The 141560-nt window shown below is 40.6% G+C and overlaps 12 protein-coding genes and 1 long non-coding RNA gene across 17 annotated transcripts in view; 1 reads left to right on the top strand and 12 right to left on the bottom strand.

Moving 5' to 3' along the window:
- Window positions 1-2134: 2134 nt before the first annotated feature.
- Window positions 2135-27449, bottom strand: mroh1 (maestro heat-like repeat family member 1). 2 transcript variants are annotated; one of them, XM_062398790.1, is made up of 45 exons: window positions 27369-27449; window positions 26416-26527; window positions 26146-26291; window positions 24304-24435; window positions 24047-24209; window positions 23513-23611; window positions 23142-23293; window positions 22526-22666; window positions 22263-22355; window positions 20250-20328; window positions 19828-19941; window positions 19534-19607; window positions 19298-19420; window positions 18152-18259; window positions 17567-17711; window positions 17367-17407; window positions 16755-16896; window positions 16491-16543; window positions 16156-16263; window positions 15398-15517; window positions 15177-15299; window positions 14894-15040; window positions 14457-14483; window positions 12197-12319; window positions 11990-12069; window positions 11556-11697; window positions 11217-11312; window positions 10791-10895; window positions 9942-10077; window positions 9562-9674; window positions 9176-9328; window positions 8901-8957; window positions 8595-8692; window positions 8266-8431; window positions 7741-7910; window positions 7478-7615; window positions 6908-7022; window positions 6547-6693; window positions 6363-6429; window positions 5978-6099; window positions 5620-5769; window positions 4916-5050; window positions 4494-4596; window positions 4239-4304; window positions 2135-4147 (listed from the first exon to the last, which is right to left on the bottom strand). In XM_062398790.1, exons 2-45 carry the CDS (start codon window positions 26435-26437, stop codon window positions 4071-4073), a joined length of 4911 nt encoding a protein of 1636 aa, XP_062254774.1. In that variant the 5' UTR covers window positions 26438-26527; window positions 27369-27449; the 3' UTR covers window positions 2135-4070. The 2 variants fall into 2 exon arrangements, with proteins under 2 accessions (XP_062254774.1, XP_062254775.1); XM_062398791.1 differs by lacking the exon at window positions 14457-14483.
- Window positions 27450-28518: 1069 nt separating this feature from the next.
- On the bottom strand, window positions 28519-36356 carry ncam3 (neural cell adhesion molecule 3). 3 transcript variants are annotated; one of them, XM_062398377.1, is made up of 16 exons: window positions 36068-36355; window positions 35525-35596; window positions 35175-35369; window positions 34776-34913; window positions 34122-34265; window positions 33645-33762; window positions 33076-33230; window positions 32839-32972; window positions 32462-32597; window positions 32111-32278; window positions 31888-32007; window positions 31319-31446; window positions 31063-31231; window positions 30642-30837; window positions 30500-30548; window positions 28519-29646 (listed from the first exon to the last, which is right to left on the bottom strand). In XM_062398377.1, the coding sequence occupies exons 1-16, from the start codon at window positions 36129-36131 to the stop codon at window positions 29629-29631; spliced, it is 2004 nt and encodes a 667-aa protein (XP_062254361.1). In that variant the 5' UTR covers window positions 36132-36355; the 3' UTR covers window positions 28519-29628. The 3 variants fall into 3 exon arrangements, 2 of the variants coding, with proteins under 2 accessions (XP_062254361.1, XP_062254360.1); XM_062398376.1 differs by having other exon boundaries at window positions 30420-30548; window positions 36068-36352; XR_009923766.1 differs by lacking the exons at window positions 28519-29646; window positions 30500-30548 and having other exon boundaries at window positions 30711-30837; window positions 30932-31231; window positions 36068-36356.
- Window positions 36357-58078: 21722 nt separating this feature from the next.
- LOC133965304 (sulfotransferase 2B1-like) lies at window positions 58079-61929 on the bottom strand. Its single transcript, XM_062399785.1, has 6 exons — window positions 61791-61929; window positions 60376-60584; window positions 60123-60249; window positions 59852-59946; window positions 58624-58804; window positions 58079-58211 (listed from the first exon to the last, which is right to left on the bottom strand). Exons 1-6 carry the CDS (start codon window positions 61927-61929, stop codon window positions 58096-58098), a joined length of 867 nt encoding a protein of 288 aa, XP_062255769.1. The 3' UTR covers window positions 58079-58095.
- A 2949-nt stretch (window positions 61930-64878) lies between these two features.
- Window positions 64879-69249, bottom strand: LOC133965172 (sulfotransferase 2B1-like). The gene is made up of 6 exons (XM_062399594.1): window positions 69111-69249; window positions 67696-67904; window positions 67443-67569; window positions 67183-67277; window positions 65956-66136; window positions 64879-65543 (listed from the first exon to the last, which is right to left on the bottom strand). The coding sequence occupies exons 1-6, from the start codon at window positions 69247-69249 to the stop codon at window positions 65428-65430; spliced, it is 867 nt and encodes a 288-aa protein (XP_062255578.1). The 3' UTR covers window positions 64879-65427.
- Window positions 69250-70791: 1542 nt separating this feature from the next.
- On the bottom strand, window positions 70792-78859 carry LOC133964389 (sulfotransferase 2B1-like). The gene is made up of 6 exons (XM_062398431.1): window positions 78706-78859; window positions 77967-78175; window positions 77710-77836; window positions 77451-77545; window positions 71778-71958; window positions 70792-71401 (listed from the first exon to the last, which is right to left on the bottom strand). The coding sequence occupies exons 1-6, from the start codon at window positions 78842-78844 to the stop codon at window positions 71286-71288; spliced, it is 867 nt and encodes a 288-aa protein (XP_062254415.1). The 5' UTR covers window positions 78845-78859; the 3' UTR covers window positions 70792-71285.
- Window positions 78860-80321: 1462 nt separating this feature from the next.
- On the bottom strand, window positions 80322-88039 carry LOC133964975 (sulfotransferase 2B1-like). Its single transcript, XM_062399329.1, has 6 exons — window positions 87901-88039; window positions 86487-86695; window positions 86234-86360; window positions 85963-86057; window positions 81399-81579; window positions 80322-80986 (listed from the first exon to the last, which is right to left on the bottom strand). The coding sequence occupies exons 1-6, from the start codon at window positions 88037-88039 to the stop codon at window positions 80871-80873; spliced, it is 867 nt and encodes a 288-aa protein (XP_062255313.1). The 3' UTR covers window positions 80322-80870.
- Window positions 88040-89522: 1483 nt separating this feature from the next.
- LOC133964708 (sulfotransferase 2B1-like) lies at window positions 89523-95614 on the bottom strand. The gene is made up of 6 exons (XM_062398937.1): window positions 95476-95614; window positions 94741-94949; window positions 94484-94610; window positions 94222-94316; window positions 90624-90708; window positions 89523-90183 (listed from the first exon to the last, which is right to left on the bottom strand). Exons 1-6 carry the CDS (start codon window positions 95612-95614, stop codon window positions 90068-90070), a joined length of 771 nt encoding a protein of 256 aa, XP_062254921.1. The 3' UTR covers window positions 89523-90067.
- Window positions 95615-97232: 1618 nt separating this feature from the next.
- On the bottom strand, window positions 97233-103123 carry LOC133965187 (sulfotransferase 2B1-like). The gene is made up of 6 exons (XM_062399616.1): window positions 102985-103123; window positions 99936-100144; window positions 99683-99809; window positions 99417-99511; window positions 98188-98368; window positions 97233-97777 (listed from the first exon to the last, which is right to left on the bottom strand). Exons 1-6 carry the CDS (start codon window positions 103121-103123, stop codon window positions 97662-97664), a joined length of 867 nt encoding a protein of 288 aa, XP_062255600.1. The 3' UTR covers window positions 97233-97661.
- A 1141-nt stretch (window positions 103124-104264) lies between these two features.
- LOC133964395 (sulfotransferase 2B1-like) lies at window positions 104265-110612 on the bottom strand. Its single transcript, XM_062398438.1, has 6 exons — window positions 110474-110612; window positions 107425-107633; window positions 107172-107298; window positions 106906-107000; window positions 105678-105858; window positions 104265-105282 (listed from the first exon to the last, which is right to left on the bottom strand). Exons 1-6 carry the CDS (start codon window positions 110610-110612, stop codon window positions 105167-105169), a joined length of 867 nt encoding a protein of 288 aa, XP_062254422.1. The 3' UTR covers window positions 104265-105166.
- Window positions 110613-111943: 1331 nt separating this feature from the next.
- LOC133964335 (sulfotransferase 2B1-like) lies at window positions 111944-120320 on the bottom strand. Of its 2 annotated transcripts, none has more exons than XM_062398356.1 (6): window positions 120107-120320; window positions 117207-117415; window positions 116950-117076; window positions 116690-116784; window positions 113167-113347; window positions 111944-112771 (listed from the first exon to the last, which is right to left on the bottom strand). In XM_062398356.1, the coding sequence occupies exons 1-6, from the start codon at window positions 120243-120245 to the stop codon at window positions 112656-112658; spliced, it is 867 nt and encodes a 288-aa protein (XP_062254340.1). In that variant the 5' UTR covers window positions 120246-120320; the 3' UTR covers window positions 111944-112655. The 2 variants fall into 2 exon arrangements, with proteins under 2 accessions (XP_062254340.1, XP_062254339.1); XM_062398355.1 differs by lacking the exon at window positions 120107-120320 and adding an exon at window positions 117940-118409 and having other exon boundaries at window positions 111952-112771.
- Window positions 120321-123144: 2824 nt separating this feature from the next.
- On the bottom strand, window positions 123145-128030 carry tmem147 (transmembrane protein 147). Its single transcript, XM_062399753.1, has 8 exons — window positions 127930-128030; window positions 126740-126840; window positions 126246-126315; window positions 126047-126112; window positions 125814-125950; window positions 125627-125711; window positions 125210-125331; window positions 123145-124131 (listed from the first exon to the last, which is right to left on the bottom strand). The coding sequence occupies exons 2-8, from the start codon at window positions 126814-126816 to the stop codon at window positions 124011-124013; spliced, it is 678 nt and encodes a 225-aa protein (XP_062255737.1). The 5' UTR covers window positions 126817-126840; window positions 127930-128030; the 3' UTR covers window positions 123145-124010.
- A 6508-nt stretch (window positions 128031-134538) lies between these two features.
- LOC133965353 (uncharacterized) lies at window positions 134539-136816 on the top strand. The gene is made up of 4 exons (XR_009923867.1): window positions 134539-135148; window positions 135285-135459; window positions 135792-135911; window positions 136529-136816. It is a non-coding gene; the product is annotated as an uncharacterized LOC133965353 (long non-coding RNA).
- A 4591-nt stretch (window positions 136817-141407) lies between these two features.
- gapdhs (glyceraldehyde-3-phosphate dehydrogenase, spermatogenic) overlaps window positions 141408-141560 on the bottom strand; it is a 13099-nt gene continuing 12946 nt past the window's right edge. Inside the window, exon 11 of the mRNA XM_062399327.1 lies at window positions 141408-141560. This exon is cut by the window's right edge and continues 336 nt beyond it. The gene's annotated coding sequence lies outside the window, so the exon portion shown is untranslated.

Genomic DNA, 141560 nt, shown 5'->3' with positions numbered 1-141560 from the left:
CTTCTTCATAATACCCCACAAATTCTCTATGGGGTTCAGGTCAGGGGAATTGTAATATTGATTGTAAATGTAAAAAACATGGTCTAAAAAACCAGAGCAATCAAACCCACTGAGACACTGATGCCTGTGTATCATCTATAAGTTGATCAATTCATTAAATTGTTTAAATCAGAACAGTGTCATCACCATTGAACACACTGATGAGTCATCAGCCAAAGCAAAACTTGTTTGGCTGGTGACTCACATATAGTAAGAGAAAAAGGTTATTTTAAATAAGTGAAAAGGAGGTTTACTTATGAGAATCTCTCTGTAGCTGGTGCAGCAGCCTCTACCAGCACTGATCAGCTTTACTTGTCATTTCAACTCTCTCTTTTCCAAACTTTTCCTATATAAGTTGTATTACAGCTGGTACCACCAGCTGTAATACAACGCTTTCTCAAAGGCTCTTTAATACCTAGCTCAGTAAACTCTGTTCCATCTAATGCTCTTTTCTGCTGCATTTAAACTTTTACTGCAAGACCTATGCAAAAAAATAGATTTTAATGGATAGATGAAAAGCGATTTATAAGTAAATTTGAAGGGAAATTTGAAAAATAACAGAGCAGTTTAACACAATCACTCAAACTTTATTTGCAGCTTCTGATTGTCTCATGAAAAAGGAATTAAATAGCTCTCTGTGGGTCCCATTCCGAGAGGTCAGAAATAAAGCGTTGAGTTTAAGCTCATTTTGTGGAGATAATGAGATGAATAAACTCATTATGGAAAAAACGAACTTTGTTATCTCTGGTTAATGAACTTGCAATCTAGAGATATTGGCTTTTGAAAATATCTGCAGGAAGGATCTTTCTCAGCTTCTGTATTGTCAGCGAAGTAGATGCCACAGCACATAAAAGGTCATTTCTTTTTTTACAAAAAAGACTAAACATTCATTTCAGAGAATGATGCTGTGTTAATATGTTGTTTTCCTCTGTCTGACACACAGCCGTCTGGCTTAAAGTCTGCCTATTAACTGAGGCTCTCACACAACAGCTCCAGTGGCTCATATTCACTCTGCTGCGGTTCTAGCAAACAAACAGGAGCTGCAGATTCCCACAATGCCACTTTGCTCCAGCTTCACATGAGTCAGTCCACGCAGAGGCCGAGCGTCAGGACCGAGGGACAGTGAGCTCCAATGTGACTTCACATGAACAAAATATGATGGTGATTCGTTGGTAGTGGAACGTTTCACAGTGGGTAGAGAACACAGTGTAAGAGCAGAGAGACAATTCAAGAAATATGATGCAGAGCAGAGAGGAAAATAGACAACAGGACACTGTGATGTGAAACGACAAATGTATTCTTTCAGTTGACTACATGGATAAATAAACACACTGCATTGTTTTCTGTAGGTGTCATTGAAAGTTTCTATCCCTTGCCCACACAGAGATGTTTGACAGATTTCATTATTGTCTTACAGCTTCTTTGTTACACAATCAGTATACATTACCTGGCTCTTTACTGCACCCAAGTGGACACAGAGAAAGATACACTGTCATTGAACAGCTCACTTTTAAAGAAAAAATGAACGTGTGAGAGTAGAGGTAATCAAGTTAAACAAAGGGGGGAGAGGTGTGGTTTAGACGGGGTCGACTAGTGTCTTCAACATCAATTAGACACTAGGTTTACTATGAGAGATAAAAAAAACAGCAACTTTAGGTCACAATACACAAGTATAAATAATTAATAGCAAAAACCTGAGTGCCCAACATCAAATTTTCATTGGGTAGAATTTAGTGACATCTAGTGGTAGAGTTGCCTTTTGCAGCTGAAAAGCCCTCAATCGCCTTTCCCTTCCAAACATGGAGAACCTGTGGTCGCCTTCAGTTCTCATAATAACTTGTCTAGGCTACTGTAAAAAAAAACACACACAAAAAAAAAACATGGCTGCCACCATGAGGGGACCTGCTCCCAATGTAAATATAAAATAATAAAAAGAGAAAGATAACTATTTTACAATTTAGGTGATCGCACACTTATATATATAAAAATTAATAATAATTGTATTTTCTATATCTGCCAAAAGATCCCTTTCACGTGAATCACTGGACCTATAATACAGCCACAAAAAGACACAAAAGAATCAAACATCATGATCTACGTTTGAATGAATCTGTTTATTCCTTAATTTTTAATATATTGATTTTCATCATCCTCATCATCCTCTCTTCTGGTTGTGTAACATATGAAAGTCGACGTGCACACACTTTCACTCAGACACACACAGATATGAATCGTTTTAAGTTGCCGTACCTCTTTGTATCACACATCCTGACGAATGACAATAACAAGATTCAACATGTAGAAAAAAACAAGGTGACATGTAAAATCATATCAGTGGTATAAAGTTTATAACAGCTGAGCGAACACTGCTCATTCCTGTTCGCCATTCACCAGAGACCAAGACATAGTGTTAGAAGGTGCTAGAAGCCACAAGCCCCTGTCTCTAAGCCGTGAAATACAGATGGAGGAGCAGACTATTTACTGGTTAAATAAGAGTTGACCAGCTTCTGATTTCCCACAAAGACCTTATAATGCGATAAGCAGTACAGATAATGGATGGCTAGACGATGGACGAGACTTATCACATTAGGTGAAACATCTGTATTCCTCCCTCACAACAGACAACCAAAAAATGTATTCCTGGACATAGCTTTTCTCAGTTATTCACGAGCAAAGAAAAAATGATGTGAATGTGACTTGTGAAGGAATTCAGCTGAGGTTTGTTTTTGTGTCAGTTCTAAAAAAAGGGACCACGTGGCAAAAGCTTAAAAGTGCAACGGAAACATTCAAGCTGTACCAACACATAATCAAACAAAAAGGTTACAAATACCAAAAGTGTATTGCTTTCACCTGATTCTCTGCTTGGTACTTTGTATCCCACTCTTGTAATATGGAATCAAACATGTGGATCATCCTTATATAATACAACATATCTACATGTCATCATAGAGGCCTGCTAATTGGACAAACTCACTCATTTGATGGGAGAAATTAAGCTTAGACAACCATAAGTGCATTCAAACAGTGAGAGAGAAAATCATCAACAACATCTTTAGAGTGCTCTATTACAATATACAACATCAACAGACATTTGGCACAGACTGTTGTCATGGCTACACAGGCTTGTTTCACCGTGTAACACTGGTAACTCTGACTGGCTGGTTCAAGAGATCATGTCAACGTAATGTGGGAAGACAAATGTTTAATGTTGAATCCAAATGACTAACTCTGTACCGTTATTTAGCTGACACAAATATAGAAAGCAGTTCTTGTGCATTTTGATTCAGCTGTTTTTTTTTTTTATTATAAATATTTTTACTAATCTTGACTGATCAATAGGGATCTTTATTGGAGATAAAGCTAAGAGCAAACTTAAGGATACCAGGTTGATCAGACAGAGGGTAACTCAAACTAAAACTAACATTCATGACCACAAATATGACTACACGCACACACACACACACGCACAGAGTACCAGCCAGAGTCATGTGAGATATTTCTTAAAATATTCCTCATCTCATTTGCACTTAATATCTGAGGAAACTACAGACTTATTCTAAAATAATGTTTAACTCTAGTCGAAGCTTGTTTTTAAACTTTGCATTAGAAACTTCATGTAAAGTCTATTTCATGAATGCAACACAGTATGTGTCTGGTATTGTCACACTGACTGAACACCAGATGCTATGGACAACGTCCACCTGTCATGAGCAACAGTCTTTGGTCACTAAAGTATAGTTCAGTATAGTATAGCATAGTTCATTTCAAGCTAAATAACCAGTATGTGCATGTGTGTGCGTAATATAATGCTTGTGTTTATAACTTGTATGATTTTGTAACATTGGTAAATGTGACAGTTTTACCGCCTTGTTTTGAAAGAACATAACAGGAATTTGGTAAATTTTACATCTTTATAAAATGACAGCACAGTGTAGGATCTGCATGTTTAAGTAAAAACAGCAGAGAATCATGTATTTTATGTAGAGCGAAGATATACGCCCTGACTAAAGGAAACATTTATTTTGTGTGTCTCACAGGAAGTGTCCCATGGCCTCAGCAGCCTTCGCTCTCACCACTGGATCTGGATCTTGGAGCAACATGACTAAACCTGTTAGTGAAAGATTTAAAGATTAAAATCATTAAAACCAGTCGACAGTAACAGATTCAGAAGTAGAAAATGAAGGCGGACACTGCTTCACCTTTAGTGATGGTTCCCATGTTGAGGTGGGAGAAATGCTCCTCTGGAAGATTCCCCAGAAGGAAACCTGAGCACACACACACACAGATTCACACCTTATTATCAGGTCACATCAAACATGTCAAGAGTTTTTCTCTGTGTTCTGTATTTTAGCGTGGCCTGTTTGTTGTATGATGCAGCAGTCGTAAAATAATATTTAACATGAAATGTCTTAATGTATTTGATTATTTATGAAACAGTAGTGTTGGAGTCATACCTATAAACATGGCAGCTCCCGCTCTGACCTCAGACCAGTTGCTCTTGAAGAACTGGATGACTGAGATGTGGTAGAAGTTCAACATGCCTGCAAAGTCCTCGATCTACAAACCACAACACATGAAGCATTAGACCACTACAAGAAAAGTATCAGAATCTGATTTTACTGAAAATAGTTGCAGATTAATCAAAAGTCCTGTTTGTATTATGTCATGCTTACACAGTTTGACTGATGTATGTATGACAGCTGTCTACATACTGTATATAATATAATAACTTAAAGCTCAAATACTGTCTCACAATAAACACTTCTATATAGACCACATAGACTACAGCTGTTACCCTGCTGCTTCCACTCACTATCTGTGAATGTCAAACTCTTAGCAATACATTTACAAATTAGTTTCTGACTCTGTGTCTCACCAGGTACTTGGTGAGGTCATTAATGAATTCTCCATAGTGCAGGCTCTTGTCATCGTGGAGGTGGTTCTGAAACATGGTAGTGATCTTCTCTGATCCCACCACAGGAGCGCACACACGCATCGCATACTTGCACGCCTGAACCAAAAAAAAAACATAATTGTAAGATATCATGGACTGTAGTAGTACATCTTCACACAATGTGTTTATGTGTGTGACTTTGTCAGGGGTGTGGGTTGCTTATACAAAGTCAACATAATGCCATAATACTAAATGTCAGGATGTCATGATTGTTGTATTAAATTTAATGGCAACCAACATTTTAAACTAGTTTTAGAACCTTTTACACAACAGACATCAAATGTGGATAAGGGTCATTAAATAAATCACAGATTATTTTTTTAGACATATTGACCAACTATAACCACTAGGAATATAGTTGATCCTTTAAGTTAACATCTTAAATTATCCATGTCATGTGCTACATTTAATTCAGATAAAATACACATTTTATTTTAATTAATTGATTTAAAAAAATAATAAAATTAAATCAAAAATACATAATTTAATACCTTTAAAAGTTTACTCTAGACAATGAAGAAATATCTTTAATTGATTTGTAAATAATGATATTTCGGCCTGACAGTTACAGCCCCTTGCCAGTAGGAGGTGCTGCTGCATCCTTGGTGTGAATGCATACTTCCTACCTTGACCACCTGTGAGTTGGGGTCAACCAGGTGCAACAGCAGGCTGACAAGAACATTGTGGATCTGGTCTTTGAACACTTGCTCTCCTGAGCCAAACTTGGACAGGTTCCCCATGAGGAGGATGGAAGCACAGCGGATCTCATCGTTCTCCTGGATGAGAACAAAATGCTGTCAGTGTGTCTGAGTGCAGCATTCAGAGGTCAAATCAACTCAGACAATAAATACTGACTTTTTGTACTATAAGTCTAAAAATCAGCACTGTATATAACAGATGCACCTAAAATCGAATGGTCAAAAGGATTCTGAGAATGTCTGTATTACATTGTATCTGCATCGAAAAGAAACGAGAATAACTTACACTTTCTAAAAATGGTTTAATCTTCATGAAGATGTAAACCACCAGTAATTGGACGTTCTTCTTGTCCAGGTGGAACAGAACCTTGGACAGACCCGACATGGCCTCAAGAGTAATCAGTTTACCTGCAGCAAGACCAGAGGCCAGATATTAAACAAGAGATACATTTCAATCAATAACAACCAATCCAATATGAGAGGCTCAACATGTGGTATAATTAACACGATGGATGTGGTGACGAAAAGTGAAACTACAAACCAGCAGAGTGCACATTTTATGAAACTTCTTCAACCACTTCAGGAGTTAGTGCAATAAATCAGGTGAACCACACAACTCATGACTGTAACTTGACTTCTTACAGAGGAGGGTATGGCTGTTGCTGACTCACCTGGATCATCTTTCTCTTCCATGCCTGAACTCATGGCTGCCAGCAGCTCCTTAGCATATTTATTCACCTGGTGGAGGAGGGAGGCAAAGGAAGAACATTGTGAGTGACCTAACAGCAGTAAACATGTGTGTAATTTGTAGCACAGAAAAAAAAAGGTGCTCTAGTGTGTATGGGTGTGTTGTACTTTTTCAGGGGATCCCACTGCGATATTGCCCAGCCCTCGTACAGCCAACATGCGGACGGTGCAGCAGGAATCCGATATCCTCTCCATCATGTTGTTCATTAAAACGTCGATTAACATCAGCTCCGTCACCACGTGATGGTTTAACAGCTGGACTCGGGGAAACAACGGAGAAACAGAAATCACATCACGTCATTCATATTTCGGACCATGTTTTGGCTTTTTTCGTACTCAACATAACCTAGTACAAATAAACAAATCATTGTTAGAGGTTGAGAGATTTAATCATCATTTGACTCAGATTAAAGAGACATCGGGCCACCTCCTCACACAGAACAATAACAGATAAATCATGATTCGTCACCTCAGAGAAGAAAGCAGTGACGGTGATTCTTTGGCATTCATAGATGTTGTTTAGGGAGGGACACAGACACTCCACAATGGAGGGCAACCTGGGACCAGCATGTTTAGCCATCGCCCTACAGACGAGACAAGACATACTCAGAATTACACTCGACAGTATATATTGATTGGAGATATTATTCAGGATACATGTATTAATTGATATGCGCCTGAAAATAAAGGATAATAATTCTATCATCATAAATCTCAAAATATGGACGATGTTTAGGTTCCATTGCCCTGTGTGACGCCATAGCCAGAAGCACTCACACAGAGGCAAGTAAAGAACAGGAATATGTGCAGCATAGAGGTGTCTAGCAATGTTATGCTGCCTGCCAGCCGAAGTTATAAAAACTTTACAGATGTTTTAAAATGCGAGCAGCATGGGCAGGATCTCTCCTGGTGCTGCCGATGGTCGGACCAGAAAAAAGTGAAGTGACGGTTCAAACCAATAGGTTAGTACGAAGCACCCCTGGTATCAGACAAAATGTGACTAAATGCATTCCGCTAATTGATGTGAGTAGGTTTCTACCTTGCTAGTAGTGTAATTCCAGTAACATGTGTATTTTGCTCCCTCATTGCGTCCCAGGCGTTATCATCATCCAGTCTTTTCATGACATCATCTAACTGGGCTCGTGCTAATAAGATTCTCAGGGCATCAGCTGCGACGCTGAAACAAAAACAAATCAAAACACAAAAGATTAAACCAAACAATCAGACCCCCACATCCAGGATCAGACCTTTTCAAAACTCTGTTTTTGAGTTACGTATAACAAGGTTAACAAAGATGCCCACCCTGCTACATGGAAAGAGGCTACGTTCTTAACATTGTTGTCCTTTGGTGCCGAGACTCCGACACTTGCTCCAAGTCTAACAACGAGACAGGCGAAGAGCTGAGGAAACTGACTGACGGCCGGCTCCTGACTCTGGCCATTCAGTAGGAGCTCTTTGAGACCACACGTCATCTAGAAACAGAACAAACATGCACATGTAAACACAAGCATCATTCCATTCAGTCATCTGTGTTTGGTAATGAAACATCAAGTGCACGAAACCAGATGGAATGTTTATTGCATTCTTTAAACAATTTCATGTTTTTGTGAAACTTAAGAATTCAGTTAAAAACCCTAACCCACAACATCATCTAATCAAAGCACAGGAAACCTAACACAGACCAGACTTCAACTTGTATGGGCTCATCTTGCGATACTCTTTGTTAACTGTTTGAAATACTTCTTTCTATCAAAGGGGATGTACTTATCTGCATAAAAACAATCATATTTGAGTATAAATATAGTCAGTGACATATTTGATACTTACAGCTAGCGGCTGGTTTGTGGCCACTTTTGTCATCCCTCCTCTTATCATGGACCCCTTCTTGTCTACATATGGTGCCATGATGAGAAACTTCTCCATCACCATCTCTATTATCTGATTGGCTACAATGGGATCTGCACCCAGTGCCATCCACATCTCGCTGGTCCAGCTGGTAAGAAAAAAGAAAATACACAATTATTAAATACAATCTTCCAAAAAACTTTTGGTTCTAAGAGACGTTAGAAATGATTTGACCTCTAAAAACATGAGCTGACAGTTGAAGGACTTGGAGGTTTGGAGGTTCACTTGATGTATAAATGCAAATTATATACCTGTCAAATGGAAGTGGCTGGTTAACTAGTGTATTAATAACTGTCTGTAGATGTTGAGAAGCCAGGATTAGCACGGTCTGTCCAACAGCCACTCGCACCTAAACACACAGACAACAATTAAACAATACTTGAGTTGTAGGTTAACCGTTGAAAAAAATAAAAGCTCACGAAAGTGGAAAGAGTCTGTGTGATTATAAAAAAACGAAACTATAATAATAATACATGTTTAGAGGTCATCAGAACAGTTGTAACACGGCAAAGGAATAATAAATACTGATAATAAATAATGCTCATGTTTTTTTCAACCTGCTCGTCTGTGACGCTCTGCAGACGAACATGAAGAACCTCCAGCATCTCCGGTACCTATAACACACACAAAAACAAAAGCACACACACACCAAACAAAAAAGACAAAGACAAATAAACAGTTAGTGAGCTAATCAAGTACAGATGTGTTTACTTTATTTGCCTTTGGAGTATGCAGAAAGCTGCATGAGAAGTATGACTTTGTGTGTGTGTGTTGTGTGTGTGTGTGTGTGTGTGTGTGTGTGTGTGTGTGTGTCCGGGTGTATATGAGTTACCAGGTCTTGCAGTCCACCCCCTCTGTTCTTCAGCAGTGTGTTGAGGATGACAGACGAAGCTCTGCAACAGTTTGTCTGACTGTCGACCAGCCCCTCAAACAACATGAACACCAATGTTGTCAGCTGCTGCTGAGGCAGACGCTTACTCATCACCTGAACCACACACACAGGAAAAGATGCAGTTACACATTGCTGTGCAGTACATGTTGTGAGCTTGCCTGATATATGGACACAAACATTGTTGATTCCGGGTTAAGTAGAGTAAAACATAACAACAGAAAACTGTAGAAACGGTTCAAGTGAATGGATCACTTAACAATAAACTAAAGCAACAGGGATTTTACAAACATAAATCTAAGAGTGCAATGGAGGGGTTCACATTGTACCTTAGTGAGGTCAGAGCAGGTCTTGTAGAGAACTGAGTGGTCAGGGTTTTCTAGTTTGTCTCTTAAGGGCAACAAACTGTCCACGGCTTCATCCTTATAATCCAGAGAGAAACCTAGACAAAAGAATTATCTCAAAACAACAAAGTGCATAAAACTAATCCTGAAATATCTAAGTTTAGGTTAGGACTATAATGGCCTGGTGACATGTAAAACATTTGTAATAGTAAAAATTAATATAATGTTGATGTAAATTATGCTTTGTTAGTCAAAGTTTAAGTTAGGACATGTCATATAACATATCATATAATACCCAAACAAACCTTAGTTTAACATCTAAAATCTCAACCCAAAATCATTAAGTCACTCAAACGTTGACATACCTTCATATCGTAGCTGTATATAGAGCAGTGTGTATATGCATTCAATAGCAGCAGTGCGTACAGCAGGGTGAGGGTCCGAACAACGTGGAGACAGTCGGCCCAGCAAAGCGCCGAGGTTGTGGAAGGATACCATGTTCTGAACAAAGAAACAGAAGATAGAAAACCCACCAAATGTCAGTGTTTTCATAAAGTGAATGTCTGTTCTGGTTTGTAAAAATCAACATTGACACACACACCCACACACACTCAATTTTATCATTATCCAAAGGTAAATCTTCTGATCTGTGTGCTGTGCAGACAAGAGAAGCCATGACTTGACTAAGTGTGAAGCAATGTAGATGTCTCACTGGCCACGGTAGGTTGTTGTTTGCATCAGTGCATTTAAAATATGTTTAAAACCACATAATGTTGCACATGTTTGTGATGTGATCATTATATTTTGTTACATTTGGTGCAAACCGTGTTGATAACTTGCAGCAGCTCCAGAGTGGTGGGAGAGGAGCAGGGAAAATGGGCAAATCTCAAAAAGTTTGAAATTGTAAAATCTAAATTCAGAAATCAACAATTCAATGTTGTGTTTATTAGGCTAATTTTGGTGACGGTACAGGTCAAAAAACATATGATATGTAAATATATAACATTTATGGCACAATTTCAGTTATTTTATTATTTATCAATGTTAATTGACGTACTACTTTTATTTTAGTTTGAACTGATTTGAGATATATGTATAGTTAAAAGGGTTGCTAGAAGTTGTGATTGATGAACGAGTGAATAGAGAGGACACGTGAAGGTCTGGTCGTATGTGTAACTTCAAATATTTTCAATTCAAGTGAGTAGTGTGTGTACCTTGACAGTCAGGTTCTCCAGGTAGTACGACATGATGTGAGCAGTAGCTGTGACAGCTCTCTCTCTCTCGTGGTCCTGTCCGGAGCTCAACCATGATTCAATGTGCTGCACAGGACAATAACACATCATATCTCAGACAACACAGAGGGACTCTTTAACACACAGCCAGGAAACTTCATGAAGCCAACTTAGTTTGTTTTTTAGAAACAAGTCAAGGAGACTGGAGAGAGGAGACAAAGGGGGAGAAGTGGAAGATTCAGTTGATGCAGATTGGGCAACTTTATTTCCGTTTTCCTTGCCTGGAAACTTAATACCATAACCACCTTTAACTGTTTGCTTATTTGATAAATAAAATGATCTCAGTGTGAGAAATTAGCATGAAGCTGAAGAAGGGAAAATAAATTTGTCTGTAACACGATGTCTCACCTTGAAGACATTCTGCAGGCCATCAGGTGTGGGGTCTTTGGCCAAAACACTCTTCAGCAGCTCCTGCAGTGCAGCCAATGTGTCTCTGTGTAATGCCTGTGCAGATTTACCAGGACATGTTAGACTGATAACACAATAATGTCTGGAAATAGTCACCCACAGTGTTTGAAGGTGGAATGTGAGTAGTGACTGCTAGACTCCAGAACTACCAGATATTGATTTTTATTATTTGTGTAGAAATCCTGCTGATCTGCAAATGATAGTTAGCACATTTTTGTGGCAGCATCAGTGTTGTAGTATTGCATGTGTGTGCACAAACATCTCTTTTGCTTTCTTCACCTTTCTTTTCTTGGGTTCCAGAACCTCCTCTTCTTTAATCTTCTCTGGAGTTTGTGTCTCAGGTGGCAGAGAAAACACACTGTTCACACAAATCTTCAATAGGTCGAAGCTTTCATTCTCACTCAGTGCAGGATCCAGAGGTCTGAATAATTGAAGGTCAAAGATAAAACTGTAGATTGAGTGATGTGAATGATGTGTGAAAAACAAATGTGGTCTGCTGTATGTCTTAAAGTTGCATTTCTGTGGTTGAGATTAAGTTCAATCAGTGGAAATTATGATGCAATTATGAAGTACCCCTGATATCAGAGGGATGTTAACTTCAATAGCAAACTCACAGAATTGTCTGGTTGATCAAAACCACCTTAGCTCATAAGTCTTTATAGTTTTCAGACTAGAGAGAGAGAGTCCAGTTGTTTTACTGAAGTGAAGGATACATTAGATTGGAACATGTGGTCATCACAAGGTGGCGCACTGGAGTCCGCAATGAGTCAGCCGGCTCTGCTTTAATAAAATCCTGACCAGAGTTTACATGGACATCAGAGGGAAAGATCAGAAACTAATTAAAATCTATATTAATAAAAATAATTTCTGCTGCAACTTCCCAGTTATCAACTGTTAGAGTGACCGATTTTCATACTGACCATCATAACGCCAATGAGCTCCTGTTTACGAGAGAAGACGTAGCCTTGTTTCTTCACACACACGCTGATGGCTTTGGCTATGAGGCCAACACTCTGAATCAGACTTAGTTTCATCGTCAGGTCCTAGATTAGAGCAGCACACACACACACACACACACACACACACACACAGAAGACACAGAGAAAAAAAGAAACAAGAAGAAATAAAACAGGAAAAATTGTATTACATACACAGATAAAAAGATATGGGTTGAGAGGAAAAGTAGGCTAAACGTGAATAAAATTGGATAATTGCATTTTCCAATTTATCAGGAATGCAAACAGCTAGGCGCACGGCAGCTCCTTTCACCAGATGCAACTGTATAAATAGCTTAGCAACAGCAAAAGAAATCCAGAATCAATGTAGAAATGATTCAGTCCACTCAGTCAATCAAATCAATCCAATTGTGATATTGCAGATTGATCCACCATGCCTACGGATAGCAAAAGTTAGAAATCAGAGTTGTGTGATTACAGATTGGTTCAACAGCAAGCCATCAGCAGGCTCTGACAGAAGAGCATTAGGCCTGCAGGCCCAAAGTTAGGAGTTTGCATTTAAAGAACAATCCACCAGAAAGACAGAATGACTAGAACTGAGATTGCAAATCATATGGAGAGACAGATGATCAGGAAATAAAGCTGCATGTGAGATGGGTATTTAAAAAGACATTAAAAAAAGTGTATATATTCAATTTGGTTTGCGCTGGTTTGATGACAGCTAGAGGAAATTAAAAAGCAAGCTTCTGTGGAATCGGAGCTTAAAAACCCATAGTCCTTTAAATGCAAGATTGTAAATGCAATCTAGTAGGCATGTCACTGGTTTTACATTAGTAGGTTATAGTGATAAACCACCTCAAATCCAGGTCAGAGTATCAATCTGATTAAAGACATTTCGACTTTTTAGTGGAAATTTACCACAAGTGAAATAAATTGGAACAGACTCAAGTGAAGCTGATCTGCCAATGTTCTCCGATACTATGGAAATTAAAAACAAAAGAAAAACAGCCACCAATCTTACTCTGGATGAAGCTTTGATACTCAAAAGATTGTTGGAGGTGTATCACCTAAAGCCAGGGTTGGTAATCCTGGAAACCCTCACCGATCGACCCTCCTGTCAAAGCTACGCACCCAAAGCACATATATGTGCACTGTCTGACACCTGGTCAATGCCGACTTTGCCATGAATCCATCAGTAACTTCTGGCTGTCATGTCTACTTCAATGGTCTATGCCTCCCCGGCTGAAGTCTCTGATCATGATCTGTGACGGCCATCGATCGTGCCGATTTCAGTCCTGCAAGGGCTGCTGACTAATTTGTCATGACAGCGAGTTGAGAGAGCATCAAACATTTGATGATGACATCAAACATAGTGCACCAGGGGGAAAAAACTGAAAACTATACCCAAAAATGTTGGTGTTAAAGGGGTATAAATAAAAGTGTAAATGACTGACCCTACCTTTAAAAGCTAGTTCCCAACTAAAGAATATCTTCACAGAAGCTTTTTTACTTAACATACTTTTTCCAGATTTATATAAAGGTCATTGTAACCTTCACCTTTGACAACTTGAACATAATCACTTCATCTTCGAGACCAAGTGAAAACGGATCAAAAGTTGTAGAAATTCCCTCAAGCAGTTTTGAGATATCACATTCAAGAGGCCGGAAAAACAGAAACCTACTTTGTGAGGCCACAGGTAACGTGACCGTGACCTTTGGCTACCAAAATCAATTTTGTTAGTCTTTGATTCCACATGAATGTCTGTGCCAAATGTCTAAGGATTCCTTGATGGCGTTCCAGAGATATAACCACAACAAGGCATACGATGTATTTGGTGAGGTCACAGCGACCTTGAACACCATAATCGAATCAGCTCATCCTTGAATCCACGTTCATATTTGTACCAAATTTGAGAAAAGTCCCTCAAGGCATTCCTAAAAAATAGCATTCACGGGAATGTGACGTACTTAATGCCATAATTAACTGCATAATGCCACTGGCTGTCGCTGGCACTGGCGCGGAGGCATAACAAGTAGTTATAGTTATATTGTATCAAGCTCCTCTTTCTGGAGTAGAAGACTTTCAGTAAAGATTTTAGTGATAGTAGCACCACAAGCGTGCGGAACGGATTTTAAATAAGCGTAAAGAAAAGCAAGTTGAAGTTAGAAAAGAGCAAAGGTCTGAGACCGGAGATAGACAGCCCGTGTTTTCCTGTGATGATACCTTGGTCTCTACTTTTATCCCCAGAACCTGTACGAAACAGAGGTGATAGAGTCATGAGCTCACATAGAAACACAGCCGTTACCTGGTATTTAGGGTCTTACATCTAATTTGCTGCTGACTCAACCAGAAACGTTTTGTGTGATCGTTACACTCTTACTTCTTCCAAGTATCTGTTAAAGTATCAAGTGCGATTTATTGTGATGGGGGATTAAAAAGGTCGAGACAAATCACAATGTTTGCAATGCTATATGTTAATTAATTCAGTACATATAAATCAATACAGAAAGTAACCCTAAAATATAAAAACTCAAACTACATTACTATTGAAGCCGAATTATTATCATCATTGTATGCAAATTCTCTCCTTAAAAACAACATGCCCTCCAAGAACAGTCTCCTTTACGATCCCTGCCTTGTTGCTTTAGAGCAAACATTACCTTTGTATTGAAGTGTTTGCTGATGCAACGCAGGATGTCTTGATCTATGCGGTTAAGTATTTTTTCTGGAGGTGCATTCAGAGCCACATGACCATAACACAGGATTAATGTGCTTTTCACCTTCTCCACCTCAACATCATTACGGTCCTGAGGAAAAGGAAGGGAAGGAGAGATGAAAAAAGGCAATTTAAACTATTTCAACAATGTTAGGACAAACAGATGTGAAAAACAAAGTGATGCAACAAAACTGTCATTTAGGATAAACTGTGAAACTTCAACATACTTTGAGTAGGTTGAAAATGCTTGGTGACTTCTTGAAGGCATCTGATTTGCCAAACTCCTCCAGCTTAGCCAGAGTTCCCTCTAGGTGGCTGTTAGCACACAGACCGACGCCCATCGCAACTCCCTGATAGAAAAAATAAGTTGGACATTGTCTACATATTAAAACCCCAAACATTCATCGATTAAACTATGGCTCTGGTTAATTCAACGTCACAAATGTACCTCTCTTTCCACAGCGTCATTGTGCCGTGCTGTGAGGAGGACTTCCTGCAGTTGTTTTTTCACCAGCTCCTTGTTGAAACACTGTTGGAGAGTCACTCCTATGCACTGATACAGGAAACTCTACAGTAGACAGTAAAAAGACAGAGACAACAAAGTGTTGTTTGATAAGTATAAAAAATGTTGCTTATGAATGTTTGAGTTATCGGGTTACATTATTCTGTTAAATCTAAAGCAAAAAACAATATAAAAAAAAAAAAGCATTCTATATTCTATTCTCCATATTCCATATTCTGCATTCAAACACTCATTATTCTATATTACAAATTCTAAAGTGCATATTCTACATTCTTTTCTTCATATTCTACATTCTTATATTCTATTTTCTATATTCTATATTCTATTCTTCATATTCAACACTCCATATTTTATATTCTGTGTTCTATATTCTAGATTCTACATTCTCTATTCTGTATTCCATATTTAATAATTCTATATTCTATACTGTGTATTCTGAGAAATGTAGAGAAACCTGAGGCAGTTGAGTCAGAAGAAGGTCATTTTTAAAAAGGTCATGAGCTCCATGGGATGAAGAGCCAATGTTCAACTTCTTGAGTTTTTCTAGAATTAAGAGCTCAGCAACTTCACAAAGCAGTAATCTAATATCACGGGACAGACGTTTGTGACTGAACTGAAGCAGTAGCTTGTAACCAGCTCGCTCTTGATTTGTGAGTGAAATGAGGCGGTTGTAAAGCACTTACCTTCTCCTCCAGGGCGTTGTTATACGTGGAGATATAGCGCGTAGTCTCTGCTGCCAACTGACACACCCACTTGTCATCGTCAATAGTAACCAGGGTTTTAGAGAGGAACTGGACATAATGTCAGATAAAGACAGATTTAAATATTTACATATCACAAAAGACAAACACATGAAAAGAGGTCACTGCTTACAGCAATTAATCTGTTCAGTTGAATTCGGATAAAAAACTAAAATATCAATTTTCTCCAAGGTTTTGGAATCCTGCAATGATGATGATGCAAAACAGTGACACATTATCATGTAAATTAGATAATGTTCCAATAGACAAAATCTCACCTTCAGCAGCTGCTCATTCCACTGCCTCTTATCCAGGCTCTGTGCTGTTGTTTCTGAAAATGACAGTACACAGATTCAGATTTTTCTACTATAGAGGAAAAGGGAAATGCTGCACATAAAAAAGGCATAAGGACAAAATAAAGCTTTTTCTTCTCTGCTGCCAATGCAGAAAAGACACTACACGTTGTGACAGGGGCATCACTTTGTACATTGATGTTAAGACACACTGAATTTATAGACAGCATTATTTCCATATCTCCATACCCTCGAGTGCACTCAGCAGAGGAGGGATCTCTTTATCCCAGAGAATCTCTGTATTGGGGTGAATGTTGACACTGAGGATTTGAAGGAGGGCGAGTGATGGAGCTCCGTGACCTCTGCTACTAAGCGGGAATGCTGCATTCACCTAAAGCCACCATCAGAAACCAGGACACCACAAGCATGAAGATAACCAGACTATCATTAGGCATGATGAAGAGGACTATGTGCTCTTTATTTTCATATCTCACTTTAAATAAGCTAGTTCTATTGGCAACTGGCACAATATAACTTCAAATTATTTCATAAGAATATGAAGCTCAAAATATGAATATATGTTCACAAGAAATTATCTGAGATTTGCTCTGACAGTAAAGTTGACTTGATAACTAATATGGATTACTGGGGACTGTACATAATTCTTCTACAGCATGGATTGTAATAAATCAACTACAATTAAGAACAATCTATTATCCTAGCCTCTGACTGCATTGGGTGTTTAACGAGCCATTATTTTAAATTCTAGGAACATCAGTATACAAACATTAGCTTCTGTGTTGGGCTCAATATAAGTCATCAGACCCCACTGAAGTGTATAATACAGTTTGCTTTACTTACCAGCAGTCTGATCATTAGTGTTTGAGGAGAGGGCAGATTGACTGGAGGAGAGAAATAAAACACAAATATTTTAAAAAGATCATTCAACAGAACAGTTTTGTTTGTTCAAATTAATTTGTAATACTGCATTTTCTATGATGGACAATAAAACACACAACATTTAATGATTATTTACTAACATCAGTAAATATGCTTCCTACCTTCCTGTGTAAAATCAATGTTAAAGCTTGGCTCCTGGTTAGTTTTCTTCTTGTTGCCCAGCACTATCAGACTCTTACACAGAGGGGTGGTGGCATTGCTGTATTGTGAAGGGGTTAGATAGAACAGCAGCTTGGGCCACAGCACCTACAAACCAAATTCATGTGTTAAGCATCGAAGCAATATTCATCTATTTTACCTGTAAAGTGGACAGCTTTTGGTCAATTAAAGAAAGGAATGAAAGAAAGAAATGTTACCCCAATAAATTCAACGTGAAGATAAAGATTCATGAACAAGCAAGTGCACAAATTAAAAATTTGCAACTAACATTACCGCCCTGTTGTTGTACGCCTCTGCCAACCAGAGCATTTTGAGTTTAAGGTTTATTTACAAATGAGGTCTCTCTGAAATTTGACCACTAGAGTCTGAATAGTTATTCTTTGCGTAGAGGCCAAAACAAGTTTTGCTATGTCACTGTGACCTTGACATTCGATCACCAAAATGATTTTGGCAACATAGATGATTTAGTCACAAACAAGATAGACGGATGGAGAGGTGAGGATATCTCGACGATATAGTGTACATACATCAGCTAGTCGACCAACCGTGGTGGTCAGGAGATGAAGGGTGTTGTCACACATCATCCTCAAGGACTCATTCGTCACTTCCTCTGGATCTGTTGGCTTCTCGCCTCGCTGGATAAACAAAGACGTGTGCACAGATCAGAATACATATTTGACTTTCCATATCTTCAGCAGTCCCTCTGTAGGGAAAAATATTGGATCTGAACAAAGAAGTTTGAACCAATTTTATCTTGAAATGTTTTTGTACTGTATGCAGAAACATTTGTTGTTACTGTTTACAGACAGTGATTCTTTCATTTACTTATGTGCTTTATTGGAAATATTTAAAGGGCCCATATTTGACACTTTTCTGGGATTAAATTTGTGGTATTAGTACCCCTAAAATGATATGTCAGTGGTTTAAAGTAAAAAAAAATGCTGCAATGTATATTTCCATGTCCTTTCTTTTGCCTTTCGCTGGAGCTGCAGACAGAACAGGCTTTTTTCCCCTTCCTTGACTGACTGCACTTTGAGTTACACGCGACCAGGCTTATCACCGGTCTCATTCTGGCGCATTCACTCTGGTAAAAACATCTTAACAGTCGGTTACAACAGGATGTTTCTGAATGGTAGGTTACACTGTCCTCATGTTTGTTTAAGCTCTAGCAGGACAGTCGGCCAATGGGAGTACCGTCCAGAGTTACAGTACAGAATGGAGTTTCATTGCTCAGCAACAAGTCTGCTTGTTGTCGCGGTCGGCGTGGAGGGGTGGTGGTGGAGGTGATGGGGAGCGGGGATGGTGGGTTCGGAGGCTGGACTGGTAACGGCTGAGTGGGGCTGAGAGACGATCGCGATCCCGAATGACATCATACGGTGGACGAAGTACGAAAAGAGACGTTTCAATAACATTTTTCTTAGAATGGACTGATTGAAAAAGTCTGTGGAGTGACTGTTTTCATACTTGCAGGGTCCCTGCTGACCCCTTCAAGTCAGTACGGATATTAACACAATATTGGGCCCTTTAAACAGACTATGAAACAACATTTACTTTTACTGTTGCCTTCCTAAGCAATCACATAAGCCACTCGCATACATAGGTAAATGAAAACTTATTAACAACTTCAACCCAAATCAAGGAGAAATCTTAAGAATGAATCAGACAGAAGTCACCTGGTACGTGTCAGGTAAGGCGCAGTGTTGAACTATGAACCGAACCAATAACTCTCCTCCCTCTAACTCTAGATAACCATGATGGGCCATCGCACTGATCACCTGGACCACACGCTTCTTCACCTGAGAATCACAGAAACAGAATCAGAGTGTGAGCAGCAACAATTTCACAATGATCTGAACCATAAAAAATACAAATTACATAAATATTCTGTGTGTGTGTACATGTGTGTCACCTTGTTGCTGTGGTCGGCCATTGGATGTCTGATACTGGCCAGAATAAGCAACTTCTTACTCTCCATTGTAGAAGCTGCAAAACAAAAATAACACTTAAGTCCAGACATGTGACCGGATAATGGAAGATAAGTCAAGAAGAATAATCTAGTCTGCTTGAGTGTTCTCAAATTTAAAAGATTTCCCAGGAATGAATGGCTATTTCACTGTAACTTTTTTTCTGATGCCAAATAAACCACTGGAGTGTGTAAAGCAAAAAATAATAAGGGCTGAGGAGTGTGTGCAGCTTTTCTCACTGGTGGAGTTAATGAGGTGGCGGAGGACAGCCAGGGAGCCCATCCTGCTCCGCTCATTACTGTTCTCCAACTTCTGAAGAACAAACATCACCATTCGGTCTGGGAAGGAGTTAGCTGGAGGAAGAGGAGAAGAACAAAAAAAGAGATTGTGAGAGAAAAGAGAGAAGGAGCGAGAAGTGGACCAAATGTCACAGTTAACATGATTATGTTGTGGCGTCTGACACACTAATGGATGATCTCATTACTGTTCTTGTGACCCCACAGAACTAAAACAGATAGAAAGGGCTGCTGCTTGTGAACAACATTCCGCTGCTACCATACATTTACGCCGGTCACCACAAACTGTCACATATTAGTGTCTAATCAATTATCACAGTTAAAAATAGCAGACGGATACAAACACAACTGAGGAGCTTCATTACCCAGCAAACTGAAGGAGCGCAGGACCTCGTTGTGGTTCTTGACAGTCGGAGGGTTATTGTAATCAGTGGGGGCAGATACCTGAGGAACAGACGGAAACTGTTAAACACTGTTAAACACTGTCAGACATGCACTGAACTCCAGATAATCTCCTGAAATCCTCCAGAGGAGCTGGATGTGAAAACACAAATTCCCTGAACATGTTCCTCCTAACCCCAGAGTTAAAACTCTAGACAGCCCGCGTAAAAACTTGCGATGTTAACGTGAGCGAGATGATGTGTTAACTACTTTTCTAAATGACAACAGAAGAACAAAAATATCTCAGGATGAAAAGTGGCAGAAAGTTGGACTGTGGGCAGAAAATCCGACAGTGGTCTCTGGTTCGAATCCACGGAGTGACAACAAAAACAACATACCTGGTCGGACAACACCTGGACAACACCTGGATCTGTTTCACACTGTCAAAGTGCCTACCCCACCCCACTGTCTAAGTGCCCCTGAGCAAGGCACCTTACTGCCATAACACCTGCTCCCCGGGGCGCTGTGCATGGCTGCCCACTGCTCTGTGTGTCCTCCTGTGTACACCAGATGGGTCATAGCAGAAAACAAATTTCCCCCCTTGCATTTCGTATGTGTGTGCATGTGTGTGGGACAATAAATGTATCTTATCTTATCTTATACATGTAAAGGACACCGATGAAGATATCAAGAAAGCTTTTGGTGAAAAGGGGCCAACACTGGAGTCGACATTATCTCCACACTAGAATTCATATGTCACTCCCTGCTTCATGCATGCAGCATGCCATCCCCTCGCCTGAATGAATTTCTGTGTTGTTGTGAATGTGTCAAATCCGAGAATCTCGTGCTACGCTGTTCATACTGTATGTGAAATGCACATTTTGGAGAAAGTCCAGACCCAATCATGCAGACATTCTCAGGAGTTCATGTCTGAAAACGGCTTATGAGTTCCGGTGGGCGCTTAGCATCAGGTCACACATGAGAAGTTTAAGTAAAACCACAGTCATTGGGTGTTTGAAATGAAACTAAAAATAAGAACTGAGATTATCTGAAGGAGAACCTTTTTATAAACCACCATTTTAAATCCAACAAGCAACTTAGAATTCTAAGCACTGTATTTGGACCTAATGAACTTCAGCTACAAACATTTACAAGTGAAATGGTATGTAGCCACCATCCTGACACACAAAGATCTCTGGAAGTGTCATTGGGGTAAAATGTTGCAACAGTAAAAGATAGAGTGTCAGCTGACTCACAGGGTTATGAAAACATTTGGTTACAGTGGCCCTGTGACTCAACGTCGACTTCAATATGGTGAGCTGTTCTGTCACTAAACAGGAAGACTGTGACTCAAGGACTGAATTGCAGGTTGCATAAGGGGAAGCCAGTCATGCGATAGAAAGTGCTGCAAAGACTGTTGGGAACCAGCAACTGACAGTCAACAGAGTGCTTCTGGTTTGGTTAAGGTCTGTTGCTTGGCACGCCCAGTGCTTTTTTTCTTTATCAAGTTCTGACTTGTTAACATTCCCAAAAGTAAGAACAAAAACATCTCTTCCTCTTTAAACAATATCTGTCACATTGATTTACTGCATTGACAAAAACACTATGTATTCCTATATATGCATGAATGTAGTAGCTCTGTGGGATGAAAGCATGTTTTGACTATGGGTGACCGGACCCATTGCAATTTATCTATTGACATTGGACAGAAATCATCCTTAGTGTATTTAAAATATATATATATTTTATTTAAATATGTTTTTAGTCGGTTTGACATATTCAACATATTATTTTATGTGTAACTTTATTTTAATTCAGTTATATTTTATGAACTGATTATCATTCTTTGTTTGGAATGATATTCTTTAAGTCTGATCTTTTTCTTTCTGTAAAGCACATTGGAATTTTTCATACATTTTTATATTTTATGTATTATTTAAGTTTTCTGCCTAGTTCCATCAGCTGGTTTACGTAAGATAAACTTTAGTAATGCCTACCTGTTGATGCAGAGCAAAGAGTAGACTGTCGAGTTGTGTCTCCAGCACTCTGCTGCCCATGTTGACAGAGGCATCAAGCACTTGGCTTAGACTCTGAGGGAGAAGAAGAAAAAAATACCCATCCTCTGAACATGAATGGAGTGATTTTGCAGACATTTGACTGGAAATGTAGCTCAACTAAGGCACGTTATATCATAGCTCAAACTACACAAGATTTATATCACAGAATCCAAACTAAATAATCCAGCTAACTGAATACAAACCTTGCTGATGATGTAGTGCTCATTGTTTTTCTTGTACAAGGACAGGATGGCAGGAATGAGTTTGGGGAGTTGCTCCTCCAGTTTATCGCTGGCCATCAGATGGCACATAGAGCCCACTGCCTCTGCCACAGTCAGCCTCAACTAGCACACAGGCACACAGGCACACACACACACACACACAATTTGACCATTATCCAAAGGTTATATTAACTTTTCAGGCGGCAGAATGGACATAAACAAAGAATAGTGATTACTATGCTTTTAAGTCTCCATAGAATATATACTCACACAGGCACTGGTCGAAACATGGTGCTAGTGCTTGATCATTTAAAACGGCAACAGTAAATGAAGCACAACCCCCTTAAAATATTTTCATTGTAATTCACAAATTTTTAGTGTGACTTTTAAATATAATGTTTTGGTGTGAATCATACAAAAATATGCCCTCTGAACTGCCATCATCATCTTTGTATCCAAAGGTCGAAAGATAAAGCTTAAGCTGGGCTAAATTTGCATCATGATTTCAATAATGCCTGAACACATGAATCAATTGCAAATGTTCATGTTTATACTGTGTTGTTTACTTTATATCAAAAAATGTTCTGTGTGACCTCACCTTAGACTCCCTGCTTTGTAACCAATTATTGAAGAGGATTTCAAAAGCAGCATAGATTTCACTGGAGAATGTGTCTTTCCTGACTGTGGGATCTGGAGCCTTGTCCAGGTTGGCCAGGTATTCCAAGATACTGTCGCTGAAATGACACAAGGCTAGATGAAGAAAAAGAAAGAAAGAGAGATGGGAAATGAGGGAAAGTAGAAACAAACTGGTTGACACAGCTATTGGAAAGGTTAGATAATTGTTTGTTTTGAAACCTTAAGGTTTTTGGAGCCGAGTACCTGGGAGTAATTTGTTTATGCTTTTTGGAGAGGGGTTGATAAACTTCATCAATTAACACAATTTAAATAAGTAGGTCAGGTGGTTCTTACCAGAGGAGAAGACCCACTTCATGTTGTCCTGTTTGGCCATGCTCAGCATGGGCAGCATGGTGCCCAGTATTGCATTCAGGAAGGGTACCATGCCATAAACTAGGGACGATGGAGGAGAGCACACAATTAATACAGCAAATTATTACTAAGCATTCCTTACTATGTTTTATATCAGAGCAAATGTGCTACTTTGACACCCAGAAAAATAATGAATCAAAAAAACAAATGATCACAGTATCGGTAAGTTAGGCTTTATATATGAAAAACTGAGCATTTAAAAGAGTATACATCTGCTCAGAGGCATAGGTCTGCTCAGAGGCTGTGAACTTGTGTAATTGCTACTAGAACAAGTGCTGTTGCTCCATAGTTGAGGTGAATTTTTTTTTTTTAAACGGTAGATACAAACTGCATTTTTTTAGACGGGTTTAACGGGTTCATGTCTTTCGTAGATAACCTGTGTTGTGAGCCCACGTAAGTGTGAGTGTGTGCGTTGGCGAGTGCATGTGTGCGTGTCCTTTGTGAACATTTTCTTACCATTGGAATCAGAGAGGTTAGCTAATGTTTGGACCACAAAGAAGTGAGGTAGGACCCCAGGCTGGAATTTGTTTAATATCTCCTCCATGATGTCATTGATGTGCTTGTTACCCACAGCAACCAAAATATTACTTGCCGCTTGCTGCCAGTCAGGGATTACTTCCTGAGGAGAGTAAGGAATATCAGTGTTCATCTGTTCTCTGGGAGAATGAATAAATAAATAAATAAATAAATAGATAAAACGTCAACATATTTACCTTTGATCGTGTCATCTCATCTGAGGCCAGAGAGATAATGTTTTTTATCCTGAGGGAGCTGATCTCCTCTATCCTGCAGCTGGCTATCAGTTCAATAGTCTGAAGAATCACAACCCTGTGGCCCACGACCAGCTATATGAGAAGAGGAAGGAGACACAAAAAAAAATGAAGAGATAAAAAAACTAACTGACTAAACTGCATATCTTAAATAAAAATCCTAAAATATATTGTAAATTTCCCTTAAACTTTTGGGCTTTTACACAGTCATATAGAGGGCACAATACAACTCTGTAAATTTAACACCATCACAGTAAAAAAGGGGATCTAATGTGCCACATGACTGGTGTGTTCTAAGCTATTTCCTCAATTTAATGATGCCATCATCTGATAATCGCATGTCCAGGGGCTGTGACAGGATGATAAGATGATGCAGTATCATAAATATAAACACCAGAAAAGTTACCCATCAGTGGGAAAAAAGAGGAAGTGTGTTAAATGTAAAACCTCAACTAGAATTACCAGCCTGCAGCTGTATGCCTCTCTTCACCAACCAGTGCAGGTTCAGTCTAAATACATCTTTAACTCATTCATATGAGGCCACAGTGACCTTTGAACATGAATCCCCCAATTCGAATCAGTAAATCTGTGAGTCTAAGTGAACATTTGTGCCAATTTAATTGTTGTGTCAAGTCAAAGAGACCTTGACCTTTTAGCACCAAATTCGAATCAGTTCATCTTTGAGACCCAGTGAATGTTTGTGGCAGATGGTTGTTCTTGATGCATCGCATTCACAAGAACATAAGGTCACTGTGACCTTAACCTTTGACCAACAAAATCTAATCAGTTACATCTGTGAGTCCAACAAAAAGTTTGTACTAAATTTGAACAAATTCCCTCAAGGCGTTCCTGAGATTATTGTGCTCCCAAAAATGGCAACTGACAGATGGATGGATGGAAAACCCCAACAAAGAATGCCTCCAACTACTGGCTTTCACCAACACAGAGGCATAAAACAATCAAAATAAATCTGAATTAAGATGAAATATCCACTTACATTAGTGATTTTGTTATTTATTCTATTCAATGTAGGGACAATTTTGGGATTTTAGATACTGCATATAGAGACGTCCATTTTGGATCGCAAGACTAGAAGGGTACAATGGTTTTACAAAACTGTATAACATATGTATTTAATCACCAGAGCTGAATCATTTACACATACAACTATTTACTGCAAAGTTTTTTATATATGTGAAACCGCTCACAGGGAAGTCTTGACTTACAGGCTGCTACTGTCTGTAAAAGGCTGACACAACTAAGGGCTCTAGAATGCCTTGTAATTGTGAGTAACTTTACCAGATTAGTAGTAGAATATTGTTAGCTGGGGTCATTGCAGTATAACTCTTTCATAAAGCCACGGACATGTCCATCAAGTACAGCTTTTCAAGGTTTGCTCACCAAATCTTTAGGGGACCTAAAAAAAAAACTATGTTTTCCCCTCATCAGGAACGAAATGCAAGGGAGGACTTTCCCTGCAGCTTCCACTCGGACTGTCTTAAGTTTGATCACATGGTGCAGCCACGGTAAATGATCACTGCATGTTACTGTGACTGTGCTTGGTTTGAAACAATATAATTGCGTGTGGAAATACAGTCATGCTTATCTGACTTTCTGACAAGGGCTTGAAAAGCTATTTGCATTACTCTTATTAAGGCGAGGCAATAATACTGATAACAGCAACAACACCAGCTTAACTTGATGTGTTTTAACAGAGAGCTTGGATGTGTGGATGACCCACTGGTATCGTGTTTAACATACTGGAGGTGCATTCTGGGGTTTTACCTTTGGATGTTTCAGGAGGTAGTCCTGACACATGTCTAACACTCGGTCTGGCTGCTGTTTTCCCAGCGTTAACATAGACTTTCTGACCTGCTCCTGGACCTCTGGGTCTTTATCATTGGCTGCATCTAGTAGGGCAAGGGTCACTTCTAGAGGGGAAACAAAACAGAACAAACATATCTGAAGAGCAAGCTAAAAAAGTAGAGAGAAAGTGAGTCAAGACAAAAATAGAGGCAGACATAAAAATAAAGAGAAGAGAAGCAAAGATCTCACGTTCCACATCTGTCCCATCCATGGTGGGCAGCAGGAGGGTTGGCTCCCTGGAGCCTGTGGCTGAGAATGGAGCTTTCCTGCTGCGGATCAGATGGGCAGGGGCTACCTGGGGCTAATGATGATAAAGTATGATACTTAAATAAAGCGATCCACAGACTGCAATGTTCTTATTTTCACTTAACACCGGATGTAGGCATTTGGACAAAGTAGGAGAGTTAGAGAATACTTCTTTGTACTTGAAGAAAAGCAGGACACTATTTCTCATCTCAAACCAGGAGCAGAAAGATGCTACACAGGAGCATACGTATAAGTATAAGTATGCACCTGGAACAACTGATTAGCTGGTACCGTTAAAATACAGGTGATTTCTGAGGATAAACTAGACGAGCACAGTTTAATGTCTCCTCTGATTCACCTGACTGATACACAGACAGGCAGCAGACAGACAGACATGAGAGGGGGGTCTCATTACAGCTGACCTCTGTGACAGCTTCACTAAACAAGACCTTATGACACAGATGGTCTTCAATAGAAAGGTCTGGCAGTGACTTCAGATCAACTGAGATTTCTGTCAGAAAAACAATCTGTCACCAGCTTTTGACACTGAAGCCACTTCTTCATCACAGGGCTGACAAGCAGCTGACTCTTCTGTACTGTTGGATATTAATGAGGCTAAACACGATGACATTGAACATAAACACAACCCCTCCGCCTCCTGTCGGTTTGTGGCTTCACCTTTAACCTGCTGCTCGGGTGCTGGTGATGCTCCTGACGGAGCTAACCTGACACAACAGTTAGATTAGCATGCTAAGCTAGCCTCTGCTGCTAAGGAAGAGCACCGCTAGCGTCCTCACGTCTCACACTGACATGCTAATAGACATGCTATTAAAGCTAGCTTACAGACTCCCCGTTAAGACAACAAGCCCCGGGGACGAGGCTGCTTCTTCTCTCACCTTTTACAGCGGGATCCCTGTCAGCGGCTCAGTCAGAGCTGGAGCCGTGTGTGTGTGTGTGTGTGTGTTGGGCTGCTGCAGGTGTAAACACGCCTGGTCATGTGCTTGTAGTCAGCAGGAACGTATCAGGCAGGGGGCGGGGCTGAGGGAGCTGCACAGCACTGATACTGTGACACACCAACAAATCAACATGTCTGCGTGTGAGTCACAGCTGTATTTAGGTTTCAATCTGCGATGAAACAAGTCCGATCCCTTCATTAACCAGGATTTAAAACACTAACCATAACAGGCAAAGTTTTGCTTTAAACATATTAATATATAGGAGTAACATATAGGCCCGCTTAAAGTATTTAATGAGTAATTATTCAAGCGTTCCCAAAGCAGGAGCCACTAACAACAATCAACCGGGGATTTGAGATCATACAAGTCATCAATGTCATCATTGCCCAGCTTCGCATCTTGAACTAGTCAGAGTCTTGTCTTAAATCCCTGTTTTGGCTCGTTGTTTTCTTTACCTGATGTTGCCAAATATAGCGTTTAAACAGGAAAAGACCAACTGAAGCCAGTGTAGCCTACTCAGACATGGAAACAAAAAGGAGTTAAGCATCAGTTATTTCTTGAGGAAATTCATTGGTCTCAGACCAACTTTGTTCCAGGAATGACCTGCTTAGTATTCCAACATTTCAGCCATGTGGTGTATATTAGAACAGATCCTTACTACACTGTCAGCTAGTCTTACTGAAGAGCACACCTTGCATCTTCTATACACCAGCAGCTGCAGTACCAAGACCATCCTCCCTATGAGAGATAATGGTTCACAGGATATTCTGGTGTCAGGACAGCGTCCGTGACACCAGAATAAAGAGAAAAAGGTACGGCAGGAAAAAAAAGGAGAGTTATGGTCTTGTCTATCTAGAACAAGATGTTCAGTGAAGTGTAATTTGCCATCAATCTATGGTTACAATAAATGTAATTATAAGCGCAAAACAAACAAACAAACATCAGGTTTCTTCGTGGAGATAATTAATATATAGGAAGCATAAATACCCCTAAAAGGACCCAAAAAATGTTTTCTTAATGATTTCCCTGTGTATGGTGGAGATGCTAATATGAAACAGAGATGAGGCTGTTTTACTCACAGTCCATTTTTTATCAAATACAAAGATTTATATACAAACATGTGCAATGTTCAACACAATACAATAAGAATAAGAAACTCTTTGTTGATTAGTTCAGGTCATTTGCAAACAGGCAAAAAAAGCTCAAGCTGAATAAAATATTTTACATGAAACATTTTCATTTATTGTTATGTTTTCTTACTGTAACTAATGGTATAGACTATGATAGTATAAATATAGTTAATAACTTCAGAAATGAATCCACTTTGTTGCATATTATTTCAGGTACTTTAAATTGTGTTTTCATAGGTAAAGGCAGTTTTGATTACAGGTCGTCAGTGTTAGCTGCTGAACATGATAACAAGTATTTTTCAAAAAGAGCTCAACAGTAAAACTTTATCTACAAAAGAAACTTAAAATCACTCGTTGTGATAACTCTCATGCATGGCTTTAAAATAATAAATATCAGTGCATGATAATTACATTAAGGCTAAGCTAGTTTAAGTTCAAGCCGAAGGGTCCATTAAATGTTTTAATAATACCAGTCGGAAATGAGAATACATTTTCTAAAACAATATATAACATAGCCAAAAAAGCAGCAGCCAAATGCAATGTTAATGACAATAAAAACATCAGAAATATGATTCATTAACAAGAACATTTTTGGGATTATGAAAAAGTGGTTTTACACAAATAACTTTGGGTTATGGAAAGAGTAAATATGACAGAAGACCGTGTGCCTGTCTACAACATTCAAAATGCAGAAGATAAACTTTAAGAATGTTTAGCAAAGAAAATTAAATAGCAACAACTAATTTACCCTCTAAATCCCAGATCTCAAGACCTGTTTTCGTCCTCTAAGTTTAGCTTGAACTAATCAGAGCAGACAGAAAAACTCAAATATGATTCAAAATGGAACCGTCTCCTGCCCTTGGCCGTTTTGAAGGGAGACGCTCAGAGTTTTGTAAAAGACCAGTGTTCTTCTGTGTGTGATGAGGACATTTGACCTTTCCCATGGCAGTAGTATCCAATGTAGCGATGACTTAGTGTTCTGAGTCAGAGGTTGTTTAAAGCTGTACAATATTTCACACGTTCATTGTTTCACCACTTTCTCGCCTCATGCGTCAGCAGCGGACTGGTCTCTATCTGGATGGGTTTTCCTGCAGGAAAGAAATATTCTTCAGTGAACTACGAGGACTAAACAACACAACTTTCTCATTTCAAAACAGACTTTAGAAAATGGCTTGCTCCTATGGATGTGACCTCCGTGTGAGTGTCTGAATGAAGCAATGCCACTGTTGGAGCCACTTGAGACTGTCTCTCAGGCACATGTGGCAGGTGCTAGAAGTAATAGTTTGCTCTTAGATTGGATTGCAGTCACAGAGGCTGTGACTGTGACTGTGTCTACACAAGGGATACGGCTATTATTACTTGTGATAAAAAGAGAAGCCCACATCAAATGTACAACTGAAAACTGAAAGCAATGTACTGTGCTATATTTGAGATTTCTATAGTATTAATGTTGAATGATTGAACGTGTGGATGGCTAAAGTTTTGTTGTGTAATTTCAGTAAAGCAGCTATGGTTCAGAAGGTAAAGCGCATCGTCAAATAACCGGAGGGTCGGTTGTTTGATACAGCTCCTCCTGTCTGCAGTTCCTTGCCAAGATACTGATCCCCAAGTTTGCCCCTGACGGTTGTGCTGACAGTGAGTGATAGAAAAAGTGCTGTACATAGATGCACTGTATGCATGTGCGTGAATGGGTGAATGCGATTTGAACTATAAATAACTTTGAGTCATTGATAAGTCTGGAAAAGCTCCATTGTACATTTCCATGATCATTTTATACTTTAGTTTAGTGTTTATCATTCTCGCACTTTACTTTCTGTCCATGGTATTTAATCGTGTGCTGTATGACAGTGAATAAACATACTCGTTTTTGGTGAGGGGGGCTTTGTCGCAGGTGACCTCTGTGAGCTGCCCCCTCTCCTTGGTGATTGTCTGAATCCCCACCTGTTGCATACTGCCTCTCGGAGTGGACATGCCTTTCAGCTTCACGTCTCTGCAGCCAGGACACACAACATGTTACAGTGTTTCTTAAACACACAAACACACCGACCCTGAAAGTCTTTTCCTAAGCCTTTCACCACCTCACCCGTTAGTGCTCCCCGACCCCTCCTGCAGCATTTTGAGGCCTGGAACTTTCTGTCCAAAGAGTTTCACAGCGATGGTCATGAGGAGGCCGCAGCGGTTTCTGTAGCAGCAGGTGACGTCTACCACCAGAAACACCAGCAAGAAGATCACCATGACGATGCCAACCACGCTGCCTTTGGTTATGGTACGACTGCTCGCTTTGAGGAGAGATGACAAAGTCTAGATGAGCTTATGGCAACCATCTTCAGTGGGGTATGCAATGCATTTGTTATTGTAATTGATGGATATTACCTGTCAAATTGTTGATGTATTAACAACTTTATACAGCATGTTAACATTCTCAGATGATTCAGGTAAACTAGAAAGGCTGAGCCACAATCAAATGTGTTAAAGGGTGGTAGAGGACATAGGAGGCCACATACAAGGTTTTTCCGCGATGGTGAAGTTCATTGTGGCAGGAATAGAGGAACCATTAGTATTGACCGCTGTGACCTCCAGTTGGTAGTCTGAGCCAAAAGACAGGTCTTTAAGGGAGATGGTGTCAGTGTTGGACGGCAGCTTCATCTCTGTCCACTCAGCCCCTTCTTTATCCTGGTTAGAAACAGAGGAGGAGATGGAGGAGGACAGTCAGGAATCGAAAAAGGACCAAAGAAGAGAAAGAGACTGAGAGTCTTTTACCTGTTTGTACCGAACGATGAAGTGCAGCAGAGGCACTCCGCCATCGTCTATCTGCTTAAGAGGGGTAGACAAGGTGTTGCCCATCACCTTATTCTCATTGAGCGACAAAACTGGACTGTCGGGTTCACCTACAGGCAGGAGGTAGAGAGAGAGGAAAGAACTCATTTAATTTCATCATTTAGTTACAATGAGAAATCTAAAGTGAGTTTTTATCTCATTACAAAAAATTGACCCCTGAGAGCACTTTACCTCCTGAGGATGAATGACAGTAGATCACATGGTGTCACCAACAGTGTGAGTAAACATCAGGCAGCAGAAGATGATGTCATGGAGAAGGTTATGATGATTGCACGAGAGATAAAGAAGGAAAATTAAGTGATAGCAGATGAGGAGGAAAAACTTTGCCTGTGAGATATTTAGTCCACATGAGCACTGGAATGTATTATAACATTAATGCATCACAAATTCATTCAAATGTATATTTACACACATATGCACCACACATAGTGGAATTGACATGTGTTGTCAGTGTTTGCTGCCGGTGCGTTGGAAGTATATGTCACACTTACGTATTCCCTGGGTGAGAACGCTGTTTGGATCAGAGAACTGTCCTAGTCCTGCTGCATTCAAGGCAGCTAAACGCACTGTGTACAATGTATAAGGCTTGAGGGCGGTGATAGCTAGGGGATCTATGGAAGGAATCAAACATATAATAGATTGAACTGATTTCTTTCTTCAGGGAAACTCACGAGCACACACCTGCCAAGCCTTTACAAAGAGAGGATGTTCTACCTGAAGCTGGTACTGTGACCTCGTTCCACTTTTTTGCTGAGCTCTGCTTCCACTGCAGGGCAAAACTTGTGATTGGCATTCCTCCACTGATGGGTAGGGTCTTGAGGGAGAAGAGGACTGAGGTAGGGCCAGGCGAGACCGACAGGTAGTGAGGGGGACCGGGCTGGGCTGTGGGTCAGGAGGACGGGAGGAGGATTTAGGAAGGAAGAAGTACAAGTTATAAAATCGCATGCAAACATACAGTACATGTATGTCAGTGGCAGAGGTGCGTAAGCATGGTTTATAGCTTCCTTTCTTCCACTAAACTCCCTTTTTATGAATGAAATTCAAAAGCCAAACATGAAGTCTTACTGTATATTGTGACATCTCTGGATGCATTTCCAGAGGCGCTGACAGCCATGCAAGAATACTTCCCACCATCAGAGGGCATCATGTCCTCTATTAGCAACACACCGTCCACCACATGGATACGACCAGAAGTCGAGTCCTGAGAGAGCACCAAGAAAAGAAGAAAGTTACATATTAGAAATAATGTCATCGCATAAAGGTTTAGCTGGAAATGCATACACTCAATGTTGTCGGGATCTCACAGTAAATTTAGCCGTCACAGTGATAAGAGTTGACTTTATTGAGCCATAAATAGCAGTCATAATCATATTAATCACAAAATATGTATTATATTCATGAATTAGTCGTGCCCATGTGTGTACATGTCCATGCACTTTTACCAGTGTCTGTCCATTGTTCTTGTTGAGCCAGTGTAGCTCGGGGTGAGGATGTCCAGAGACGTTACAGGACACAGACACACGCTCGCCCATTGACACGCTCTGCTGGTCTGCTGACAGAAACACCTCTGGGGCCTCTGAAATGAAACATTTCAATTGAGCAATTAACCAGAGATTCTCAGCAGCACGTTTCAGGGGTCACTATTGTTCAACAAGTCAGAGTCGAAGATCTGAACCAACCATAAACATGAAGGATGATGGTTGCACTGTCCTCTCCTATCTTGTTGGCTGCCGTGCAGATGTACTCCCCTAAGTCAGATCTGGCTACAGCCTGTATAGTCAACTGACTACGGTCTGAGTTGAACTGATGACGAAAATGGTCTAATGACACCGGCCTGAGAATGGGAAAAGAAGAGCAAAGATCATAATGAGTTTTTAAAGAGGGATTCTTTAAAAATGTTAGTTAAAAATATGAGACAGGCACAACCTTAAGAAGGTGAATTAGAGAAAGCAGGAAAGAAGCCAAAAATGGAGAGAGAGGAAAAGTTGGAAAAGAAGACGAGTCATGCTACAGAATATTAAAAACAGATTCACACTCAGCAGACCAGAGGTAACTGCTACATTGGCAATACAGAGATTCAAGTGGGCACTGAATTAAACAACTGAAAAAAAGATGATGAAAAACATCTTAGCAAAGCTGGAATCAATGAAAGTGCAAAGAAAAATGTTTAGGCAGAGAGTGAAAAGGTTCAGCCCTGCTACTGTGTCCACATTTTATAACCAGTGTGATAGATGGAACCAGGTCTTACATGGTCCAGGTGATATTGGGTTTCGGGTGACCGTCCACCAGACAAAGCAAAGACACGTTGGTTTCTGATCCGGCCATTACTTTCTTGATCTCCTCTCTCAGATGCACTTTAGGAGGAGCTGCAGGGGGGATTTTATTTTAACCAACATTATGTGCAGTATGTGTAAAACAAATGCATGCAAGCATTTTTATAACATATAACATAACATGTTAAATACAACATTTGTCAAGACAAATGCCCAATCACTGACACCTACCTGACCATAAATACTTCATGGTTGAGTGTCAACAGGTGTTATGTTACACAAACCAAATTTTGGAATAACCAGAAAAGATCTTGGTGTCGTGAATGATAGTATATTATAAATATATATAATATATTTTTATTTATGTAAAAAAAAAAAAGAAAGACAGTACAGTTTCTAACTAGAGAGTCATGTTTTGATAAGTATACTATTTATCCAAAAAAGCTACTTACCGTTGACAACAACAGAGACAGAGACCTGATGATAAATGGGTCGTCCTCTGATCTGCGCCCGACACACGTATGTCCCAGCATCCTCTCTCCTCACTTTTTCGATATGGAGTGTGTTTTCAGGAAGTCGACGCAGACGTCCTCCCTCTGTCATTAGAGACAGCAGCAGAGAATAGACTGTCAATGAAGCCCAAACACTTATCTCTTTGAGCGTCCAAACCATTCAGTGAGCTTATAAAGCATGAAGCATGTATCTAAAGCAGTGATTCTCAACTGGTAGGCCTTTGCCTGGGCAAACAAATTTAAGAAAACAATCCTGTTCTTTTATTTTGAAGGGGTTTTTATTCAGCGGTTTGCAGTCTACTCACACTCCCTAATAGCGTAGCCAAGTGTATTGTTATTTTATACTGTCAGGACTCACTCAAGAACACGAGAGATGGTTATTGAATCAGGACATCACTACCGTTTATTTTCCTTCACACCTCTAAACTTTACTCTTGACAGCACCCCCTTCTGTTAGAACCCCTTCAAAACAAGAGTCCCAACCAACACCCTGCCTATAACAGGAACTACAAATCAACCTTCCATAATAAAGCCACTAAATAAAGGGGAAACACTGTTTAATCCTCATAACCTGCAGGGACGTGCTGGTTTTACCTTTAGAAGGGATTTCTTGTTGTTCCCGAAGCCACTGAATGTCCACTGCTGGCTGGCCAGTCGCCAGGCACGGCACCAGCCCGTTTGTACCCTCCAGAAACTCATGGTAGATTGTGGTGCCTCCAAATGATGGACCCTCTGACAAAGGTAGAGGAGATTAGGCCACCAATACTTTCTATGCAATAAACTAATTGAAGGGGTAAATGGAATTGGCTTCATTAGACAACCGCTCATATACTCAAGTTGAACAATTCTGAAATTTCTACAATATAGCATGTGTGTGTGTGTGTAGGTGTGTGTGTGTGTGTGTGTGTGTGTGTGTGTGTGTGTGTGTGTGTGTGTGTGTGTGAGTGTGGGTGCACATGTGTGTGTGGTTGGGTGTAGCCAGCGGTTACGTACCATAAACATACAGCTGTGCTTGGACCTGGTCATTGTGTCCCGAGTCGAAGTCGCACACACAAGTGTACATGCCTGTGTTCTGTATAGTAGCATTCTTAATGATCAGCTTAGAGGAGGTCTCATCAATCTTTGTCACCTTTTCTTCCTCAATGTCTTCCCCGTCCTTCTGCCACGTTATATCCCCCTCTCCTCCAGCTATAGCACAGGAGGGAAGGAGTGAAGGAGGGAAGGAGGGAAGGAGGGAAGGAGGGAAGGAGGGAAGGAGGGAAGGTGTGACAGTAAATGTGGAGATTGGGTTCAATCTGAAATGTTTCAGTCACATAGACAATCGTATCAAGAGAGTGACTCACCTTTACACAATATTAATGTCTCTTCTCCCACAAGGACGTCTGGCTTGCTGGTTATGATCTGCATCTTTGCATCTAGAGAAAAAGGAATTTAATTTATGTTTTCATTCAGCTGCTTCATCCTATTACAGAAGGATGTGGGGAATCACACCTTTAGGATTAAAAAGTTATTCTCTACAAAAAATCACTGTACACACATTTTCCAGCTGAAACTTAAGTACATATGTTTCTTTGTAAAGACCTATCCCACCTAATTATTTATATATTATGCTGTTGGTACATTTAAAACTGGACCATCCTTTTAACAAGGAAAACGTTCAACTGTTTACAAGATTGTTTTGTATGCTTACTTAAACAAAAATGTCCCTGTTTATACAGATTTTGATATTTACGATATGGGGCAAATTGGTTATTTCCTGAGTTTTTTCCTGCTTACACTTAAATACACTCTCTTTTTCCGAACAGTCTGAATACTGCAGCAATCCAGTGTGTATCAAAACACATTATTACAACATTGTAAATCCCAATAATGAAAACAGATCTTACCTGTGCCACACACCAGCAGCAGCAGCAGTGAGGCCAGTCTCAAGAGAGCTGGTGGGTTCGTCATATTCACCTGACTGCACGTTACCAGATTTCAAATCAAAAACTCTTTTTGCTGTAAAATCTTGATGTTTGGGTTTTCAGTAAGTGCACAACTGGATAGAATGATAAAGTTATTATCTTAAACCAATGAAAAATCTACCACACAGCAAAGCACCTCCAAATATCTTCAGCTCAGGATCACAATGATGTACAGACACCTACTGTCACCAAATCAATAATGACTATGACATAGAGAGGGTCGGTGTCAGAGGTTATATAGGAGCACAACTACTGAGGTGAGAGGAAGTAGGGGGAGAGAGAGAGAGTGAGAGAGGGAGAGAGAGAGAGAGAGCGAGAGAGAGAGAGAGAGAGAGAGAGAAAGAGACCCCAACCCCAACCGAGCAACTGTCAGTAATGTACTGACAAATGGGAGGTGATGACAATAGTGACGTCTGCCCCCTCTCAGTCTTTTTAAGTTCTCTCTGTGCTCACTCCTGTTCCAATCTGTCCTTTGTCTTTCTCCCCCTTCCTCAGCCCCCACCCCTGCTCTCTCGCTTTACTTTCTCCTCACCCTGTTCCCTCTCTCTCTCTCTCGGCTACCGGATGAAAGCAGGTGTAAGCAAGTTGCCCCAAGGGGTAAGAAAAGATGGAGAAAAAGATATTTCTATCATCCCATCGTTTTTTCCTCCCTTGTTTAAGAAGGGGTCACATTCTTGTCAAGCACACACAACACGCTCTGGCAGAGTCACTGCGCTGCCACATTCAAGTTTGCTGAAAACATGCATCCTGTGTAGGATGCTGAAATCAGCGACCTTCAATGAAACGTTCTTCATCACAAAGACAAAGCTCTGGAAAAAACAGCCAAGGCTCCAAGATTTTAAAAATAGAGCAACTAATCATGCAGGCCAAACACAAGTCAAGTCCAATCAAAATGAACTGTTAACACCTGAATCAAAGTCAGTGCTGTTTAGACAGAATGGTTTTAACTGGCACGATAGGGCGACCAAATCTATTGTTTACAGCAGACGATTGTGAAATTCCTCATAATTTGAAAATGGCAGTAACAATGTTAGAGTTCCATTTAATTGTCAAAATAGGTGGTGCTGCTGCTGCTGGTTTTGTACGTGATCAACCACAGTCACACATCATCACTTAGTACATCATTATATTATGTTATTAGTAACTCTGGTTTTTCTACCATGATCATAGATTGTTAAAAAAAATTACGACATCACTGCTCCCCAAAAGTGAAACCAATGCAGCTAGATTGACCCCTGGTGGCTGGCTGCAGTAAAGGTCAATCCTGCCTTCTCCATGTTTGTGGATGAGACATGGAACTAAAAAGTACACATCAAATTTAATTTTCTCGAAGGTGTTATCTGTCACTGTAGGTAGTTTTTCTCACAATGATGTGTGTTGTTTGGGTCTAATTCGTTATTTGTGGTGAAATATCGTGATTGACGGCTGAAACTGACCAATGATTGGTTGAGTGCTGGTATTGATGGGACCTTGCCACCATGGCTCCATCCCCTGCCTGCACAGACTTAGCAAAGATGGCTGTGTTCACATCCAGGAGACTTTGTCATAAATTCTGGATGTGAGGATGTTGAGACATGTTGTTCAGCTTTATTTACAGTTTTTGATCAAAATGTCCCAAATTTACTGTTTTCTGCCTGTAATATATATTCCCAAATGAAGCCTATGGCAGAAACGCCCCAACACGCTGTCTCTGTTCACTTACAGGAACATTACATAGACGTTCAAGCATTCATTCCTTACACCGTCACCTTGACTTAGACTTACCCTGATCATAACTGACTGATTAACACTACCACTGACACAGAAATCTAATTCCCAAGTAGGGACACAACTTTTGGTATCAGCAACCGTGCCAGTCAAGTTTCATTCCTCTGGGTCTTATAACTTCCATTGGCCCACAGCCAGCCTGCCCCTCCCACCTCCCACTTGATAGCCTATCAGTTCATCCAGACCACCGTCCAGCCGGCCAATCAAAGGGTAGAGAGCCCGAAGGGGGCCGCCTATCAGGTTGGTTATCTGGAGGTGCTATTATGGCTCATTAGAATGGAGTGTGCTCCAAATGAGGGCTGTTAACAAGGGCCATCAACAAGGGTGGGCGCACGCTGCCGAACGCTTCTTTCTCATTTGTTGGAGCTGGGCCTTTCTCTTCTAAAGTCTACTAATTATAAAAACATTTGTTTTCACTGATTGCTGCAGACTACACAGGGTCATGATATGTCCAAGACTCAACCACAGTCAAGATAATAAAACATCTTATAACAGAAACCATGGTTTCTAAGTCTCTTGGAGTCAGAGAAGTGTTGGAACAATGGATCCCACAGTTACCACACAGCAGGAACGGGCCAGGGTCAAACCCGAGGGTCAGCGGGAGCCTTTCCCGGCTGACCCTCGAATTATCTCACCCTTGGATAACCCTGTGAACCTCATTAAATAATTTAACAGTAGCTTTATGCTGTATTTGATATTTGTGGCCTGTTCAGGTGCAAATCTATTGGTGGGGCGGGGGATGCACTGGCCTCAGCTGAAATCTGATTGACCCCTGAAGTACCAGACTAATTTACTAAAGTACCAGTGTTAATTTTGGCAGCTATTTTTGATTTAGTCTTAGTCTTAGTCTTTTGACGAAAATGCATATTAGTTTTAGTCACATTTAGTAATTTTTATCCTTCTTAGTTTTAGTCTAGTTTTAGTCTACGAAAACAAATTCCATTTTAGTCTAGTTTTAGTCACATTTAATAGCCACATTAAATTCCTTTTCAATAAAAACATATAGCTGCAGCCTAATAGCTTAAAAATATGTATTTAATTTGAAATGTGAAAACAAAAAGGGAGAGCAGGTCAGACTTGAGCCGGACACAGAAACTGAACATCAGTACAAACCAACTGCAGCCTCTGCTCTGATCAAGAAGCTGCGGCGCTGATCTCTGATCAGCTGAGACCAGAGAAACTCTGTGTTTTCACTGTTTCCATAGTTAAGAAGCAGTCAGTCACTGAGAGGCTGCTCCACGAGAACGCGCTCTGCTTTCACTGTGTCTCTCTGAGCGAGTGCGCGAGGCGGGGGGCGGAGCTACGGACCGGAGCGCTATCTGGAGCGCACACACACACAGACACACTCACTCGCCCGCTCCTGATACTTCATGACGGCTTGATACGATGATGCTTTAAAAATTATTGTGACTTAGTCAACCATCAACATTTTCGTTTCGTCTCGTCAAAGAAAATTAAAATAGATTTCGTCATAGTTTTTATTTTCAAAGATTCGTTTTCGTTACGTCTTCGTCTCGTCTTCGTCATGGAAAAAGGATCGTTAACGAATACATTTCGTCACAGTCTTCGTCAACGAAATTAACACTGTAAAGTACTCCCTTACTAACAATAAATATAATCAATCTAAGCTTTGTTTAAGATAAATATTCAACTTTGTGTGGCTTCACTTAAAGCTATGGAAAACAGTGATGTTGTGGACAATGAGAGGGATTCAGTTGAGCATTGTTGGGGTGAAAGTTTGGAACAATGCCATTATAAACTTAAAAGTGTGTAATTTGCTTTTTGTTTAAGATTATTTTTAAGGCCTACAGGGGAAAATGTGTTTATATTTCTGTATGGTGGCTAACTTAGATAGGAATTTCGGCAGCAGGCAGAAGAAAGCAGTATTTGTATGTTTAGACCTTGTTTTACACTTTATATATTGTGTATATTTGCTGTACAATGTTTAATAGACAATCAATGAAAAATATCTATCAATCAACATTTTCGGTGTAGGTGGCTCCATTGGTTAAAGTGAAAGTTTATATAAGATAATTGGTTGAAACATATTCACTGTGCAGATACCCTCTTTACAGTGCCTCAACTTCAAGATTTGTACAACCTCATGTGAAGGATATGCTAAGATTAATGTTTCATAGTACACAGACTGACTGAACCTGTAGATCGCAATGACTTTGTTACAACTAAAGAGAAAAAACTCCATATATGCAACACCCAGACATTTTCAGTTGATTATCATGTTTCACTTGTCTCACTGTAGAGGAATTGTGGTCTCTTAGGATTCTTAAATTCAATTAATTACAAGTCATCCATGAGAGGATTCTTGGATGAGGTAAAAGCATGAAGCTTATGTAAACACACACACACACACACACACACACACACACACACACTCATAGGCAGACAAATACACACAGTAAACAGTCAATGTTCCTCTCTTTGTCTTTGCAAATAAATAAACAAAATACCAAGAACACACTGTCGATGCCAGAACCTCTGCACTATTCTTATATACTAAAATAGATTCAGACACATTCCTACATATGCACCAATAACTGCATGCAGGCACAATCCATTGTACACTCACTGTAGAGTTAATAAAAACATGGCCAGAGATGCGGCTTGGATTAACACTAAATACCTCCATGATGGGGATAATGTTTTCAACCGTCAGTTGCTTGTAAACAAGATTACGAAAAAAACTACAGGGTGGATTACCATGAAAATGGTATGAATTATATAGTATTGTTTAGAGAAGAATCTATTCAAATTTGGGCTTGATTCGGATCAGAGTTGCTCTATTACTTTCTTTAAAGGGGACATATTATGAAAATTCCACTTTTGTAGTGCTTCTGCACATTCATTTGGGCATCTGGCATGTCTACCGTCCCAAAAACTCTGGAAAAAAAAACAACTCCTGTGATTTGTTGTGGTTCCTCTATGTAAGAAACGAAACACTAGAGTGCATCGAATGGGATTACGACCGAAATAAACGTCATAGTCACACAATGCCAATGTAGGGAGTCTCGCTACATGGCCTTGGACCACCCCCCACCATCATCTCACCAGCTCCGGGGAGAGACGGCCCGGCTCCACTGGCCAGGTTAGCTCGGGAGCTAACGCTAGCCGGGGTGCGGGGCTCACGAGCTAACGCTCAAAACAGGTCAATCTGAGGAGGGCTGTTTTAGACAGGGTAAAAAGGTGCTGTTTTAAATTATCCTTGTGGTATTTTGACCAAAATGTGTTATAGACATTTCATTAAGACCCCAAGGAACCATTTCAAGTTTGGTAAAATGGGCATACGATGAGTCCTTTAACATTATTAAATAGGGCATTTTCCTAATTTTGCCAAGGAATAATGGATGGATATCAATGACAAATCTCATTCACAGGGAACTGATATCTATGGCTGTGTGAAATGTGGTTCATCTTAAGTGAATTTAGGCTTTACAGTGATGTGATCTTTCACTACATCGAACAAGCTCTGTCTCTCTATCAGCTTTTGTTGCAATGTTAACATAACAGCCCACATTTGAAGTCTTGGGTGGGTCTTCTTTCCTCAGGAAGAGCTGTGAGGAGACAGTGATTTGCTAAAAGACATCACAACAGGGTGTTTGGACAATATGTCTACATCATCTGCCTTTGCTCAAACAATTACAGTAACAATATACACTGTCTATTATAACAACTTATTACATTTACATACAGTAATGCATTTCTGAGTGTGCAATACAGACACAAATACATCCACATGTATTACACACGCTGACAACATCACGACGAGACGGGCAGGAAGGAGAGAGAGACAGACTCTCGTGACTGGAGAGGACACACCCTCGCTCTGAACGCGACTGTGCGTGTGTGAGTGCGTGTCTGTGAGAGTGCGTGTGTGTGAGTGTACGTGTTCCCAAGTGTCTATAAGTTGAAGACAAGCTTGGCTCATTGGTATATGTACCTGGAACTACATTGAACTATTTCAGGTGCAAGATTGAGAGACCATCATGCTCAGTGAAAATAATATTTTTTCTAACTGTTTCTCTGCTTTAATTTCACCCTGTTGAGATGCTGTGCTTAAAACTGAGCTCAAGAAAAAGATTGATGGCTGTTGAAAGGCCATGACTCTCCAAATTTAGTCTGGAGCTTATATGCAGCAGATATGCTAAATGTATGGAATATTGTAAGGACCCAACTGAGTTCATTTCAAAACTTGTGAGGTGAGGCAATGGGATTAAGAATTCCCTGAGGTTTGCCGTGTAACTCTCTAACTGCGGTGGTTCTGATTACTGTAAAACTGAAAACAGACAAATTGTCCCTTTACAGGTGACTTAACTATGATCGCTGGTCTCTTCTGAACAGCTGGATTGATATGCACAGACATGGATTCATAATTTTTCTTTGAAATACATCACTGCAGATAAACTTCAAGTCCTGCTGCAGTTTCTGTGTCAGTGTCATTTTAAAACATTTGTTCCCAAGTTTAAATGTGAAATAGCCTACGAATAGACCGTTATCAGCCTTGTCATGGTCCCTAATGCAGAGTTAACATGACGTCACTCTTCAGTATTATTGCAACATCAAGAGACAGGATGTACTTAGTGCTCACACACAAAGATACAAATCTGTGCTTATCCTGCACATGCACGTGTTCCTGCGTATGTATGTAATGACCACTGCATGCCCTCCACCCAGCTGAAAGAATTGTTGATTTAAGCAGAGACGGTGCATGCGTGTGTGTGTGCGTGTGTGTGTGCGCGTTAAATGCACTTATTACAAACCAACTGTAATTAAATAAGAAATATACCCTGTTCCCAGATTTCATATAGTTCTAGCCTCAAACAATTCTGTCATCTTTATATTATTTTTAAAAACACAAGACATATTACATTTACTGTTTCAATTGGACCTTCTTGGCTAAGGCAAGTAGTAACTAGCCTTAAGGTTTTCTGTTATTTAGCAGGATTATGCATAAATAAAATCTTTGACAGATCATGGTGAAACGTGGTGCAATAAGGAATAAAGAAAGAACCCATTGAAGTTTGATGCGAATAAGAGGGCTAATCCAGGAGTAATTTTGCATTGCGAGAGTGTTTTTCAACATTTGGATTGCTCTGAGAATAATTGAAGGAGAGTATAATACTTCAGAGATGAATTCATGAATCTGAGGACTGATATTTATGAATGTTTCTTGGAGATCTAAACAGTTAAACAATCAAATGAAAATGTGAATGTAGGCAACATAAAGTGGTTTCACAAGGAGATTGGGCCTTGGCCCAAGGTGTTTAATCAATATTGAGCTTCTAGTTTTACAAAGACTGACACTGAGTAAACGTTATATACTTATTATTCTTATCATTATTCTTGTATTATTATTGTCATTTTACATAAAGCCACTGAACAATTATATATTAATTTATATGAGTCCACCACTTTGAGGTTTGACTATCTTTGTAAGTACTGTGGTATAACAGTACAGTGTTAGGTATTATCGACTCTGTATTCCAGGCACACAGAGCCGCACCTTGTGATCGTGTCTGTTACATCATCACATAGGTTCTAAAATAGCATCAGACCGGACTCCAAACAAAAGGAATACTTCCCTTCTCCTCTCTTCTGTGTACTGTTAACAACGTGAAAGTGACAGCGAGAAAGCCGCTCGCTATATTTATCCAAGATAACATTTATACACAGAAATGACAGTGAGGGCGACGCCCTGAGGTAATCAAAACCTCTATGTACGCCAACCATTGTTTTCACATAAACAAGAAATAAACAAACACTGCACCCGATGTCGTCCTGTACAGCATATATGCGCGTCGTTTCACTGTGTCATGTCTATTCAGGACTGATCCCGACCCCTGCACCTCCAGCTTATAATGGGAGTGAATCAAGCTATTTTCTGCTCTTCCCGGCCTCTTGTGCCGTACAGGAAACTCATAGTGGATTAGAAGAGGACACAAGCAGGTGATAGACATGGTCCTCTCACGTCTGTCTGTCCGCACGGCTACTGAAGGCATCTGTGACTTCAATGCCCTGAATGATGAATCATAAAGAGGGCATGTCTCTCATCAAGAAACTAAGGAACCTAAACAATCCTCAGCGTCTTTCACCAGATCTTTCATCTGCAAAGTGATGAAGTGATATAAAGTGATGAGGTCCTTTATCCATTCAGTCCATCATCAGCAAGGCTTCACAAGCCAATCTGCATGATTTAGTCAGACTATAAATGGGTTCAGTCAGGGTTAGTGCACGTCACTGAAATCCAAAATACAATCAGGGACAACAATAGTAGGAAGACAGATGGTAGACAAATAAAGGAACAGTTTGCTGCTTCTGCATCTGTGCACTCAAGTGTAAAAAGTTCACTGGACTCTCCCTCTATATATCACAAGGATAAATTTAGACCAGTACATTGGAGATTAATTTAAACATGTCCTGCACTGAGAATCAGTCGATTTACAAACAAATTACATCAGTAACATACGTCTGTTGCAGCGGGAAACTTCACTAAAAGTTTTTGTTGACAGGTTGAAAAGAAAAGGAAGTTGTTGACCCTATTCCGGCTTGGCAAAACAAACAGTGCTTTACCAGAATGGAGCCCTGTTTATTTGAGTTGAAGTTTATTTGCATGCCATCACATGAGTGACTGAACCCGCGTCCAAACACTGCAGGAGGCTGCAAGCGCTTTGCCAACGGGCAATATTTTACTAGAATTTCCGTTAAGGAAGTCTTTTCCCAAACACATGCAGCTTTTTCATTCAACATTAAAAGGACTCACTTACTGACAGATTCTTTTTTCCTATTTTGGTTGTAAAGTTTAATTCCCCAAATATAAAGACAAAACAGAACCATCACATTTGTGTGTTTATGTGTACGAAGTCAGCGAGCGTGGGGCAGCAGCTCTCAGGGCATGTGGTCAGTGACACGGTGTTGGGTAAAATGGCACGTATCCTCGCCATGCAGCATTACTGTAAGTTATTTGTTCTTATCACAGTTATCTAGTGTTGACTGAGGCCTTTTCTTTTGTTAAATTGTTGCCTTGGGGAACTGATGAGGGGAAAGGGGAAAACCTGATTCAGAAGCACTTACAGCAAATCCACTGTTAAACATCACACTTTCTCTCAAAAAACAAACAATCTCACACACACACACACACACACACACACACACACACAAAGTAAAAGTGTTGTTAACGGTTAAAGGTAGATAGCCAAACAAATCAATTAATTAAGACTGAGGTCTGTCTGTGTCTCTGTGGGTTTTCTTTTTACTCCATCTTCCTCCCAGAGTCCAAAGACATGATTTGGGTTCAGTTAGTTGGTAAATCTAAATTGACTGTGGGTATTAACTAGCGTGTGACTGGTTATTCGTCCCTCTCGAATGTACGCCTGTGAGGTGACATGTTCTGGTCGTGACCTGCCTCCCGCCCAATTTAAGGTGGGATTGGCTCCAGCTCAACAACAACAGGCCACTTTTTACATTATAATCATGTTTTTTGCTAATAGAAGGGAATCCATGTACAGACCGTACAGAAAAAAAGAAATAATCACAATGACCACAAAGTGCTTTTATTAAGTTGTGGGAATCGAATATTGATTTAAGTCACACTTGGAATTTTTTTTTTTCTTTTCCTCTAAATTGAACACACTTAACCTGCAGAACAGAGTTGAACAGAGTTCATCGAATGAATCAAATTAAATGGTTATGACCTTAATATAAAGTCATTAACCACAAGCTACATTCTTAGCTATTTATTCATTCATAGTAGATCCCCAGCAGCTCATATATATCAACAATCCTGCCGGATGTTTATATAAATGCTGTATAAATACAATCACAGTGTAATCACAGAGAAGGCTAACAGCTCAGTGCGCCTGCCAGTCTGACAATGTGACCTGGACTCGGCCAAACCTACGTGACTGTTGTGTCTGAGCCTCATTCAGGGATTTCTGCTGTTTATTTTCTTTTTGTCTGTTTCGGGCCCTGATGGCCACATCCTCTTGCACTCTCCTGCGCCACTAACACTACCCACTCATCCCTGTCGCTCCCCTGAATCCCATCCACCCAGCCACCCGCTCCCAGGCATGTGTAGTGTTATAGATACTGTACAGGAAGAGAGACATGCTGCTGAAACAATAGAGCGACATCTCATCTGCAGCCAGAAAACACCCTGCAGACGGAGCTGTGGGACAAACATGGGTGGCTCGATCATCATGTTATAGGTTATTATCTAAATTACATGAAAAGACACTTGAGGAAGCGTTTGAAGATGTGACTGTGGTATAATAAATTAATGAATTTGTTTGATAACTATGGACTTGATGATATTAGATTAAGAATATGCATTGATCATTGTAAAAAATAAATAAAAATATGAAATAAATTCAAATATCTGTTTATTCAGGTGTACTCTCAACAGACACTATAGGACTATACGTACTACTTCCTTGTTCCCGCAAGTCTTATTTTTATATCTACATGGAGTTTAGTAGGAGGATAACCTGGTCTGAATGTCCTCGCAGGCCATGTGCCTGTGAGTTTCTAACCCATCTACCTCCTTCACCTCCTCCTCCTCCCTCCCCGGCTCTGAGTCTGACTGTCTCTCACTCTACGTGACCGGCCCATGGTCCGTCAGTGCCAGTGGAGGTCGCCGCCGCAGCAGATAACACTAACTAGCTTCCTGCCATTACTGCTAATTGCTCTACGGCCCGGAACTGTGCAGACACCCTTTGGGGCGTGACTGAAAAGTGTGTCTGTGTCTGTGTGTTTGAGAAATGTAAGATATTCCCATGTCTTCAAAAGCAACCCACCTGTTTATGATGCTGTATCTATCACAGTATACATCCACTGTCCTTGGGAAACGAATGTTAACGTGTTTTCAGAGTTGTGTTGGTTCATTCATAGAAAACAGAAGAGAGGATGAAGGGTATTCGACGACCAGAGGGATGGATGAAGAGATAGTATAGAATCGAGACATAATGCTTTTCACGTTTTTGTATAAGCAAGGCAGAAAAATAAAAGTCAATGATCAAAGTTGGCTAAAAAGCTTTGAGCTGGTTGATTTGAGTTAAACATGGAATAATCTGTAGAAATCCTGGAAAGACAAAGGTGTATATTGTATTTAATAATAGAAAATTGAATTAAAGAGAAATAAACAGTTAAATATGGACATATTTAATGGAAATATAAAATGTTACCAGTTTGTTAATATTTTGTAGCATCAATAGCAAATAAATACACAAATTATAAAGAAAATATAAAGTTTTTCTCGTCTCATCTCTTTCATCAAAATGAAATCACAGTATTAAAAGATAAGCTAATGCAGAGAGACAAACCATTTTGCATTGTAATGCCAAATACTGTATAACACTAGGGTATAAGGGTGAGGGTGCATCAGGGGCTCCTGGCGACTCTCCTGTGTCTAACAAAGAGGAAGAAGGGGATGTTTAGATGTTGCACTGTATGTTATCACTGCTCTATCTGCAAGTGTCTACAGCTGGCTATATGACCCTGGGGAGGGCCATCCATGTGTCATCAAGAACATCAACCATGGGCAATTTAACTATGAGAATGATACAGGAACTTTATGGATGAAATAACTGTCACTCCTTTAACAAGATTTGCATGAAGAAGATTGATACCAGATATTATACACAGTTTTAGAAGGGGTGAAGAGCTGAGCAGATATTTTGCTGGGAACAACAGTCTGCTGGCTGGAGCTACACATGTATCTGTGTAGATACAAGGGCGGCATAATTTCTTTCTTTTGCAAGAGAGCATATACAGTTGCAATCAGAAATATTCAACCCCCTCACCTCAATAGACATTATAGTGATGTGGATGACAGATAATGACAATAAATGACAAAAAAACCTCATCAAACAACAAAAGATATTTATTGATGCGTATTTTAGTTATTTTGACAACAGAAGTTGACTTAACTTTGAAGCTCAAATGAAAAATGTAACTCTTTCAACACATGTGCATGTGCAGTATTATTCAACCCCCCAGCTTCAGCACTTTGTGGCGCATCCTCTAGCTTTTATAACTTCTAAAAAATGTTTTCGGTAAGTGCAGACAAGCTTCTTACACCTCTCGATTGGAATCTTTGCCCATTTTTCAAGTGCAAAAGCCTCTAGATCAGTGATGTTTGATGGCTTCCATACTGCAACTGCCTTCTTTAAATCCCACCAAAGATTTTCATTCAAATTTGAATCTGGTGACTGTGAATGCAACTCCAGGACGTTCCAGGATCTTTTTCTCAACCAAGCTTTGGTGGACTTGGAGATTTTGCTTTGGATCATTGTCTTGCTGGAAAGTCCAATGATCACCAAGGTTTAATTTGTCAACAGAAGGAATCACATTCCTCTTTAAAATGGCCTGGTATTTCTGTGAATCCATGATGCCATGTACACAATAAAGATTGCTAGTTCCTGCTGCAGAAAAACAGCCCAACATCATCTTTGACCAACCTCCATGCTGGACTGTGGGGATGGTATTCTTCTGGTCATAAGCCTGTCCTTTCACACGCCATACATACCGCTGGTCCATACGTTCAAACAGTTCCAGTTTGGTTTCATCAGTCCATAGAACTGTCACCCAAAACTCTGTAGGCTTATCCAAATTCCTCCTGGCATATTCTAGTCGACTTTTGATGTTGCTTGTGGTCAAGAGCTGAGTGCGTCTTGGAGCCGGCCATTAAGTCCTTTATTATTCAGTGCATGTCTTATAGTTGCCACTGCAGCACTTGTACCAGCCTTCATCAGGTCATCCTGTAGGTGTCTTGCAATCACACAGGGATTTATCTGAGTTGTTTTGACTAAGTTGCTGAGGGTCCTTGATGAAATGCTGGTCTTTCTTCCATGGCCAGGCATGTTTGAAGCTGCTCCATCAGTTGTAAACTTCTTTATAATGTACCCAATTGTGTCTCTTGGAATATCATTTTTTGGGGAATTCTTCTTCTACCCAAGGCCTTGTGATGAAATAATCTCCTCTTTCAGCTTTTGTGTAAGCTCCTTTGTCTTTCCCATGATTGCAACTCACCTTGAATACCTTCATGGGTGGGGTTTATATATGCATCACAGCTGAAGCAAATGAAGGATCAGTATAGAGTTCCCAAAGGCTTAATAATGTTTCAACTCAACTTTAGGACAAAAAAAACTGTCAGACAGCTTTAAAAACAACAATATTACATAGGGGTTGAATAATTGTGACATGGCTATCTTAACAAAATATACTGCTAAACACAAATACTACATCATGCATTTTCCGTGTTGATTTTCTTTATCACTCAACTCATGAAGAAGGCATCCGAAGCAGAATCTTGATCAAAGAACAAGATTCTGTCTACTTTAATTGATAAATCCTTAAAATCTCTGGGGGGTTGAATATTTCTGATTGCAACTGTAACTGCAATCCTCGTAATATCTTAGTATTTTTTTAAACCATGTGGATGACAAATAGACAGCGATAATGTGGCATACACAAAACCTTGAACCACAAAGCCACCTATATGGTCAGCTAGGACTTTTATACCTTTTCCTAAGGATGTGATCATTAACTCCGGCAACAAGGTTATTTTTTCACCTGTTGATTGGTTGTCTGGTTGGTTGTTGGTTGGTTGGTTGGTTGGCTGGTTGGTTGATTTGTCCGCAGAACTACACCAAGACTGCTGAACAGATTTCCAGAGGAGCCCAAGTAAGAGCCCAGTATATTTTGGTGTGGATCTTGACGAAGGGGCAAATCCAGGATTTTTGTTTCTTTTAAACATTGTCAGATGCCTTTTGATGTATTCAACAACTCCCCTGAAAATAATAAATAGATTTCTGAAAAATAATTTGTTCTCAGGGGATTGAATTCAATAAGTGTGTAAAGAGCTTATGGAATTAAATTGCTGTGCAATAATAAATACAGCTAAAAAGCTGTCACAACTAGAATAGCTGAGATAGGTGTGGAGGTGATTATGGAGTAATTTGGGAATCAACAGTTAACATCTATCTTCAAAAGCTTTAGAACTACTGGGAACTACCCATGACATTCTTTTTGCACACTTGTACGTTTGGGTTACTCAGGGTTAAAAAAATTAAAACTTCTCACATCAACTTTCTCAGGTCAGTGGACAGACCACTAAGTGGGACACACTTGACATCCCAGGCTGAGATCAAGATTAATGTGGTGAAGATGTCAGATATCATCCTCCCTCCCTGCTTGGACCTAAACAGCCCATTCCCAACGCAGCAACTGATCAAGCTTCCTCGGATACTTGTGGGCATCGCTCTGGGAGACAAAGAGTTTGCTGACTGAATGCAACCAACTTTAAAAAGATTACAGGATCTTCTGAGGAGTTATTGGCTATTTAAGTGTGTGTCTACAGTCTGTTGATGAGAAGAGGGCATCAAAGCAGGCCAGCATCCTGTGGGCAGCCCAGGGCAGGACCAGTGGGCACAAGGCGGCAACGAAGTGGGTGTCCTGGAACAGGCACCGCATCGTCTGCCGACACAGATACACACACACACACCCAAACCCTCCCCCGGGTGCAAAAGGCCACTATGTAATTGATCTAGTGTCACAGCTCAGGGGATGGAGTCATCGGAGGGACACACAAACACAATGAAAAGGAGTTTGCAGCATTAACCTACATAAAATTGAAATTAAAACTATTTATAGCAACCTTAATTAAGTATAGACTTCAAGCATTAATTCATTTCTCATGGTCCTTACAAATAAAATCCATGCTAATTACATGTCATTTAGCTGACGCTTTTTTCCAAAGCGACTTACATTTTTAAGAACACTCAGCATTTATGAGGGGCCATTTTTAGGGGTTCAGTATCTTACCAAGGTCACTTAGGCATGCAGATGGGAAACAGTAGGATTCGAACCTGCAACCTTCTTGTTGCAGAACACCAGCTCTATCCCCTAGGCCACGCTCTCCCTGTTGTTGGTTGCTGCTGCCAGAGCTGAACAACAGAAATCAATGAAGTGTTCACTGAGATAAATAAAAATGATAACGAAATCTCCTGATTCGTCAAAATACTCAGACCAAGGTCAACCTGTTCTGATATTTTATGCCAACAGATAAGAGGATTCTCAGTATGAAAATGCACAATATGTTATAATAATCATATAATTCCTTCACTCTGTAGGCTATGGCCAGTTAGGTCACAAGAAGTAATAATGCAAAATTGACATGTTGTTCGAATAAGATACAGAAGTTGATTTGCAATTTTTGTTGAATCTTTTTATGAGTTATCTGAGCGGTATACAGCTTAGTCAGCTTGAAACTGATTGGTCCACCAAATCTCCATATTGTTCAATTGTGTATTTTTTATAGAGGTAATTTGTTAAGTTCAAGTTAAAACTGAAGAGAAAAGATCCCTACAAAGATAATGGTCTGAGAAGTCAGATGAGTTTCTATAATATACTTCTTGTCTATTTTTGCTATTCACTGATGTAATTAGAATAGTAGACACATTTACAGTATTTCAGTATTGTAGTGGGATTGTGTCATGATTACCAGATTTTTAAGTATACTTACATGCATAACCTATTTTGGTCAACAAACAGTTTATTTGTCTAATTCAGATTTGCATGATAAGTTATAAATTGGACTTCTTTTGGGAGATGCAGCCACCATCAAATATAAAAAATCTTCCAGGATTTCCCTTTAGATCTGTAACAAGACATCTGATTGCAGTGAGGATATAAAAATGCCAGAAATGATCATTATATTATTCATTACTATTGTAATGATCACATTCCAGTGTGTCTATGAACCTGTTAGTGTGTCTCTGTGAGCCTGTCTTCATGCTCCTCATTTGGCTGACTGACTGTATTTGTAGTGGTGATGTATAACTTTACACAGCGTGAACCGGTAATGTTTGGCTGCCATCTAATGGTCGAGTCAAATCCATTTCAGAAGTGAGCGTCTTCATTATTGATTCGACTTCTTTGCTGTCAGTGAAAGTGTGTTTTCTGTTCACTTGTACACAGAGGCCAACTGTCAGGATTTGTGCACCTGTATTTGTGTGTTTGTGCCTCCAACCACATGAGAGGTCAAACTCTTTTCCCCTCTCCCTCTATTCATGTCTGCATCGTGGATTGAGGGAAAAACACTTTGCATTCAGTCTTGAAGTATGTTTTCCTTTCCTTTCTTTTTCCGTCTTCTTTTCTCTGTTGCATTGTCACTGTATGGTGAAGCCTATAGTCAGGTGGTAAAATATGCTTGAGGAGCAGAAACACTAAATCATACTGTTTTAAAATGTGAGTTATAGACATATAAAATAAACCTGACTGTGCAGGAGTCTATAGAAATATAGTTGGCCATTTGTGATCATAAAAGAGACATACTGTACAACATTGTCCATCCAAAGCCATGGCAGAAGTCAGCTTTGCATAAACCTGAAGCTTACTGTTCATGTGCTTCTCTTTTCCATTCAACGCTGCTCTTATTGGTTGTCAAATCTCAGTACACTTGTCACGAAAACCATAAAATGATGTCCCTCACCGGCCCCTTCACGATCACACAAGTAACATCCAATATGATACAGTGGGGCAAAATAAGTATTTAGTCAGCCACCAATTATGCAAGTTCTTCAACTTAAAAAGATTAGAGGAGCTTGTAATTTACCTCAACTATGAGAGACAAAATGAGAAAGAAAAAAAAATCCAGAAAAATCACATCTGATTTTTAAAGAATTTATTTGCAAATTATGTAGGAAAATAAGTATTTGGTCAATAACAAAAGTTCATCTTAATACTTTGTTATATACCCTTTATTGGCAATGACAGAGGAGAGGTCAAACGTTTTCTGTAAAGGCTGATGCATGCGTCGGCGTTTTCACGGCCCGTAAGCGCAAGAGCCCTTCCGGGCCTTAAGTCACGGGCCAGTAAGCCCATGAGTACTTCCCGGCCTTAAATCTTCACAAGCTTTTCACACACTGTTGCTGGTATTTTGGCCCATTTCTCCATGCAGATCTCCTCTAGAGCAGTGATGTTTTGGGGCTGTCGCTGGGCAACACAGACTTACAACTCCCTCCACAGATTTTCTATGGGATTGAGATCTGGAGACTGGCTAGGCCAATCCAGGACCTTGAAATGCTTCTTAGGTAGGTAGTCACTCCTTTGTTGCCCTGACGGTGTGTTTGGGATCATTGTCATGCTGAAAGACCCAGCCACGTTTCATCTTCAAAATCTCACGATACATGGCCCCATTTTTGTTCACTGTTCTTGTGATAATTTTTCATCCCACGGGTTGAGATCTTGCGTGGAGCCGCAGATCGAGGGAGATTATCAGTGGTCTTGTATGTCTTCCATTTTCTAATAATTGCTCCCACAGTTGATTTCTTCACACCAAGCTGCTTACTTATTGCAGATTCAGTCTTCACTTATTGCAGATTCGGTCTACAATTTTGTTTCTGGTGTCCTTTGACAGCTCTTTGGTCTTGGCCATAGTGTCTTTTATACTGATGACGAGCTCAAACAGTTGCCATTAATACAGGTAACGAGTGGAGGACAGAGGAGCCTCTTAAAGATGGTTACAGGTCTGTGAGAGCCAGAAATCGTGCTTGTTTGTAAGTGACCAAATACTTATTTTACCGAAGAATTTACCAATTAATTCATTAAAAATCCTACAATGTGATTTCCTGGATTACAGGCATCTCTCATCTTTTTAAGTGGGAGACCTTGCACAATTGGTGGCTGACTAAATACTTATTTTGCCCCACTGTATCATATTGGATGTTACTTGTGTGATCGTGAACAGGGTAAGCTACAAATCATTTTCCCTCCTTGGGATCAATAAAGTCAGAATCTGAAAATTTTCGAATGTGCCACTAGGCTGCATATAGCATTGGAGATTTATCACATAAATGTCAGCTCTTTGGTGTTTCATGCCAGACAGCGAGCGTGTAATAAATACAGAAATAAATGAATAAATAAAAAAGGAAATAAATGAATACAGAAATAGATAAATAAAATACAGAAATAAATACAGAAATGTATAAATAAATGTCTTAAATATATTTCCACATTTATTTATTTCCACATTTATTTATGTCCACATTTCTGTGTCCGTATGCAAAATTGGAAAGGCGGGCCTAAGCACAGTCTCATGCAGGATTTGTCACAGGATTGTAATGAACCAGCCCTTCTGCTGTTTGCAGCATTGATCCAGTTCAAACTTTAAATGAACTAGTTCAAGTTCAGAGGGTTAGTTAAGGTTATTTTTGTATTGGGATGATTTAGGTGTCAGTGCTCCTGACTGTGAGAGTCACGTCTCGTGTTGTACTGAGCACAAGGAGGAAGCCGAGAGGTGGAGGAAACAGAAACTCCAGCTCGTTACAAACCACCTGCAGCTTCTGATCTGATCATGAAGCAGCTGATCTCTGAGCAGATGTGACCAGAGAAGCTCTGTGTTTCCACTTTTCACGTCACTGAGCGGCTGCTTCATGGTGACGAGCTCAGGTCTCAGTCACTGCTTGTGTCTTCTGAGCGAGAATGTGGCGGTGTGGGGGGGAGCCCCGGGGCCTGTGTGTGCGTGTGTGTTTGTAGCTCAGTTGACCAATCCTGCTCGAGACTGAGGTCGGGACCTCCTACCTCATTAACATAGGGACACTTAAATGTGGAAATAAATAAATGTTTAAATATGAGAGGGATTGACAGGAGTGAGACTCATTTTGTTTAGCTAACAATCATAAATATAAATTCCAGAAATGTGCCTGACATTTCTTTTGACATGATCCAATAATGAGTCCCTAGGAAATCAGGGACAATGTCAATAAAATGCTGTATCTCAAAATGTTAAACAAAGTGAAACGAAAATCCTGGATCGACAGCGTATTTTTACAGGGTTTTTCAATGAGCCACATCACATCCTTCCACCATATTTCGTAGAAATCCATTCAATTAATTTGTTCCAAAAGACAGGAGTGAAAACAAAACGCATGGTTTATGCATGCATTTCATGACTCTCCTTAATTAGGAGGTTTACTGTTACTCTCCACTGTTGGGGGCTTTCTGCTCAGGTTTGATGACACATTCGGATTTCTCCTGCCACTTCAATATTGGAGGAGAATAAAACCTTTCGATGCTCATTTAGAAAGATTCAACAGCCTTTCATCTTCCTGGAAACAATGTCCTACTTTATTTGGATATATGCAAACGGCAGTGTGAGCTGTTTTTATGTGTCCCTGTGAGACTCGTCCTGCAGTGAACTGTCTGCTTCTCATGTGCCGGTGGCTACTTTCGAGGTCGCGTACAATTCACTCACTTTCGTCCACAACTGCTCTATAGTAAATGCAACTGCTGTTTTGGCTGCAAATCTGTGTCTCCAGACAAATTTAGATTTTTTGCAACCTGATATAAAACCCTTAGACAGACAAATCCCTAAAAGAAAGAAACACATCAGTGTGCAGACATGTCTTTTCCTTGAGTATAAATTTATTAGGGCAAAAGTAAGTGTGCAAATAACTAAAATAAAGACAATAAAGAAATTCATGTCAGCCATGATAATTTAATGAAAGTGTATTAAAAGTTTCTACAGGCTGAGCTCCGGATGCCTTATACATGCACACCATTACATTGTCACATTTTGCATACAAGCAATGAGTCAACAATAGTTGTGTTGTTTGTTTTAACCAAAATAAGAGGCAAGGAAGCTGCTCTGAGCTGAAATGTTTTTTCCAGTCTCTAGCAATACCTGACATGAGATGACAAACATCTCATGTCAGGTATTGGTAAGAAAGGCAGTTTTATGGAGACTGAAAATCCTCTTACATGAAGGGTTATAACTCAATAAAGATGTCGACCACAACCAGGTAAGTATTTAAATCCAGTCAGACAGTTTAAAAGTAATTCTGAGAAAACTGCATTGGACCTTAAGTTAATGCAGAACTTATTTTTTAGCATTTCAATTTGTAGAAATTACTCAACTCTACAGTCAGTAAGGAAGAAAAATTGCCATCAAAACGTGAGCAAAAGGAAAAACGCAGGCAGGTCCTAGAAGGAAAGCACACGTGACCTTTCATTGTAGCTTTTTGAAGCAGCAGTTGTTCTTTGTCATCTCAAGATAGAAATTCTCTGACTTTTCTGGTTGATTTCTATGATGAACGATCACCAAGGCCATCTGATGGTCTCTGTGACGTCACTCAGACTGGACAGCTTACTAAGTAAATGAATTACAATAAGTAAAATTGGCCCTTTATCCAGTAAAATACCAGACAATTTGTCATTACAAATTATCATATGGAAACTTTTTGCTTTTTTATATTATAATAATTAAATATTTGAAGTTTGGGAAATTTTTAATTTGCACTCTGTCATGTTTTCCTTATTTTTACATTTGTCATTTATTTTTGGTGTCACCTTCCCTCTTTTAAATTCCTTCCCTTGTGTGTTTTTCACCCCTGTGATTATCTGCCATGCTTCCCACTAATAGTGTGTTTATTTGATCAATATATACAGAGAAGGGTCATTGAGACCAAACTCTCTTTTTCAAGGACTTAGGACAAAGTCAAGTCTGTCTGTTCCCTTTCCTCTGAGCCAGTTCCTCTTAGTTTATTTTTGACAAGTGTTTTTGCCAATGTAATGCAGTAGAATGAATTGTTATTAAATGAGGAGCCTAAATTCAGAATTATTCAGTTTATGGTAAAACACTGCACTGGTCTATTTTGAGATTTTAGTCTATTTTGCTTCCATGTCATCTTCTTTGATTCTAATGGAAAGAAATCTTCCAAAAATACAAAGTAGGGTGGTGTTTGTACCCTCTGTTTGTTAACAAGACACAAGTAAACTATATTTGTATTTGTCTTTTGGCTTATTAGCTGTAAACTAACAGCTTGAGCCACTGGTAGCTTAATCCTTTGTTTATCACCACTCAGCTCCCCCCATGCAAAGGAACACCAGTACAACAGGGAAAGGAGCTGGGGGTGGGAGGTGCTCCCTGTGATGTTTTCTAATCAGTCACACTCTGAGCTGATCTTTATAAAATCCTGTTGAATTCATATTTGTGTAAAATAATAAACGGTCCGTCGCTTCTTTTGCAACAATGAAGTAAAAACCCTGCGTTGCGATTCACCCCTGATGTCCTGATAAACACTCCTCAAAATCGAGATGTATCCAATAGTGAAGGATTTTTATTTAATAGATGGTGACGAGTCATTTTTCATGATGTTCAGATGCAGTCTCATGAACTCTGGAGCGAATCAAACAAACACTAAGTGACTTCATGTACTGATCAGGTCCTGATAACTAGTGATGAGGGTTTATTAGTGACAGTGAGAGCAGGTCAGAGTGGAGGAGGATGGTTATACTACCAGACTTGCTGAAGGAATGTGGTTTTGCATTATTTTGATAATAAATGAACACGAAATATGCATTATTTTCATCACAGTGTTTGATCTGTAACACGATAATTTCCCAATTTGGATTCAATACGGTACATTGATCTACCTATCTATGAATATGCAACTATAATTAATGTATGAATAGAACCTTCGCAATCCTCTCACACCTATAAATGAACAGTACACACAAGGCACCACAAAGACTGAAAGATGGAACGCATTCTAACCCTAACCTTAAGCAAGTGTGACAATAATACAAATTAAAACGATGTAGAAATTTATGTGAGCCATGATATTTATTGAAAGTGTATTAAAAGTTTCTACAAGCTGAGCTCCGGGTGCCTTAAACATAAATAACATTACATAGGCACATTTTGCATACAAGCAAGGAGTCAACAAGAGTTGTGTTGTTTGTTTTAACCACAATAAGAGGCAGGGAAATAACAAAATAGCTCATTAACAAGCTTATTTACAGATGAGAGAATCCAGATGATCACTGTTGAAGCAGCAATCCCTTGTTGGCGGTTTAACATAAATTCTCATCCAGGGCAAGCAAAACAATTTTGGAATTAACCTGGAAAATGTTACATTTCACACCCCAAAAAACTGTTGACATATATTTAAATGTGGTGGTGGTCTCTCCAGGTAAAAGGCTCTGCAGCTCTTCTAAATCCTGTTTGAGAAGCTGGATGATGACCAGAGTACAAACATCAGTAAAGTGATTTTTACTTGTCTGCCTAACATTGAAAATGTTTGGCCCAAATAGCACCAGTTTCCTACTCTGACAAAAATATCTATTGTAAATGGTTCTTTCTCTCTCTGCGTCTCTCCTCTGGCTGTGGCTCAGTCCAGACTCCACGGCAGAGAGAAGCTCTCACCCTCCATCTCTTTGCAAATGACTGATGTGAACCGGGCCAGCTGCTCTGAGCTGAAATGTTTTTTCCAGTCTCCAGCAATACCTGACATGAGATGACACACACCAAGAAACACACATTAACACAACAGAGCTCCGGTGAGAAACTGTTCAGTAGAAATTCAAGTGGTAAGAAAGGCAGTTTTATGGAGACTGAAAATTCTCTTACATGAAGGGTTATAACTCAATAAAGATGTCGACCTCAACCAGGTAAGTATTCAAATCCAGTCAGACAGTTTAAATGTAATTCTGAGAAAACTGCATTGGACCTTAAGTTAATGTAGAACTTATTTTTTAGCATTTCAATTTGTAGAAATTACTCAACTCTACAGTCAGTAAGCAAGAAAAATTGCCATCAAACCGTGAGCACAAGCAAAAAGTTGAAAATTAACAGTTGTTCATATAATCAAAATTCAGCCACGCCTCTAGCTGTTTATCATGGACACATGGAGCCTCACCTTTCCTGAAGAATGGAGATTTGTCAGAGTCCATGAATTTCTTTGGCAGCAGGCTGAAGTTGGACATGTTGTTGTTCTTCATGGTCTTAAAGGTGCAATGCTCTGCGATCTTCTGAATGGTGTCTTCACTCAGGTTAGTGCCCAGGAAACCAGATAAACGCCTGAGAGACGCAGGCAGGTCCTAGAAGGAAAGCACACGTGACCTTTCATTGTAGCTTTTTGAAGCAGCAGTTGTTCTTTGTCATCTCAAGATAGAAATTCTCTGACTTTTCTGGTTGATTTCTATGATGAACGATCACCAAAGCCATCTGATGGTCTCTGTGACGTCACTCAGACTGGACAGCTTACAAGGAAAATGAATTACAATAAGTAAAATTGGCCCTTTATCCAGTAAAATACCAGACAATTTGTCATTACAAATTATCATATGGAAACTTTTTGCTTTTTTATATTATAATAATTAAATATTTGAAGTTTGGGAAATTTTTAATTTGCACTCTGTCATGTTTTCCTTCTTTTTACATTTGTCATTTATTTTTGGTGTCACCTTCCCTCTTTTACCTTCATTCCCTTGTGTGTTTTTCACCTCTGTGATTATCTGCCATGCTTCCCACTAATAGTGTGTTTATTTGATCAATTGATACAGAGAAGGGTCATTGAGACCAAACTCTCTTTTTCAAGGACTTAGGACAAAGTCAAGTCTGTCTGTTCCCTTTCCTCTGAGCCAGTTCCTCTTAGTTTATTTTTGACAAGTGTTCTTGCCAATGTAATGCAGTAGAATGAATAGTTATTAGATGAGGAGCCTAAATTCAGAATTATTCAGTTTATGGTAGGACACTACTGCACTGGTCTATTTTGAATTTTTGGTCTATTTTGCTTCCATGTCATCTTCTTTGATTCTAACGGAAAGAAAACTTCCAAAAATACACATTAGGGTGGTGTTTGTACCCTCTGTCTGTTTGTTAACAAGACACAAGTTAACTATATTTCTTTTTATCTTTTGGCTTATTAGCTGTAAACTAAATATATTAAGAAAGAAAAGGGGAAGGGGCTCAAGCCCCCTCTGATGTCTATGTGTGCATGGGCCAGGTCTGGCCTCTATTTCAAGGTACCTTTCAAACTGCAGACACTCTATTAACTTCAATTGTGAGTTAACCATAAACTCTGGCCCAAGGAAGTAATATATCACCATTTACAACAACTCATAATTCGCTTGTGAGAGTTTTACCTGAACCATTTCTTCATATGAGATGTACATGATTCTGTCTGTCAGCTCTGTGTGTCTCCAGCTCTTCACATGGTCCGTCCATTTTCCAAACATCACTGCAGGTTGTAATACAGTACACATTAAATGAACCAACCACTGCTGTGCCAGAAATAACAAGAGTAACTTAGTTTTTCCCTTTTTGCTCACATGATAATACACTGACATGCTAAATTCAATACTTCTGATATTCATACACTTCTCTAAGTAAACTTTTTAGGATGTGACCTCTGACCTCTGCCATCCAGGAATTTCTCTTTGAACTCATCAAAAGTTCCTGGATCCTCGAGGAATGATGCCATCTGGTGGAAGTAGTATGAAGACACCAGGACATCCTTTGGATTCCTGACAACATAGATCACCTATTGCAGGGAAACAAGTCACAAAATGAAAATAATAAGGCGAAATGTTTACTATAGATGTTTAATAAAGGATCAGATGAGGAGAAGTACATCAGGGAATATCTCACTAAGATTCCACAGGTTTACCTTGGCTTTGGAGGTGTGAAAGGATGCAGGCATGAGGTGATAAGGAAAATGAGTCACTAGTGCTCGCGGAGATTTCAATTGATCCACAACAATGGACAATTTTATCTCCTCCAGCCAAGGCATCCTTTCAAAGTTTGGAATGGTTTGGATTGGCTTCAGATCACCACCATTAAGCACCAGTGGCAGAATCTCCTGCATCCAGATTGTACCTATAGAACAACAAGGAAGAGTGATTACTACATGGTTAATGAAGCTATGATTTCTCCTTTCAACTGTCAGTATTGGCTATTAATGGCTGAGAATAAAAAAAGCCTTTTGGATATACTCACTAAACACAGTTGAACTACATGAATGAAGTTTTTCAAGTTATTCGCGATCCATCCCAATAAACGCAAATATTCCTTCTACATAGTCCAAACACCTACTGACAATACAAGAACCATAAACTGTTCACTTACAGCAGAATTCCAGCTTCAAAAGATTTGCAAGAGCTGTCAAATGTCCAACTGGCCCACTTTAATTACTCAAGCATTTCACAGTGAGGCTTAGTAAGAGCAGAGAAACATGAGCCTTTAATTATTAAAATTCTGTAGTGTGTCTGTTTTGGCAACATGGATTCAGGCCCACTTGGTTACTAGAGTAAAGTTTGTGTCATAAAGATGTTTAGATTTTATGATCTTGGTCCATATGTTGACAGTTGGTGCATGTATTTTACTTTCAACAATTTTTCTGACATAATTTTTAGTGCACATACAGCACCACTAAGGGTTGGAATCAATATTTAACTTTACAAGTACTGGCTGGTCAAAATCTTTCACAAATACTTGACTACTACAAACAGAGATTTCCCACACAATTGTCCATGAGCTCATTTCCTTTTGGATAAAAAGTGTCATATTTAGAAGTAAGGCCAATAATCAATGTAATGATTATGTGCTGCTTGACTCCAAAGACCACCACAGCTGACCTTGAACCAAATATAGAGATGTGTGACACTGACATAAGGGTGATGGGCCACCACAAGCCTCCAGCACACCAGCTTCCATTCTTCTCAGAGATATTCTCTCACTGGATGTTTTGATGATGGTGGTGAATAGCACAAGTCCGTTTCAATTTTCCCATAGATGATCAATTTCGGTTCACAAAAATTGCTTGGCCCAAAATAAAATAAACGGATCGTTATTCAGTATTTTGATTTAACTTCAACCCCGAGTGTTACATCTCAGCTTATTACTCTGCTTGCATTGAAATCACAATCTCCTGTAAATTTACAGAACAGAAACACCTCGAACCAACGAAGCAGCGACAGTTCGCCAGGACCCGAGCTCCTTTGGCTTAGATAAGGCATTTAAATATCTCAGACTTTCAATCAGAAGAAACAGAAAATCTCTTTGGTAAAGTTCAGACACACAGACCTGACTTCGGGTAGGTGACAGCGATGACGTCATCGTCTTTAAATTTGAATTCCTGCGCAAACTCCAAGCTTTCTGCGGTGTGGATCGTCTTGGGAAGACTGAGTCCACGATAGTCAAAGTATAGCTCTTCAGAGGACATTATGGTGCGAGGGTTCAAGGAAAGTCCAACAGAGTAGACACACTCCACTTCACGATCACTCTGAAGGAGACGCCGTAAACAGTTGCCCCTGTTGGATGGTCCCTGTGCACTTGTCTCTCTCTTTATATACAGTGTATGGCAGGGCGGCGCATGACATAGGCAACATATGAGGTTGCCTAGGGCGCAAAATGCTGAGAGGCTGGTCTATTCTGGTCTATTTTGCTTCCATGTCATCTTCTTTGACTCTAACGGAAGAAAACTTCCCAAAATACACATTTAGATGGTGTTTGCACCCTCTGTCTGTTTGCTAACAAGACACAAGTAAACTATATTTGTTTTTGTCTTATGGCTTATTAGCTGTAAACTAACAGCTTGAGGCACTGGTAGCTTAATCCTTTGTTTATCACCACTCAGCTCCCCCCAAGCAAAGAAACACCAGTACAACAGGGAAAGGAGCTGGGGGGTGGGAGGTGCTCCCTGTGATGTCTTCTAATCAGTCACACTTTGAGCTGATATTCATAAAATCCTGCTGAATTCATATTTGTGTAAAAGGAATAAACGGTCCGTCGCTTCTTTCGCAACAATGAAGTAAAAACCCTGCGTCGCGTCTCAGCCCAGATGTCCTGACTGTGCTTGTGATGTTACTTCTTGTGTTGTGCAGCAGTTTCAAAGGTATATCTCATAAACCCTAGAGAGTCAAACAAACACAAAGTAAACATCAGTCCTGTACTTGTCCTAATAACTTGAGATGAGTGCTGGTGTTTCTTGTTAGAGTGTAAGGTGAGAGCAGCTCAGAGGAGTGAGCAGAGGAGTGAGGAGGAAAAAGAGCCTGACAGAGACCCTGACACAGGGGTCTGCCTACTTGTCTGCCTAACTTTGAAAATGTTTGGCCCAATGAGCACCAGTTTCCTACTCTGACAAAAATATCTATTGTACATGGCTCTTTCTCTCTCTGCGTCTCTCCTCTGGCTGTGGCTCAGTCCAGACTCCACGGCAGAGAGAAGCTCTCACCCTCCATCTCTTTGCAAATGACTGATGTGAGTTGAAGTTGAAAATTAACAGTTGTTCATATAATCAAAATTCAGTTTTATCATGGACACATGGAGCCTCACCTTTCCTGAAGAATGGAGATTTGTCAGAGTCCATGTATTGCTTTGGGACCAGGCTGAAGTTGGACATGTTGTTGTTCTTCATGGTCTTTAAGGTGCAATGCTTTGCGATCTTCTGAATGGTGTCTTCACTGAGGTCAGTGCCCAGGAAACCAGATAAACGCCTGAGAGACGCAGGCAGGTCCTAGAAGGAAAGCACACGTGACCTTTCATTGTAGCTTTTTGAAGCAGCAGTTGTTCTTTGTCATCTCAAGATAGAAATTCTCTGACTTTTCTGGTTGATTTCTATGATGAACGATCACCAAAGCCATCTGATGGTCTCTGTGACGTCACTCAGACTGGACAGCTTACTAAGTAAATGAATTACAATAAGTAAAATTGGCCCTTTATCCAGTAAAATACCAGACAATTTGTCATTACAAATTATCATATGGAAACTTTTTGCTTTTTCATATTATAATAATTAAATATTTGAGGTTTGGGAAATTGTTACTTTTCAAAAAGAGCACTCTGTCATGTTTTCCTTATTTTTACATTTGTCATTTATTTTTGGTGTCACCTTCCCTCTTTTAAATTCCTTCCCTTGTGTGTTTTTCACCCCTGTGATTATCTGCCATGCTTCCCACTAATAGTGTGTTTATTTGATCAATTTATACAGAGAAGGGTCATTGAGACCAAACTTTCTTTTTCAAGGACTTAGGACAAAGTCAAGTCTGTCTGTTCCCTTTCCTCTGAGCCAGATCCTCTTAGTTTATTTTTGACAAATGTTTTGCCAATTTAATGCAGTAGAATGAATAGTTATTAGATGAGGAGCCTAAATTCAGAATTATTCAGTTTATGGTAGGACACTACTGCACTGGTCTATTTTGAGATTTTAGACTATTTTGCTTCCATGTCATCTTCTTTGATTCTAATGGAAAGAAATCTTCCAAAAATACAAAGTAGGGTGGTGTTTGTACCCTCTGTCTGTTTGTTAACAAGACACAAGTAAACTATATTTGTATTTGTCTTTTGGCTTATTAGCTGTAAACTAACAGCTTGAGCCACTGGTAGCTTAATCCTTTGTTTATCACCACTCAGCTCCCCCCATGCAAAGAAACACCAGTACAACAGGGAAAGGAGCTGGGGGTGGGAGGTGCTCCCTGTGATGTTTTCTAATCAGTCACACTTTGAGCTGATCTTTATAAAATCCTGTTGAATTCATATTTGTATAAAAGGAATAAACGGGCCGTCGCTTCTTCTGCAACATTGAAGTAAAAACCCTGCGTTGCGATTCACCCCTGATGTCCTGATAAACACTCCTCAAAATCGAGATGTATCCAATAGTGAAGGATTTTTATTTAATAGATGGTGACGAGTCATTTTTCATGATGTTCAGATGCAGTCTCATGAACTCTGGAGCGAATCAAACAAACACTAAGTGACTTCATGTACTGATCAGGTCCTGATAACTAGTGATGAGGGTTTATTAGTGACATTGAGAGCAGGTCAGAGTGGAGGAGGATGGTTATACTACCAAACTTGCTGAAGGAATGTGGTTTCGCATTATTTTGATAATAAATGAACACGAAATATGCATTATTTTGATCACAGTGTTTGATCTGTAACACGATCATTTCCCAATTTGGATTCAATACGGTACATCGATCTACCTATCTACAAATATGCAAATATAATTAATTTATGAATAGAAACTTCGCAATCCTCTCACACCTATAAATGAACAGTACACACAAGGCACCACAAAGACTGACAGATGGAGTGCATTCTAACCCTAACCTAAAGCAAGTGTGACAATAATACAAATTAAGACGATGTAGAAATTTATGTGAGCCATGATATTTATTGAAAGTGTATTAAAAGTTTCTACAAGCTGAGCTCCGGGTGCCTTAAACATGCATAACATTACATAGTCACATTTTGCATACAAGCAAGGAGTCAACAATAGTTTTGTTGTTAGTTTTAACCAAATTGAGAAGCAGGAATATAACAAAATAGCTCATTAACAAGCTTATTTACAGATGAGAGAATCCAAATGATCACTGTTGAAGCAGCAATCCCTTGTTGGCGGTTTAACATAAATTCTCATCCAGGGCAAGCAAAACAATTGTGGAATTAACCTGGAAAATGTTACATTTCACACCCCAAAAAACTGTTGACATATATTTAAATGTGGTGGTGGTCTCTCCAGGTAACAGGCTCTGCAGCTCTTCTAAATCCTGTTTGAGAAGCTGGATGATGACCAGAGTACAAACATCAGTAAAGTGATTTTTACTTGTCTGCCTAACTTTGAAATTGTTTGGCCCAATGAGCACCAGTTTCCTACTCTGACAAAAATATCTATTGTACATGGCTCTTTCTCTCTCTGCGTCTCTCCTCTGGCTGTGGCTCAGTCCAGACTCCACGGCAGAGAGAAGCTCTCACCCTCCATCTCTTTGCAAATGACTGATGTGAACCGGGCCAGCTGCTCTGAGCTGAAATGTTTTTTCCAGTCTCCAGCAATACCTGACATGAGATGACACACACCAAGAAACACACATTAACACAACAGAGCTCCGGTGAGAAACTGTTTAGTAGAAATTCAAGTGGTAAGAAAGGCAGTTTTATTGAGACTGAAAATTCTCTTACATGAAGGGTTATAACTCAATAAAGATGTCGACCTCAACCAGGTAAGTATTCAAATCCAGTCAGACAGTTTAAATGTAATTCTCTGAAAACTGCATTGGACCTTAAGTTAATGCAGAACTTATTTTTTAGCATTTCAATTTGTAGAAATTACTCAACTCTACAGTCAGTAAGCAAGAAAAATTGCCATCAAAACGTGAGCACAAGGAAAAAGTTGAAAATTAACAGTTGTTCATATAATTAAAATTCAGCCAAGCCTCTTGCTGTTTATCATGGACACATGGAGCCTCACCTTTCCTGAAGAATGGAGATTTGTCAGAGTCCATGAATTCCTTTGGCAGCAGGCTGAAGTTGGACATGTTGTTGTTCTTCATGGTCTTGAAGGTGCAATGCTCTGCGATCTTCTGAATGGTGTCTTCACTGAGGTTAGTGCCCAGGAAACCAGATAAACGCCTGAGAGACGCAGGCAGGTCCTAGAAGGAAAGCACACGTGACCTTTCATTGTAGCTTTTTGAAGCAGCAGTTGTTCTTTGTCATCTCAAGATAGAAATTCTCTGACTTTTCTGGTTGATTTCTATGATGAACGATCACCAAGGCCATCTGATGGTCTCTGTGGCGTCACTCAGACTGGACAGCTTACAAGGAAAATGAATTGCAATAAGTAAAATTGGTCCTTTATCCAGTAAAATACCAGACAATTTGTCATTACAAATTATCATATAGAAACTTTTTGCTTTTTTATATTATAAGAATTAAATATTTGAAGTTTGGGAAATTTTTAATTTGCACTCTGTCATGTTTTCCTTATTTTTACATTTGTCATTTATTTTTGGTGTCACCTTCCCTCTTTTACCTTCCTTCCCTAGTGTGTTTTTCACCCCTGTGATTATCTGCCATGCTTCCCACTAATAGTGTGTTTATTTGATCAATTGATACAGAGAAGGGTCATTGAGACCAAACTCTCTTTTTCAAGGACTTAGGACAAAGTCAAGTCTGTCTGTTCCCTTTCCTCTGAGACAGATCCTCTTAGTTTATTTTTTACAAGTGTTTTTGCCAATGTAATGCAGTAGAATGAATATTTATTAGATGAGGAGCCTAAATTCAGAATTATTTAGTTTATGGTAGGACACTACTGCACTGGTCTATTTTGAATTTTTGGTCTATTTTGCTTCCATGTCATCTTCTTTGATTCTAATGGAAAGAAAACTTCCAAAAATACACATTAGGGTGGTGTTTGTACCCTCTGTCTGTTTGTTAACAAGACACAAGTAAACTATATTTTTTTTATCTTTTGGCTTATTAGCTGTAAACTAAATATATTAAGAAAGAAAAGGGGAAGGGGCTCAAGCCCCCTCTGATGTCTATGTGTGCATGGGCCAGGTCTGGCCTCTATTTCAAGGTATCTTTCAAACTGCAGACACTCTATTAACTTCTATTGTGAGTTAACCATAAACTCTGGCCCTAGGAAGTAATATATCACCATTCACAACAACTCATAATTCGCTTGTGAGAGTTTTACCTGAACCATTTCTTCATATGAGATGTACATGATTCTGTCTGTCAGCTCTGTGTGTCTCCAGCTCTTCACATGGTCCGTCCATTTTCCAAAGACCACTGCAGGTTGTAATACAGTACACATTAAATGAACCAACCACTGCTGTGCCAGAAATAACAAGAGTAACAAATTGTTTCCCTTTTTGCTCACATGACATGCTAAATTCAATACTTCTGATATTCATACACTTCTCTAAGTAAACTTTTTAGGATGTGACCTCTGACCTCTGCCATCCAGGAATTTCTCTTTGAACTCATCAAAAGTTCCTGGATCCTCGAGGAATGATGCCATCTGGTGGAAGTAGTATGAAGACACCAGGACATCCTTTGGATTCCTGACAACATAGATCACCTATTGCAGGGAAACAAGTCACAAAATGAAAATAATAAGGCGAAATGTTTACTATAGATGTTTAATAAAGGATCAGATGAGGAGAAGTACATCAGGGAATATCTCACTAAGATTCCACAGGTTTACCTTGGCTTTGGAGGTGTGAAAGGATGCAGGCATGAGGTGATAAGGAAAATGAGTCACTAGTGCTCGCGGAGATTTCAATTGATCCACAACAATGGACAATTTTATCTCCTCCAGCCAAGGCATCCTTTCAAAGTTTGGAATGGTTTGGATTGGTTTCAGATCACCACCATTAAGCACCAGTGGCAGAATCTCCTGCATCCAGATTGTACCTATAGAACAACAAGGAAGAGTGATTACTACATGGTTAATGAAGCTATGATTTCTCCTTTCAACTGTCAGTATTGGCTATTAATGGCTGAGAATAAAAAAAGCCTTTTGGATATACTCACTAAACACAGTTGAACTACATGAATGAAGTTTTTCAAGTTATTCGCGATCCATCCCAATAAACGCAAATATTCCTTCTACATAGTCCAAACACCTACTGACAATACAAGAACCATAAACTGTTCACTTACAGCAGAATTCCAGCTTCAAAAGATTTGCAAGAGCTGTCAAATGTCCAACTGGCCCACTTTAATTACTCAAGCATTTCACAGTGAGGCTTAGTAAGAGCAGAGAAACATGAGCCTTTAATTATTAAAATTCTGTAGTGTGTCTGTTTTGGCAACATGGATTCAGGCCCACTTGGTTACTAGAGTAAAGTTTGTGTCATAAAGATGTTTAGATTTTATGATCTTGGTCCATATGTTGACAGTTGGTGCATGTATTTTACTTTCAACAATTTTTCTGACATAATTTTTAGTGCACATACAGCACCACTAAGGGTTGGAATCAATATTTAACTTTACAAGTACTGGCTGGTCAAAATCTTTCACAAATACTTGACTACTACAAACAGAGATTTCCCACACAATTGTCCATGAGCTCATTTCCTTTTGGATAAAAAGTGTCATATTTAGAAGTAAGGCCAATAATCAATGTAATGATTATGTGCTGCTTGACTCCAAAGACCACCACAGCTGACCTTGAACCAAATATAGAGATGTGTGACACTGACATAAGGGTGATGGGCCACCACAAGCCTCCAGCACACCAGCTTCCATTCTTCTCAGAGCTATTCTCTCACTGGATGTTTTGATGATGGTGGTGAATAGCACAAGTCCGTTTCAATTTTCCCATAGATGATCAATTTCGGTTCACAAAAATTGCTTGGCCCAAAATAAAATAAACGGATCTTTATTCAGTATTTTGATTTAACTTCAACCCCGAGTGTTACATCTCAGCTTATTACTCTGCTTGCATTGAAATCACAATCTCCTGTAAATTTACAGAACAGAAACACCTCGAACCAACGAAGCAGCGACAGTTCGCCAGGACCCGAGCTCCTTTGGCTTAGATAAGGCATTTAAATATCTCAGACTTTCAATCAGAAGAAACAGAAAATCTCTTTGGTAAAGTTCAGACACACAGACCTGACTTCGGGTAGGTGACAGCGATGACGTCATCGTCTTTAAATTTGAATTCCTGCGCAAACTCCAAGCTTTCTGCGGTGTGGATCGTCTTGGGAAGACTGAGTCCACGATAGTCAAAGTATAGCTCTTCAGAGGACATTATGGTGCGAGGGTTCAAGGAAAGTCCAACAGAGTAGACACACTCCACTTCACTATCACTCTGAAGGAGACACCGTAAACAGTTGCCCCTGTTGGATGGTCCCTGTGCACTTGTCTCTCTCTTTATATACAGTGTATAGCAGGGCGGCGCATGACATAGGCAACATATGAGGTTGCCTAGGGCGCAAAATGCTGAGAGGCTGGTCTATTCTGGTCTATTTTGCTTCCATGTCATCTTCTTTGACTCTAACGGAAGAAAACTTCCCAAAATACACATTTAGATGGTGTTTGTACCCTCTGTCTGTTTGCTAACAAGACACAAGTAAACTATATTTGTTTTTGTCTTATGGCTTATTAGCTGTAAACTAACAGCTTGAGGCACTGGTAGCTTAATCCTTTGTTTATCACCACTCAGCTCCCCCCAAGCAAAGAAACACCAGTACAACAGGGAAAGGAGCTGGGGGGTGGGAGGTGCTCCCTGTGATGTCTTCTAATCAGTCACACTTTGAGCTGATATTCATAAAATCCTGCTGAATTCATATTTGTGTAAAAGGAATAAACGGTCCGTCGCTTCTTTCGCAACAATGAAGTAAAAACCCTGCGTCGCGTCTCAGCCCAGATGTCCTGACTGTGCTTGTGATGTTACTTCTTGTGTTGTGCAGCAGTTTCAAAGGTATATCTCATAAACCCTAGAGAGTCAAACAAACACAAAGTAAACATCAGTCCTGTACTTGTCCTAATAACTTGAGATGAGTGCTGGTGTTTCTTGTTAGAGTGTAAGGTGAGAGCAGCTCAGAGGAGTGAGCAGAGGAGTGAGGAGGAAACAGAGCCCGACAGAGACCCTGACACAGGACCACTGGACCTTTAGTGAGCATCTGTCCTGGACCAGTGGTGTTATAATTATTCAGAGCTAAAACAACATGAATCAATTATGTTCTGTCTCTCTGTGATCGATAAACACTCCTCCACATCGAGATGTATCCAATAGTGAAGGATTTTTATTTAATAGATGGTGACGAGTCATTTTTCATGATGTTCAGATGCAGTCTCATGAACTCTGGAGCGAATCAAACAAACACTAAGTGACTTCATGTACTGATCAGGTCCTGATAACTAGTGATGAGGGTTTATTATTGACAGTGAGAGCAGGTCAGAGTGGAGGAGGATGGTTATACTACAAAACTTGCTGAAGGAATGTTTTTTTGCATTATTTTGATAATAAATGAACACGAAATATGCATTATTTTGATCACAGTGTTTGATCTGTAACACGATCATTTCCCAATTTGGATTCAATACGGTACATCGATCTACCTATCTATGAATATGCAAATATAATTAATGTATGAACAGAAACTTGGCAATCCTCTGACACCTATAAATGAACAGTACACACAAGGCACCACAAAGACTGAAAGATGGAGCGCATTCTAACCCTAACCTAAAGCAAGTGTGCAAATAATACAAATTAAAACGATGTAGAAATTTATGTGAGCCATGATATTTATTGAAAGTGTATTAAAAGTTTCTACAAGCTGAGCTCCGGGTTCCTTAAACATGCATAACATGTCACATTTTGCAAGGAGTCAACAAGAGTTGTGTTGTTTGTTTTAACCACAATAAGAGGCAGGGAAATAACAAAATAGCTCATTAACAAGCTTATTTACAGATGTGAGAATCCAGATAATCACTGTTGAAGCAGCAATCCCTTGTTGGCGGTTTAACATAAATTCTCATCCAGGGCAAGCAAAACAATTGTGGAATTAACCTGGAAAATGTTACATTTCACACCCCAAAAAACTGTTGACATATATTTAAATGTGGTGGTGGTCTCTCCAGGTAACAGGCTCTGCAGCTCTTCTAAATCCTGTTTGAGAAGCTGGATGATGACCAGAGTACAAATATCAGTAAAGGGATTTTTACTTGTCTGCCTAACTTTGAAAATGTTTGGCCCAATGAGCACCAGTTTCCTACTCTGACAAAAATATCTATTGTACATGGCTCTTTCTCCCTCTGCGTCTCTCCTCTGGCTGTGGCTCAGTCCAGACTCCACGGCAGAGAGAAGCTCTCACCCTCAATCTCCTTGCAAATGACTGATGTGAACCGGGCCAGCTGCTCTGAGCTGAAATGTTTTTTCCAGTCTCCAGCAATACCTGACATGAGATGACACACACCAAGAAACACACATTAACACAACAGAGCTCCGGTGAGAGTTTTATTGAGACTGAAAATCCTCTTACATGAAGGGTTATAACTCAATAAAGATGTCGACCACAACCAGGTAAGTATTTAAATCCAGTCAGACAGTTTAAATGTAATTCTGAGAAAACTGCATTGGACCTTAAGTTAATGCAGAACTTATTTTTTAGCATTTCAATTTGTAGAAATTACTCAACTCTACAGTCAGTAAGCAAGAAAAATTGCCATTAAAACGTGAGCACAAGGAAAAAGTTGAAAATTAACAGTTGTTCAAATAATCAAAATTCAGCCACGCCTCTAGCTGTTTATCAAGGACACATGGAGCCTCACCTTTCCTGAAGAATGGAGATTTGTCAGAGTCCATGTATTGCTTTGGGACCAGGCTGAAGTTGGACATGTTGTTGTTCTTCATGGTCTTGAAGGTGCAATGCTCTGCGATCTTCTGAATGGTGTCTTCACTGAGGTTAGTGCCCAGGAAACCAGATAAACGCCTGAGAGACGCAGGCAGGTCCTAGAAGGAAAGCACACGTGACCTTTCATTGTAGCTTTTTGAAGCAGCAGTTGTTCTTTGTCATCTCAAGATAGAAATTCTCTGACTTTTCTGGTTGATTTCTATGATGAACGATCACCAAAGCCATCTGATGGTCTCTGTGACGTCACTCAGACTGGACAGCTTACTAAGTAAATGAATTACAATAACTGAATTGGCCCTTTATCCAGTAAAATACCAGACAATTTGTCATTACAAATTATCATATGGAAACTTTTTGCTTTTTCATATTATAATAATTAAATATTTGAGGTTTGGGAAATTGTTACTTTTCAAAAAGAGCACTCTGTCTTATTTTTACATTTGTCATTTATTTTTGGTGTCACCATCCCTCTTTTACCTTCCTTCCCTTGTGTGTTTTTCACCCCTGTGAAACCCTAACCCTAACCCTAACCCATTATATAAACATTTAAGGTTTGGGAAACTTTCACTTTACAAAAGAGAGTACTCTGTCATGTTTTCTTTGTTGTGCCAGTTCACACTTAAAATGAACTAGTTCACTTTCATTTTTTCCATTTTTTAATGGAATGGTTAAGTTGAGAAACTTACGATCATGTGTTTAGTTATTAATCTATGGTGCTGGATCATGTCTGATGAGCTCTCACAGAGCACCTGCAGTGGCTTCACGGTCCACCAGGGGGCCTCAGCCCACACTTTTGGAATGACTGCTCTTGAGCAGAGTTCTTCAACAGGAGGTGCGGTAGAACAGCAGGGGGGTTGCGAAATTTCTGGTTCATATGCCATTTTTTTACATTTTTTTAATTCAATTTTTTTTCCACAAATTTAAATTTCTTTAAATACACATAAACTTGAATCCTACATATAGTAGCGAATGGATAAATCGATACAGAAGACATTATCTTTCAGTCAGCAATGCACACATTGAGCTGCACACAGGAGCTCTCTCAAGCTGGCCAGTTCACTCACAACACAAGACCAACCCAGACCTGTCCCTCCAAGTACTCCCCTGTACACAAAGAGGAGGACCTGCCCCTACTGCTGCTGTGCCAATCACAAGGCCGCATTTTACACGCTGGCTTTATCAGGTTCCCCGTGATTTGACGAGAGCCTATTCAGTCCACAGCTGATTAAGATCCCAGAAACGTGGACGCACTCCGCAATATCATTGAAACGAAGCCTTGTTAAAAAAATAAATAGAACAAATATGAAAAAAATAAACGATTTAGTTCAACCAAAAATCCTTTTGCAATCATTTTTGCAAAATATTCCCGGTCTAAAACACTGCAGCTCCTATCCCAACAGCCAATACTGAGGCCAATTTATGATTATGCCAAGTGAAAATGGATCGTTTTGTAACTCCCGCAAGCACAAGAGAGATACCCACCACCTCAGAAACCACCAGTGAAAATGCAGGTGGCGAGGCGGCACCTGCTGCTGATGTAGCAGCTGATAAGGGTAAGTGCAAACGAGAAAAGACCCATTACATGTCATTCAGCTGACGCTTTTGTCCAAAGCGACTTACATTTTTAGAACACTCAGCATTTTATGAGGGGCCATTTTAGGGGTTCAGTATCTTGCCAAGTACACTTAGGCATGCAGATGGGAAAGACTGGGATTTGAACCGGCAACCTTCTTGTTGAAGAACACCCGCTCTATCCCCTAGGCCACGCTCTCCCCGACCCAAATATATACAGGTAGTAATCCGAAGTTTGGATTTACCATCAAGGAGACAGATGGCATTGAGTTACCAATGTGGGTCATTTGCTCTAATGTGTTGTCAGACAAATCTGTGAAGCCATCAAAGCTGCAGCGTCACTTGGAGACAACCCACAGCCACATAAAAGACAAACCTGAATAATTTCAATCTAGTCTCACATCCCCAAAGTTGGTGAGCTAGCTTTGAACTGCTCTTATCAAGTTGCTCTTCGGATTGCCTAGAACAGGGTTGTCAAACTTTTTATCCCCGATACACATACAGAAAAAAAGACGAACGTCTGAGCCACTCACGCCGCCACGCGCCCCTGCCTTGTAGCGGACTGTTGACAGTGTGCCTCAATCACGTCACTCAGGGCGGGGGGCGTGACGACGTTCTGAAGGACAGCTGGCAGGTCAGGGTTGAGCTGGGCACCACCTAGTGTCTAAACTGAGAAGTGCAATACAGTGGGCCATAGTCCATTACATTACATTTAATTTATCCAAAGCGACTTACAACAAGTGCATTCAACCCCCGAGGGAACAAACCCAGAACAACAAGAATCAAGAAATAATCAAGTACAATTTTTTCAAAAATAAAGCAAAACTACAAAGTGCTATAAGTAGGTGCCATTTAAGTGCTACTAAATTGTTAGTTTAAAATAATTGTTAGTATTTCTTTCTTTTTTTTTGGATGCGGGCAAATTAAAAATGGATGGCAGGCAGCAGATGGCCCGCAGGCCGCAGGCCGACTCCCCTGGCCTAGAATAAACAGACACTTCAGCAACTGAAATGTGTAAAACAATGTATCAGTCGTGAAAGTTGTCAATATAGTCAAAACGAGTGCTTTGCAAACACCTCTCTTCTCTAATCTCTGTGCTGCTGGCGGAGAAGAACACACTGTACCATTCTGAGGTTCGATCGCTTTTACTCTGGAACATTGTTGTCACGTTTGCTAGAACAACTTACGTCTATTAGGGAGTTTTCAGTTCTCCAAAAGCACACAGAGCTGGATGCACTTTTCAGTGACAATGTCTGGGTCCCCAAACTTGCATATCTTGCTGACATTTTCGCTGAGCTGATGTTGGGCCACAGTCCAGAGGCTGAACACCAGACACTGGAGCCGACGGTGAGGACAAAGGGTTGTAAAACTTTTGGAGGGAAAACATTCTCCAGCAGGCCTGAGAATCTCCCCCTGGTGGTTGGAAAATGTCCTGAAGAGCCTCCAGGACCCCCGCTGAGTTCCAAGCCCCGCCCACTGAGGTCCAACTCTGACACTCAATTGGCTTAAAGCCAGCATCATCCTATGACCAGCACCTCAAGGAGGCAGAACCTCTCAGGTAGAATAAAATCACTGAGACATCAATAATCGCTGCCATTTTCCCTGCTCTGAAGACGTCAACAGACCCCTCCGGGTCTTTCCAGATGATTTAGTTGCTAAAGGGGGCAACCAGAGTTATTTTCTGTCATTTGTTTTATTTTCTTTTTTCTTAAGTTTGATCTTACTTTGATAGAGACTACTTTAGTTTTTAACTTGAAAAGGCCGTGCACAGGAACTCACTCGCTCGCTGGCCGAGCTCAGAGACTTTCTTTCCAAATCCACAGCTGCGTCAACCGCTGCTCATCCCTGCAGAAGAGACGAAGCCGAATTTCGTTCCAAGAGCAAGAGACTTCGCTCTTTTCGGTCCAGCGCTGACCTCCGTTGCAACCACGAGACCCACCGGAGCACCGCTTAAGAGGCCAGGACACTGATTTGTTTTCCAGGAATCCGCCCGTTCGCACGCATCCTGAGGTTTAACGACAGATTCACTGGACTTCCGGGAAATCCGCGCCCCACGCGCAAGCAACACCGCGGAGGTCACAGTAAGAGGCTTTATTGTCTGGGCAGAGACTAGTTTAAATACTTAGCGTGTCATTTGCTTGATTGTATGTTTGTTTGTAGATCGCTGATCTGTTTTTAGCCGTGCTACACGGCGGGCCGAGACGACACATCCGGTTCCTTTGTTTACTGTGTTTTTGAGAAGAGCGCGGTACAGAGCCGGCGCTTCCTTTTCGCGTGTTACCGTCAGAGATATTGTGCGGAGGTTTACATCTGTTAAAAGATAAATCTCACGTAACTGGTCTGCTTCGCTGGAAGTTTATCTCTGACGATGTTTTGAGAGCTTTCCTGATCTCTCTCTCTCTCTCTCTCTCTCTCTCTCTCTCTCTCTCTCTCTCTCTCTCTCTCTCTCTCTTCTCCTAAACCTGTTTTTACACACGTCCCGACCTACATTTATACATTTCATGTTACATGGAGAAATCTAGATTTAACGAGCATTTATACATCTCGACGCCATTCGGCGCCAAAACCACGAGATAAGAAATCTCTTTGTCTTAAAGATCCCCTTTGTTAAGGTCAGTGACCGGCAGCCATTTTGCTTTTCGCAACGTGGCTTCACTAAGGTAACCTCCATCTTGAAAGTATGTGAATGTAACATCACCTTGAATTCGGCCAGAGGACGTCACCACGTCATTACGCCATAGCCACTCCCCTTTCTCTTTCTTACACACACACACACACACACACACACACACACACACACACACACACACACACACACACACAGACAGGCAGACACACACGACCACACACACACATAGATACTCCGTATTACATGTGTGACAATTGTGATAAGTGCTGCTGCTGTTGTTACCATCTTTGAAATATTGGAGTTTGTTAAATGAAGAATCATTGAAATAACATTAACTTTATTTCCCCTTTTTTAATAAATACTTTTGTAATTAAAGTATTTGTATTTCTGTGATTATTTGTGCATATGTATGTGTATACAGCTGGATTACTTTAGCCTGTGTTCGAACTTAAAACCCTTCATTGTTTATTATATAATCATTAATACTAAATATTGAGATTATTAATATAACCTATATCATTGAGACTGATATTTAAAGATTGAATTGTTGGTCCCTGTAACCAGGGTGGTGCCCCGCGACAATAAGCAATGATTACAGATTTGTATCATTCTTAATTGATAATTTTATTGTTTTCATTAATTATTTTAACTATTAATGGATAACCGTATCATTTCTAATAAAATGTGTTACTATTCTTAATTAATAGCTTCATAATTTTTTTGATTATTTTTAAGAAATAATTGTTATTTTAATAATCATATTTCATGATTATTAATAATTAGCCAACGTCAATTCTACTCCTACTATTGCACAACACTGAACAAACTTAACAGTTCTATACAAGGCCGCAATACACATGTATGACAGAATTGAAGGATTTCTCCAAAAAATCCTAAGATGGAGGGAGCCTGTCATGGAGAGAATGTTTTCCATGTTTCCATCAGTGGATGAGCTGGGAGATTGTGCTGTGCTCTCGCCTTCCGTTACACGTGCAATGCGCTCGAGGGACAATTTAGGAACTACTTTCCTGAGGCTGACTCTTGGCGCAGGGACCAGACAATATCACAACCAGATGTTTTGATTGCTAATTCACTTAATTTATTTGTTCAACAGGGACGCTGTTAACAAACAGGACTATAATTTTAAATGATTTTTTAAAAGAGCCCCTCAGAAAAAGGGCTCTTTCTATAGAGAAAGAGAAGGGGCAGGGGCTCAAGCCCACTCTGATGTATGTGTGTGCATGGGCCAGGTCTGGCCTATATTTCAAGGTACCTTTCAAACTGCAGACACTCTATTAACTTCTATTGTGAGTTAACCATAAACTCTGGCCTAAGATAGTAATATATCACCATTTACAACAACTCATAATTCGCTTGTGAGAGTTTTACCTGAACCATTTCTTCATATGAGATGTACATGATTCTGTCTGTCAGCTCTGTGTGTCTCCAGCTCTTCACATGGTCCGTCCATTTTCCAAACATCACTGCAGGTTGTAATACAGTACACATTAAATGAACCAACCACTGCTGTGCCAGAAATAACAAGAGTTACTTTGTTTTTCCCTTTTTGCTCACATGATAATACACTGACATGCTAAATTCTTCTGATATTCATACACTTCTCTAAGTAAACTTTTTAGGATGTGACCTCTGCCATGCAGGAATTTCTCCATAAACTCATCAAAAGTTCCTGGATCCTCGAGGAATGTTGCCATCTGGTGGAAGTAGTATGAAGACACAAGGACGTCCTTTGGGTTCCTGACAACATAGATCACCTATCGCAGAGAAACAAGTCACAAAATGAAAATAACTGAAGAGGCAAAATGTTTACTATAGATGTTTAATAAAGGATCAGAGGAAGAGAAGTACATCAGGGAATATCTCACTAAGCTTCCACAGGTTTACCTTGGCTTTGGAGGTGTGAAAGAAGGCAGGCATGAGGTGATAAGGAAAATGAGTGACTAGTGCTCGCGGAGATTTCAATTGATCCACAACAATGGACAATCTTATCTCCTCCAGCCAGGGCACCCTGTCCCAGTTTGGAATGGTTTGGATTGGCTCCAGGTCGCCACCATTAAGCACCAGTGGCAGAATCTCCTGCATCCAGACTGTACCTATAGAACAATACAGAAGAGTGAATACTACATACTACAGTTTCAAAAGTTTTTCAAGAGCTGCCCACTTTGCTTACACAAGCATTTCACAGTGAGGCTTAGTCAGAGCAGAGAAACATGAGCCTTTAATAATTAAAATTCTGTAGTGTGTCTGTTTTGGCAACATGGATTCAGGCTCACTTGGTTAGTAGAGTACAGTTTGTGTTATAAAGAAAATTTGGATTTTCATTTTGTCATTTTAGATGATCAATTTGGGTTCCCACAAGGCGGACGTAAAATAAAACTGATCTTTATTCAGTATTTTGATTTCACTTCAACCCGAGTGTTAAATCTCAGTTTAGTAATCTGCTTGCATTGAAATCACGATCTCCTGTAAAGTTACTGAACAGAAACATCTTGAACTAACGTAGCAGCGACAGTTCGCCAGGACCAAGGCTCCTGTGGCTCATGTTAGATAAGGCATTTAAATATCTCAGACTTTCAATCAGAAGAAACAGAAAATCTCTTTGGTAAAGTTCAGACACACAGACCTGACTTCGGGTAGGTGACAGCGATGACGTCATCGTCTTTAAACTCGAATTCCTGCGCAAACTCCAAGCTCACTGCGTTATGAGTCTCCTTGGGAAGTCTGAGTCCACGATAGTCCAAGTACAGCTCTTCAGAGGACATTATGGTGCGAGGGTTCAAGCAAAGTCCAACAGAGTAGACACACTTCACTTCACGATCACTCTGAAGGAGACGCCGTAAACAGTTGCCCCTGTTGGATGGTCCCTGTGCACTTGTCTCTCTCTTTATATACAGTGTATGGCAGGGCAGCGCATGGCATAGGCAACATATGAGGTTGCCTAGGGCGCAAAATGCTGAGAGGCTGGTCTATTCTGGTCTATTTTGCTTCCATGTCATCTTCTTTGACTCTAACAGAAGAAAACTTCCCAAAATACACATTTAGATGGTGTTTGTACCCTCTGTCTGTTTGCTAACAAGACACAAGTAAACTATATTTGTTTTTGTCTTATGGCTTATTAGCTGTAAATTAACAGCTTGAGGCACTGGTAGCTTAATCCTTTGTTTATCACCACTCAGCTCCCCCCAAGCAAAGAAACACCAGTACAACAGGGAAAGGAGCTGGGGGGTGGGAGGTGTTCCCTGTGATGTTTTCTAATCAGTCACACTTTGAGCTGATATTCATAAAATCCTGCTGAATTCATATTTGTGTAAAAGGAATAAACGGTCCGTCGCTTCTTTTGCAACAGTGAAGTAAAAACCCTGCATCGCGTCTCAGCCCAGATGTCCTGACTGTGCTTGTGATGTTACTTCTTGTGTTGTGCAGCAGTTTCAAAGGTATATCTCATAAACCCTAGAGAGTCAAACAAACACAAAGTAAACATCGGTCCTGTACTTGTCCTAATAACTTGAGATGAGTGCTGGTGTTTCTTGTTAGAGTGTAAGGTGAGAGCAGCTCAGAGGAGTGAGCAGAGGAGTGAGGGGGAAACACAGCCCGACAGAGACCCTGACACAGGACCACTGGACCTTTAGTGAGCATCTGTCCTGGACCAGTGGTGTTATAATTATTCAGCCAAGGGACAAAGCTAAAAACAACATGAATCAATTATGTTCTGTCTCTCTGTGATCGATAAACACTCCTCAAAATCGAGATGTATCCAATAGTGAAGGATTTTTATTTAATAGATGGTGACGAGTCATTTTTCATGATGTTCAGATGCAGTCTCATGAACTCTGGAGCGAATCAAACAAACACTAAGTGACTTCATGTACTGATCAGGTCCTGATAACTAGTGATGAGTGTTTATTATTGACAGTGAGAGCACTTGCTGAAGGAATGTTTTTTTGCATTATTTTGATAAATGTGCATGGAAATATGCATTATTTTGATCACTGTGTTTGATCTGTAACACGATCATTTCCCAATTTGGATTCAATACGGTACATCGATCTACCTATCTATGAATATGCAAATATAATTAATGTATGAACAGAAACTTGGCAATCCTCTCACACCTATAAATGAACAGTACACACAAGGCACCAAAAAGACTGAAAGATGGAGTGCATTCTAACCCTAACCTAAAGCAAGTGTGCAAATAATACAAATTAAAACGATGTAGAAATTTATGTGAGCCATGATATTTATTGAAAGTGTATTAAAAGTTTCTACAAGCTGAGCTCCGGGTGCCTTAAACATGCATAACATTACATAGTCACATTTTGCATACAAGCAAGGAGTCAACAATAGTTGTGTTGTTAGTTTTAACCAAATTGAGAAGCAGGAATATAACAAAATAGCTCATTAACAAGCTTATTTACAGATGAGAGAATCCAAATGATCACTGTTGAAGAAGCAATCCCTTGTTGGCGGTTTAACATAAATTCTCATCCAGGGCAAGCAAAACAATTGTGGAATTAACCTGGAAAATGTTACATTTCACACCCCAAAAAACTGTTGACATATATTTTAATGTGGTGGTGGTCTCTCCAGGTAACAGGCTCTGCAGCTCTTCTAAATCCTGTTTGAGAAGCTGGATGATGACCAGAGTACAAACATCAGTAAAGTGATTTTTACTTGTCTGCCTAACTTTGAAAATGTTTGGCCCAAATAGCACCAGTTTCCTACTCTGACAAAAATATCTATTGTACATGGCTCTTTCTCCCTCTGCGTCTCTCCTCTGGCTGTGGCTCAGTCCAGACTCCACGGCAGAGAGAAGCTCTCACCCTCCATCTCTTTGCAAATGACTGATGTGAACCGGGCCAGCTGCTCTGAGCTGAAATGTTTTTTCCAGTCTCCAGCAATACCTGACATGAGATGACACACACCAAGAAACATACATTAACACAACAGAGCTCCGGTGAGAAACTGTTCAGTAGAATTTCAAGTGGTAAGAAAGGCAGTTTTATTGAGACTGAAAATCCTCTTACATGAAGGGTTATAACTCAATAAAGATGTCGACCTCAACCAGGTAAGTATTTAAATCCAGTCAGACAGTTTAAATGTAATTCTGAGAAAACTGCATTGGACCTTAAGTTAATGCAGAACTTATTTTTTAGCATTTCAATTTGTAGAAATTACTCAACTCTACAGTCAGTAAGCAAAAAAAATTGCCATCAAAACGTGAGCACAAGCAAAAAGTTGAAAATGAACAGTTGTTCATATAATCAAAATTCAGCCACGCCTCTAGCTGTTTATCATGGACACATGGAGCCTCACCTTTCCTGAAGAATGGAGATTTGTCAGAGTCCATGAATTTCTTTGGCAGCAGGCTGAAGTTGGACATGTTGTTGTTCTTCATGGTCTTGAAGGTGCAATGCTCTGCGATCTTCTGAATGGTGTCTTCACTCAGGTTAGTGCCCAGGAAACCAGATAAACGCCTGAGAGACGCAGGCAGGTCCTAGAAGGAAAGCACACGTGACCTTTCATTGTAGCTTTTTGAAGCAGCAGTTGTTCTTTGTCATCTCAAGATAGAAATTCTACGACTTTTCTGGTTGATTTCTATGATGAACGATCACCAAACCTCTCCTTGAACCGTCACCTTATCGTGGTGGAGAGGTTTGCGTGTCCCTGTGAACCTGAGGGCTGTGTTGTCTGGAGCCTTGTGCTCCTGGTAGGGTCTCTCATGGCAGAGTGGTCTCAGGTGAGGGGCCAGACTAAGAATGGTTCAAAAACCCTCAATGAATATCGACACAAGAGGAGATGGGACCCAGCCCGGAGGAAGCCCGGGGCCCCCGTCTGGAGCTAGGCCCAGACGGAGGGCTCGATGGCGAGCGTCTGGTGGCCGGGTTTGCCACGGAGCCCGGTCGGGCATAGCCCGAACAAACTACGTGGCACCCCCCCTCTCTTCATCTCATGGGCCCACCACCTGTGGGAAGACCCGTTGGGGTCGGGTGCGCAGCCACATGGGTGGCAGCGAAGGTCAGGGGTCTCGACGGACCAGACCCGGGCGGCAGAAGCTGGCTCTGGGGATGTGGAACGTCACCTCGCTGTGGGGAAAGGAACCGGAGCTTGTGAGGGAGGTGGAGCGCTATCAGTTAGATCTGGTGGGGCTTACCTCCACGCACAGTCTCAGCTCTGGTACCGTACTCCTGGATAAGGGTTGGACTCTATTCTTCTCCGGAGTTGCCAAGGGCGTGAGGCGCCGGGCGGGTGTGGGGATACTCATAAATCCCCGGCTGAGCGCCGCGGTGTTGGAGTTTACCCCGGTAGACGAGAGGGTCGCCTCCCTGCGCCTAAGGGTTGTAGGGGAGAAAACTGTGACTGTTGTTTGTGCGTATGCACCAAACAGCAGTTCAGAGTACTCGGCCTTCTTGGAGACCCTGAATGGAGTCCTGTATGGGGCTCCAGTAGGGGACTCCGTACTTCTGCTGGGTGACTTCAACGCCCACATGGGCAACGATGGAGACACCTGGAGAGGCGTGGTGGGGAGGAACGGCCTCCCTGATCTGAACCCGAGCGGTCGTTTGTTATTGGACTTCTGTGCTAGCCATGGATTATCCATAACAAACACCATGTTCGAACATAAGGGTGCTCATAAGTGTACCTGGTACCAGAGTACCCTAGGCCGAAGATCAATGATCGATTTTGTGATCGTGTCATCTGATCTGAGGCCGCATGTTTTGGACACTCGGGTAAAGAGAGGGGCGGAACTGTCAACCGACCACCATCTGGTTGTGAGTTGGATCAGGGAGTGGGGGAAATTTCCGGATAGACCTGGTAAGCCCAAACGAGTAGTGCGGGTGAACTGGGAACACCTGGAGGAGGCCCCCGTCCCAGGTATCTTCAACTCACACCTCCGGCGGAGTTTTTCTGGCATTCCTGTGGAGGTTGGGGGCATTGAGCCGGAGTGGGCGGTGTTCAAAGCCTCCATTGCTGAAGCTGCGGCGGCTAGCTGTGGCCTCAGGGTCTTAGGCTCCTCAAGGGGCGGTAACCCTCGGACACCGTGGTGGACACCGGTGGTCAGGGAAGCCGTCCGATTGAAGAAGGAGGCCTTCCGGGATATGATATCCTGGAGGACTCCTGACTCGGTTGCAGGGTACCGACAGGCCCGAAGAGCTGCAGCTGCTGCCGTGTCGGAGGCTAAGCAGCGGGTGTGGGAGAAGTTCGGAGAGGCCATGGAGAAGGACTTTCGGTCAGGAGGGGGAAACGGGGAACCATCCAAGCTGTGTACAGTAAGGATGGGACTCTGTTGACCTCAACTGAGGAGGTTGTCGGACGTTGGAAGGAACACTTTGAGGAACTCCTGAATCCGAATAACACACCCTCTATGTTGGAGGCAGAGCTTGAGGTTGATGGTGTTTCATCGTCAATTTCCCTGGTGGAGGTCACTGAGGTGGTCAAACATCTCCGCAGTGGCAAGGCCCTAGGGATTGATGAGATCCGGCCAGAAATGCTAAAGGCTCTAGGTGTTGAGGGGCTGTCATGGTTGACACGCCTATTCAACATCGCGTGGGAGTCGGGTACAGTGCCAAAGGAGTGGCAAACCGGGGTGGTGGTTCCCCTGTTCAAAAAGGGGGACCAGAGAGTGTGTGCCAATTACCGGGGCATCACACTTCTCAGCCTCCCTGGTAAAGTCTACTCCAAGGTGCTGGAAAGGAGGGTTTGGCCGATTGTCGAACCTCAGATTGAAGAGGAACAATGCGGTTTTCGCCCCGGACGTGGAACTACGGACCAGCTCTTCACTCTCGCAAGGATCCTGGAGGGGGCCTGGGAGTATGCCCATCCGGTCTACATGTGTTTTGTGGATCTGGAGAAGGCGTATGACCGGGTCCCCCGGGAGAAACTGTGGGAGGTGCTGCGGGAGTATGGGGTAAGGGGGTCTTTCCTCAGGGCCATCCAATCCCTGTACTCCCAAAGCGAGAGCTGTGTTCGCGTCCTCGGCAGCCAGTCAGTTTGGTTCTCAGTGGATGTTGGTCTCCGCCAGGGCTGCGCCTTGTCACCAATCCTGTTTGTGATATACATGGACAGGATATCGAGGCGTAGTCGTGGTGGGGAGGGGTTGCAGTTCGGTGGTCTGAGGATCTCGTCACTGCTTTTTGCAGATGACGTGGTCCTCATTGGATCATCGGCCTGTGACCTTCAGCACTCACTGGATCGGCTGGCGGCCGAGTGTGAAGCGGCTGGGATGAGGATCAGCACCGCTAAATCTGAGGCCATGACTCTTAGCAGGAAACCGATGGATTGCTTACTCCGGGTAGGAAATGAGTCCTTAGCCCAAGTGAAGGAGTTCAAGTACCTTGGGGTCTTGTTCGCGAGTGAGGGTACTATGGAGCGTGAGATTGGCCGGAGAATCGGAGCAGCGGGGGCGGTATTGCGTTCGCTTTACCGCACCGTTGTAACGAAAAGAGAGCTGAGCCGCAAGGCAAAGCTCTCGATCTATCGGTCGATCTTCGTTCCTATCCTCACCTATGGTCATGAGGGCTGGGTGATGACCGAAAGGACGAGATCACGGGTACAAGCGGCCGAGATGAGTTTTCTCAGAAGGGTGGCTGGCGTCTCCCTTAGGGATAGGGTGAGAAGCTCAGCCATCCGTGAGGAACTCGGATTAGAGCCGCTGCTCCTTTACTTAGAAAGGAGTCAGCTGAGGTGGTTCGGGCATCTGGTAAGGATGCCCACTGGGAGCCTTCCTTGGGAGGTGTTTCAGGCACGTCCAGTGGGGAGGAGACCTCGGGGAAGACCCAGGACTAGGTGGAGAGATTATATCTCAACACTGGCCTGGGATCGCCTCGGGATCCCCCCGTCAGAGTTGATCAATGTGGCCAGGGAAAGGGAAGTCTGGGGCCCCCTGCTTGAGCTGCTACCCCCGCGACCCGACCCCGGATAAGCGGATGAAAATGAGATGAGACGATCACCAAAGCCATCTGATGGTCTCTGTGACGTCACTCAGACTGGACAGCTTACAAGGAAAATGAATTACAATAAGTAAAATTGGCCCTTTATCCAGTAAAATACCAGACAATTTGTCATAACAAATTATCATATGGGAACTTTTTGCTTTTTTATATTATAATAATTAAATATTTGAAGTTTGGGAAATTTTTAATTTGCACTCTGTCATGTTTTCCTTATTTTTACATTTGTCATTTATTTTTGGTGTCACCTTCCCTCTTTTACGTTCATTCCCTTGTGTGTTTTTCACCTCTGTGATTATCTGCCATGCTTCCCACTAATAGTGTGTTTATTTGATCAATTGATACAGAGAAGGGTCATTGAGACCAAACTCTCTTTTTCAAGGACTTAGGACAAAGTCAAGTCTGTCTGTTCCCTTTCCTCTGAGCCAGTTCCTCTTAGTTTATTTTTGACAAGTGTTTTTGCCAATGTAATGCAGTAGAATGAATAGTTATTAGATGAGGAGCCTAAATTCAGAATTATTCAGTTTATGGTAGGACACTACTGCCCTGGTCTATTTTGAATTTTTGGTCTATTTTGCTTCCATGTCATCTTCTTTGATTCTAACGGAAAGAAAACTTCCAAAAATACACATTAGGGTGGTGTTTGTACCCTCTGTCTGTTTGTTAACAAGACACAAGTTAACTATATTTCTTTTTATCTTTTGGCTTATTAGCTGTAAACTAAATATATTAAGAAAGAAAAGGGGAAGGGGCTCAAGCCCCCTCTGATGTCTATGTGTGCATGGGCCAGGTCTGGCCTCTATTTCAAGGTACCTTTCAAACTGCAGACACTCTATTAACTTCTATTGTGAGTTAACCATAAACTCTGGCTCAAGGAAGTAATATATCACCATTTACAACAACTCATAATTCGCTTGTGAGAGTTTTACCTGAACCATTTCTTCATATGAGATGTACATGATTCTGTCTGTCAGCTCTGTGTGTCTCCAGCTCTTCACATGGTCCGTCCATTTTCCAAACATCACTGCAGGTTGTAATACAGTACACATTAAATGAACCAACCACTGCTGTGCCAGAAATAACAAGAGTTACTTTGTTTTTCCCTTTTTGCTCACATGATAATACACTGACATGCTAAATTCAATACTTCTGATATTCATACACTTCTCTAAGTAAACTTTTTAGGATGTGACCTCTGACCTCTGCCATCCAGGAATTTCTCTTTGAACTCATCAAAAGTTCCTGGATCCTCGAGGAATGATGCCATCTGGTGGAAGTAGTATGAAGACACCAGGACATCCTTTGGATTCCTGACAACATAGATCACCTATTGCAGGGAAACAAGTCACAAAATGAAAATAATAAGGCGAAATGTTTACTATAGATGTTTAATAAAGGATCAGATGAGGAGAAGTACATCAGGGAATATCTCACTAAGATTCCACAGGTTTACCTTGGCTTTGGAGGTGTGAAAGGATGCAGGCATGAGGTGATAAGGAAAATGAGTCACTAGTGCTCGCGGAGATTTCAATTGATCCACAACAATGGACAATTTTATCTCCTCCAGCCAAGGCATCCTTTCAAAGTTTGGAATGGTTTGGATTGGCTTCAGATCACCACCATTAAGCACCAGTGGCAGAATCTCCTGCATCCAGATTGTACCTATAGAACAACAAGGAAGAGTGATTACTACATGGTTAATGAAGCTATGATTTCTCCTTTCAGCTGTCAGTATTGGCTATTAATGGCTGAGAATAAAAAAGCCTTTTGGATATAGTCACTAAACACAGTTGAACTACATGAATGAAGTTTTTCAAGTTATTCGCGATCCATCCCAATAAACGCAAATATTCCTTCTACATAGTCCAAACACCTACTGACAATACAAGAACCATAAACTGTTCACTTACAGCAGAATTCCAGCTTCAAAAGATTTGCAAGAGCTGTCAAATGTCCAACTGGCCCACTTTAATTACTCAAGCATTTCACAGTGAGGCTTAGTAAGAGCAGAGAAACATGAGCCTTTAATTATTAAAATTCTGTAGTGTGTCTGTTTTGGCAACATGGATTCAGGCCCACTTGGTTACTAGAGTAAAGTTTGTGTCATAAAGATGTTTAGATTTTATGATCTTGGTCCATATGTTGACAGTTGGTGCATGTATTTTACTTTCAACAATTTTTCTGACATAATTTTTAGTGCACATACAGCACCACTAAGGGTTGGAATCAATATTTAACTTTACAAGTACTGGCTGGTCAAAATCTTTCACAAATACTCGACTACTACAAACAGAGATTTCCCACACAACTGTCCATGAGCTCATTTCCTTTTGGATAAAAAGTGTCATATTTAGAAGTAAGGCCAATAATCAATGTAATGATTATGTGCAGCTTGACTCCAAAGACCACCACAGCTGACCCTGAACCAAATATAGAGATGTGTGACACTGACATAAGGGTGATGGGCCACCACAAGCCTCCAGCACACCAGCTTCCATTCTTCTCAGAGCTATTCTCTCACTGGACGTTTTGATGATGGTGGTGAATAGCACAAGTCCGTTTCAATTTTCCCATAGATGATCAATTTCGGTTCACAAAAATTGCATGGCCCGACGTAAAATAAACGTATCTTTATTCAGTATTTTGATTTAACTTCTACCCCGAGTGTTAAATCTCAGCTTATTACTCTGCTTGCATTGAAATCACGATCTCCTGTAAATTTACAGAACAGAAACACCTCGAACCAACGAAGCAGCGACAGTTCGCCAGGACCCGAGCTCCTTTGGCTTAGATAAGGCATTTAAATATCTCAGACTTTCAATCAGAAGAAACAGAAAATCTCTTTGGTAAAGTTCAGACACACAGACCTGACTTCGGGTAGGTGACAGCGATGACGTCATCGTCTTTAAATTTGAATTCCTGCGCAAACTCCAAGCTTTCTGCGGTGTGGATCGTCTTGGGAAGACTGAGTCCACGATAGTCAAAGTATAGCTCTTCAGAGGACATTATGGTGCGAGGGTTCAAGGAAAGTCCAACAGAGTAGACACACTTCACTTCACGATCACTCTGAAGGAGACGCCGTAAACAGTTGCCCCTGTTGGATGGTCCCTGTGCACTTGTCTCTCTCTTTATATACAGTGTATAGCAGGGCGGCGCATGACATAGGCAACATATGAGGTTGTCTAGGGCGCAAAATGCTGAGAGGCTGGTCTATTCTGGTCTATTTTGCTTCCATGTCATCTTCTTTGACTCTAACGGAAGAAAACTTCCCAAAATATACATTTAGATGGTGTTTGTACCCTCTGTCTGTTTGCTAACAAGACACAAGTAAACTATATTTGTTTTTGTCTTATGGCTTATTAGCTGTAAACTAACAGCTTGAGGCACTGGTAGCTTAATCCTTTGTTTATCACCACTCAGCTCCCCCCAAGCAAAGAAACACCAGTACAACAGGGAAAGGAGCTGGGGGGTGGGAGGTGCTCCCTGTGATGTCTTCTAATCAGTCACACTTTTAGCTGATATTTATAAAATCCTGCTGAATTCATATTTGTGTAAAAGGAATAAACGGTCCGTCGCTTCTTTTGCAACAATGAAGTAAAAACCCCGCGTCTCGTCTCAGCCCAGATGTCCTGACTGTGCTTGTGATGTTACTTCTTGTGTTTGTGTCGTGCAGCAGTTTCAAAGGTATATCTCATAAACCCTAGAGAGTCAAACAAACACACAGTAAACATCAGTCCTGTACTTGTCCTAATAACTTGAGATGAGTGCTGGTGTTTCTTGCTCAGAGGAGTGAGCAGAGGAGTGAGGAGGAAACAGAGCCCGACAGAGACCCTGACACAGGACCACTGGACCTTTAGTGAGCATCTGTCCTGGACCAGTGGTGTTATAATTATTCAGAGCTAAAACAACATGAATCAATTATGTTCTGTCTCTCTGTGATCGATAAACACTCCTCCACATCGAGATGTATCCAATAGTGAAGGATTTTTATTTAATAGATGGTGACGAGTCATTTTTCATGATGTTCAGATGCAGTCTCATGAACTCTGGAGCGAATCAAACAAACACTAAGTGACTTCATGTACTGATCAGGTCCTGATAACTAGTGATGAGTGTTTATTATTGACAGTGAGAGCAGGTCAGAGTGGAGGAGGATGGTTATACTACCAAACTTGCTGAAGGAATGTTTTTTTGCATTATTTTGATAATAAATGAACACGAAATATGCATTATTTTGATCACAGTGTTTGATCTGTAACAAGATCATTTCCCAATTTGGATTCAATACGGTACATCGATCTACCTATCTATGAATATGCAAATATAATTAATGTATGAACAGAAACTTGGCAATCCTCTGACACCTATAAATGAACAGTACACACAAGGCACCACAAAGACTGAAAGATGGAGCGCATTCTAACCCTAACCTAAAGCAAGTGTGCAAATAATACAAATTAAAACGATGTAGAAATTTATGTGAGCCATGATATTTATTGAAAGTGTATTAAAAGTTTCTACAAGCTGAGCTCCGGGTGCCTTGAACATGCATAACATGTCACATTTTGCATACAAGCAAGGAGTCAACAAGAGTTGTGTTGTTTGTTTTAACCACAATAAGAGGCAGGGAAATAACAAAATAGCTCATTAACAAGCTTATTTACAGATGTGAGAATCCAGATGATCACTGTTGAAGCAGCAATCCCTTGTTGGCGGTTTAACATAAATTCTCATCCAGGGCAAGCAAAACAATTGTGGAATTAACCTGGAAAATGTTACATTTCACACCCCAAAAAACTGTTGACATATATTTTAATGTGGTGGTGGTCTCTCCAGGTAACAGGCTCTGCAGCTCTTCTAAATCCTGTTTGAGAAGCTGGATGATGACCAGAGTACAAACATCAGTAAAGTGATTTTTACTTGTCTGCCTAACTTTGAAAATGTTTGGCCCAATGAGCACCAGTTTCCTACTCTGACAAAAATATCTATTGTACATGGCTCTTTCTCCCTCTGCGTCTCTCCTCTGGCTGTGGCTCAGTCCAGACTCCACGGCAGAGAGAAGCTCTCACCCTCCATCTCTTTGCAAATGAATGATGTGAACCGGGCCAGCTGCTCTGAGCTGAAATGTTTTTTCCAGTCTCCAGCAATACCTGACATGAGATGACACACCAAGAAACACACATTAACACAACAGAGCTCCGGTGAGAAATTGTTCAGTAGAATTTCAAGTGGTAAGAAAGGCAGTTTTATTGAGACTGAAAATCCTCTTACATGAAGGGTTATAACTCAATAAAGATGTCGACCACAACCAGGTAAGTATTTAAATCCAGTCAGACAGTTTAAATGTAATTCTAAGAAAACTGCATTGGACCTTAAGTTAATGCAGAACTTATTTTTTAGCATTTCAATTTGTAGAAATTACTCAACTCTACAGTCAGTAAGCAAGAAAAATTGCCATCAAAACGTGAGCACAAGGAAAAAGTGAGCACAAGCAAAAAGTTGAAAATTAACAGTTGTTCAAATAATCAAAATTCAGCCACACCTTTAGCTGTTTATCATGGACACATGGTAAACAGCTAATGAAGATCGCAATGCTCTGCGATCTTCTGAATGGTGTCTTCACTCAGGTTAGCGCCCAGGAAACCAGATAAACGCCTGAGAGACGCAGGCAGGTCCTAGAAGGAAAGCACACGTGACCTTTTATTGTAGCTTTTTGAAGCAGCAGTTGTTCTTTGTCATCTCAAGATAGAAATTCTCTGACTTTTCTGGTTGATTTCTATGATGAACGATCACCAAAGCCATCTGATGGTCTCTGTGACGTCACTCAGACTGGACAGCTTACTAAGTAAATGAATTACAATAACTGAATTGGCCCTTTATCCAGTAAAATACCAGAAAATTTGTCATTACAAATTATCATATGGAAACTTTTTGCTTTTTCATATTATAATAATTAAATATTTGAGGTTTGGGAAATTGTTACTTTTCAAAAAGAGCACTCTGTCTTATTTTTACATTTGTCATTTATTTTTGGTGTCACCATCCCTCTTTTACCTTCCTTCCCTTGTGTGTTTTTCACCCCTGTGAAACCCTAACCCTAACCCTAACCCATAATATAAATATTTAAGGTTTGGGAAACTTTCACTTTACAAAAGAGAGTACTCTGTCATGTTTTCTTTGTTGTGCCAGTTCACACTTAAAATGAACTAGTTCACGTTCATTTTTTCCATTTTTTAATGGAATGGTTAAGTTGAGAAACTTACGATCATGTGTTTAGTTATTAATCTATGGTGCTGGATCATGTCTGATGAGCTCTCACAGAGCACCTGCAGTGGCTTCACGGTCCACCAGGGGGCCTCAGCCCACACTTTTGGAATGACTGCTCTTGAGCAGAGTTCTTCAACATGAGGTGCGGTAGAACAGCAGGGGGGTTGCGAAATTTCTGGTTCATATACCATTTTTTTTATATTTTTTAATTCAATTTTTTTCCCACAAATTTAAATTTCTTTAAATACACATAAACTTGAATCCTACATATAGTAGCGAATGGATAAATCGATACAGAAGACATTATCTTTCAGTCAGCAATGCACACATTGAGCTGCACACAGGAGCTCTCTCAAGCTGGCCAGTTCACTCACAACACAAGACCAACCCAGACCTGTCCCTCCAAGTACTCCCCTGTACACAAAGAGGAGGACCTGCCCCTACTTCTGCTTTGCCAATCACGAGGCCGCATGTTACACGCTGGCTTTATCAGGTTCCCCGTGATTTGACGAGAGCCTATTCAGTCCACAGCTGACTAAGATCCCAGAAACGTGGACGCACTCCGCAATATCATTGAAACGAAGCCTTGTTAAAAAAAATAAATAGAACAAATATGAAAAAAATAAACGATTTAGTTCACCCAAAAATCCTTTTGCAATCATTTTTGCAAAATATTCCCGGTCTAAAACACTGCAGCTCCTATCCCAACAGCCAATACTGAGGCCAATTTATGATTATGCCAAGTGAAAATGGATCGTTTTGTAACTCCCGCAAGCACAAGAGAGATACCCACCACCTCAGAAACCACCAGTGAAAATGCAGGTGGCGAGGCGGCACCTGCTGCTGATGTAGCAGCTGATAAGGGTAAGTGCAAACGAGAAAAGACCCATTACATGTCATTCAGCTGACGCTTTTGTCCAAAGCGACTTACATTTTTAGAACACTCAGCATTTTATGAGGGGCCATTTTAGGGGTTCAGTATCTTGCCAAGTACACTTAGGCATGCAGATGGGAAAGACTGGGATTTGAACCGGCAACCTTCTTGTTGAAGAACACCCGCTCTATCCCCTAGGCCACGCTCTCCCCGACCCAAATATATACAGGTAGTAATCCGAAGTTTGGATTTACCATCAAGGAGACAGATGGCATTGAGTTACCAATGTGGGTCATTTGCTCTAATGTGTTGTCAGACAAATCTGTGAAGCCATCAAAGCTGCAGCGTCACTTGGAGACAACCCACAGCCACATAAAAGACAAACCTGAATACTTTCAATCTAGTCTCACATCCCCAAAGTTGGTGAGCTAGCTTTGAACTGCTCTTATCAAGTTGCTCTTCGGATTGCCTAGAACAGGGTTGTCAAACTTTTTATCCCCAATACACATACAGAAAAAAAGACGAACGTCTGAGCCACTCAAGCCGCCACGCGCCCCTGACCTGTAGCGGACTGTTGACAGTGTGCCTCAATCACGTCACTCAGGGCGGGGGGCGTGACGACGTTCTGAAGGACAGCTGGCAGGTCAGGGTTGAGCTGGGCACCACCTAGTGTCTAAACTGAGAAGTGCAATACAGTGGGCCATAGTCCATTACATTACATTTAATTTATCCAAAGCGACTTAAAAGTCCTCCCACAAGTTATGCATAAAAGCTAATATATAAAGTGAAATCTTAAAACAATTATCAGCAATGTTCTGTGCTGCCATGCAGTGAAAGAACTGTGGTGATACAAACTAGCATTCATCTGTATTTTCAATACCATGTATACAGATAAAACCAATTCTGTAAAAGCCACACAACATCTAGTGCATTCAACCCCCGAGGGAACAAACCCAGAACAACAAGAATCAAGAAATAATCAAGTACAATTTCTTCAAAAATAAAGCAAAACTACAAAGTGCTATAAGTAGGTGCCATTTAAGTGCTACTAAATTGTTAGTTTAAAATAATTATTAGTATTTCTTTCTTTTTTTTTGGATGCGGGCAAATTAAAAATGGATGGCGGGCCGCAGTTGGCCCGCAGGCCGACTCCCCTGGCCTAGAATAAACAGACACTTCAGCAACTGAAATGTTTAAAACAATGTATCAGTCGTGAAAGTTGTCAATATAGTCAAAACGAGTGCTTTGCAAACACGTCTCTTCTCTAATCTCTGTGCTGCTGGCGGAGAAGAACACACTGTACCATTCTGAGGTTCGATCGCTTTTACTCTGGAACATTGTTGTCACGTGTGCTAGAACAACTTACGTCTATTAGGGAGTTTTCACTTCTCCAAAAGCACACAGAGCTGGATGCACTTTTCAGTGACAATGTCTGGGTCCCCAAACTTGCATATCTTGCTGACATTTTCGCTGAGCTGAACAAACTTAACAGTTTTATACAAGGCCGCAATACACATGTATGACAGAATTGAAGGATTTCTCCAAAAAATCCTAAGATGGAGGGAGCCTGTCATGGAGAGAATGTTTTCCATGTTTCCATCAGTGGATGAGCTGGGAGATTGTGCTGTGCTCTCGCCTTCCGTTACACGTGCAATGCGCTCAAGGGACAATTTAGGAACTACTTTCCTGAGGCTGACTCTTGGCGCAGGGACCAGACAATATCCCAACCAGATGTTTTGATTGCTAATTCACTTCATCTATTTGTTCGACAGGGAAGCTGTTAACAAACAGGACTATAATTTTAAATGATTCTTTAAAAGAGCCCCTCAGAAAAAGGGCTCTTTCTATCGAGAAAGAGAAGGGGCAGGGGCTCAAGCCCCCTCTGATGTATGTGTGTGCATGGGCCAGGTCTGGCCTATATTTCAAGGTACCTTTCAAACTGCAGACACTCTATTAACTTCTATTGTGAGTTAACCATAAACTCTGGCCTAAGAAAGTAATATATCACCATTTACAACAACTCATAATTCGCTTGTGAGAGTTTTACCTGAACCATTTCTTCATATGAGATGTACATGATTCTGTCTGTCAGCTCTGTGTGTCTCCAGCTCTTCACATGGTCCGTCCATTTTCCCCTCATCACTGCAGGTTGTAATACAGTACACATTAAATGTAACCAACCACTGCTGTGCCAGAAATAACAAGAGTTACTTTGTTTTTCCCTTTTTGCTCACATGATAATACACTGACATGCTAAATTCAATACTTCTGATATTCATACACTCTAAGTAAACTTTTTAGGATGTGACCTCTGCCATGCAGGAATTTCTCCATGAACTCATCAAAAGTTCCTGGATCCTCGAGGAATGCTGCCATCTGGTGGAAGTAGTATGAAGACACAAGGACGTCCTTTGGGTTCCTGACAACATAGATCAACTATTGCAGAGAAACAAGTCACAAAATGAAAATAACTGAAGAGGCAAAATGTTTACTTTAGATGTTTAATAAAGGATCAGAGGAAGAGAAGTACATCAGGGAATATCTCACTAAGCTTCCACAGGTTTACCTTGGCTTTGGAGGTGTGAAAGGATGCAGGCATGAGGTGATAAGGAAAATGAGTGACTAGTGCTCGCGGAGATTTCAATTGATCCACAACAATGGACAATCTTATCTCCTCCAGCCAGGGCACCCTGTCCCAGTTTGGAATAGTTTGGATTGGCTCCAGGTCGCCACCATTAAGCACCAGTGGCAGAATCTCCTGCATCCAGACTGTACCTATAGAACAATACAGAAGAGTGAATACTACATACTACAGTTTCAAAAGTTTTTCAAGAGCTGCCCACTTTGCTTACACAAGCATTTCACAGTGAGGCTTAGTCAGAGCAGAGAAACATGAGCCTTTAATAATTAAAATTCTGTATTGTGTCTGTTTTGGCAACATGGATTCAGGCTCACTTGGTTAGTAGAGTACAGTTTGTGTTATAAAGAAAATTTGGATTTTCATTTTGTCATTTTAGATGATCAATTTGGGTTCCCACATGGCGGACGTAAAATAAAACTGATCTTTATTCAGTATTTTGATTTAACTTCAACCCCGAGTGTTAAATCTCAGCTTATTACTCTGCTTGCATTGAAATCACGATCTCCTGTAAATTTACAGAACAGAAACACCTCGAACCAACGAAGCAGCGACAGTTCGCCAGGACCCGAGCTCCTTTGGCTTAGATAAGGCATTTAAATATCTCAGACTTTCAATCAGAAGAAACAGAAAATCTCTTTGGTAAAGTTCAGACACACAGACCTGACTTCGGGTAGGTGACAGCGATGACGTCATCGTCTTTAAATTTGAATTCCTGCGCAAACTCCAAGCTTTCTGCGGTGTGGATCGTCTTGGGAAGACGGAGTCCCCGATAGTCCAAGTATAGCTCTTCAGAGGACATTATGGTGCGAGGGTTCAAGCAAAGTCCAACAGAGTAGACACACTTCACTTCACGATCACTCTGAAGGAGACGCCGTAAACAGTTGCCCCTGTTGGATGGTCCCTGTGCACTTGTCTCTCTCTTTGTATACAGTGTATGGCAGGGCGGCGCATGACATAGGCAACATATGAGGTTGCCTAGGGCGCAAAATGCTGAGAGGCTGGTCTATTCTGGTCTATTTTGCTTCCATGTCATCTTCTTTGACTCTAACGGAAGAAAACTTCCCAAAATACACATTTAGATGGTGTTTGTACCCTCTGTCTGTTTGCTAACAAGACACAAGTAAACTATATTTGTTTTTGTCTTATGGCTTATTAGCTGTAAACTAACAGCTTGAGGCACTGGTAGCTTAATCCTTTGTTTATCACCACTCAGCTCCCCCCAAGCAAAGAAACACCAGTACAACAGGGAAAGGAGCTGGGGGGTGGGAGGTGCTCCCTGTGATGTTTTCTAATCAGTCACACTTTGAGCTGATATTCATAAAATCCTGCTGAATTCATATTTGTGTAAAAGGAATAAACGGTCCGTCGCTTCTTTTGCAACAATGAAGTAAAAACCCTGCGTCTCGTCTCAGCCCAGATGTCCTGACTGTGCTTGTGATGTTACTTCTTGTGTTGTGCAGCAGTTTCAAAGGTATATCTCATAAACCCTAGAGAGTCAAACATCAGTCATGTACTTGTCCTAATAACTTGAGATGAGTGCTGGTGTTTCTTGTTAGAGTGTAAGTTGAGAGCAGCTCAGAGGAGTGAGCAGAGGAGTGAGGAGGAAACAGAGCCCGACAGAGACCCTGACACAGGACCACTGGACCTTTAGTGAGCATCTGTCCTGGACCAGTGGTGTTATAATTATTCAGCCAAGGGACAAAGCTAAAAACAACATGAATCAATTATGTTCTGTCTCTCTGTGATCGATAAACACTCCTCAAAATCGAGATGTATCCAATAGTGAAGGATTTTTATTTAATAGATGGTGACGAGTCATTTTTCATGATGTTCAGATGCAGTCTCATGAACTCTGGAGCGAATCAAACAAACACTAAGTGACTTCATGTACTGATCAGGTCCTGATAACTAGTGATGAGGGTTTATTAGTGACAGTGAGAGCAGGTCAGAGTGGAGGAGGATGGTTATACTACCAAACTTGCTGAAGGAATGTGGTTTTGCATTATTTTGATAATAAATGAACACGAAATATGCATTATTTTGATCACAGTGTTTGATCTGTAACACGATCATTTCCCAATTTGGATTCAATACGGTACATCGATCTACCTATCTATTAATATGCAAATATAATGAATGTATGAATGGAAACTTTGCAATCCTCTTAAACCTATAAATGAAAAGTACACACAAGGCAGCACAAAGACTGAAAGATGGAGCGTATTCTAACCCTAACCTTAAGCAAGTGTGACAATAATACAAATTAAGACGATGTAGAAATTTATGTGAGCCATGATATTTATTGAAAGTGTATTAAAAGTTTCTACAAGCTGAGCTCCGGGTGCCTTAAACATGCATAACATTATATAGTCACATTTTGCATACAAGCAAGGAGTCAACAATAGTTGTGTTGTTAGTTTTAACCAAATTGAGAAGCAGGAATATAACAAAATAGCTCATTAACAAGCTTATTTACAGATGACAGAATCCAAATGATCACTGTTGAAGCAGCAATCCCTTGTTGGCGGTTTAACATAAATTCTCATCCAGGGCAAGCAAAACAATTGTGGAATTAACCTGGAAAATGTTACATTTCACACCCCAAAAAACTGTTGACATATATTTAAATGTGGTGGTGGTCTCTCCAGGTAACAGGCTCTGCAGCTCTTCTAAATCCTGTTTGAGAAGCTGGATGATGACCAGAGTACAAACATCAGTAAAGTGATATTTACTTGTCTGCCTAACTTTGAAAATATTTGGCCCAAATAGCACCAGTTTCCTACTCTGACAAAAATATCTATTGTAAATGGTTCTTTCTCTCTCTGCGTCTCTCCTCTGGCTGTGGCTCAGTCCAGACTCCACGGCAGAGAGAAGCTCTCACCCTCCATCTCTTTGCAAATGACTGATGTGAACCGGGCCAGCTGCTCTGAGCTGAAATGTTTTTTCCAGTCTCCAGCAATACCTGACATGAGATGACACACACCAAGAAACACACATTAACACAACAGAGCTCCGGTGAGAAACTGTTCAGTAGAAATTCAAGTGGTAAGAAAGGCAGTTTTATTGACTGAAAATTCTCTTACATGAAGGGTTATAACTCAATAAAGATGTCGACCTCAACCAGGTAAGTATTTAAATCCAGTCAGACAGTTTAAATGTAATTCTGAGAAAACTGCATTGGACCTTAAGTTAATGTAGAACTTTTTTTTTAGCATTTCAATTTGTAGAAATTACTCAACTCTACAGTCAGTAAGCAAGAAAAATTGCCATCAAAACGTGAGCACAAGCAAAAAGTTGAAAGTTAACAGTTGTTCATATAATCAAAATTCAGCCACACCTCTAGCTGTTTATCATGGACACATGGAGCCTCACCTTTCCTGAAGAATGGAGATTTGTCAGAGTCCATGAATTTCTTTGGCATTAGGCTGAAGTTGGACATGTTGTTGTTCTTCATGGTCTTGAAGGTGCAATGCTCTGCGATCTTCTGAATGGTGTCTTCACTCAGGTTAGTGCCCAGGAAACCAGATAAACGCCTGAGAGACGCAGGCAGGTCCTAGAAGGAAAGCACACGTGACCTTTCATTGTAGCTTTTTGAAGCAGCAGTTGTTCTTTGTCATCTCAAGATAGAAATTCTCTGACTTTTCTGGTTGATTTCTATGATGAAAGATCACCAAAGCCATCTGATGGTCTCTGTGACGTCACTCAGACTGGACAGCTTACTAAGAAAATGAATTACAATAAGTAAAATTGGCCCTTTATCCAGTAAAATACCAGACAATTTGTCATTACAAATTATCATATGGAAACTTTTTGCTTTTTTATATTATAAGAATTAAATATTTGAAGTTTGGGAAATTTTTAATTGGCACTCTGTCGTGTTTTCCTTATTTTTACATTTGTCATTTATTTTTGGTGTCACCTTCCCTCTTTTACCTTCCTTCCCTTGTGTGTTTTTCACCCCTGTGATTATCTGCCATGCTTCCCACTAATAGTGTGTTTATTTGATCAATTGATACAGAGAAGGGTCATTGAGACCAAACTCTCTTTTTCAAGGACTTAGGACAAAGTCAAGTCTGTCTGTTCCCTTTCCTCTGAGCCAGTTCCTCTTAGTTTATTTTTGACAAGTGTTTTTGCCAATGTAATGCAGTAGAATGAAGTAGTTATTAGATGAGGAGCCTAAATTCAGAATTATTCAGTTTATGGTAGGACACTACTGCACTGGTCTATTTTGAATTTTTGGTCTATTTTGCTTCCATGTCATCTTCTTTGATTCTAACGGAGAGAAAACTTCCAAAAATATACATTAGGGTGGTGTTTGTACCCTCTGTCTGTTTGTTAACAAGACACAAGTTAACTATATTTCTTTTTATCTTTTGGCTTATTAGCTGTAAACTAAATATATTAAGAAAGAAAAGGGGAAGGGGCTCAAGCCCCCTCTGATGTCTATGTGTGCATGGGCCAGGTCTGGCCTCTATTTCAAGGTACCTTTCAAACTGCAGACACTCTATTAACTTCTATTGTGAGTTAACCATAAACTCTGGCCTAAGAAAGTAATATATCACCATTCACAACAACTCATAATTCGCTTGTGAGAGTTTTACCTGAAGCATTTCTTCATATGAGATGTACATGATTCTGTCTGTCAGCTCTGTGTGTCTCCAGCTCTTCACATGGTCCGTCCATTTTCCAAACATCACTGCAGGTTGTAATACAGTACACATTAAATGAACCAACCACTGCTGTGCCAGAAATAACAAGAGTAACTTAGTTTTTCCCTTTTCGCTCACATGATAATACACTGCTAAATTCGATACATCTGATATTCATACACTTCTCTAAGTAAACTTTTTAGGATGTGACCTCTGACCTCTGCCATCCAGGAATTTCTCTTTGAACTCATCAAAAGTTCCTGGATCCTCGAGGAATGATGCCATCTGGTGGAAGTAGTATGAAGACACCAGGACATCCTTTGGATTCCTGACAACATAGATCACCTATTGCAGGGAAACAAGTCACAAAATGAAAATAATAAGGCGAAATGTTTACTATAGATGTTTAATAAAGGATCAGATGAGGAGAAGTACATCAGGGAATATCTCACTAAGATTCCACAGGTTTACCTTGGCTTTGGAGGTGTGAAAGGATGCAGGCATGAGGTGATAAGGAAAATGAGTCACTAGTGCTCGCGGAGATTTCAATTGATCCACAACAATGGACAATTTTGTCACCTCCAGCCAAGGCACCCTTTCAAAGTTTGGAATGGTTTGGATTGGCTTCAGATCACCACCATTAAGCACCAGTGGCAGAATCTCCTGCATCCAGATTGTACCTATAGAACAACAAGGAAGAGTGATTACTACATGGTTAATGAAGCTATGATTTCTCCTTTCAGCTGTCAGTATTGGCTATTAATGGCTGAGAATAAAAAAGCCTTTTGGATATACTCACTAAACACAGTTGAACTACATGAATGAAGTTTTTCAAGTTATTCGCGATCCATCCTAATAAACGCAAATATTCCTTCTACATAGTCCAAACACCTACTGACAATACAAGAACCATAAACTGTTCACTAACAGCAGAATTCCAGCTTCAAAAGATTTGCAAGAGCTGTCAAATGTCCAACTGACTTTTTAGTTCACATACAGCACCACTAAGGGTTGGAATCAATATTTAACTTTACAAGTACTGGCTGGTCAAAATCATTCACAAATACTCCACTACTACAAACAGAGATTTCCCACACAACTGTCCATGAGCTCATTTCCTATTGGATAAAAAGTATCATATTCAGAAGTAAGGCCAATAATCAATGTAATGATTATGTGCTGCTTGACTCCAAAGACCACCACAGCTGACCCTGAACCAAATATAGAGATGTGTGACACTGACATAAGGGTGATGGGCCACCACAAGCCTCCAGCACACCAGCTTCCATTCTTCTCAGAGATATTCTCTCACTGGATGTTTTGATGAAAAGTTGAAAAGGTGATCACAAACATGAGTAACTCCAAGTCAAAAGATATTCATAATCTTCATGCTGCATTAATCAAGAAACATCAGAGCTACTTGTTAGAGCCAATCACTTACTTAGTTAACCTGTCTATACAAACCAAAATATTCCCAGAAAGCTTGAAAACTGCAATAATTACCCCTGTTTATAAATCAGGAGACAAGGACATAGCGAGTAATTATAGGCCTATTGCTATCCTCCCTGTTGTCAAAATGGTTCTGGAGAAAATTATAGCTGAACAACTAAAGGAACATCTAGAGTCTAACCAGCTGCTTCATCCACAGCAGTTTGAGTTTAGACAGAAATACTCAACTGAAACAGCTAATTGTTATTTGCTTGAAAACATAAAAGCTTCAATGGATAAAGGAAATGTTGTGGGGGCAGTGTTCCTAGACCCAAAAAAGGCCTTTGACATGGTAAACCACAGTACTCTAATGAACAAGTTAAAATCGTTCAAAATGTCATCAGAAGCTCTGCAGTGGTTTGCATCTTACCTGGAGGGGAGAGAGCAATGTGTCAGGGTCAATGGGGTCAGGTCCCATCTGCGTGCCAACAGCATGGGTGTACCGCAAGGGTCTGTACTTGGTCCACTGATGTTTTCTATGTATATCAATGACGTACCAAACTGCTGTCCGGGGTCCAACTGTCAAATGTATGCTGATGACACTGTTATCCATGTGTCCAGTAAAACACCCAGCTTAGCAGGTGAGCACCTGACACAAGCATTGCTCAGAATTTCAAAATGGCTTGAGCTGTCTCAGTTGACCATTAATGTGAAGAAAACCGTCTCTATGTGCTTCTCCATCCGTAATAGGCCTATCACCGATGTTTTCAAGGTATGGATCAAAAATGAATTAATTGAATCAGTAAATGAAGTAAAATATCTGGGCATCATCCTGGATCAGAATTTAAAATTTGTTACGCAAATTAAGTATGTTGCAAAAAAGGCAAAACTAAATCTAAACTGTTTCCGTTTCATAAGAAGGGACTTGTCATGTCAATCGGCCAAATTATTTATGCACGCTATGATATTTTCTCATTTGTCATACTGTATCACATCATGGTCACAAGCTTCTTCTACTGCATTAAAACCTATCTTCTCAATATACAAACAGACAATAAAAGTCATGGATCGGAAACCCATGAGATGGCATCACTGCGGCATTCTAAAAAAACACAACCTTTTCACCTTTGATAACTTTATTAATTTTAGTCATCTTCAATTGTTTTTCAAGTGTGTAAATAACCATGTGTCACCACAGTTGTCTGAATTGGCCATCAGACGTCAGAGCTCTCGTCAGGCAAATACACGAGCCTCCATCAATGGTGATTGTCTTGTTCCCATGCACAGGACATCTTTCGGTCAGTCTGTCTTCTCTGCAAAGGGGGCAAAACTATGGAACCTCTTGCCCACTAGTCTAAAACTAGAGACTAACAGCAACACTTTTAACAGAGAACTAAAACAACGGCTCAAATCAAATCAACAGTGCTCACACAAATAATTTACAACTGGTTATTGTTTGATCATGCTGCCTTTGTTCTCTACGTAGCCTATATATATATATTCAACTCATTATATTGCTGCTCTGTACTATACTGTATACTGCATTTTTACTATTTTTAATTATAACTATCAGTTTTTTATCAGTATTTGATCTTGCTTCTGTCTTGTTCAGTTTCTTTTGTTGTTTTCAAAAAGCCTCCTGTGGACAGGTGTTGTAAACTAGCATTTATGCTAATACACTGTAAACAATGCATCTGGTTCGTCCAATGACATTGTCATGTCCATGTCCAAATAAAATCAAATCAATCAATCAATGATGGTGGTGAATAGCACAAGTCCGTTTCAATTTTCCCATAGATGATCAATTTCGGTTCACAAAAATAGCTTGGCCCGACGTAAAATAAATGGATCTTTATTCAGTATTTTGATTTAACTTCAACCCGAGTGTTAAATCTCAGCATATTACTCTGCTTGCATTGAAATCACGATCTTGTGTAAATTTACAAAACAGAAAAACCTCGAACCAACGAAGCAGCGACAGTTCGCCAGGACCCAGGCTCCTGTGGCTCGTGTTAGATAAGGCATTTAAATATCTCAGACTTTCAATCAGAAGAAACAGAAAATCTCTTTGGTAAAGTTCAGACACACAGACCTGACTTCGGGTAGGTGACAGCGATGACGTCATCGTCTTTAAATTTGAATTCCTGCGCAAACTCCAAGCTTTCTGCGGTGTGGATCGACTTGGGAAGTCTGAGTCCATGATAGTCCAAGTACAGCTCTTCAGAGGACATTATGGTGCGAGGGTTCAAGCAAAGTCCAACAGAGTAGACACACTTCACTTCACTATCACTCTAAGGAGACGCCGTAAACAGTTGCCCCTGTTGGATGGTCCCTGTGCACTTGTCTCTCTCTTTATATACAGTGTATGGCAGGGCGGCGCTTGACATAGGCAACATATGAGGTTGCCTAGGGCGCAAAATGCTGAGAGGCTGGTCTATTCTGGTCTATTTTGCTTCCATGTTATCTTCTTTGACTCTAACGGAAGAAAACTTCCCAAAATACACATTTAGATGGTGTTTGTACCCTCTGTCTGTTTGCTAACAAGACACAAGTAAACTATATTTGTTTTTGTCTTATGGCTTATTAGCTGTAAACTAACAGCTTGAGGCACTGGTAGCTTAATCCTTTGTGTATCACCACTCAGCTCCCCCCAAGCAAAGAAACACCAGTACAACAGAGAAAGGAGCTGGGGGGTGGGAGGTGCTCCCTGTGATGTCTTCTAATCAGTCACACTTTGAGCTGATATTCATAAAATCCTGCTGAATTCATATTTGTGTAAAAGGAATAAACGGTCCGTCGCTTCTTTTGCAACAATGAAGTAAAAACCCTGCGTCGCGTCTCAGCCCAGATGTCCTGACTGTGCTTGTGATGTTACTTCTTGTGTTGTGCAGCAGTTTCAAAGGTATATCTCATAAACCCTAGAGAGTCAAACAAACACAAAGTAAACATCAGTCCTGTACTTGTCCTAATAACTTGAGATGAGTGCTGGTGTTTCTTGTTAGAGTGTAAGGTGAGAGCAGCTCAGAGGAGTGAGCAGAGGAGTGAGGAGGAAACAGAGCCCGACAGAGACCCTGACACAGGACCACTTGACCTTTAGTGAGCATCTGTCCTGGACCAGTGGTGTTATAATTATTCAGAGCTAAAACAACATGAATCAATTATGTTCTGTCTCTCTGTGATCGATAAACACTCCTCAAAATCGAGATGTATCCAATAGTGAAGGATTTTTATTTAATAGATGGTGACGAGTCATTTTTCATGATGTTCAGATGCAGTCTCATGAAATCTGGAGCGAATCAAACAAACACTAAGTGACTTCATGTACTGATCAGGTCCTGATAACTAGTGATGAGTGTTTATTATTGACAGTGAGAGCAGGTCAGAGTGGAGGAGGATGGTTATACTACCAAACTTGCTGAAGGAATGTTTTTTTGCATTATTTTGATAATAAATGAACACGAAATATGCATTATTTTGATCACAGTGTTTGATCTGTAACACGATCATTTCCCAATTTGGATTCAATACGGTACATCGATCTACCTATCTATGAATATGCAAATATAATTAATGTATGAACAGAAACTTGGCAATCCTCTGACACCTATAAATGAACAGTACACACATGGAACCAAAAAGACTGAAAGATGGAACACATTCTAACCCTAACCTAAAGCAAGTGTGCAAATAATACAAATTAAAACGATGTAGAAATTTATGTGAGCCATGATATTTATTGAAAGTGTATTAAAAGTTTCTACAAGCTGAGCTCCGGGTGCCTTAAACATGCATAACATGTCACATTTTGCATACAAGCAAGGAGTCAACAAGAGTTGTGTTGTTTGTTTTAACCACAATAAGAGGCAGGGAAATAACAAAATAGCTCATTAACAAGCTTATTTACAGATGTGAGAATCCAGATGATCACTGTTGAAGCAGCAATCCCTTGATGGCGGTTTAACATAAATTCTCATCCAGGGCAAGCAAAACAATTGTGGAATTAACCTGGAAAATGTTACATTTCACACCCCAAAAAACTGTTGACATATATTTAAATGTGGTGGTGGTCTCTCCAGGTAACAGGCTCTGCAGCTCTTCTAAATCCTGTTTGAGAAGCTGGATGATGACCAGAGTACAAATATCAGTAAAGTGATATTTACTTGTCTGCCTAACTTTGAAATTGTTTGGCCCAATGAGCACCAGTTTCCTACTCTGACAAAAATATCTTTTGTACATGGCTCTTTCTCCCTCTGCGTCTCTCCTCTGGCTGTGGCTCAGTCCAGACTCCACGGCAGAGAGAAGCTCTCACCCTCCATCTCTTTGCAAATGACTGATGTGAACCGGGCCAGCTGCTCTGAGCTGAAATGTTTTTTCCAGTCTCCAGCAATACCTGACATGAGATGACACACAAACACACATTAACACTTCAGAATTACCACTTGTAGAAATTCAAGTGGTAAGAAAGGCATTTTTATGGAGACTGAAAATCCTCTTACATGAAGGGTTATAACTCAATAAAGATGTCGACCACAACCAGGTAAGTATTTAAATCCAGTCAGACAGTTTAAATGTAATTCTGAGAAAACTGCATTGGACCTTAAGTTAATGCAGAACTTATTTTTTAGCATTTCAATTTGTAGAAATTACTCAACTCTACAGTCAGTAAGCAAGAAAAATTGCCATCAAAACGTGAGCACAAGCAAAAAGTTGAAAATTAACAGTTGTTCAAATAATCAAAATTCAGCCACGCCTCTAGCTGTTTATCATGGACACATGGAGCCTCACCTTTCCTGAAGAATGGAGATTTGTCAGAGTCCATGTATTGCTTTGGGACCAGGCTGAAGTTGGACATGTTGTTGTTCTTCATGGTCTTGAAGGTGCAATGCTCTGCGATCTTCTGAATGGTGTCTTCACTGAGGTTAGTGCCCAGGAAACCAGATAAACTCCTGAGAGACGCAGGCAGGTCCTAGAAGGAAAGCACACGTGACCTTTTATTGTAGCTTTTTGAAGCAGCAGTTGTTCTTTGTCATCTCAAGATAGAAATTCTCTGACTTTTCTGGTTGATTTCTATGATGAACGATCACCAAAGCCATCTGATGGTCTCTGTGACGTCACTCAGACTGGACAGCTTACTAAGTAAATGAATTACAATAACTGAATTGGCCCTTTATCCAGTCAAATACCAGAAAATTTGTCATTACAAATTATCATATGGAAACTTTTTGCTTTTTCATATTATAATAATTAAATATTTGAGGTTTGGGAAATTGTTACTTTTCAAAAAGAGCACTCTGTCTTATTTTTACATTTGTCATTTATTTTTGGTGTCACCATCCCTCTTTTACCTTCCTTCCCTTGTGTGTTTTTCACCCCTGTGATTATCTGCCATGCTTCCCACTAATAGTGTGTTTATTTGATCAATTGATACAGAGAAGGGTCATTGAGACCAAACTCTCTTTTTCAAGGACTTAGGACAAAGTCAAGTCTGTCTGTTCCCTTTCCTCTGAGCCAGTTCCTCTTAGTTTATTTTTGACAAGTGTTTTTGCCAATGTAATGCAGTAGAATGAAGTAGTTATTAGATGAGGAGCCTAAATTCAGAATTATTCAGTTTATGGTAGGACACTACTGCACTGGTCTATTTTGAATTTTTGGTCTATTTTGCTTCCATGTCATCTTCTTTGATTCTAACGGAGAGAAAACTTCCAAAAATATACATTAGGGTGGTGTTTGTACCCTCTGTCTGTTTGTTAACAAGACACAAGTTAACTATATTTCTTTTTATCTTTTGGCTTATTAGCTGTAAACTAAATATATTAAGAAAGAAAAGGGGAAGGGGCTCAAGCCCCCTCTGATGTCTATGTGTGCATGGGCCAGGTCTGGCCTCTATTTCAAGGTACCTTTCAAACTGCAGACACTCTATTAACTTCTATTGTGAGTTAACCATAAACTCTGGCCTAAGAAAGTAATATATCACCATTCACAACAACTCATAATTCGCTTGTGAGAGTTTTACCTGAAGCATTTCTTCATATGAGATGTACATGATTCTGTCTGTCAGCTCTGTGTGTCTCCAGCTCTTCACATGGTCCGTCCATTTTCCAAACATCACTGCAGGTTGTAATACAGTACACATTAAATGAACCAACCACTGCTGTGCCAGAAATAACAAGAGTAACTTAGTTTTTCCCTTTTCGCTCACATGATAATACACTGCTAAATTCGATACATCTGATATTCATACACTTCTCTAAGTAAACTTTTTAGGATGTGACCTCTGACCTCTGCCATCCAGGAATTTCTCTTTGAACTCATCAAAAGTTCCTGGATCCTCGAGGAATGATGCCATCTGGTGGAAGTAGTATGAAGACACCAGGACATCCTTTGGATTCCTGACAACATAGATCACCTATTGCAGGGAAACAAGTCACAAAATGAAAATAATAAGGCGAAATGTTTACTATAGATGTTTAATAAAGGTTCAGATGAGGAGAAGTACATCAGGGAATATCTCACTAAGATTCCACAGGTTTACCTTGGCTTTGGAGGTGTGAAAGGATGCAGGCATGAGGTGATAAGGAAAATGAGTCACTAGTGCTCGCGGAGATTTCAATTGATCCACAACAATGGACAATTTTGTCACCTCCAGCCAAGGCACCCTTTCAAAGTTTGGAATGGTTTGGATTGGCTTCAGATCACCACCATTAAGCACCAGTGGCAGAATCTCCTGCATCCAGATTGTACCTATAGAACAACAAGGAAGAGTGATTACTACATGGTTAATGAAGCTATGATTTCTCCTTTCAGCTGTCAGTATTGGCTATTAATGGCTGAGAATAAAAAAGCCTTTTGGATATACTCACTAAACACAGTTGAACTACATGAATGAAGTTTTTCAAGTTATTCGCGATCCATCCTAATAAACGCAAATATTCCTTCTACATAGTCCAAACACCTACTGACAATACAAGAACCATAAACTGTTCACTAACAGCAGAATTCCAGCTTCAAAAGATTTGCAAGAGCTGTCAAATGTCCAACTGACTTTTTAGTTCACATACAGCACCACTAAGGGTTGGAATCAATATTTAACTTTACAAGTACTGGCTGGTCAAAATCATTCACAAATACTCCACTACTACAAACAGAGATTTCCCACACAACTGTCCATGAGCTCATTTCCTATTGGATAAAAAGTATCATATTCAGAAGTAAGGCCAATAATCAATGTAATGATTATGTGCTGCTTGACTCCAAAGACCACCACAGCTGACCCTGAACCAAATATAGAGATGTGTGACACTGACATAAGGGTGATGGGCCACCACAAGCCTCCAGCACACCAGCTTCCATTCTTCTCAGAGATATTCTCTCACTGGATGTTTTGATGAAAAGTTGAAAAGGTGATCACAAACATGAGTAACTCCAAGTCAAAAGATATTCATAATCTTCATGCTGCATTAATCAAGAAACATCAGAGCTACTTGTTAGAGCCAATCACTTACTTAGTTAACCTGTCTATACAAACCAAAATATTCCCAGAAAGCTTGAAAACTGCAATAATTACCCCTGTTTATAAATCAGGAGACAAGGACATAGCGAGTAATTATAGGCCTATTGCTATCCTCCCTGTTGTCAAAATGGTTCTGGAGAAAATTATAGCTGAACAACTAAAGGAACATCTAGAGTCTAACCAGCTGCTTCATCCACAGCAGTTTGAGTTTAGACAGAAATACTCAACTGAAACAGCTAATTGTTATTTGCTTGAAAACATAAAAGCTTCAATGGATAAAGGAAATGTTGTGGGGGCAGTGTTCCTAGACCCAAAAAAGGCCTTTGACATGGTAAACCACAGTACTCTAATGAACAAGTTAAAATCGTTCAAAATGTCATCAGAAGCTCTGCAGTGGTTTGCATCTTACCTGGAGGGGAGAGAGCAATGTGTCAGGGTCAATGGGGTCAGGTCCCATCTGCGTGCCAACAGCATGGGTGTACCGCAAGGGTCTGTACTTGGTCCACTGATGTTTTCTATGTATATCAATGACGTACCAAACTGCTGTCCGGGGTCCAACTGTCAAATGTATGCTGATGACACTGTTATCCATGTGTCCAGTAAAACACCCAGCTTAGCAGGTGAGCACCTGACACAAGCATTGCTCAGAATTTCAAAATGGCTTGAGCTGTCTCAGTTGACCATTAATGTGAAGAAAACCGTCTCTATGTGCTTCTCCATCCGTAATAGGCCTATCACCGATGTTTTCAAGGTATGGATCAAAAATGAATTAATTGAATCAGTAAATGAAGTAAAATATCTGGGCATCATCCTGGATCAGAATTTAAAATTTGTTACGCAAATTAAGTATGTTGCAAAAAAGGCAAAACTAAATCTAAACTGTTTCCGTTTCATAAGAAGGGACTTGTCATGTCAATCGGCCAAATTATTTATGCACGCTATGATATTTTCTCATTTGTCATACTGTATCACATCATGGTCACAAGCTTCTTCTACTGCATTAAAACCTATCTTCTCAATATACAAACAGACAATAAAAGTCATGGATCGGAAACCCATGAGATGGCATCACTGCGGCATTCTAAAAAAACACAACCTTTTCACCTTTGATAACTTTATTAATTTTAGTCATCTTCAATTGTTTTTCAAGTGTGTAAATAACCATGTGTCACCACAGTTGTCTGAATTGGCCATCAGACGTCAGAGCTCTCGTCAGGCAAATACACGAGCCTCCATCAATGGTGATTGTCTTGTTCCCATGCACAGGACATCTTTCGGTCAGTCTGTCTTCTCTGCAAAGGGGGCAAAACTATGGAACCTCTTGCCCACTAGTCTAAAACTAGAGACTAACAGCAACACTTTTAACAGAGAACTAAAACAACGGCTCAAATCAAATCAACAGTGCTCACACAAATAATTTACAACTGGTTATTGTTTGATCATGCTGCCTTTGTTCTCTACGTAGCCTATATATATATATTCAACTCATTATATTGCTGCTCTGTACTATACTGTATACTGCATTTTTACTATTTTTAATTATAACTATCAGTTTTTTATCAGTATTTGATCTTGCTTCTGTCTTGTTCAGTTTCTTTTGTTGTTTTCAAAAAGCCTCCTGTGGACAGGTGTTGTAAACTAGCATTTATGCTAATACACTGTAAACAATGCATCTGGTTCGTCCAATGACATTGTCATGTCCATGTCCAAATAAAATCAAATCAATCAATCAATGATGGTGGTGAATAGCACAAGTCCGTTTCAATTTTCCCATAGATGATCAATTTCGGTTCACAAAAATAGCTTGGCCCGACGTAAAATAAATGGATCTTTATTCAGTATTTTGATTTAACTTCAACCCGAGTGTTAAATCTCAGCATATTACTCTGCTTGCATTGAAATCACGATCTTGTGTAAATTTACAAAACAGAAAAACCTCGAACCAACGAAGCAGCGACAGTTCGCCAGGACCCAGGCTCCTGTGGCTCGTGTTAGATAAGGCATTTAAATATCTCAGACTTTCAATCAGAAGAAACAGAAAATCTCTTTGGTAAAGTTCAGACACACAGACCTGACTTCGGGTAGGTGACAGCGATGACGTCATCGTCTTTAAATTTGAATTCCTGCGCAAACTCCAAGCTTTCTGCGGTGTGGATCGACTTGGGAAGTCTGAGTCCATGATAGTCCAAGTACAGCTCTTCAGAGGACATTATGGTGCGAGGGTTCAAGCAAAGTCCAACAGAGTAGACACACTTCACTTCACTATCACTCTAAGGAGACGCCGTAAACAGTTGCCCCTGTTGGATGGTCCCTGTGCACTTGTCTCTCTCTTTATATACAGTGTATGGCAGGGCGGCGCTTGACATAGGCAACATATGAGGTTGCCTAGGGCGCAAAATGCTGAGAGGCTGGTCTATTCTGGTCTATTTTGCTTCCATGTTATCTTCTTTGACTCTAACGGAAGAAAACTTCCCAAAATACACATTTAGATGGTGTTTGTACCCTCTGTCTGTTTGCTAACAAGACACAAGTAAACTATATTTGTTTTTGTCTTATGGCTTATTAGCTGTAAACTAACAGCTTGAGGCACTGGTAGCTTAATCCTTTGTGTATCACCACTCAGCTCCCCCCAAGCAAAGAAACACCAGTACAACAGAGAAAGGAGCTGGGGGGTGGGAGGTGCTCCCTGTGATGTCTTCTAATCAGTCACACTTTGAGCTGATATTCATAAAATCCTGCTGAATTCATATTTGTGTAAAAGGAATAAACGGTCCGTCGCTTCTTTTGCAACAATGAAGTAAAAACCCTGCGTCGCGTCTCAGCCCAGATGTCCTGACTGTGCTTGTGATGTTACTTCTTGTGTTGTGCAGCAGTTTCAAAGGTATATCTCATAAACCCTAGAGAGTCAAACAAACACAAAGTAAACATCAGTCCTGTACTTGTCCTAATAACTTGAGATGAGTGCTGGTGTTTCTTGTTAGAGTGTAAGGTGAGAGCAGCTCAGAGGAGTGAGCAGAGGAGTGAGGAGGAAACAGAGCCCGACAGAGACCCTGACACAGGACCACTTGACCTTTAGTGAGCATCTGTCCTGGACCAGTGGTGTTATAATTATTCAGAGCTAAAACAACATGAATCAATTATGTTCTGTCTCTCTGTGATCGATAAACACTCCTCAAAATCGAGATGTATCCAATAGTGAAGGATTTTTATTTAATAGATGGTGACGAGTCATTTTTCATGATGTTCAGATGCAGTCTCATGAAATCTGGAGCGAATCAAACAAACACTAAGTGACTTCATGTACTGATCAGGTCCTGATAACTAGTGATGAGTGTTTATTATTGACAGTGAGAGCAGGTCAGAGTGGAGGAGGATGGTTATACTACCAAACTTGCTGAAGGAATGTTTTTTTGCATTATTTTGATAATAAATGAACACGAAATATGCATTATTTTGATCACAGTGTTTGATCTGTAACACGATCATTTCCCAATTTGGATTCAATACGGTACATCGATCTACCTATCTATGAATATGCAAATATAATTAATGTATGAACAGAAACTTGGCAATCCTCTGACACCTATAAATGAACAGTACACACATGGAACCAAAAAGACTGAAAGATGGAACACATTCTAACCCTAACCTAAAGCAAGTGTGCAAATAATACAAATTAAAACGATGTAGAAATTTATGTGAGCCATGATATTTATTGAAAGTGTATTAAAAGTTTCTACAAGCTGAGCTCCGGGTGCCTTAAACATGCATAACATGTCACATTTTGCATACAAGCAAGGAGTCAACAAGAGTTGTGTTGTTTGTTTTAACCACAATAAGAGGCAGGGAAATAACAAAATAGCTCATTAACAAGCTTATTTACAGATGTGAGAATCCAGATGATCACTGTTGAAGCAGCAATCCCTTGATGGCGGTTTAACATAAATTCTCATCCAGGGCAAGCAAAACAATTGTGGAATTAACCTGGAAAATGTTACATTTCACACCCCAAAAAACTGTTGACATATATTTAAATGTGGTGGTGGTCTCTCCAGGTAACAGGCTCTGCAGCTCTTCTAAATCCTGTTTGAGAAGCTGGATGATGACCAGAGTACAAATATCAGTAAAGTGATATTTACTTGTCTGCCTAACTTTGAAATTGTTTGGCCCAATGAGCACCAGTTTCCTACTCTGACAAAAATATCTTTTGTACATGGCTCTTTCTCCCTCTGCGTCTCTCCTCTGGCTGTGGCTCAGTCCAGACTCCACGGCAGAGAGAAGCTCTCACCCTCCATCTCTTTGCAAATGACTGATGTGAACCGGGCCAGCTGCTCTGAGCTGAAATGTTTTTTCCAGTCTCCAGCAATACCTGACATGAGATGACACACAAACACACATTAACACTTCAGAATTACCACTTGTAGAAATTCAAGTGGTAAGAAAGGCATTTTTATGGAGACTGAAAATCCTCTTACATGAAGGGTTATAACTCAATAAAGATGTCGACCACAACCAGGTAAGTATTTAAATCCAGTCAGACAGTTTAAATGTAATTCTGAGAAAACTGCATTGGACCTTAAGTTAATGCAGAACTTATTTTTTAGCATTTCAATTTGTAGAAATTACTCAACTCTACAGTCAGTAAGCAAGAAAAATTGCCATCAAAACGTGAGCACAAGCAAAAAGTTGAAAATTAACAGTTGTTCAAATAATCAAAATTCAGCCACGCCTCTAGCTGTTTATCATGGACACATGGAGCCTCACCTTTCCTGAAGAATGGAGATTTGTCAGAGTCCATGTATTGCTTTGGGACCAGGCTGAAGTTGGACATGTTGTTGTTCTTCATGGTCTTGAAGGTGCAATGCTCTGCGATCTTCTGAATGGTGTCTTCACTGAGGTTAGTGCCCAGGAAACCAGATAAACTCCTGAGAGACGCAGGCAGGTCCTAGAAGGAAAGCACACGTGACCTTTTATTGTAGCTTTTTGAAGCAGCAGTTGTTCTTTGTCATCTCAAGATAGAAATTCTCTGACTTTTCTGGTTGATTTCTATGATGAACGATCACCAAAGCCATCTGATGGTCTCTGTGACGTCACTCAGACTGGACAGCTTACTAAGTAAATGAATTACAATAACTGAATTGGCCCTTTATCCAGTCAAATACCAGAAAATTTGTCATTACAAATTATCATATGGAAACTTTTTGCTTTTTCATATTATAATAATTAAATATTTGAGGTTTGGGAAATTGTTACTTTTCAAAAAGAGCACTCTGTCTTATTTTTACATTTGTCATTTATTTTTGGTGTCACCATCCCTCTTTTACCTTCCTTCCCTTGTGTGTTTTTCACCCCTGTGAAACCCTAACCCTAACCCTAACCCATAATATAAATATTTAAGGTTTGGGAAACTGTCACTTTACAAAAGAGAGTACTCTGTCATGTTTTCTTTGTTGTGCCAGTTCACACTTAAAATGAACTAGTTCACGTTCATTTTTTCCATTTTTTAATGGAATGGTTAAGTTGAGAAACTTACGATTATGTGTTTAGTTATTAATCTATGGTGCTGGATCATGTCTGATGAGCTCTCAAAGCGCACCTGCAGTGGCTTCACGGTCCACCAGGGGGCCTCAGCCCACACTTTTGGAATGACTGCTCTTGAGCAGAGTTCTTCAACAGAAGGTGCGGTAGAACAGCAGGGGGGTTGCGAAATTTCTGGTTCATATGCCATTTTTTTACATTTTTTTAATTCAATTTTTTTTCCACGAATTTAAATTTCTTTAAATACACATAAACTTGAATCCTACATATAGTAGCGAATGGATAAATCGATACAGAAGACATTATCTTTCAGTCAGCAATGCACACATTGAGCTGCACACAGGAGCTCTCTCAAGCTGGCCAGTTCACTCACAACACAAGACCAACCCAGACCTGTCCCTCCAAGTACTCCCCTGTACACAAAGAGGAGGACCTGCCCCTACTGCTGCTGTGCCAATCACAAGGCCGCATTTTACACGCTGGCTTTATCAGGTTCCCCGTGATTTGACGAGAGCCTATTCAGTCCACAGCTGATTAAGATCCCAGAAACGTGGACGCACTCCGCAATATCATTGAAACGAAGCCTTGTTAAAAAAATAAATAGAACAAATATGAAAAAAATAAACGATTTAGTTCAACCAAAAATCCTTTTGCAATCATTTTTGCAAAATATTCCCGGTCTAAAACACTGCAGCTCCTATCCCAACAGCCAATACTGAGGCCAATTTATGATTATGCCAAGTGAAAATGGATCGTTTTGTAACTCCCGCAAGCACAAGAGAGATACCCACCACCTCAGAAACCACCAGTGAAAATGCAGGTGGCGAGGCGGCACCTGCTGCTGATGTAGCAGCTGATAAGGGTAAGTGCAAACGAGAAAAGACCCATTACATGTCATTCAGCTGACGCTTTTGTCCAAAGCGACTTACATTTTTAGAACACTCAGCATTTTATGAGGGGCCATTTTAGGGGTTCAGTATCTTGCCAAGTACACTTAGGCATGCAGATGGGAAAGACTGGGATTTGAACCGGCAACCTTCTTGTTGAAGAACACCCGCTCTATCCCCTAGGCCACGCTCTCCCCGACCCAAATATATACAGGTAGTAATCCGAAGTTTGGATTTACCATCAAGGAGACAGATGGCACTGAGTTACCAATGTGGGTCATTTGCTCTAATGTGTTGTGAGACAAATCTGTGAAGCCATCAAAGCTGCAGCGTCACTTGGAGACAACCCACAGCCACATAAAAGACAAACCTGAATACTTTCAATCTAGTCTCACATCCCCAAAGTTGGTGAGCTAGCTTTGAACTGCTCTTATCAAGTTGCTCTTCGGATTGCCTAGAACAGGGTTGTCAAACTTTTTATCCCCGATACACATACAGAAAAAAAGACGAACGTCTGAGCCACTCACGCCGCCACGCGCCCCTGCCCTGTAGCGGACTGTTGACAGTGTGCCTCAATCACGTCACTCAGGGCGGGGGGCGTGACGACGTTCTGAAGGACAGCTGGCAGGTCAGGGTTGTGCTGGGCACCACCTAGTGTCTAAACTGAGAAGTGCAATACAGTGGGCCATAGTCCATTACATTACATTTAATTTATCCAAAGCGACTTACAACAAGTGCATTCAACCCCCGAGGGAACAAACCCAGAACAACAAGAATCAAGAAATAATCAAGTACAATTTCTTCAAAAATAAATCAAAACTACAAAGTGCTATAAGTAGGTGCCATTTAAGTGCTACTAAATTGTTAGTTTAAAATAATTGTTAGTATTTCTTTCTTTTTTTTTGGATGCGGGCAAATTAAAAATGGATGGCGGGCCGCAGTTGGCCCGCAGGCCGCAGGCCGACTCCCCTGGCCTAGAATAAACAGACACTTCAGCAACTGAAATGTGTAAAACAATGTATCAGTCGTGAAAGTTGCCAATATAGTCAAAACGAGTGCTTTGCAAACACGTCTCTTCTCTAATCTCTGTGCTGCTGGCGGAGAAGAACACACTGTACCATTCTGAGGTTCGATCGCTTTTACTCTGGAACATTGTTGTCACGTGTGCTAGAACAACTTACGTCTATTAGGGAGTTTTCACTTCTCCAAAAGCACACAGAGCTGGATGCACTTTTCAGTGACAATGTCTGGGTCCCCAAACTTGCATATCTTGCTGACATTTTCGCTGAGCTGAACAAACTTAACAGTTCTATACAAGGCCGCAATACACATGTATGACAGAATTGAAGAATTTCTCCAAAAAATCCTAAGATGGAGGGAGCCTGTCATGGAGAGAATGTTTTCCATGTTTCCATCAGTGGATGAGCTGGGAGATTGTGCTGTGCTCTCGCCTTCCGTTACACGTGCAATGCGCTCGAGGGACAATTTAGGAACTACTTTCCTGAGGCTGACTCTTGGCGCAGGGACCAGACAATATCCCAACCAGATGTTTTGATTGCTAATTCACTTCATTTATTTGTTCAACAGGGAAGCTGTAAACAAACAGGACTATAATTTTAAATCATTTTTTAAAAGAGCCCCTCAGAAAAAGGGCTCTTTCTATCGAGAAAGAGAAGGGGCAGGGGCTCAAGCCCACTCTGATGTATGTGTGTGCATGGGCCAGGTCTGGCCTATATTTCAAGGTACCTTTCAAACTGCAGACACTCTATTAACTTCTATTGTGAGTTAACCATAAACTCTGGCCTAAGAGAGTAATATATCACCATTTACAACAACTCATAATTCGCTTGTGAGAGTTTTACCTGAACCATTTCTTCATATGAGATGTACATGATTCTGTCTGTCAGCTCTGTGTGTCTCCAGCTCTTCACATGGTCCGTCCATTTTCCAAACATCACTGCAGGTTGTAATACAGTACACATTAATTGAACCAACTACTGCTGTGCCAGAAATAACAAGAGTAACTTAGTTTTTTCCCTTTTTGCTCACATGATAATACACTGCTAAATTCAATACTTCTGATATTCATACACTTCTCTAAGTAAACTTTTTAGGATGTGACCTCTGCCATGCAGGAATTTCTCCATGAACTCATCAAAAGTTCCTGGATCCTCGAGGAATGCTGCCATCTGGTGGAAGTAGTATGAAGACACAAGGACGTCCTTTGGGTTCCTGACAACATAGATCACCTATTGCAAAGAAACAAGTCACAAAATGAAAAAAACTGAAGAGGCAAAATGTTTACTATAGATGTTTAATAAAGGATCAGAGGAAGAGAAGTACATCAGGGAATATCTCACTAAGCTTCCACAGGTTTACCTTGGCTTTGGAGGTGTGAAAGGATGCAGGCATGAGGTGATAAGGAAAATGAGTGACTAGTGCTCGCGGAGATTTCAATTGATCCACAACAATGGACAATCTTTTCTCCTCCAGCCAGGGCACCCTGTCCCAGTTTGGAATGGTTTGGATTGGCTCCAGGTCGCCACCATTAAGCACCAGTGGCAGAATCTCCTGCATCCAGACTGTACCTATAGAACAATACAGAAGAGTGAATACTACAGTTTCAAAAGTTTTTCAAGAGCTGCCCACTTTGCTTACACAAGCATTTCACAGTGAGGCTTAGTCAGAGCAGAGAAACATGAGCCTTTAATAATTAAAATTCTGTAGTGTGTCTGTTTTGGCAACATGGATTCAGGCTCACTTGGTTAGTAGAGTACAGTTTGTGTTATAAAGAAAATTTGGATTTTCATTTTGTCATTTTAGATGATCAATTTGGGTTCCCACAAGGCGGACGTAAAATAAAACTGATCTTTATTCAGTATTTTGATTTCACTTCAACCCCGAGTGTTAAATCTCAGTTTAGTAATCTGCTTGCATTGAAATCACGATCTCCTGTAAAGTTACTGAACAGAAACATCTCGAACTAACGTAGCAGCGACAGTTCGCCAGGACCAAGGCTCCTGTGGCTCATGTTAGATAAGGCATTTAAATATCTCAGACTTTCAATCAGAAGAAACAGAAAATCTCTTTGGTAAAGTTCAGACACACAGACCTGACTTCGGGTAGGTGACAGCGATGACGTCATCGTCTTTAAACTCGAATTCCTGCGCAAACTCCAAGCTCACTGCGTTATGAGTCTCCTTGGGAAGTCTGAGTCCACGATAGTCCAAGTACAGCTCTTCAGAGGACATTATGGTGCGAGGGTTCAAGCAACGTCCAACAGAGTAGACACACTTCACTGATCGTTCACTCTGAAGGAGACGCTGTAAGCAATGTGGGGCGGTCCCTGTCTTCCTCTTTACAGTCTATGGCAGAGGTATTCAACTAAAATGTAAAGTTCAAATATAGGGCTTAGCTTCAGAAAAATGTAATAAATGGAGCAAAAGCTATAATTTCAATTTGACTCAAAAGTCTCAACCAATTTTACTTTTTATAAATCTCAAAACATCTTAACAATTGAACCGTTTCAGAATCACTTTCTTCCCCTCTTACATCCCACTCCGTCTCACTCCTGTTTCTCTTATTTTCTCAGTGTCACTCTCATCTGTCTGCACTGTAGAGTCGCAATGTTACCCCCAACTGCCGCCCCCCCGGAATGTACAGACTTGATTGGCTGAGTAGTATCACGTGGGATGGCTTAACTCGCATGCAATTGGTCTGTGCGTTTTCTCATCCGCTAAACCACTACCGTAGAGACTACAAAAGCTGCGCCGGTAACAAATAGAAGCAGTTTTAAATCATAACCTTCTGTTTTGGCTGTAGGTCCGGTACCGCACTGTACGGCTTCTGGGTCCGGACGCACACCCCTGCTCTATGGTGCTCTATGGTGTCACACAGCCGCCAGCTGCACACAGACCAGTGTTGGCCAGTGTTGTGCCAGTTCCCACTTAAAGTGAACTAGTTCACTTTTATGGTTGATTATTTATTGAGAGGATTTTTGATAATGTATGGTGTCGGTTCATGCCTGCGTGTCCTGACTGTTCACGTCACGTCCTGTGTTGTAGCTACCGAGTTTTTTATATGCAGTCTCTTGAATTCTGGAGCGAATCAAACAAACACTGAGTTACTTCTTGTAACTCAGTGTTACTAGTGTGAGTTTGTATTGGTTACAGTGAGAGCAGGTCGGAGTGGAGGAGGATGGCTACTCCTTAGTAATAACCATCCTCCTCCACGTAGTTTGAATGAATGGGCTTTTGCATTATTTTGATCACAGTGGCATGGAGGGCATTTTGCACACAACCCCTCTGTTTCTGCTGAACCTGTGGCCTCTGAGCATCGCAAAGATACCCCTTGTATTGTGAGTTGTGCAACAGCCCTCACTAAAGAGGCACTAGGGGAGTTTGGCTAACTCCTACCAGATATAGGAGGGTTTAGGTCTGAAAAATGTAGGGATCCAAAACTGCAAAATGCAACAATAAACTGAGGTAAACCCACTTTTTATCTACTGACCACTGGGAAGGGCTTCTAAACCCAACTATCCAAACTATCCTTCTCAGGAGAACTAGTTGAGATGGTTAAGATGGCTTGTGTGTTTGAGTCAGTACTGTAGGGCACCTTCTTAAATGGCTTCAATGTCAAAGACCTTCCGGTTAAAATTAAGCAAAATTAAACAAAAAATCTTGAACAACTTTGTGGTTTTGCATAACCACCAACGGTCTCCCTGTGTTTGACATGTTGTTGGTGCCACGACACTTTCTTAAAAACCATTAAGACCAATAAATTCGAAAATATTTTTCCAACTCAGTGTTGTGGTATAACCAGCAGGAGACCATTGATGTGTAACAGAATAAGCGTGTTTTGAAAATTGTTGTAATATCTCTTCTCTGCCCTTGGTGGATGGTCCCTGCAGACTGGTCTCACAGCTGTACACAAGAGTCCAGTGTTATGTGTCCAGTTCGACTCGTCTGGATGGACATAGGCTTGTAGCCCGTTGTCCACCTTACTGTGGCGGGAAAGAGATTGTATTTTAACAAGGTGACTCATTGAGCACTGATTTCCTATATGCATGTTTTTTTGCTCAATGCACGTGTCAACATGATCAGGTATATTAAATACCATCCACCAAGAGGCGCAAATGTGCCATTATGGTGAATTCTGGTTAAAAGAAACATGCCTTAAAAAACAAACTTGTGCTCAAAAGTTGGAAAATGCATCCCAACACATTCCCTGGAGAAAAGTGGTGCTGCTAAAAAGAGACAAACATGTGAAATGCACTCTACCTGATTTGGGGTAAGTCACAGCAAACACATCAGTGTCCTCCACGCGGAAGTGCTGCGCGTACTCCAGGCTCTCCGTGGTGTGCGCCTCGGGGGGCAGGAGCAGGTCGTGGTACCGAATGTACTCTGGGCTGGAGGACATGGCGAGTGCGGCTCCAGGCTCTGGAGCTCTGTTGGGGACTGGTCGCACAGTCGATGCTGGTGCACACTTCTCTCTCTGAGCCTGGGCTACAATCTGTCAGTTTCTTGTTCCCTGCTGCACACACTCTCGCCGTACAATCCCTGTCACCTGAGCTCCCCACGATTTGCCCAGCCAGCTGACAGGGCTGAACCGCGCTCCTTGTTTCCTTGTACATTGTATTGAATTGCAACCATCAGCTGCAAATCATCAGCTCTTCTTTTAATTCCAGGGTCTGGAATCTCCAGAGGCCTCGTGAACCACATGATTCAAACAGGGAGTATGTGATGTTGAACATGCTCTTACTCTTTTCTGACTGTGGCTGTCCAACATATGACTGAGGCGGTGATAAAGAAGAAAATATGATTAGCTCTCCAGCTGTCTTAATACAATATTTTGTCCTCAGGGATGTTTTTTAAGGTACCAACGCTGAAGGCCGGAGGAAGGATTAACTAGCACCCGGGAGTCACACTGTTCTAATTCTCCATGGAATCCACAAGGTCAGTGAGCCACCTCCATTACAATTAGTGAGCGTGTGTAGGAGTTTCTACACCCACACACAAATAACAGCAGTGTCTGGACAGAGAAAGTAGTATTAGGTAACAGCGAAGCCCATAGTGGAGCTTCAATAATGAGAGCTTTGTTGGACTCCACACGGCCCAGCTGAGAGAGGAAGAATGAGAAGAACCATAAAGAAACCCAGGCAGAAAGAGGGATGGCAGAGAAAATGTGATGTAGAATAACAGGGGAAGTGTGCTTTTTGAAAGTCTTCCTTTATTACTTTTCTATCTTGCAGAAAGATTGTGAGAATCTCATTCCGTACATTGTAGTTTATTACATTCAAATGATGTTCAAATTCAATGAGGAAAGCTGTGATCAAATCTAAATAATGAGAGCATCTCCCACTTTCTGTTTCCTTGTTAACCAGTCTGTCGTCATCTGATCGGCTTGACTTGAAGATAGCTTCATCATTTGACAATTATGATAGTGAACCGACTAAACTGAACAAATTCTGGTCCTAGCTCTGTGATTGAAGTGTGATGCATGTCGCTTGTATTTGTTTTATATACAAATGCATGTCAGAGCCAATATTCAGGGCATCATCTCATTGAGTTAGCAGTCTTGCTCTCCAGAGACACTAACAGCACTTGTGGTGGCAGGTTTCACAGACTGGTGCAAAATCTCCTTCTTAAGCATCAATATAGCAAAAAAAAAAAAAAAAACAGAGATTATTGTAGATTTTAAAAAGAATCCCACGGTATCTTCCCTCTTGTCATTGATGACCAGGTTGTTGAGGTTGTATCCCAGTAAAAAATATCTTGGCACTTTTATTGCTGACCTTCGAGCCCCATGTGGATGTGTATATATTTTGACCGGAAGTTTCAAAGTTTTGACGTCGATTGTACTTTTATGAAAATGTTTTATTGAATCTGTGCTCACATTCTCACTGGTCTGCTGGTAGGGCTCCATCAGCCTTAATAAGAACCAAATAAGAATAGACCACAGGCTTTCGTCAAAGTGTACAGCAAGATTGCAGGCATAACTTTGACTGACCTCCACAGCCTGGACAAAATCAGGACCTTGAAGAAGGCTCGCTCAGTCCTGTCTGATGTCACCCACTGTCTAAGGAGTATATGTTGCTTCCCTCTGACCGCAGATATTCTCTGTCCAGATGCAGGACCAATAGACTTAAAAACTATTTTGCCTCTGCTGCAAATTGCCTTTTAAATGTCTCCATGAAAGTTTTTTTATGTTGTCTACTGTCTTTTGTTTATTGTTGTCATTTTACTGCTGGCTGTAACTAAATTGCCCCTCGGGGATAATACAGGTATCCTTCCATCCTGCCTTACCTTTATAAACATGGTCCCATCAATAGGCCTCCAGTCTTTAACTTGTCTAATTCACCACACATGACATTGGCATTTCAGGGATAATCCAATATGTTGAGGATTCGGTCTCCGTTAATCTAATAATTGTAATCAGTCTTTCTTGCAGACGTTGTGTGCAATAAGAAGCAGAGTAAATATATCTCTGCTCTTTTTTTTTTTATAAATCTTCATCATCAGAAGGAAATAACTTGTTGAGACTTGACCTCTGGCTGTATGCAGGGTAGAATTTAAGGTGAGGTTTGTTGAAGTTCAATTGAACAACCTCGTTCCACTTTTTGTTCTTCACCCTCCACCTCCCCAAACACAGATTTACTGAAAATTGTTCTCGAACACCAAAAGAGGCGTTTTGAAAACTTGAGAACTTTCTTTTGTGTGACCTGTTTCTTCCAGAATTGTTGGACGTGTTTTGATTCACTCCCTCTCTCAGGAGGGAATGAAAGGATCTCTCTCGGCCCTCCCTTTCATGACTATACAGTAGTTGACTCCAGCTGTAAAGTGTAACAGGACAAGTGTGGGAACAGTTTGAACTTTTGGGTCTTTGTCTGGAAATGGCAAACTCCAACTAAGCTGCTGCAGGGAGCCACAGACATTAAAATTGCTTTAACTTTTAACACATTAGGGTTACAAATCTGAAATGTTCATCATATAGGAGAATATCCCTTGATTGAAGGGACAGGTGAGGGATGGTTACACTTGATGCCTGCAATCAGTGCTAGTGGTTTAAACATAAGCTGCGTCTCCAGACGATTTCCGTGATCAGGGTCACTAGTTCTTCCAGAAAACTTCCATAACAATGTTGATTTGAATATTCAGTCTATGGTTTAAGATTTCAGAATGTGGAGATGACAAATCTTGCTCAAATGAATGAAAAATTACATAAAAGGCAGAAAGAAGAGTTTACCCACTCGACAGTCATGAGATGCTCTCGAGTAACTAAATTTACTCCAGCTTCAGTCGCAAAGATAAACACTAGGCTCAGATCACAGTGTAATTTCTGAATACATGATAACAAAGTTCACCATCGCTGACAATCATCACGCATGCACAAGACACTCGGTATCTGGAGTAACTTTGTGATGGCAACAAAAACAAAATAAAACTATACGATATTCACAGCCAGTTTAAACAAGAGAAAGACGTTTATGTCGAAATCACAGATGATTACAACTCAACATTATATCACGATGCTGAGTAAAGCTCGGTTTATTATCAATTTAAACAAATATTTTCAATGATCAAAACAATCTGTCTACAGTTTTATTTTAACTACTTGTACATTTATTTGGATATAAATAAATTCATACAATTGTGGCCACACAATTAACTATCAAAGAGCTACTCTCATTCATCGGTTAGAAATCCACTCAGTGAATCTAATCTAAGGATTCAAACTGGCGCATCGGACAACAAATAGAAAAGAAAAGTGTTATTTATAAAGTTCACATTGTTTCATTTAATCTGTGGTCACGAAATACAAATTTCACCCTTTCACAAACCAACACAGCCAATCAGAAGCCTCCCGATCACCATTTGTCCTGAAATGAAACAAAGCTGCACACTGAGTTCATGTCTCCCATCATCAGACCATACAGGTTCATCAACAGTAATTGGATAAACTGGGTAAGTGATCATTTGTTGGCTCGTAGGTCATCCCTGGTTTTTGTAGAATGGATCACTGCAACTGTGGAATTTCAGCGAGCCTTTTTCAGCAGTCTTTGGGGTTGTATGTTGAGACTAAGACTGATACGGTGTCAGGGGTCAGCTTCTGATTCATGACAACCCCCCTGGTCCACTCAGGACCCAACAGAGTGTTGAAGGCTTGTTCCGCGTTGCTGTTGACTTAGTTGCTGTGGACCAGAGTGACGAAAAGAAACAGCGAGCAGAGAGAGATGGCACCAGTCAGCACGGCCTTGACCAGCAGCACTGTCCAACTGCCCAAGATGAAGACATGGACAAACAACCTGGAGATACAGGCAGAAACATAATGTAAGCTACAATTTAACAGGACCAAAATCAAACAAAACACAAAGCACTGTCACTGCTAAAACCATCCATCACTGCGATGGATGAGTAATTATGTCAGAAGATACTTGACCCACCATATATCACATGTGATCTCTCCCTCTTTATGCAAAACAACACAACTTAAAACAGGATTTTTCTTGGATTAGTAAGTACATGTATGGTAATAATACAGTCGTATGAGTTAATGTCGTAGCTAGAGTACAGTTTGTAAATTACCTTAATTGCCTGTCAGTGGATTGTAAATCTCATGTACATTGTACTATTGGTCGTCTTGTTGCTGTTAACTAGTGACATCCTGTGGCTTACAAAGTTAAGTGCAGTTACTCTGCAGGTAGTCAAACCTTCATGGAATCGAATAGACTAACATGGGAAATCGGTTTCAACCGACTTATCTTTATATATATATATATATATATATACTATATCGCTCTCCCTGCAGCCAAGACGTGGTTTGCTTAGCTCAGCATGAAACAACTGGAGGTCACGTGAAGTGGCTCAACTGGATCAGTTCCACAGTAACAAAAGCTGTCCTTCAATACCTCTAAGTAGATGTTTTCAGACATGCACTGAAGTGGTCTATTTTTTTCAGAGGGGCTGTGTGTACCAAACTCAAATATCCGAGCCATTATCGGGAACTGTGAGTCCCCAGGTAAAATGTCAGTGTGCTCATGTGAGAATACAAAAAGGAAAAATTCACAGTGACCCAGTGGACCTGATGATGATCCTACACATGTGACGAAGCTAAATTGGAAGAATACACACATCTCAGGATGAAAAGAGGCACCACCAATATAGAAGACAAAATTTGGAACGAGATTAGAGAGCTTTTGGTGATAAGGGCTGATGCTGGTGTCGATAAGCTGTAAACAAAAACCTGTGATTTCAATAGCAGAATTTACACGTCATGTCCTGCCTCCTGATTGCTCTACCCAGGCATGACCCCTCGTATAAAGGCTCCAGAAAGAATCTCCATTTTCTGTGTGTGTGTGTTGAGAATAAGAGTGTGAAACTTACTCCATTAAGAAGGACTTGTAGACACAAAGAGCCAGCAGCACAGTGACAGGAAGCCTGAAGGTCTTAGGAAGATCGTATCGCGTAAACATCCACACAACTGCTGCCATGGCAATATAATGGACCTATATAGAGTCATAATAATCACTGGTTATGTTTTTGTTTTTTTGTTTTTTTAAACACAGTCTGGTGCTAAACAGACCTATGATGAGACAGGACAAAAGAGGAAGCGGTCTAAGCATGAAACATAAAAAAATTCATCATTATCTGAACGTGCAGACTATTACTGTCATCTATTCTGTGGACTGTTGCTGCCAATCAAGAAAACACTTCTATAAATATATTGGAGGTATGCAAAAAAACTCATTAAATGAATGACAGAAGATTGCAAAAAGACAGAGAGGAAGAGCAGCAACTTACCAGACTGATGTTGGAGTCAAAGCTCATCTGGATGTATTTCCAGTCAAACTCGATCCCTCTGGCTCCCACCCACAATGGAAGACACCTGAACAACCCCAACAAGACACAAATTCAAGGTTTAGATATGTACAATAACTTGATCAAATGACGCTGATGTTTCTTCTGCACAACCCGAGCAATTGTTTACCTGGACATGACAAGTTCTGCGGTTGCCCAGCCCATGGCAGCCACCATGATCTTGTACTCCCCTTTACCGGCATTGCGCGACATGACAAGATGGAGGCCCAACAGATCGGCCAGGTCCACTGTTGACTTCATAAATTCCTGGAGGATATGTAAACCAATATTTCAACCTCCTTCACAAACTTGCATTTTATGTTTTTTTATATATCAGACAGAAAAGTTCAGTTCAACACTCACCCCAACAAAGTCATAAACTCCAGCTCCTCCTTCCCATGTGGGGAAAAATGTAGCTAGGAACAGCATCTGAAGCACAAAAGGAAAAGATATGATTAGATTCAGAAACACAAATGAGCTGTGACTTTATATACTTTGGTTGTTTATCTGCAATCCCCTGGCATAAATGACAAATCATTCGATCATGAAACATCTCTCTCACCTTACAAAGCTGGACAAACAGATAGGTTGCACCCGCCTGGACACATCTCCAGAAGGCATTGTACTCTGAACTAAAGGTTAAACGCACAAACACAGAGTTAAAATGCTAAAACTGTAAAATGATGAGCTAAATAATGCAATATGTAACAGGTTATTATGAAATAATCTAGGACGAAATGAGCAGGATTCAATGTTGCTGTTGAGAAAACGTAAACTCAAATAAAGGAACACACTACTAAGAGGATTATGTGGACCCCTCCCAAATGTCCGACATTGCTAAGAAGATTAGCAGTTGGTAACATTAGTCTCTGAGCATATGTTACTGCAACATTATAACAGACCAGACACCATTTTAACAATGACAAAACATTAGCAAAAAATCTAATTCTATTTTAGTTAATTCCATTTGAATTCCAGTGCCTCCCTCCCTCCAGTCACAGTTATTTGTCCTTCAACACCAAAGCAGCAATTTCCCTGATTCATACAGATACTTACAGGCCGCTGCACTTGTATGTTATAAAGTAAGGGAAATACGCGAGAGCAAAGCAGTTTCCAAAGTGAAACAGGGTCATGATGTGGGGTCACAGTTCTGCTCCCTGCAGAGAGAGAAGGAGAGAAGGGGAGAGAGAGAGAGAGAGAGAGAGAGAATAGATTATTTATCCGATTTTTTTGATGCCATGCCACATTGTCGCGCACACATACGCACACACACACATACAGTTTAAGACTGGAACACTATAAAATGTCTCAATAAAACGGTTTAGTGCAAGAAATGTAAAAAATAAGATACAGACATGCACTGACAAACATCTCTTAAAACAATAAAAAAAAATGACTTCACATGGCCACCCAAAAGACATTTAATTTATAATGAGATAAAAGGAAGAAAACATATTAAATCCTCACATTTAAGAAACGAACACCGGACAATACTACACGTTCTATCATGTAATCAATTATCACACTTGATTTAGATTTTAGTGACTCGTCTTAGATCCTCTGACCAGGGCTTACTGGACTCGTCTCATATGCTCCATTAAACTAAAGGTGATCTGACTTCCAAAGTTGTGGCCCCCACACTATGAAATACTCTCCCTTCAGCTTCATGATCTGCATCACCTATTGAAACCTTTGTAAAAACATCTGAAAACCCATAAACTCACATTGGCTTTGGTCTCACCGTGACCATGCAATGATTGACAATGTCTTTAATTTCTTTCTATTGTTTCTCTATTTGTACGCCATAAGTTTACCGCGTATTACTACTTTCTGGTGTTATGCTATTCTAATAAAGCACTTTGGTCAGAGAAAGCCGCTATATTAAATTAACTAAAAACTGTTGTTAATGGTTGATGTCACATTACTTCCGCTACATGCTGATGTGGCTGCTACACGGCTACTTACAGGGTGATTTACACAATGAGTCAGTCACCGCCGAGTAGAATGTTCGACCAGGGTATTTTACAGAGGATTGACAGAGCTGATGTATCGTCGAATGTCACTAAGAAAATGAACAGCTTGTACGCCAGCTAGCTAAACCGTGAGCCCCCTGCACACGCCGCTGCGGATGCCGTCTCAGCTCGGGTCTCTCTGTTCTATCGGTTCAACACGAACTATGTGTCTCTAGCTCGCATGTGATCCACATGACAGCAGCTGTAACACGGGGTTTAATTGTCGACACTTACTGAGTCAGAGGAGCCGAGAAGAAGAAGATGAAGCCTGTTTTACTACGGGCTCGTTGAATGACAAGCGGAAGTGCAGATGGTTCCACCTGGAAATGCCTCCGACATCGTCACCGGTAGGAACGTAATAAGTTGTTCCGCACGATGCCCTACTTCGATACAGTTTCCAAGATGAACTGTAATCGAATAATTTATTGAGGTATAACAGTCTGGTTAACATCTGTATTTCCACATATTCTGCATTCAAGAAGCCCCCCCCACACACACACACACACACTCGAAACAGGTAGTGATGATAGTTTATAAGCAATACAGGACCACGTATAGCCACTGGTAGTGTAGTAACAGTAAAAAAAACTGTTCATTAAGGTGGATTAGCTTCAGATTTGCGTCCCACCATTTTGTTTTCCAACAATATAGGTCTAACCAAATGAAGGGAAATCAGTGGCTGCCTGTGGTACAATCCAACTACATGTGAGAACTATTTAAAAAAGGTCTGAAATGGCAGAGAGGCATTTAAACTGTAATAAGAATAATAACTTGCTCATTTTATTTACAGTCAGAGTAGTCTGATATCCAGATAATTACATTTTTGTGGATGTGTGTGTGTTGTGATATATGTGTGATACAGGAGATTCATTAGTATTTATAAGGATTTAAAATGTCTGGTCTTCTTTACTTGCTTTATTTAACCAAGTCGTCCCTTTCAGGTGGTCTTTGAACTGAAATTAAATCAAAGGCTGACAGTTCTAAAGTTGAACGACAGACAGTCCCTAATAGTACACACACACCACTGTTCGGTTAAAAGCCATTGATAGAAACTAAAGTTGGTTGTTACTATTTATGTAATACACACAGCTTTGCTCTGACATCTGAATTTAAATCAGATTTTGAAGAAAATCAGATTTTCAAAAAAATAAAGCAAAATGTCATGTTCAAAATGACATGAGGGAATGCAGACTTGCAGTGGCTGATAAGCATTCAGTTAGCGAAGAGCAAAAGGAAAAAGATTTTGCCACAGATTTCTCTTGTTGATATATGGAGATGTATGATATGAGTTTTAAACTTGGCCCAATTCTTGAAAAAGCTCTATCAGTTAATTTACACATAAAACAGACATTAATATTAGAGCAAACTTTTTAAATTAAAACTCTCCATTCTACAATTGTTTTATTTTCTCTTCTCCTATCACCATGTGCCCGCGGCAGATGAAGTTTCTTCTCTCTGAGCAGTCCCTGGTGGGCCAGTGGTTTGTGCCATGTTTTGACAGAGTGGTGTAGTGGCTATCACTATCACCTCACAGCAGAAGGGTCTTTCTGTGTAGTTGTGCATGTTCTCCTTGTGTCTGTGTGGGTTTTTCTCCCACAGACCAAAAACATGCAGATTGGGGTTAGGTCAGGAGTCTCTCTAAACTGTCCATAATTGTGAATATGTGTGTGAATTGTTGTTTGTCCCTATGTGTTGCCCCTGGTGACCTGTCCTGAGTGTCTTGCACCTCACATCACCCAATGTCAGCTGGGGTTGGCTCCATCTCACCCTGCAACCCTCAGAGGATACAATCTATGTACAGATTTAATTTCAAAATTAATTTGCAGTTATAGTTTGGCAAATTTTTTACAAAAGGCTTTCACCATGACATGATAAAAAGGTGTGGTTTATTTTTCTTCTATTTTTCTTTATAATTAAGACATTCTAGGTCGTTTTATTTCTGCAATACTAAAAACTGTTCAAATAAACTGTGACTGCAGGCTCAGCATCTTGTAGGTGTACATGCAGGACCCGGTATAGTCAGCACATGGTGTTGTCATGTCCTTGCAGTGCCGCAGGGCCTCCTCCCACGTCTCGTTCGTTTTCACCAACACCAAGTTGTCATCATAGCAGACAGGCTGCAGCTCCTCGGAGCACTCTTTGCGGTGCCAATTGTCAGTCTGAGGCTCAAAAGAGCCACAGTCTGTGTTGAGTGGCTCTCCTGGTGCCCGGTCACTGCTCTGTGAGAGGTCACGTCCTGCAACTTCTCCTCCGATCCAGGCTTCCTTGACATCAATTTGGACCAACCACTTACTCAGCCAGACTCTGTCCACTGTGTTCCACGTTACTAGGTCAATGTGGTTCCTCTGGCAGTACCTCCTCGCCTCTGTCCAGGTCATCTTCTCATGTGGACAGTAAACAGTGATTTTTATGTGAGTAGCCTCCAAGCAAAGAGCAGTAGTGAGCAGGAAGCAGAGAGTGAGCTTGGGGCTGCTCTTGTTCCAAATGACTGGTCCTGTCTTCAGATCAAGTCAATGCTGCATGTGTTTGCAGGACCAAAGGCCCAGGTGGGATTGTGGTGCGCTCAGTAGCTGGTGAGGAGCTGTCACTCTTCTCTTTTAACAGCTGCGGACACCTGGTCACTCCCACGTGGACACTCCTCCCCAGAATCAGCTGACCAGTCTTTTTTCTTCCCTGCTCCTCCTCTTCGGACACTTCCTTATCTCTTTTTATTATTTGTATTCAACCACTTTCCACCAGTTTTTCTCCTTCACAGTAAACTAAAATCTCCATTTTCCCTCATTCAGATAATAATTGGATCAAATTTGCATTTGTGTACTATGCTTAAGAACTCAAATTTCACCATGGTCAGTAATATTCAAAAGGTAAAAAAATAAAATAAACAGTTTTGTTGACTTCAGTTTGCTTGTTATGTTACTACATGTACTGAGGATGAGGGGCAAAAAAAGATTAACAAAACAGAGTGGAATCAAATTCAGTCATGTGTGTGAAGCGAGAGCCTCGGTTCCTCTGGATCTCTTCGACTGATTCAAATCTTCTGGATTCAAAACTTTCTAGCATCCGTGCTTGAATGGGGAAATCAGGCTTCAGGGAAATGACTGGATTTCAATTTTCTTAGTCAAGTGATGCTGATGACCAAGCCCTCTTGGTGTCCTCTGTCTACCCAACTACTCTTATATTACTTCTGTTGGCATGTTATGCTTTTAAACAATATGCATTTTGGTGTTTGAATTAAAAGGAAGAGCAGCTCAGAGTAGGCAGAAATGAAGATGTCAGCTGAGGGACTAAGACTAAATATAAAGACACATCTAGTCGCACTAGTGTTTTTATTTATTTACCTCCACAAAGGAGAACACTGTGAGATACAGCATTTTTCTACATATTCTTTTGATTTCTCAGAATAATTCATGGATCGTGATGGGAAAATCAAGTACATTCAGGGGACGGATAATTATGAGTGGGTGCAGTTTGTTGCAGATCAAAATACAAATCACGATCTAGTTATTTAGATGTTTTTAATAGGAGGACGCTTGGGTCTTGGCCGAGGTGTTCGCTCTAGTTTACTTTTACTTTTCTAGTTTTGAAAATGCATTTTTCTTTATTTTTTCAAGCTCAACGCAAGATCTGCCGACATTCAAAGGGAATTGAGTCGACCCAAAATACAACCTGTGGTTAAATCACATTTGTCTGAAATATTGTCTTGATTGTACAAAACTAGCAAACAGTTCCTCCACTGAGAATGTTCGGACTGTTTTGTTAAATCAAGTGCGTAATAGGGCAAATAGACAGAATGACCCTAATTTTGCAGCTCTGATGTGTTTTTTATTACATTTTCTGATTTCAACAACTTTAAAAATCTCCACAATGATTGTTTATTAACATGTGAAATATATTTTAAAAAGGAAATAGAAAATTTATTTAATTGTACATCTGAGAAAATGACCTGGACAGAGTTACCCTGAGTGGCTGGTGTATGTATATTTAAGGGAGCCTTTAAAAAACGAAATTTTAAAATGTAAAATATCATCCATACTTGCGTTCAACAGTTTTCCTGTTGCAGAATGATCAATTGACCAGTAGGTGGCACTGCAGCACAAATCATAGTAAAAATATGATGACTTTTTAGGGGAACATTTCTTCTATATTAGGACACAGTCTGTATTCTGACTAAGACTCGCTGTATTCATCGTTGTACCTTCGAATAATGTGTGTATATCCTTTGTTACTGATGCTTTTATCAGGGCCCAAACACTGACAGGCACTGACTGACTTGAGGCCCTATTGAAATTGTAAGGATTATTATTAGGGCCTGAGCACTGACAGGGTGAGGCCCTATTGAAATTGTAAGGATTATTATTATTATTCAGGCAAATGAATTGGCTTTTTGAGGACTTAACATGTACAAATTCGTACCAAAATTTGAATGTTAGAAAGTGGTGAAAATGTACATATTCTGGAGGAATTTTCAATGGGCGTCGCAAAATGGCTCAACGGTGCCCCCCGAGACCCAACGGAACATGTTCACATTGAGCGATCTTCACAAAAAGTCGATACACAGGTGTATCATGAACAGACAAACAAAAAAGTCTTAGGTACAATCGGAAAAACGCAACAGGAAGCCTGCTATTTTGCATTTAGTGGCCATATTCCAAATTTTTCATAAATTTTTTGTCACACGATGTGACCGTGGCGTGGCCTCAAAGTTTGATTACACGCCATTAAAACATGTGGAAACAGAGGAAGAGGAGAGTTTCATCGAGCAGCCGAACTCCCTCAGTGGCCTGATTCATGTGAGTACTCTCTCATGTGTTGAACAAGTAAAGACTGGATTTGTACCAGTTAGTTATCTGTCAATCGGGACCTGGATCATCTGACCTGAAACCTGTTTTCAAATCCAGAGCGATCCAAAGTTTGGGGTGGCTGAGATGGAAGACTGCATGGCCTTTGTGTCTCTGTTGGAGGGGCTGCTGCATCTCGACGGGGATGAGAGGATCTATCTTGGCTCTCTTCGAAGGCGGTCGCATTTTTCTCTCCCTCTCCTCCCCCTAACCTTCCCTGCTTGGCTCCTTTCGTCTTGTCTTGTTTTTTTCTATACTTGAGAGACTCTCTCTGCAACGCTCTACGAACTTAAAATCATGGATTTGATCAGTTGGTCTCTCAACGCAATTGACACCATCTTCTCGACGAGGAACTCGGATTCGGGGGAACTTGTCTGTCCTGCCGGGACGTTTGCAGCTGGTTACTCGATGGACGCTGGAAGAAGTGGCGTGTCGTGTGCCTAGCGGCCCTTTCCGTGGAGGACGTTGAAGACATCTACCTATTCGGAACCATGATTACAGGCTTTCTGCTGATTGGATTAGGCGTTACCCTGGTTTATGAAACGGGGACAGCTGTCAAAAGCCCCTAAGGCTGCCCCACATGATTGATGATCGATTCGGAGACCTGTTGGAAAAATTGGTGAAAGTGGAGAAAGAGTAGAAGCGCAAATTGGAATGCGGCTACTTGCAAGTCCAAACAATCCCAATCTTATTTGTTTTCGGCCCCCCCAACCAGCACGGGCCTGGCCAAAGCCGTTGCTGGAACAACAACTCCCCTGAAGAGCGCTGCAGTGAGACTCTTTTGCATTCCCTTCCCCCTTCCCACAGACACCTGTGGATTGTTGTCCCTGTCTAGGACCCTATCAAGGCTGTCTCCATGGCAATGACAATCTGCGAACTGAGAAACTGTTTGATTGTGGCCTAGGGGAAGACGACAACCCACACCTACTTATACACTGCACTCCTCTAGGCGCATAGTCTGGGGGTTGTTTTTTTCTCCTCCCTCCCCTCATGTTATGCTGTAATCTTTCAACCTTCTTTCCATTTCGTTGCCTCTTTACTTGTACTCTGTGTAATGACAATAAATTTGAATCCAATCCAATCCAATCTCTCCTCGTCAAGCTCTGGAGCTGACATTCATCTCCATGAGCCACCTGAGGGAGGACGTCCACAGCAGAGTCTAGTAAGTGTCCACATGTCCTTTCACACTGGACTAAACACTTCAAATTGGATGGACCGATGGTTTTAATTAATTGACAGTGGCTGATTTACTAATTGATTGTCTTCCCTAATCCAGTCGGACCACCTCCCAAGAAGCAATGAGGTTCTGCCCCACTGAGGACAACGTCCACTGTTCAACCTCACACAGCGGCTCTACTGGCTCCATGGACCAAAAGTCCTTGGATTCTGTGGAGGCTCTAGACTCCACAAGTGCCAACAGTGAACTGTCCTGGTATTCTGACCTGACAACAGTGTCCACATACACCACCTGCTCACCACCTTTCAATGACACCAGTGAGGAAGTTTCCAAAGGGTCTGACCTGATGATCAACTCCAGAGATACCTCGGTCTTGTCGTCCATCAGAGATGATGAAACCAGTGAGGAAGTCTCCTGGAGTTCTGACGAGTCCGCAGACGTCACCGCTGCAGCCAAAGCCTGTGACCTGACAATAGTGTCCTCAGACACCACCTTTCAATGACACCAGTGAGGAAGTTTCCAAAGGGTCAGACCTGATGATCAACTCCAGAGATACCTCGGTCTTGTCTTCCATCGGAGATGATGACACCAGTGAGGAAGTCTCCTGGAGTTCTGACGAGGCCTCAGACGTCACCGCTGCATCCAAAGCTTCCTCGGGCGGAAAGAAAAAGCTACTGAAAAGAATTTTAAAATTCTTCTCGTGCCGCTGTCCGAAATTGGAGGACTGAATTATTTATTTATTGGTGGTTTTTTATATACATTGTACAAATATTTTTTAAGTACTCTTTACTACTTTTTTATACATTAAATGGTTTAAATACTTTTTTATGCAGTGTAGTATTTTTACTACATTTTAATACTTTTAATATTTATAACATTTGGATCTGCTGCTGCCTTATGGCTGCCGTGTGAGGACCTAGTGAGATTCAATACATTGTTGGAGATTAAGAGTGAGAGAACACCAGAGAATAACTGTGGGTAGAATGAAGGGTTTGAGCATCACTAAGTCACAGCCAGGTGATCAACATCCATCCTGAGTTATCCAATCACAAGTTGTCGATGCTACGATACAGGTCTGAATGTGTCTGAACGCATCCTGAGATCTGAGACTCAGTGAGCAGGAGGTAGGAGACTGAAGTCTCTGTTTATATTCCTGTGCTCAGGTGTTGTCTACTCCATCAGAACATGTCGCTGCTCACAAACTGTTGATAGTGTTGTCTTATCACGTCTCCTCTTCTCTCTTCAGGTAACCATGCTGAAAGTCATCAGTGACCTGGATTCGGATCTCACCAACATGGTCAAGTTCCATGAAGAATTCCAGCACCTGGACCAGACATGTTTGGTGTTTGAGTGGCTGGACATGAGTCTCTATGACCTGCTAGAGCAGTGAGAGTGGGAACACCGTCCTCTTCATGAGATCCGCCCAGTTTCCAAGCAGGTATGTAGCAGCGATCAATGCATCATGAAACCAACACTCTTCTGTTAGAGAGATCCCCAAAACCTAAACCTAACACCTTACAATAGCACATGGAAGAAATAATTCTAAATGTTGCATATTCTTTGTGTCCCTGCAGCTCTTGGTGGCCTTGGATGCCCTGAAGGGTCTCGGGGTCCTGCACACGGACATAAAACCAGACAACGTTATGTTCGTGAACAGGAAGGATCAGCCCAGAAGTTAATTGACTTTGGCTCCGCCATGGTGGCGTCCCAAGTCCAGCTGGGGCTGGAGATCCAGCCGTGTGGGTACATGTGAGTTCATCCTGCAGAGTATCTGTTTAGCAACATTATTTTCTCTGCCCTGAAATGTTCCAATTTCAGGGCAATTTCAGGGCTCATGTCTTTTCTTCTCAGGGCTCAAGAGATCTCTCTGGGTCTTCCATTCTCAGATGCCGTCGATGTGTGTGTGTGTGTGTGTGTGTGGGGGGGGGGGTGTTCGGGTGCATGCTGGCACAAAAACTGTTTTCTGTTAAATGCGAATATCAAATGGTATTTAACATCTAACCAAACATATTTTATTTATTTTTCATATTCATAGAGAATGGCAGTGGATGTGATTCTCATATTCTGTCTTCTGTCTGCAGATGAAGAACATGGGGACAGTGCTGGGCCAGCCGCAGGACCACCTGCTCCGTGCTGGCAGGTGCAGCAAGCAGTTCTTCATCGAAGAGGAGGGTGAAGACAGTCCATCATGGAGACTGATGGTAGAGTAAACATGTCCTTTTTAAGCCACCGCAAACGTTTCTGAAAATGTGTCAATAGCTGGCAGCTATGGCAGCTTAAACCGACAGCATGCAAAAAAAAACATGCATGCTATAATAATCTTGAAAATAATGTTACAAAAACAATGTGAAATGTGTGAAAAGGCCTGAGCACTTGTAAACTCAGGACCTGATGCGGTCGCGGGGCGAGAGCAGGTGGGGACTGGGCAAAATGCTTCAATAATAATTTTCATTTAGCGTTAAATTATCCAGCGACTTACATAATGCACTTATGTAAGTCGCTGGATAAAAGAGTTAGCTAAATTTAATTTAATGTAATGTAAAAGATGTAATGGGTTCGTATTTTGGATGGATTATTTGTATTATTTGTTATTCATTGTTTACTAGTGATCGTATTAATTTCACAGGAAATAGATCATCAGGATAGTGATTTGGTAAAAAAAAATGTTGGCCCTCATAAAACATTACGCAATATTTTTAAACAAAAAGTGACTGAAATATATGAAATCAAGTGTATTTATTCAATTAACTAAACATAAGGTAAATATGCTTTGTATTAATTGTAATGTTAACAAATCGAGTAAACATTATTTGACTAGATCACTAAAGGAGACTATGCGCTTATGTGGAAACGTTATGTCGTCACGGACGTGAACCCCAGCCTTGGATGGAGACTACGTATTTTCACTGAGCGGGAAAAACGTGACGTCAACCTTATAAGGAAAGTCCTCCCTCTGCCCCTGGATTTTCCTGTTTGAGCTCACCTTCGTAGGCTAACATAAACAATGGCTTCTCTCCCTCCCTCTTGCTCCATTACTCTCTCCTGCTCCTAGTATCTACTGTTTACCTACTCCTTTGCCTCCTTTAACCCCTGTATGTCGTTCGGGTCTGTGGGACCCATTTTTCAACGTTTGCTAAAAGAAAAATGATGCGATAAATATTTTTTCAACCTGATTGGCCTTGGCTCATTTTCTGTGATGAACATATGAAAGAACATATTTTCAGTGATTGTACACCGTAAAACCCCCCTACACATTGATATTACATGTGGTGTTCGGAACCATTGGACCCAGGACTAAATAAAGTGTTAAATAGTACATTTCAAGCACCTCTGCTCCCACATTCCTGCACATTTTATGTAAAAGTGCTCTGCCAGTTTCTGCATCTCACAAGGATTCTGTGGATTTCCCTTTGGATTTGAAAACTCCAGCAAGGATAATAACCCCAAAGTATGCAAATAAATGGGTTTGGTCCATCTCATTCCAGCTTTCTACGATAAAAACGCTGTCTCTCCAAATTAGTGCAGAATGATTTACGTATAAAAAGTTCGTAAGAAGGCTTGATGTCCTGCACATGAGTCACTGCTATCCGTGTTGGCCCTGGTTGCATCCTTATTACATTGGCAGCCATGCGATTTCATACTTTTTTGACATCCATATGTTGGCTGCTGATGGCCTGGCCTGGATTTGGGACTGGCTGCAGATGAACATAGCTGGCTGATGGTCAATCTCATCCTCTTCTTCAAACTCAATGTCAGACTCTGAATTGACAGAAACATGATCTTCATATTCTCTAAACTCTTCCCCTTCATTGTCTTCCAAAGATTTTCTCCCTTCAAAAATAATTTTATATAGAGAAATCATTATATTGCTTGTAATTGGGATAAAGTTAACATCTGTTAAGTATTTTTACATATATTGTTATAGCTGTATTGATTGAAAGACTGAATAATGCGGTGGGTCCACCAGACCCACGAACATTGGCTGAGTGACCAAAACACGAACACCACACAAGGGTAAACGGTAGTGGTACACTTAACAAATGTAGTGTATTGGTAGCGATGGAGGTGAGGCTTAGTGACTTAGAAGCCCGGCTCGGCAGCTTAGAAGCTCTGTTAGCTATAGTTAGCCACCCCCCGCTTGCTTAGTCCCTTGACCTGTCCTGAGCAGCCGTGAGCCAAGGACGGCTGGGTGACTGTCCGGAAGGGGCATACTGCTATTTTATGCCCACGATTAAAGACCCACTAGTTCACGTTCAAACAGATTCTCTCCACTCTACGACAGATCTGTTGAGAAGCAAACTCTGGTCATTGGCGACACCAGCGACCATAGTCATTTGCATGGCAGGGGCCAGAGCAGGCAACATCGAATCCAAACTGAAGCTGCTGGCTAAAAGAAAACGTAAATACAGTAAGATCGTAATTCCCGTAAGAAGCAACGACTCCCGGGTTCGTATGTGTGCTTTTGCAAAAAAAGACATGTTCAGCCACATGTTGTCTTTTAACCGCTGGCTGTCAAGGTGGGGTCCTTTTTTGGGGACACCTGGTATTGTTAGGAGATACAGAGTTCATCCCACTTGGGGCGGAGCAGCTCTCTTATCTAGATATATTACTCAGTCCATAAAATGACAACCCAGAGTTGGGACCAGGACGCAGAGCTGCAGTGCTACACACTTCTCTGCGCTTCCTCTGGATCAGTCACACATGCACAATACCATAGAGACTGTGTCTGTCCACCGTCCCTAGCCTGGATGCCAGACGAATTCAGCCCCGCCCACAACATTTGAAGTCGGGAAGTTCGGTCTGGCATCGCTCCGTTAGGGAGAAACTATGCCCTAACAGAAGCTGTTCGGACCAATCAAATTGTCAGGGCGGGCTTTATACGATGATGGACAGATGGTCAACAGTAACGTAATCAACCACGTCACCAAAGACAGGCCTCAGATGAACACGCTTCTTCAGCCTGGTCTCCTTCGTCGTCTGTCCATTTTTTAAACACAGGAATGTCGCGTTCCAACCGTGTTATTAAGTTCTTACAGGACCGACAAATTTGTTTGATGTGTTGTGGAGTTGTAATCCTAAACGGAGAACTTGCTCGTACGCGCGATCACCTTTACGCCGGGTTCACAAAGGACGCTGAAGCGGCGCTTGAGCGCAGCGCCAAGCCTTAAATAACAGCTGGCTCCCATCCACTCCCATGTTAAACCGTTGTGCTGGTCACACCGGAGGCTAAAGCGCTGCGCTGTCTAGCGCCGTGCAGAGATCATTTCGGCGTCGAGTCTATTTTTTCTGCCGTATCCCGCCAAGAAACACATTCAAAAATGATTTTAAACTTTATTGATGACATATTTGATATGATGTAAATGATCAAATATGCATCCCATACTTTGAATTCCCCTTCTGTTGTCCTGGAGTTTTAATTTTACCAATTTTACCAACCACATTATTAAATGTCCCCCTCTGCCCATCCACTACAGCATAACACAAGCAGTCACAAAGATAAAAAGAGAGAGGGGGGGGGGGGGCTACTTATTCTCCACATAGGCTTGAGTGGAGAATACGTAATTTACCCTCAACACCTGACATGTAACGGAGCAAACAGCGGAGAAGTTCTTCAACATGGATGACATTAAATTAATAATTGAAGTGGAGAAGTACAGTGAGTTGTATTATCCTCGGAACATGTTGTATAAAAAAAGACAAATGTTGGAGCAACAAGTAAGTATATGCTTTTATACTACTGGATCAACGGGTGATATTATAAGCGCTGCCCGGCGCTCCAGCGTTTGGGAATGTAAGGTATGTGAAAAATCACTAGTAAGGCATATGAATTGTTTAAACATTGCAAGCTAAAACATGGCCATCATGGGAACAGGTTCAGGCATCCTTGCCCATACTCTAACAGTCTTTTGAGTCATATATACAGTACTCACCAAATCTATCTGAGTTATCTACATTTTCATGCCAGTTGTGAACAATTTAATGAGCTTTCAATTGAACAAAAGTACTCCCGTCCTGTAAACAAACATTTACGGACACATGAAAGTGTAACATGCATGTTTAAACGTTGTGTGTTTAAAAACATCCACAATACATTTCATACCCATACGAACAGCAAACATAATCCCCTATAGTTTAGATGATTTTAAAGCTGAACTGTAGCTGCTGGGGTTACAAGAATCAGACAGTTCAGTTGTTGATGATGTTGCTTGTTGTGCTGCTGATACAGATGCAGAATCTGAAACTGATGTGGATGCACATAGTTATTCTAGTAGTGAAGATCTTCCTAAGGTTATTGAGCAGAACATAGCCTCAGTTATATTGAATTTGGAACATATTTAGTTTGTGCCGGCCACAGCTATTGATGAATTACTGCAGGAATTACACCTTTTGTTACGCTCTCCATCTGTTCCGATAATCTCTAACAACCTGTCTAACATTCTCTTAACACATAATGTTAAAGTTGATGAATCAATACCACAGAGCTTTCTTAAATAGTGTCCAAATCCAATCCTTTTGCCAAAGCCTTTCCAAAGATGGTGCCCTGGCTACAGCTCACAAAAGGAAAAAGTAGTATGAAGAACTTTTCAATGTGGGGAACCCAGTTGAGTAGATCCTTGATCGTAACACCAATACGATTTTTCACTATTTTCCTATTTGCCTTCCCTGCAGCATCTGTTAAAGGTCCCATTTTATGTTAAATACATTTACTAGGCTTTTACTATCCGTAATTACTTGTTCATAATTACTATTGCAGGTGCTCAATAAGGATTTAAATATGATTAGTTTTATATTAATCATTTAGTATAATAGTTTAATCTAATATTAAATATGCCTCACACGTTTCTATGTAAAATCGAAATATGGCACTATTTTCTTGAGTTGTCAAATAAGTGCTGTTGAGTGGAACATACAATATTCTCTCTATATTATCGTGGAGTAGAAAGTAACATGACATTTGAAATACTCAAGTTGAATGATAATTTAAATTGGTTCTTGGATGTGCACAGTCTTGTAATGTTCTTAGTTAAAGTGAACCACCGTCATGTACAGGAGGTGTAACAGGATGCATGGTGTCACAAAGGTTTGGTTCAATTTAATATTTCTGTCCTCACTTCCTGTGTCCCTGGCCAATGTTCTTATCCATGAAGTTTTTATAAATTTCTATGATGTCTCCTATCTCTATCTGGACAATATGGCATTTATATTTATGCTAGAAAACCTGAGTGCATTTGCTTCTAATCCCCTCGTGCTAGTGTCCTCTAGAGGTTAGTCATAAAGCTTTAAATTTACTGTCTTTAATTAATTAACCATTAATATTTTTAAAAGACCTGTCAGACTTGTATAATTTAGCCTTGCAATATGGCCAAAAACTGTATAAGTAATTTTTTTTATATTAGTTGATATGGATAACGATCACAATATCACATTATTATTTCTCTTAAGTTTAATGACAGGTTTTTGCTCCTGAGTGAATGCTGTGGTTATAAACTTTAAACTTAACTATACCACCACTCTGTGCTTATACAATTCATTGGCATTATATCAATATCTTCATATTGCGAGTGATGCAAATCATATTGCAGTAATATATTGTTTTATTGCCCAGCCTTATGTTGAATCCATCTTTTCTTCAGTGTGTCAGTTCAGAGGCTCCATAGACAACAGTGAACCGATGATAACAAAGAAACCTGGACAGCTTGAGGTTTTCAAGTTTTATTTCTTTGTCTCATTACTCTTTAGTTGAGTTACAGTAGCTCTACCTCTCAGCGTCCTCCTTCCACTGATGATTTAGCCTTTAAAACACACCAACAGTGATGGATACAGTAGTTACCATAGTAATGAGCCATAAC

This window comes from Platichthys flesus, chromosome 11 (assembly GCF_949316205.1).
Source record: "Platichthys flesus chromosome 11, fPlaFle2.1, whole genome shotgun sequence".
Taxonomy (NCBI): Eukaryota; Metazoa; Chordata; class Actinopteri; order Pleuronectiformes; family Pleuronectidae; genus Platichthys; species Platichthys flesus.
Note: the sequence above shows the minus strand (reverse complement) of the source record. Positions and strands in the feature narration are given on the sequence as shown.

Coding starts and splice junctions, on each gene's coding strand:
- mroh1 (XM_062398790.1), bottom strand. CDS start 26,437: ATGGATGGGACAGATGTGGAAC. Junction 20,329..22,262: donor TCTTTGCTCTGCATCAACAG/GTAGGCATTACT, acceptor TCTGTTCCTCAG/GTATCTGCCCCCACTGATTA. Junction 11,313..11,555: donor TGGAACCCAAGAAAAGAAAG/GTGAAGAAAGCA, acceptor AAATCTGCACAG/GCATTACACAGAGACACATT.
- ncam3 (XM_062398376.1), bottom strand. CDS start 36,131: ATGACGAACCCACCAGCTCTCTTGAGACTGGCCTCACTGCTGCTGCTG. Junction 31,447..31,887: donor CGTTCTCACCCAGGGAATAC/GTAAGTGTGACA, acceptor TCCTGCCTGTAG/GTGAACCCGACAGTCCAGTT. Junction 31,232..31,318: donor TCATCGTTCGGTACAAACAG/GTAAAAGACTCT, acceptor GTTTCTAACCAG/GATAAAGAAGGGGCTGAGTG.
- LOC133965304 (XM_062399785.1), bottom strand. CDS start 61,929: ATGTCCTCTGAAGAGCTATACTTTGACTATCGTGGACTCAGTCTTCCC. Junction 60,585..61,790: donor TGTCACCTACCCGAAGTCAG/GTCTGTGTGTCT, acceptor GTTGTTCTATAG/GTACAATCTGGATGCAGGAG. Junction 59,947..60,122: donor GAAATTCCTGGATGGCAGAG/GTCAGAGGTCAC, acceptor TACAACCTGCAG/TGATGTTTGGAAAATGGACG.
- LOC133965172 (XM_062399594.1), bottom strand. CDS start 69,249: ATGTCCTCTGAAGAGCTATACTTTGACTATCGTGGACTCAGTCTTCCC. Junction 67,570..67,695: donor TTCACACCTCCAAAGCCAAG/GTAAACCTGTGG, acceptor TCCCTGCAATAG/GTGATCTATGTTGTCAGGAA. Junction 67,278..67,442: donor GAAATTCCTGGATGGCAGAG/GTCAGAGGTCAC, acceptor TACAACCTGCAG/TGGTCTTTGGAAAATGGACG.
- LOC133964389 (XM_062398431.1), bottom strand. CDS start 78,844: ATGTCCTCTGAAGAGCTGTACTTGGACTATCGTGGACTCAGACTTCCC. Junction 78,176..78,705: donor TGTCACCTACCCGAAGTCAG/GTCTGTGTGTCT, acceptor ATTGTTCTATAG/GTACAGTCTGGATGCAGGAG. Junction 71,959..77,450: donor CATATGAAGAAATGGTTCAG/GTAAAACTCTCA, acceptor CTTTCCTTCTAG/GACCTGCCTGCGTCTCTCAG.
- LOC133964975 (XM_062399329.1), bottom strand. CDS start 88,039: ATGTCCTCTGAAGAGCTATACTTTGACTATCGTGGACTCAGTCTTCCC. Junction 86,058..86,233: donor GAAATTCCTGGATGGCAGAG/GTCAGAGGTCAC, acceptor TACAACCTGCAG/TGATGTTTGGAAAATGGACG. Junction 81,580..85,962: donor CATATGAAGAAATGGTTCAG/GTAAAACTCTCA, acceptor CTTTCCTTCTAG/GACCTGCCTGCGTCTCTCAG.
- LOC133964708 (XM_062398937.1), bottom strand. CDS start 95,614: ATGTCCTCTGAAGAGCTATACTTGGACTATCGGGGACTCCGTCTTCCC. Junction 94,950..95,475: donor TGTCACCTACCCGAAGTCAG/GTCTGTGTGTCT, acceptor ATTGTTCTATAG/GTACAGTCTGGATGCAGGAG. Junction 90,184..90,623: donor TCAGAAGATCGCAGAGCATT/GCGATCTTCATT, acceptor ATCTCATGTCAG/GTATTGCTGGAGACTGGAAA.
- LOC133965187 (XM_062399616.1), bottom strand. CDS start 103,123: ATGTCCTCTGAAGAGCTGTACTTGGACTATCATGGACTCAGACTTCCC. Junction 100,145..102,984: donor TGTCACCTACCCGAAGTCAG/GTCTGTGTGTCT, acceptor GTTGTTCTATAG/GTACAATCTGGATGCAGGAG. Junction 97,778..98,187: donor ATCTCCATTCTTCAGGAAAG/GTGAGGCTCCAT, acceptor ATCTCATGTCAG/GTATTGCTGGAGACTGGAAA.
- LOC133964395 (XM_062398438.1), bottom strand. CDS start 110,612: ATGTCCTCTGAAGAGCTGTACTTGGACTATCATGGACTCAGACTTCCC. Junction 107,634..110,473: donor TGTCACCTACCCGAAGTCAG/GTCTGTGTGTCT, acceptor GTTGTTCTATAG/GTACAATCTGGATGCAGGAG. Junction 105,859..106,905: donor CATATGAAGAAATGCTTCAG/GTAAAACTCTCA, acceptor CTTTCCTTCTAG/GACCTGCCTGCGTCTCTCAG.
- LOC133964335 (XM_062398356.1), bottom strand. CDS start 120,245: ATGTCCTCCAGCCCAGAGTACATTCGGTACCACGACCTGCTCCTGCCC. Junction 117,416..120,106: donor TGTGACTTACCCCAAATCAG/GTAGAGTGCATT, acceptor ATTGTTCTATAG/GTACAGTCTGGATGCAGGAG. Junction 117,077..117,206: donor TTCACACCTCCAAAGCCAAG/GTAAACCTGTGG, acceptor TCTTTGCAATAG/GTGATCTATGTTGTCAGGAA.
- tmem147 (XM_062399753.1), bottom strand. CDS start 126,816: ATGACCCTGTTTCACTTTGGAAACTGCTTTGCTCTCGCGTATTTCCCT. Junction 126,316..126,739: donor ACATACAAGTGCAGCGGCCT/GTAAGTATCTGT, acceptor TTTAACCTTTAG/TTCAGAGTACAATGCCTTCT. Junction 124,132..125,209: donor TACAAGTCCTTCTTAATGGA/GTAAGTTTCACA, acceptor CTGTATCTCCAG/GTTGTTTGTCCATGTCTTCA.